At 45.8% G+C, this 143699-nt stretch overlaps 2 protein-coding genes and 1 pseudogene across 4 annotated transcripts; 1 reads left to right on the forward strand and 2 right to left on the reverse strand.

Annotated features, from left to right (window-relative positions):
• Positions 1-21565: 21565 nt before the first annotated feature.
• SLC25A5 (solute carrier family 25 member 5) lies at positions 21566-24364 on the reverse strand. Its single transcript, XM_002720262.6, has 4 exons — positions 24178-24364; positions 22700-23186; positions 22349-22489; positions 21566-21975 (listed from the first exon to the last, which is right to left on the reverse strand). The coding sequence occupies exons 1-4, from the start codon at positions 24286-24288 to the stop codon at positions 21818-21820; spliced, it is 897 nt and encodes a 298-aa protein (XP_002720308.1). The 5' UTR covers positions 24289-24364; the 3' UTR covers positions 21566-21817.
• Positions 24365-31527: 7163 nt separating this feature from the next.
• SLC25A43 (solute carrier family 25 member 43) lies at positions 31528-87614 on the reverse strand. 3 transcript variants are annotated; one of them, XM_008272927.5, is made up of 5 exons: positions 86417-86791; positions 79130-79371; positions 74418-74590; positions 40974-41108; positions 37955-40277 (listed from the first exon to the last, which is right to left on the reverse strand). In XM_008272927.5, the coding sequence occupies exons 1-5, from the start codon at positions 86689-86691 to the stop codon at positions 40077-40079; spliced, it is 1026 nt and encodes a 341-aa protein (XP_008271149.3). In that variant the 5' UTR covers positions 86692-86791; the 3' UTR covers positions 37955-40076. The 3 variants fall into 3 exon arrangements, with proteins under 3 accessions (XP_089180262.1, XP_008271149.3, XP_089180261.1); XM_089324136.1 differs by lacking the exons at positions 37955-40277; positions 40974-41108 and adding an exon at positions 31528-31863 and having other exon boundaries at positions 86417-86793; XM_089324135.1 differs by lacking the exons at positions 37955-40277; positions 40974-41108 and adding an exon at positions 47427-47706 and having other exon boundaries at positions 86417-87614.
• On the forward strand, positions 37326-37674 carry LOC100354316 (large ribosomal subunit protein uL29 pseudogene; annotated as a pseudogene).
• Positions 87615-143699: the final 56085 nt, after the last annotated feature.

Consider the following 143699-nt stretch of genomic DNA (forward strand, 5'->3'; position numbering starts at 1 on the left):
TGGGAGGAACTCTGGGCATCCATGGGCTCTGTGACACATCCTGTTGAATTGGGCAGAAAGCCCTATGATGACTGCTGAGATAAACAGCTGGATTCCAGGCTGTTGTTTTGCTTGGTAGCCCTGCAGAGCTGCAGAGCGGAGGCTCGTTGCCATAGCAGCACACATACACCTTTGGGGAGCCTGAGACGTTCGCCCAGCTCAGCAGCCCCAAGCAACTCTTCCCGGAGGCACTCCAAGTCCTCCTCTGAGCAGCCCTCCAGAGGTGGAGTAGAGTCGCAAGAGCAGCCCCAGGAAAGAGCCAGGGTAGGGAAGGACCTAAGCTGACACAATCCAGCCATGATGCAGGAATTTCACTCTAGCTACAGGCTATTCTTTACTGCTTCATATCTGTGGAAGAAATGTGCCATACAACACACAGCATTCAGCTTTCTCCCAATAGGAAAACAATGCACCAAAGGGCCCGTGATCAGTAAGTGAAAACTCACAACCAGGGAATAGGGTGAAATGGGATCTGACACAGGGAACCACTAACAGGAACATTTTTGTTTTTTTGTTTACAAAATAGTGATATAGCACTTAACGTATGGCAGGCACTGTTCTAAATACTTTATCATCTGGGGCCGGCGCTGCGGCTCACTAGGCTAATCCTCCGCCTAGCGGCGCCGGCACACCGGGTTCTAGTCCCGGTCGGGGCGCCGGATTCTGTCCCGGTGGCCCCTCTTCCAGGCCAGCTCTCTGCTGTGGCCAGGGAGTGCAGTGGAGGATGGCCCAAGTGCTTGGGCCCTGCACCCCATGGGAGACCAGGAGAAGCACCTGGTTCCTGCCATCGGATCAGCGTGGTGCGCCGGCCGCAGCATGCCAGCCGTGGCGGCCATTGGTGGGTGAACCAACAGCAAAGGAAGACCTTTCTCTCTGTCTCTCTCACTGTCCACTCTGCCTGTCAAAAAAATTAAAAAAAATACTTTATCATCTGTTAACTCATTGAATTCTATTAAAAAAAATCTTTTAAAGTAGATGGGAGAAACAGCCTAAGGTCACACAGATGCCAAGTGGCAGAGTCAGGATTCCAGCCCAAGGGCAAGGACAGATTGTTCTCTGTCATTCCGCCTTCCTAACACCCTGAGTTTGCAAGCTTTGTGAGAATAAAACAGGACAAGGAGTCACTGGCCCTCTTACTCTTCCCCTTTCCTTTCTTCCTTAGCCTCTTTTGTATGAATCAAGTACATGAGTCCCACCTGCCCCCTAGTCATGGGGGGGGGGACAGAGACTAGGGGGCTGGCACCATCTGGATGCTTCAAGAAAAGCCAGCTCTGGCAGGGGCTGAGGAAAACTGCAGTGATTTGGAAACTCCTAAATTTTCTTTCCTGAGCCAGAATTCGAAATGAGTGTGCTTCGAGGCTCTCCACAGAGAGCAGCAGCAGAATCTCTCTAACCCTGGCCTCAGGGAACAATCACCCAACAAAAAGGAGCCGGAGCTAAGCCTTTGCTTTACACTGAACGGAGCAGGGAAGAAAAAATGTGCATCAGGGTGCTCTTTAGCGCACTATTGTGAAAGATAATGCCTTGTTTATATTAAGCAAGGCCCAGTGGCCCAGTCCTGAGAAAATATGGCCAGAGCTGCAAGCCCAAACAGGAAAATTTGGAGAAGCTTGTGGGTATTCCACGCAGAGAGTTTAAGCACTCACAGCTGGGATGAAGGCGTCTTTTGGAGCATTCAACCAACAAATTTGTTTTGAAAGCACACTTTTGTTTGGCACTCTGGTAGGCGCTGGGAATACAAATACTCAGAATGCCACCACCATTGGTGCTACAATCACATATGCTTGCATATGCATACATTATCTCTGCAAGGGAACAGAATGTGCTAATACAGATTACCTGTGGGTAGTTAGGGAACACGGGTGGGAGGGAGAGTACCTTGTCACTGTAAACCCTTTTTGTATCAGAGGCATGTACCACGCTACTTTAAAAAAGTTCATGGAAAATAAAATCAAATGTAAATTTATTTTGGTGCAAAAAAAGTTTTAAATTCATACGGGGTGGAGGGGGCTGTCTGCAAAAAATCAGGGAAAATGCATATGATGACAAAGCTTTGCATGGATTTCAAAAATTTTGTACCCAAATAAATAATTCCATTTCCATGAATTTTTTGAAGACCTTTGTATTACCTATATATTACCTATTGAAGAAAAAAATGAGATGAGAGAGACAGAGACAGATACGTAAATGTGTAAATAGAGAAGTAAATAACCACAAAAGAGCTCAGAAAGGCATGTATAAATGCTAGGGGGTGTTGACCAGGACACCAAGACTGAATTTACCGATTTGTCTTCCTGACTCGGGACAAAGTTTAGGCTTTAGCCACAGCAGTTATTTCCAAGAGATCATCTCACCATGCCCCAGTTAGAAAAAAGACAAAAGTGTGTTTTCCAGTCTTTTTCCGAACACATCCCACAAACTTCTGACAAGAATGCAGAGGCAGGTGAGCCTTGCTCAGGTCAGAAGGGAGTTTGTCCTTGCACAGGTCTTGGACTTCCCGTCATGCTCCTCCTCCTCCTGTGGGCAAAGGTGACTCTTGGTAACAACCATTCACCTGGCAAGTACACACCTGTGCCTAGCCGGCCCTCTAGCAGAAAGAAGTTTCCCAACGGGCTCTGTGTCCAGCTGGTCTCAGGCCAAAGCCACCTGCTCACTCCAGCCTAAACCTGCTCAGGAACTAATACAAACCTGAGAACAAGGGTCAGAAATCAGGTTCTGGTGGTTTTCAGGATATCAAGTGGATAATTTGTTCTAGTGCGGGCTGTTTTTTCTGGATTACACTCTGACAGTTTATAATCCTGGCCTGATTTCCCCTCGCATACCTCTCCCCCAGGCTACCTTTAGGTTTCCTTTCGCCAAAGGCCAGTGAGTCTGTGCGGGGAAATAATAATGTAATAACTATGACCACCCTTTGCTGCTGCCGCCATGGGCCAGGCATTGGGCTAAGTGCATTCCATGCATTCCATTTCATGCAGGCCTCACAAATGCCCTATAAGGGAGATACTCTAGCTACATGGGTTATGCAGGTGAAAAACTGAGCCTCAGAGGGATAAACAAGCTGGTAAATGGTAGTGACTGGATTGGAAACCGGACTGTGTGGTTACGAGCCCATCACTGCTGGCCTATAAAGGCTCTTACCAACTCTGTTCCACTGCCTCTCATAAACTTAATTTTATTATTAACCTATTCCTGTCCTATTTAAGCAGAGAAATGTGCTGTTTAAAAAATCACTTATGATATCCTAAAGCTAAATATAAAAGGCTTTCCTGTTGTCTCTTGTTGTGGCTATTCAGGCCAAGGCTTCCCTCCAAGGGCCTGTGTAAGCAGGGGTTATGTGGGAGCACAGCGTTTGGGCAGATGGGAAATGAGCAGAGTTCTGCTGGCCCTGAGTCAGGGTCCTAAAAAGATCTAGCATGGGACGTTAGGCTTATAAAATCAGTGAGGAAATGAACCCCTTAGACCAGGCCCTGGGATTAAAGGTGTCAACAGCTTCCTTCCTTCCGATTTATTATCCCTGGGGTGAGAAGTTGGTGGGGGTAGGGGGTGGGGTACAGGCCTGGGAATGTGCATTTTGCAACTGACCGTTGAGGGTTTTGGGGGGCTGGCTTCTGGATCCCATTGAGTTATCTTCTTGGAATTCTAGGTGCAACTTGGCTCTATATCCACAGGTTCCAAACACATCGGCAGATTCAACCAATTTCCAATAAAATTATTAGAAAAAAGAATTGCATCTGTACTGAACATTTACAGGCATTTTTCTTGTCATTATTGCCTTAACAATATAGTATAATGCCTATTTGCATAGTGTTATATCTTAATGTTAGCTGTCGCAAAACACACCGGACACTGGAGTAAGGGAAAGGGTTTATTGGGAACACCCTACAGACCGGAGTGAAGGGGCGGCGAAGGAAAAAGAGAGAAAGAAAGAGAGAAACAGAGAGGAGAGGAGCTAGCAAGGAGTGAAGAGGGAGAAGAGAGATGAGAGGAGTCGAGAGAGAGAGCCAAGAGACCAGAGGAGGAGGCTAGAGACAGGAACCGAGAGAGCGCAGGGGAGAAGGACCAAGAGACAGCAGGAGGGAAGAGCCAAGAGAGCCACATGTTCAGGAACAGGCCCTTTTAAAACTTTGCCTGAGGGCGGGCAGGGAAGCAGGAGCAGCGAATCCCATTAGGATGGGGGTGGAGCCTGGCTCAGGTAGCTGGGCCATGCGGCCACCTGGCTACAACTGTGCCAGTTTCCTAACACATAGCATTTTCATTTATTAGGTATTATAAGTCATCTAGAGATGACTTAAGGTATATAAGACGTTGTGCATAGGTTATGTATAAATGCTGCACCGGTTTTTTATTTAAATTTTGTAAAAATTATGAGAGAGGGGCCAGCGCTGTGGCGTAGTGGGTAAAGCCGCTGCCTGCAGTGCCAGCATCCCGTATGGGCGCCAGTTTAAGACCCAGCTGCTTCACTTCTGATCCAGCTCTTTGCTATGGCCTGGGAAAACAGTAGAAGATGGACCAAGTCCTTGAGCCCCTGTGCCCAAGTGGGAGACCTGGAAGAAGCTCCTAGCTCCTGGCTTCAGATCAGCCCAGCTCTGGCCGTTGCAGCCATTTGGAGAGTGAACCAGCAGATGGAAGACCTCTCTCTGTCTCTGCTTCTGCTTCTGCCTCTCTGTAACTCTGCCTTTAAAATAAATAAATAAATCTTTTTTTAAAAAAAAAAAGTACATCAGCTCAAAGATTTACAAAAAACAAAAAAAAGTATTAGAGAACACACTCCCAACTTCTAGTACATTCTCTAAATCCCCACAACAGCAGGGGCTGGGCTGGAGCTGAAACCAGGAGCCTGTAGTACAATCCAGGTCTCCCACATGGGTGGCAGGAGCCCAGTCTCTTGGACCATCACCTGCTGCAGGATCTGCACTGGCAGGAAGCTGGGGTCCATAGTGGAGCCACAGCTAGAGCCAGGACAAGAACTGGGAATTGAACTCAGGCACTCTGATACGGGATGTGAATGTCCTGACCTGTGTTTTAACTGCTAGGCTAAATGCCTGCCCCCACACCATTTTATGTAAGGGACTTGAATATCTGTGGATTTAGGTATCTCCAGGGAGACCTGGGACCAATTCCTCGTGGATACCAAGGAGTGACTGTATATGTTCAGGGCCCAGACAAAAGAGGCTTTCACACTCCTTTATTCCATGTTCCAGACTCTGTCCCCAGGGTCTACACCTACAGAGGGAAGGCACCGGTTCTCATCTCCCTTACCTTGCTGTCATAGATTTGCCTTCCTCTCCTCCAATGTAGAGGTTGGAGACTAAGACTTCCCTCACAATCACCCAAGACACTCTCCCTCATTGTCACTTGTCAGACTTCTTTATAGATATATATATATATTTGAAAGGCAGAAGTATGGGGGGGGGTCTTCCTTCTGCTGGTTCGCTCCCCCACATGGCTGCAACAGCCAGGGCTGGGCTAGGCTGAAGTCAGGAGCCAGGAACTGCTTCCCACGTGGGTGGCAGGAGTCCAAAGTCAGGAGCCAGGAGTTTCTTCTGGGTCTCCCACATGGGTGGCAGGGACCCAAGCACTTGGACCATCATCTGCTGCTTTCCCAGGCACTTTAATTAGCAGGGAGCTGAATCGGAAGTAGGACAGCCAGGACTCAAACCAGCGTCTATATGCAATGCCGGCACTGCAGGCAGAGGCTTAACTTTCCACTCTGCAGCGCTGGCCCCTCTCCGACTTCTTAACCGTTGTTAGATGTGGAGCTCAGCAGCTTCCTATGCCTGGCTCAGCCCTGTTAGAGCAGCCTCCAGTTTTGCCAATGCCTTGCGGGCCCAGTGAAGTCAGTCACTTGCCATCTGGAAGACATCCGATCTATCTGTGCCTCAAATGTTCTCCCCACCCTGCTCACAATTCCTGGCCCCTCACCTTCAACAACGCAGGGGAAAAGCCACTTCCTAGTCATCTGTCATGTGTGTCTTCCAGGTGTTTTCTATGTTCCAGTGTATATTCAGTGGTGCCGGGCTCCATCTTTCATGCATTATCTCACTGAAATCCCACACCCACCCTGTGAGGTGAATAGTGCTATTATCCTCCCCATTTTACAGATGAAGAAAACTGAGGCTCAGGAGGTTAAGCAGCTTGTCCTAGGACGTAGAGCCAAGAAGTGTGGCATTGAGATGTGAACTCAGATCACTCTGATCCTAGAGTTCCTCTATGAACCACCGTGGATTTGTCTGTGCTCTTCCATCAGATTCAGTTCATTAAAAAAAGTTTGCTTTTTCCTGGATTTCCACCCCCACCCCCAATGCCCAGTCTTGGGCTCTGCTTACCATGGGAACTCACCCGATCTGAGTTTGCAGGAGCTTTGCTTACACCATCAGGCCCACTGGGCATCAGGTTCTGCTCTTCCCTGGCCCTGTGGGGGAGATGCAGACTGCCAGCAGCTAAAAGCAGGAGGCAGTGCCAAGTGTGGGCAGTAACTCGGGTTCCCTGTATTCAGGCAAGGGCTCCGCAGCTCCCCAGGGCTCACCTCATCACCACATCATAACCTGCATGCCTCTGGCATTGCGGCTCCTGTTAACAGTGCAGGGGAAGTGAATGACACCAATATCCTGTTGGTGCATGTTCGAATAGCTGGAGCATGGATGAGGGAGGATCGCCTTTTACTATCACCTCATTTCCATTGAAACTGGACTCTGCCAGATATCATCTGCCCCCTTGTGGACTGTGCTTTCCTGATGTTTTGAGGGAACAGAAGAAAACACATGCAGTTTCAATTTTCCTGGAAAAATCCTATTGCTTGAAAATCTTGCAGGGTCTTGGAATTGCCTACTCTAAGTCCCACTGACCCTTGTACATCTTCTGGGTGCTTGGACTGTGTGATGGGGGTTGCAGACTGCACTCAGCTCTTTGCTCTTTTGCAGTAGAACTGACTTAGCAAGGCTATACATCGTGCTAACACCTATCTGCCTTTTCTAATTCATGGTCGTCTCCCAGCAGTCTCCTTTGCAAAACAGGTTGATTCTCCTTTCCCTGCCTTGCTTTTCTTATTTTTAAAACTAATTTAATTTTTAAAACATTTATTTTTATTTATTTGAGAGGCAGAGTGTGTGTGTGTGTGTGAGGGGCGGGGGGAGGTCTTCCATCTCCTGGTTCACTCCCCAAGTGGCCACAATGGCTGGGGCTGGGGCTGGGCCAGGCCAAAGCCAGGAGCCAGGAGCTTCTTCCAGGTCTCCCACGTGGGTGCAGGGGCCCAAGGACTTGGGGCCATCTTCCACCTCTTTCCCAGGCCATAGCAGAGAGCTGGATTGGAAGTGAAGCAGCCAGATTTGCAACCAGCACCCATATGGGATGCCAACATCACAGGCAGCGGCTTAACTGCCTGCGCCACAACATCGGCCCCAAACTTAATTTGATTTTTAAGTTTATCTTTTTAGTTTTAAAATTTAACATTTTGGGGCTGGCACCATGGCATAGTGCATAAAGCCACTGCCTGTGGTACCAGCATCCTATATGGGAGCTGGTTCGAGTCCCAGCTGATCACTTCCCAGCCAGCTCTCTGCTACTGTGCCTGGAAAAGCAGCAAAAGATGGCCATGCTGGTTCACTCCCCATACGGCAGCAGCAGTGGAACTGCACCAATCCGAAGCCAGGAGCCAGGAGCTTCTTCCAGGTCTCTCATGCGGCTGCAGGGTCCAAGGACTTGGGCCATCTTCCACTGCTTTCCCAGGCCATAGCAGAGAGCTGGATCGGAAGTGGAGCAGCCGGGACATGAACAGGTACCCATATGGGATGCCAGCATCCCATATGGCGGTGGGTTTACCCACTATACCATTCTAGGCGGTGGCCTTACCCATGAAACCATAGCACTGGCCCAAGTGAAGCAACGCTTTTGCCACACCCTTCTTTCTTTCTTTTTTAGATTTTATTTATTTATTTTTTATTTGAGAGGTAGAGTAACAGACAGTTCGAGGGAGAGACAGAGAGAAAGGTCTTCCATCCACTGGTTCACTCCCCAAATGGCTGCAATGGCCAGGAGCCAGGCGATTCTTCCTGGTCTCCCATGTGGGTGCAGGGGCCCAAGTCCTTGGGCCATCCTCCACTGCTTTCCCAGGCCACAGCAGAGAGCTGGACTGGAATAGGAGCAGCCGGGACTAGAACTGGCACCCATATGGGATGCCGGCGCAGCAGCCGGAGGATTAACCTACTGCACCACGGCGCTAGTCCCTGCCACGCCCTTCTTTCTATCCGCACTGGGCATCTCCCTAGCTTGTCCCTAATGCCTTCCACACCTGCATGTCCTTCCCCTCCTCCACTTCAACACACACTTCATACTCCTTCCCCTCCCTCTCCTCCCCCCAGCCTATCATCTAACACCCACTTTGCATATGAGGCTTCCCACTGCTTGCAGAGAAGAAGGGTTCAAGGTTCCCTACCTCCCTCTCAGTCAACAAATACCAGCTGACTGCCTATTGTATACAAAGCACACCTGGAAATCTGCTCCAGCCAAAGGGGTGTCGTCACAATGGCTACCAACTGTCCTTGAGGGTGGCTAAAGGCACTTTGTATGCATTGTCTCGTATTTTGAAGGAGGCTTCAAAAATTCATGGAAAATTGCAATGGAAACATGTTTATTTTGTTGCCAAAAATTCTAAATCCATGCATGTCTTTTTTCATATGTATTTTATGAACTTTTTGAGGATTGCTCATATGCATGAATTTCAAGATTTTTAGCACCGAAATAAACTTCTCTTTTAGTTCCATCTCCCACAAAGTTTTGAAGTGCCTTCCTATTTTTCAGAGGGGAAAATGAGTCTCGGAAATGTTAAGCAGGTCACCCAGCAGATCCGGGTCTCCAACTCAGGTCCCCCTGCCTTTATAGTTCTAGCCTTTTCCACAGACTCCCACATTCACCCGCTCACTTTGTCAGCAAGTCTTTTGCAGTGCTGGTTACTGTTCTTGGTGCTAAGGATACAGCGTTCACAAAGGCAGGCATGGCTCTGGTCCCTGCCCCCTGTTCTCGGAGCTTCTAATCTCCTGAGAGAAGACAATGTTCTTGCTTGAAGCATCTGTGTCCTTGTAGTTTCTGCTGGTCCGCCTGTCCTGACTCTCACGGTTTGTGGGAAGCTTTGATTTCAACTTGGCCGGATTCCCTCCCTCCTTCCACCGCTTCCTGTCCCTCCCCCTCCCTCCCTCCCTTCCTTGTTTCCTTCTACAAACACTTGCGCTGGGGACAACTGTGTGCCCGAACACTGCTGGGTGCTGAGGCTAGAGTGGAAGCAGAGGTCCTCGTCCTCCAGCACTTGGAAAGCCCAACCATTCATACCTTCTTACCTCTGCACTTTTACTCATGCCATGCCCTCTGTCTGGATTGTCTTCCCCATACCTCTTTTCTGAAATTCAATCCGATCAAGGCCCAGCTCAAATCTCACCTCTGCAGTGGAGTTTCCCTTAACCACCCACCCACACTGATTGCTCCCCTTCTCTGAATTCACTTGCCACTGGACAACCTGAGTGTCTGAATAACTCCTTTGTCACATGGCAGAGGTTCCTGCACCTTTAGCTTTCATTTTCATATGAATACGTGGATCCTAGCACCATAGCTTGATGGTTCACCGCATCACCCATCAAACATATTCCTATTCTTCAAGAAACATTTACTGAGTGTCTAGTATGTATTTTAGCCATGGAAAAAATGACAGCTATTTTTACAGCAAGCATTTGACTTAGTGGTTAAGACACCAGTTAGGATGCCCATGTCTCATATTGGAGTACCTAGGTTCGATTCCCAGCTCTGGCTCCTGATTCCAGCTTGCTACTATTGCAAACCCTGGAAGGAAGCAGCTTATGGCTCAAGTAATTGGTTTCCTGCCTCCCATGTAGGGGACCTGGATTGAAGTCTCAGCTCCAGCTTCAGCCTGACCCAACCCCAGCTGTTACAGGAATTTGGAGAGTGACCCAGTGGGTGGGAGATCGATCTTTCTCCCCACCTATCAAAAAAATGACAAACCTTTGTGGAACCTCTTTCAGTTAACAAAGAACTTTCCCAACTATTTTATCAGTAAGTTATCACAAAACACTACCACTTCCGTCTTATCTTTTTTTGACAGGCAGAGTTAGTGAGAGAGAGAGAGACAGAAAGGTCTTCCTTTTTCCATTGGTTCACCCCCAAATGGCCACTAAGGCCGGCACGCTGCGGCCAGCGCGCTGTGCCCATCCGAAGCCAGGAGCCAGGTGCTTCCTCCTGGTCTCCCATGTGGGTGCAGAGCCCAAGCACTTGGGCCATCCTCCACTGCCTTCCCGGGCCACAGCAGAGAGCTGGACTGGAAGAGGAGCAACCGGGACAGAATCTGACGCCTGAACCGGCGCCGCAGGCGGAGGATTAGCCTAGTGAGCTGCGGCGCCGGCCTCCATCTTATCTTTCAACTTAAAAGAAAAAAAAATGGTAATTTAAGGGCTGCTGTTGTGGCGCGGCAGATTAAGCTGCCACTTGCAACACCAGTGTCTTATATGAGTGCTGATTTGAGTCCTGGCTGCTCTGTTTCTGATCCAGCTCCCTGCTAAGACGCCTGGGAAGGCAGCAGAGGATGGCCCAACTGCTTGGGCTCCTGAACCCACATGGGCGACTCAGATGGAGTTCTGGGCTTCTGGCTTCTTTGTGGCCATTTGGTAGTGAACCAGCGGGTGGAAGATCTGTCTGTCTTTCCCTCTGTCTCTGTCACTCTGCCTTCCAAGTAAATAAGTTCTATTTAAAAAGTAATTTAAGTTACTTCATAGATAAATATATTCTCATCATGAAAGCAAAAGCAGAACTGCCTGTCCTATTCCCTGACCACCCCGCCCACCTCCCGCAGAGATACAGAGGAGGACACAGTCCCATGGAGTGCCAAGGTCGTTCAACTAGTCTGTGTGGGGCTGGTGGTGGCAGATTTTCTGACTCAATTTCTTTCTCATCTTTCCCTGCCGCCTCCCATAAGCACTCTATACTTTGCTGTGTGCTGCTGCCCAGTGCAAGGCTCTGCACTGAAGCTGGGGCTCAGCAAGTGGCTCCATATCACTGCTTCCCCCATAGATGGGTTTCCTTTGCACAAAGGCATTGCATTCGGAAGTGGGCTACACTGACCCCATTTGGTCAGAGGGGCAGCTGAGTCCATACCAGCAGCCTCCTTACGGGTCCCTTCCACTGCCTCTGGGCTCTGTGACTAACGGCAAGGGCCCCCAAGAGGCTCCTTTGGGAGCGACTACACTGAGACCTAGTAGCACATGCCAAGCGTTTGCTGGACACACCCTGTGTGGCCACCAGTGTGCCAGGGGCCATGTGTGACAGAAGGGAGAAATACAAGGCATGATGTTGTTAAGGGGCCCAGACTTGTCAATCCGGCCGACACACTTCGTGCACAAGCCGGCACACATCCAAGTTCTGCAGTGTTGATGGCGCTCAGGCCTCTGGGGAGGAAGAGTGTGGCTGGAGTGATGTGGGAGGCTTCTTGGAGGAGGTGAGTTAGAGTGAGATGGGTGGAGAGAAGCCTGCGTGGAGGGTCCAGCCCTTGCAGGCCGAGGCGAGAGGGAATGTGCCCTCTGTAGGCAGATGCGTGAAAGGCAGTTGGAGAGCCGCCTGCAGCGCAGCAGGCAGGAGGAGGGAGTCGGCCACGGCTGCTGGGGCTGCGCTGAGGCTTCCTCGGCTGTGTCTTTTACCCAGCCTCGCACTTCGGCGCCTTTCGATGGCCATTAGGCCCGCAACAGTTGCGTTCTCCGCTCAGGGCATGCTCCGCCCCCTTCTCTCCCAGTTGGTCTCGGTTCCCGCATGGCGGCCGGGGACATTTCGCTCCGCTGCTTGCCACTGTTTCAGCCAAGACGCTGAGAGCGCCGCCAACGAAGTTTCTGATGGAAAAAACTGGCACCCGAAAGGACAGGGCAGACGTGTTGAGAGAGCCCCGCGATCACTGAACTTAAGCACATATTCTGTGCTAAGCTCTGTGCCAAGTGCCTCATACATACTAATCCATTTAACCCACACTGCAGTGCCCGCAGATGCTGTTCTTCACCCCATTTTACAGCTGAGCAAACTGAGGCACCGAGAGCTTCATATGGCCTCACAGCTGGAAAGAGGAGGAGTCAAGCCTCCAAACACTGCCCGGAGTGCCTTTCCTTGGCTCCTGACTGTTGTGTCGGTTCCCAAGCAGGGGATGGTTTGCAGCCTGGACCACTCCCATTCCTCTGGGTTTCCCTGGTCATTTTTCCTGCACCTCCCTGTGCTGCTCTCTTTCTAAGTGGCAGTCCTCTGCTTTCAGGGTTTGCTGGTGCAGGTCTCATCCATAGGTGGCTTGCCAGAGCCGCCGGGTCCTCACCTGCAACGTGATGGTCATAGCTCTGCATCATAAGGCTGCTGAAAGGATTCAATGAGAGAATCCACAGCGAGTTGCCTGTCCTCTGGTAAAAGGTCAAGGAATGCTAATGAGTGCTATTAGGAAAGGGAACAACGTGTAAGAGGGAACAAACCCCACTTGCTTTCTCAGCAGGGCAAAGAGGGTCACATTCACTGCAAGGTTCTCATCGGTTTTCAGTGGCTGAGGTTGTCTTAGGTGCTGAGAACATTAGGCCCAGGTCTGGGAGCATGTCTGGTCTAATCAGCCCTAATCAGTCACATGGGTGTACACTTGGTAGAACTCTGATGGCAGCGTCCTCAGGTGCCCCAGTAACATGCTTGCTGTCCTCTCCTCGGAGTGGCCTGAGTCATCTTGAGTGACAGCCAGTGTTCATTATTGTCACCATCACAACCAGCTACCCACCAAGCCCTTACGAAATGGAGGGTGCTGTTTTCAGGATGGCTGGGAGCACTGGATGTGGAGTCCTATGTGTTTTTCACACAGCTTTGGGGAGGGGGGTTTACCAAAGCCCTGGCTTTCTAGTCCTCCAGCAGGCACAACACAGCAGCAGTGCAGGAACCAGGTGCTTTTCAAACCCCTCCAGTTTCCAGATCTTCCCTCTAAGCCCTCTGGGCAAACAGTGATGCAAGTCCAAAGGGCTCAGTAGGCTTTATTATTGCAGAATTGTTCCCAGGCCTCAAGGGGCTAGATGCAGCCAAAATTCATTCATACCAATGCTACGTGCTGTTCCCTCATTCATCTCTCCCTCCAGTCAACATTTACCACCCATCCACTATGTGTTAGGATCTATGCTCGGTGATAGTAATGTAAAGAACAAGATATAGCCCCTCCATGGAACTAGGCAAGTAAACATTTAGTTATCATATGATGGCATAAACATCATAATTGACTCCACAACTATTTCTTGACCATCTCCTACGTACCAGGCATTGTTCTAGGCACCGGGGATACAACCATGAATGAAACAGACAAAAATCCCTGCCCTTGTGGTGCTGACATAAATAAACACCATTAGAAGTCCTGAGGAGAGGCCGGCGCCACGGCTCACTAGGCTAATCCTCCGCCTAGCGGCGCCGGCACACCGGGTTCTAGTCCCGGTCGGGGCGCCGGATTCTGTCCCGGTTGCCCCTCTTCCAGGCCAGCTCTCTGCTGTGGCCAGGGAGTGCAGTGGAGGATGGCCCAGGTGCTTGGGCCCTGCACCCGCATGGGAGACCAGGAGAAGCACCAGGCTCCTGCCTTCGGATCAGCGCGGTGCGCCAGCTGCGGCGCGCCGGCGGCACCGGCCATTGGAGGGTGAACCAACGGCAAAGGAAGACCTTTCTCTCTGTCTCTCTCTCTCTCACTGTCCACTCAGCCTGTCAAAAAAAAAAAAAAAAGTCTGAGGAGAGCTCAAGGGGTACTGACTGGTGAAATCTGGCAAAGCCCACTGAGGAGGTGTGAGCTGAGCTGGGTTTTGAAGAACTATACCCCAGCAGAGAGGCAGGGAAGGGCATGCCAGGAAAAAGCAACAGAACAGGAGGTGTGCCTTATTGGCTCCCCAGAGAACGTGCCATCAGAGCAAATAGGCCAAAGCCCAGGTCTCAGCATTTTTCTAAGAGCCAACCCTGGCTACAGGTGAGGGGTCTCCAGTATGGCCTCCTCACGTGGTGGTGGTAGTTGGTCTTATCCAGTGGCCTGAGAACCCTAGCCTCAGGCTTTTGGCCTTAGGAAGGGCACAGCATTCTTTGCTAAAAGCCTTCATTTAAAAGGAAGGCCTTTAACACTAGAATTGTCACAGCATTATCATGCATTTGCTGTGACCTTATAAATCTAATATATTAACACATTCCTTAAATAAAAAAGTGAAAGTTCTAAAAAAAAAAAAAAAGGAAGGCCTGTCCTTCCCTGAGAAGCTAAAGAAATTTCAATAAAAATTAAGTTTAAATCTAGAGCTTTAGGGTCAAGTAGTTTGGCTTTTTTTTTAAAAAAAAAAAAACAATCATTCGTGAGTTGGCTGAAAATAGAAAATAAGCCATGCTCTAAAAATGGACTAAGTAAACAGTGCTTTGGTTTTTATAGTTTCTGTTTAATATTTATTAAACAGATTTTGTCAATTGTATTAAAACTAGCCAGCTTCCATATTTAATTGTATTTCGTGACCCAAAGTAAACAGTTAAACAGGATTGCCTTGAAGTTCTCTTTGAAACCTTCTGTCAAATTAGATATCTCAAAGCACATTACCTCACTTCTGTAAGCCTCAGTTTCATCAGCTTCGAAATGGGATGAATAATAATACCTACTTCTCAGGGATGTTGAGAGAGTCAGGGGAGTTAATCCATGTAAAGTGCTTAGCATCATATCTGGCATATAGGAGGTCAAAATAATGAGCTATTATCCTGATTCTGTAGCTTCAGAGAAATCATTCGTATCTGGTTGTATCGATTGTTTAATCAGCAGAAGCGGGCTCAACTTAATTCAATCTGTCTGGCTCTAAAATTCTGAAAAGGACTATACAGCTCCTAGTGGAAGGCATAAGAAAATGATTTTGTAATGCAGACAAGAAAAGTTGATTTCCAGTTTCCCTGGTCAACAAACTGAGATACATGTGACTTCAGACAGAGAAGCATGGGATTGAAGCAGGATTTTCATTTCGGTGGCCAAACTCCCAGCTTTCCATCCTAATTTGCAAATAGCATGCTTTGACCCAGAAGCCCAAGTGCTTTTACCCCTGGTCTTCTCTTCTAGGGTGAAGTCACCTCCAGGCCCAATTCCTTTTTTTTTTTTTTTTTTTTAATAATAAACGGACTTCTGAACCTTAGTTTAATTGCAAAAGTGAAAGGAGATCTGTTGCTTTTAAAGGTCTCAGCACCTTATCTCTTCCCAGAAGCTTCTTTCCCTGGGGAGTGAAATCCTGGGTTGGGTAATCAGGTGGGGACCTCACGGATTCCTTTAAATCTTGCAAGAGCAAAGGGAACCACGGAAACCCTGGAGATTGCACGCCCTCCCCGCCTCGGCTCACTGAGCTGCGCAGTGTGCTTGTAAGGCAGGACAGATGTATTTCTGGCCTTTGCCCCCTTTCATAAGCAGTGTTGTAAAATAAGTACTCTGAGTTAGAGTTCAGGATTCTCACCATAACCACATGTTCTTATTCAGCCCATTCTAAAAGTATCTTTTTCTTTCTTTACAAGTTTTTCCTCCTCCCTTTTCTTTTCTTTCTTTTTTACTTTCTCTGTGCGATTCACTTTCTATAATACACGTGGCATTTTCTGGAGAAAAGACTTAGAAAATCTTCAGGTCAAAGATAAATTCATTACCCTACTCTCCTATGAATGAAACGAAAATTAGAAAGTATTTAAATAAAAGAGCAGTTATAATAATAGCAAAACTGTGTGAAGCTGGTGCCCAGCATTGCTCTAAGTAATTGTCACACAATAATCCCTCTCATCTTCATACTATTCCTATGAGGTAGTTACTATTGTCATCCTCATATTGCAGATGGGGAAACTGAGGCACAAAACAAGTAGGGGTCGGTGCTGTGGCATAGTAGATTAAGCTTCCACCTGTGGTGCTAGTATCCCATATGGACACCAGTTCATGTCCCAGCTCTCTGCAGGTGGCCTGGGAAAGCAGTGGAAGATGACCCAAGTGCTTGGGCCCCTGCACCTGCGTGGGAGACCTGGAAGAGGTTGCTGGCTTTGGATTGGCACAGGTCTGGCCATTGCAGCCATTTGGGGAGTGAACCAGTGGATGGGAGACCTTCCTCTCTGTCTTTCCCTCACTCTGTAACTCTGCCTCTCAAATAAACATATAAATATTTTTTAAAAAACCTGTTAAGTAAAAGTTGGATAAAAAAGTCAAGTGAGAAACTTGGGTATTTGAAAATGAGCCCAAATGCTTCTCTTGAGTAGCTCCTGAACAGGAACAGGAGGAGCTGTGTGCTGTGCTCCAGGCAAGATCAGGTGACAAGGAAGCCCCAGACCTCAGTCTGCCTCTGCCTGCCTCTGCCTTGGTGTAAGTCCCTCATCAGCTCCAGCTCCCTGAGCAGAAGTGGATGTGTGTTTTTGGAGGTATCAGCTTATGTAATTTTGGCACCCTCTGTTTATTTTTTTAAAAGATTTATTTATTTTTTATTTGAAGCACAGAAAGAGAGAGAAAGAGAGAGAGAGAGATCTCTTCCATTCACCGGCTCACTCCCTGAATGGCCTCAACAGGCAGGGCTGGGCTAGGCAGAAGCCAGGAACCAGGAACTCCATCCGCGTCTCCCACATGGCTGGCAGGAGCCCAAGCACTGGGCTGCTTTCCCAGGTATAATAGCAGGGAGCTGGATTGGGAGCAGACCAGCCAGGATTTGAACCCGTGCTGTGTTCTGACATGGGATGCTGGCATTACCAGAGCAGCTTACCAGAGCAGCCACAATGCTGGCCCCGGCATCTTTTTTTATTTTTTTTTAAATCCTTTGAAAATGTCACCAAACCATTTGATCAAATGAATATGCTGCTAGGGTCTCTGCCTGGGCTTGGATGGCACCTGTGCAAGGGGTGGCTGTGCGGGAGAAGCATCCTTAGCTTCATAGCACATCTGCTCTGCCCAAGAGATTCTTAGCCGCTCGCCGGGCCGGGCACTGGCGCTCACTCAGACAGAAGAGTTTTCCTTTTCATTCCCAAACACAAGGCCCGCAGAAGTTGATGTCTCAACAGCTGCTCAGCAGAGACTTTGCTCTGGTTGTGTCTTTGCAGCCACAAGCATCTCCATTCTGGGAAACATGTCTAATGTGATCAGACTCGGCATGTTCTCTTCCATCTCAACACTGCTAAATTGCCTCCCTGTGTTGCAAAAGTTGCCCAAGGAAATGAAATCCCAGGATGGATGTTCACCACCAAAATAAGACCCTGTGTCCACCGTCCCGTTCATTGACAGTCATGCAAAAGCCAGGATTAATAGACCCCTTTAATTTAACTCAGTTTTGTCTCCAAAGAGGGTCCAGTGACAGCAACCACCCAATATGTCACTTGAACACAGTTTATATTTGTTGCTGGGATACCAAAGGCTCTTTTAAGCCTTTGGCTAAGAAGAGCACCATGCATCTGACCTTATTCACCTGCACATACAGCAAATAATGGCTGAAATGATAGGAAAGCTCCTCCAAACATTTTGAGTGGAACACAAGGCATTTTTGTGTCCAAAAATTACAGCGTCCAATATTTGTTGTTCAAATAAATCTCAACCTGCATACCAAAGTGCACATTACACATAATAAGATGAGGCTTCGAGAAGACAAATGTTAATTATTTTGAGGTAAATCAGATCACCTTTGACCCAAACTCCGAGCCGTAATTTTGTTGCTCATCTTCTTGGTCCCGAAATTAATGTAAATCTTTACATTTGTAATTTAACTTGCCAACACTAAGCCACCCACACAGTCTGTAAATGATTGCTCTGAGTCAGAGACCATCACTGGCGATTGTGTTAGATACTGTAAAATGTTCCCTGTTAGGATTAAATCACCCAATCCCAGTCCTTTCACTGACGCTGCTTCATGTAAAAATGATGGAGCCGGAGGACAGCTAAACTGAAGGGACTTTAGAGTTTGCTCCCCACGAGTCCTGCTTTCGTGGGTGAGAAACTAGAGCTGCGATGCTAGAAGTGACTTGTTCCCAGGTCACTCAGCAGCTGAAGCTAAAACCCCAAAGGCCAGTACCGGGTGTCGAGATGTAATAAGGAGCCACCCTTGGAAACCCTTGTCAGAGTCCAGCAGCTGCCCCCTTGCCCACCCTGCTGCCTCCAACAGCATCTGTGAGTCCTGGCACCCCGCGGTCTGCTGCTGTCCAGAAAGAATCATGCCATTTTGAATCCAAGTGGTCAGAATATGATTCCAACAAAACAGATCAGCTACTGTTATAACAATAAGCATTGACTTGGAGTGGGGGGTGGGAGGGGGGAGAGAACATACAGGCAACTGTGAATAATGGTGCCTCTTCAGGAGGGGGACCAGGGATGAGAGAGGCAGGACAGGGAGATGTTTACTTGGCGTTTTATATCTTTTCTTTACTATTTGGCTTTTATCACCATGCACAGATGTTAGCTGCATTACAGACCTAAAAGGCAAATTGCAAAACACTATGCTCACAAACTTCAAAGGAGAAACAGAATTTATCCCAGGAACACCGATGCTTGAAAACCCCTTACACAGTACAGCAGTACTTTTTGAGGTTCGTCTACCAAAGTGTCCGTAACGGCAGAGGAGGTTGAATGGGTTTCCCCAGGAGTCTGGGGGCAGTGCCAGAAACGGTCTTTGCACACGAGAACTCTCTCTGCAGTTTGTTTTTAAAATGCCTTCAAATTAATAGACTCTCTAGCATATCTGCATCTCTTTTAGTCCAAAAATAATGCCTTAAATGACTTACCATCCACGAAAACAGCCCCTCTGGGAAGACACCCCTCGCTTCTTTCCCCGGCAGTCCGGAGCACCCGCAGCACACCGCCTCCGGTGACTGAGTGGAGAGGCCCCCTGGAATAGGAAGCGCGGCTGTGCACGAGCTGACCTGTATTCTGGCTCTCTCACCTGGAATCAGGCTCCGCGGATCCTGTTAGGCATTGAATAGTAACAAAACAACGGCATAAATTAGGGTGTTGCTAAGATTGTGTACCATCAACGTTCGCATGAGCATAATGGACGTAATGAATTCTATAGCACTATCCTGCACAGCTTGGAGAGATTAAAACCACTTTGTCTTTAAATTAAATTTCAAAAATCATTGAACAACAAGAATAGAAAGAACAACAACAGCAAACCCCCACCTCATCTATGTCAGCTACCCAATTGTAGGGAGGCACCACTTCTTGCTTTCTAATCATTAATGCCTGGTCCTGGGTTTATTTTAATAGCTGCCAGCTCAGTGAGTCCACATCTATTGTAATAACCATAAAGGGGGCTTGGGTCCTCTTGTATTGTGTACGCAGCCTAAGTGGAGAGGCTCTTATCCCTTTTCAGGAACAAAATCTATAACTGCAAAAGACCAAGCTGAAGTTTATTTTACATAAATGCTACGCAATGTAGTGTGCCTAGGCTGTGGCAGAAAAAGAAATGTGGGCTTGACTTCAGCAAATCTTCATTCAACAAAAACAAGTGCTAATGGGCTGGGGACTGGGGGACCCTCGCGTTGGTGTGCTTATGAGATGCCAGGTTACCATACTTACTGCTTGATACATTTTTGTCTTACTTGATTCTCACTCCAGCACTAGTCTATTCCCATTTCACAGATGAGACAACTGAGGCTCCAGGAAGTTAAAGGACTTGCCCAAGGTCAGACAGCTAAATAAGCAGCAGAGCCAGGATTCCGGTCCAGATGCTTCAGATTCAAGAGCCCCTGAACTGCTTCCTGTTACCAGTTAGCATTTATGGAGTGTTGGGGAGTGCTAATTATGTATGTTCTATGGGAGGCGCTTGGCATGAATGATCTAATCTTTCAACAATCCTCTGAGGCAGACATTATTGTTATTATCCCCATTTTAGAGATAAAGAAAACTGATGCTGAGAGAAACTAAGTAACTTGCCCAACAGCACAATTAAGTGGCAGGGTTCAGATTTTGAGCCCAGGCCTAGTACCAGAATAGAGTTCTTAACCACGTTGTTCAGGTTGAGGTGCTTGGCCGGGGGAACACACAACACAAACTGCAGGATCTCCTGGGCATTCCTGCATGCCACGTGGACGTCATCTGGGAACAGCTCTTAGACACGCCAGGTTGTGAGGTATGGTCTCAGCAGTGTTGCACCTGCACACATGGACCACCTGTCCTAGCATTTTTGATTTTTAATGTGGCTTGAGAGAGAAGGTGCTTTACTCTTCACAGAAATCTTGTGTTAACAAGCAAAACCCACTGGGTTTCTGAGCCCTAGTCAAGAGCTATAGAAATCGCAGACATTCTCATGTGGATCCCAAATAAGGGCTTATCCAAAAGAAACGTTAAGTGTCCTCCATTGTCTGGGCTTGTTAGCCTGTTCGGTAAAATGCAGATGCTACTTTTCCCTCTTTGTGAAATGAGTTTTGAGGTCCTGGCTGTTGTTGAGCTCACTCCATAATCTTTAACCACACTGCAATCTCAGCACTACGGAACTGTGCCAGCTGTAATCCTCTGCTTTGAATGGGATTAAATAAAAATGGCTTGGGCCAGGTAAAGATGGACGAAAGGAAGGCAACCAGGTGAAAATTGGTAACTAATATTATCTTGTGTTTTAAAAAAGTGTTTACAAAGAGGCGATATGGGGCCAGCGCTGTGGTGTAGCAGGATAAGCCTACACCTGCAGCACCACCATTCCATATGGGGGCTGGTTCGTGTCCCAGCTGCACCACTTCTGATCCAGCTCTCTGCTATGGCTTGGGAAAGCAGCAGAGGATGGCCCAAGTGCTTAGGCCCCCACACCTGTGTGAGACCTAGAAGGTCCTAGCTGGCCCAGCTCTGGCCCTCGTGGCCATTTAGTTCGGAGTGAACCAGTCTTTCCCTTTTAACACTGCCTCTCAAATGAAAAAAAATCTTTCCAAAAAGAAGCAATATTCACCAAACAAACCTAATCACTTTAAACAGATCAACTCAGGTTACCATTCTTGATCAATAGCTCCTGAAACTGACCATTCTTGATCAATAGCTCCTGAAACTGGAAAGGTGGATACATGGTACTTTTTAGAGAAAACTCAATGGGCTATGACAATCTATAGGAAACAGTTCGATTTTGGGGGCAAGCACTGTGGCATACTGGGTAAAGCAGTCACTGGCACCCTATTTGAGTACTGGTTTGTCCCAGCTGCTCCTCTCCTGACCCAGTTCCCTAATGCACCTGCGAGAGCAGAAGATGGCCCAAGTGCTTGGGCCCCTTCACCCACTTGGGATACCTGGAAGCAGCCCAGGCATGCTGGCTTCAGTCTGGCACACATGAAGTGTTGTGGCCATTTGGGTCTAAACAAGTGATGTAAGATCTAACTCTACCTTTCAAATAAACCTTTAATAGTTCATGATTTTGGGGTATATTGGGCCCAAGTTTCATTTTCCTGTTTTTTATTGAGTGTTTATGGGTCATACAAGCAAGCTATTCATTATCATTTCAGGAATTCCCATAGCATTTACTCAAATGTAAAATATTTTTATATGAAAATAAACAAGCAAACACAATTGTATTGTGTATATTTTTATTTCTTCAAATTATTTATCAGGAGTGACTGAAATAAAAAAATGTAATTGAGTCCCATCATCATCATCATCATGGAAATGGCTTTAAGAGAAAACTGGTCAGAAGAATATTATTGCTTCCCATTTTCAACCAGCACATAGTTGCTTTTGATAAGACAGACAAGAGCCTGTCGAGAATGCTCAAGATTATAATACAACATGCCTGTTTACAGGGGAACAAACCTAGGGAATAACTTATGTGAACTTCTTGATTTCATCATACAAGACAAGCACAAAAGCACCACCCATGCCTCTGAGGACGTTGGACCATGCACCCTTGAAAAACGCTTTGCCTCCTTCATCACGAGCAATCTTCCTCCAGCAGTCAAGTGTGCCTGTGTACATGATATCAGCTGCAAAGAATAAAGACATGGAGTTGGTGACTGAAGGCAGCCCAGAGTCCCTAGACTAAATAATACAAGAGCCCCGCCTCCAAGAACAGATGTTGGTTTCAAATTCAACATTGACACATATCTGCATGGGCAATGCTGAAAACATCAATGCAGAGTTCCCATATTGGTCTTAACCTCTAATACCATTTAAGCACCCTCATTCATAGGCATGGGAAGGGCCTGCTCAGAGGCAACTGTGTAGGAGACACAGATGCTATCAGCCACATGGCTACCTGAGCAGACTGCCATTTTTAGAAGCAGGCAGCGCTAGTTTGTGGCCACAGCTTGCCCCACCCACTCCTGTGACTTTCTCTCCTGCCCAAGTGGGACTTACTTCCTTTACGCCCCGACTGCATCATCATGCGCCGACGAACAGTGTCAAATGGATAGGAAGTCAACCCAGCAACAGCAGTGACAGACTGCGCAATCATCCAGCTGATGAAGATGTGTGTGTTCTTGGGATCTGGAAGCATTCCTGGGAAAGAAAAAGAGACACTTTTATTGGACAGCAGCTTTATGGACCTGTTGTTTTCCAGTCCCTGAACACGAGGGCTGTTATCAGATGACCTTGACTTCTTTCAGCAATTAAAACACAAATCTCTGGCTCCTGAAATACTCAATTGACTCAATGATCTTTTAAAAATTGTCTCACCAGAAACATCTTTAAAGCACACAGTAAACTCACCTTTTGCGGTGTCATAGATACCGAAGTAGGCAGCCCGGTAGATGATAATGCCCTGTACAGACACATTAAAGCCTTGGTACAGGCCCCTAATCCCATCAGATTTGTAGATCTTAACCAGGCAGTCGCCGAGGCCTCTGAATTCCCTTTCAGCTCCAGCTTTGCCCACGTCAGCTGCTAGACGGGTACGGGCAAAATCAAGAGGGTACACGAAACACAAGGATGTGGCTCCAGCAGCACCACCTGATGCCAGATTTCCTGCAAAGTAGCGCCAAAACTGGGTCCTCTTGTCCACGCCACCCAGAAAGATCTGCTTGTATTTATCTTTGAAGGCAAAGTTGAGAGCCTGGGTGGGGAAGTATCTGATGACATTGGCCAGGTTACCACGCCAGAAGGACAGGACTCCCTGCTCCTTGGGGATACGAACCACGCAGTCTATAATGCCCTTGTATTGCTTATCGGCAGTGATTTGCTTGCTGGCATGCTGCACCTGATGGACAAGAAGAGGGTGAACCGGGGATAGTTAAAACATGGAGGATAAAAAGAGCATACGTTTATCATCTCAATTAGTGTGTTTTATAAGGGTCCCTCCTCTGTCTCCAACATCACACAGGCTGGACTCGCCTCTCTCTAACACTGTCACATGGGATCTGCACCATCTAAAGCATTAAGCCTCCACAGCTTTGGTGGGGATGGGTCACCTTCAGGCGGACCGGCTGACCTTTAGACCTGGAGGGAAGGTCATTACCTCAGTCGCAGGTTCAGAGGCGCTAAGGCGGGTCCCATGTAGGGCGCAGTCACCTTGGTGACCGCGGCCAACGCCTCAGGTCTCCTGAGCCGCTTCCCTCGCGCTCCGCCCCTCCCCTTCTCCTAGAGGTGACCCGGCCGCCATCATCCCTCTGCTCGCCCGCGCGCGCCCTCTAGAGCCAGGCGGAAGAGCGCGCCGCGCAGGAAGGCTGGCCGAGGGGAAGCGGCAGCGGCTGCGCGGGGGCGGACGTAGAAGGCACACGCGCTTCCCGGCGCCGGCTTCCGGCCGGGTGAGGTTTGAGCGCGGCCGGCGACTAGGCCGCCGATGGACCGGTCCGCGTGGCCTACCCAAAGCTGTTCTCTCCTTGCCGCGACCTTGAGGTCTTCGGCAAGGACAGATGTCTCTTCCTAGCGCTGGCTTTCAGGCTTCGCCCTTGACCCCAAGGCCCGGGGTTACAGTCTGTCCCAGACTGCCCCAATCGCCTTCGCTGCCTCACGCACGCCGAGGCCCTCGTCTTCCCCACTTCCCTCTGCCCCCGATCCCTTCCTAGACTCATAACTTCGGGTCACGAAAGGCATCTCCCCAAGTTTGCCTTTTGTTCTGACTTTGCAGCCATCCCTGCCTCACCTTGCCACTTCCCTGAGCATGTCTACAGAGTTAGCTCCCCTCTACCCTTTTCTGTGCGACCCCCTCCCCCCACTTCCTGGTTGGGGACCTCGGCCCCAGGACGTACCTGCAGCAGCAGCTTGACCCTCTCGATGGGCGCTACCGCGGTCTTGGAGATGGCCGCAGCCACTCCACCTGCCAGAAAGTCCTTGGCGAAGGACACAGCGGCATCTGTCATGTTGGAAGGAAAGAGGAGCCAGGCGACTGCGGGACAGGACTGGGCTGGGAACCGGCTTTGACTCCGGGACTCTGGGGCGGAGCAAAGCAAATGGCCGATTTATATAGGGGGAGGCAGAGCCGGAGCTGCAGGCGTCGGGGGCGGACCGGGGCGGGCACAGAGTGCAGCGCGCAAAGAAGCAGAGCCGCTGATTGGCTCCGTGCGCTAGGGGAGGAGCTGCTAGGTCGGGCCAGAGGCCACCCTGCGTACAGCCCCGGCTCTCCCGAGGCGTCTGACCTGGCTGGAGGAAGGGGACCCCTACAGTATACCCAGGAGATGCACGCTGGTCCTGAGGGAGGCCTTGGGATGGGGAGGAAGGACGAGGTCATGGGTGGGCCTGGACAAAACCTGCTGGAGCAGGACCAGGCCTAGGGGTGAGGCAGTAGTTAAGGGGACGCCAAAACTTAGTAATTAAGAGAATATTTAATTGCAATATTTAAAAAATTCCAACGAGCAAACTATGGCCTGTTTTTGTAAATAAAGTTTAATTAGGATTAGGATGAAGCATGGGGGGCAAGTGGAAATTTTAAATTTCCATCATTTGTTCATCATAAATTTCTGTGTTACTTTTGATTTTTAAAAATGCTACATTACGGTTATTTTAATTACTGAGTTGTTCCTAAAGCAAGGCAAGTGCCTCCCTCTTCTCACCCTAGACCCAGCACTGCCCTTGAGCTTCACCTGTGAAAGCAAGAGCAACTTGGGGGAGCAGCAGAGCTGGGACGCCGTCTGGGTGCCTGAGGCCCTCATTTGCAAATGAAGCTTAACAAAGATCTTCCCAGGAATTGGCCTAGGAGAATCCAAATGACTGAGCTTGGAGCGAGGAAGTGATTTTACCCTGAAGCCAGATACAAAAAAGTTGTACCCTGAGGGTTAAGAAACTTAACAAGGTTAAAAGCAAGGTTGATGGCTGGCTTCCTGACCGGAGATTTCTGAATTCCAGAATGTTTAGAGGAATCAATAGAATTAGATCCACAGCCCTTGTATCAATGGAGGAGTGCTTCCGGAGCTTGTTGGTCCCCCTACCCCCACCCTCCACCCTCCACCCCTAAGCGTTTGCCACACAAGTCGGTAAAATCCTACTGTTAGCTTGAGCACACTCCCTCCGGTTCGGAACCTGTTTATAACCGTTGAAAACTGGAACTGCCGCTGAAACTTAGGTGCCCAGAATAATTGAGGCCGTTGCACACTGAAGGCAGAGGGGGCACATTTCCTCACTCGCCTGCCCTCTCTCTCCTTCTCCAGATCTGCCTGTTAAAGGGTCCAATTCTAGGGTTAAAAAAAAAAGCTGCAATGTTTCTCTTGAGGTGATTATAATAGCTTTGTAGCTAGTTGCAGAAATGACCTTGCTATATTGTTTCAGAGAAATGATGCAGTGTATCCTCTGAAAGTGATATGGTGAGAGAAACAATAGCCAAAGAAAAATTCTATAGAGACTTTTTTTTTAAGTTTTATTTTATTTATTTGAAAGGCTAACTAACAGAAAGACATCTTTTATCTGCTGGTTCACGCCCCAGATGGCCACAATAGCCAGAGCTGAGCCAGGCTGAAGCCAGGAGTTTCATTTGGGTCTCCCACATGGGTGGCAGGGGCCCAAGCATTTGGGTCATCTTCTATTGCTTTCCCAGGCACATTAGCAGAGAGCTGGATCAGAACTGGAGCAGCCCTTGCTAATGGCCTGGGAAAAGCAGCAGAAGATGGCCCAAGTGCTTGGGACCCTGCTGCCCACATGGGAGACCTAGAAGAAGCTCCTGGCTCCTGGCTTTGGCCTGGCCCAGTCTTGGCCATTGCAGCCAAGTGGATGGAAGATCTCTCTCTCCATCTTTCTATAACTCTGACTTTGAAATAAATAAATCTTTTTTTTTTTTTAAATAGTGGAACAGCTGGGACTTGAACTGACATTTGATACAAGGGCTTAACCCTCTGTGCCACAATGCTGGCCACTGTAAGGAGGTAGTTTTTATGATACACTTCAAAATAAAATTCATGAGCCCTTCTAGTTTGAATTCTTGACATTTCAATAATGGACTTTATTCAAATGTTAATTACTCCTCAGATACTCAGGTAACATTTTTCTTTTTTTTTTTTTAAAGATTTATTTATTTATAAGGCAGATTTACAGAGAGGCAGAGGCAGAGAGAGAGAGAGAGAGAGAGAGAGAGGTATCTTCCATTCGCTCCTTCATTTCCCGAATAGCTGCAATGGCTGGAGCTGCACCCATCTGAAGCCAGAAGCCAGAAGCCAGGAGCTTCTTCTTGGTCTCCCACGCAGGTGCAGGGGCCCAAGGACTTGGGCCATCTTCTACTGCTTTCCCAGGCCACAACAGAGAGCTGGATTGGAAGTGGAACAGCCAGGACCGGCACCCATATGGGATGCTGGCACTGCCGGCGGTGGCTTTACCTGCTATGCCACAGCACCAGCCTCTCAGGTAACCTTTTTTCACATGTGACCTTTCATTGGCCACATCTGTTACTTCCTGTGAGCATGATGCTAACTGTATTCTATTCCAGAACTCTTTTGCCATTTCAACCAATTCCAGGTTTACTATTTTGTTAGGTTTATTTACACAAAATGAATGATCAAATAATTTCACAGAATTTGTCCCTTCTCAGTCTTTGGGTGATTAAGAATAGTTTTATTGAAGATGAAATACAAGATGGGTCATTTAAAAGCAACTTCCTGGTATGACGTGGTATTTTACTAAATCCACCATTAACTGGGGCTCCCCTAGTTGCCTATTTTAAAAAGTTATTTATTTATTTGAAAGGCAAAGTGTGTGTGTGGCAGGGGAGAAAGATCTTCATCCCCTGGCTCACTCCCCAAATGTCTGCAACAGCCTGGGCTAGGTCAGGCTGAAGCCAGGAGCCAGGAACTCCATCTGGGCCTCCTGACAGGGTGATAGGGGCCCAAGGACTTGAGTCATCAACTGCTGTCTCCCAGGTGCATTAGCAGCAAGCCGGACCAGGTGTGTGGAAGTGGGACTTGAACCAGCACTCCTATATGGAATGCCAGCATCAGCATCGAAAGCCACAACACATACCACCCATGGTTGTCTAGTGCCAGTATATTTCAAGGAATCAGATGTTCTCCAAAGTGTCAAGGTCATGAAAGACAAAGACCGAGGAACTGTCACAGACTAATGGAGACTAGGGAGACTTGATCACTTAATGCAATGTATGATCCTGGGTTGGATCCTGGATCAGAAAAAGGACATTAGCCGGCCGGCACTGTGGCTCACTTGGCTAATCCTCCGCCTGTGGCGCCAGCACCCCGGGTTCTAGTCCCAGTTGGGGTGCTGGATTCTGTCCCGGTTGCTCCTCTTCCAGTCCAGCTCTCTGCTGTGGCCCGGGAAGGTGGTGGAGGATGGCATAAGTGCTTGGACCCTGCACCCACATGAGAGACTAGGAGGAAGCACCTGGCTCCTGGCTTTGGATCAGCATAGCTCTGGCCATTGTGGCCATCTGAGGAGTGAACCAACAGAAGGAAGACCTTTCTCTCGGTCTCTCTCTCACTATCTGTAATTCTACCTGTCAAATAAATAAATAAAAATCTTGAAAAAAAAAGACTTATTTACTTGCGAGGAAGAGTCACAGACAGACAGAGAGAGAGAGACTGAGAGAGAAGTCTTTCATCCGCTGGTTCACTCCCCCAAATGGCCGCAACAGTTGGAGCTGGGCTGATCTGAAGTTAGGAGCCAGGAGTGGGTGCAGGGACCACTTGGGCCATCTTCTACTCCTTTCCCAGACCATAAGCAGACAGCTGGATCAGAAGAGGAGCAGCAGGGATACGAACCTGTGCCCATATGGGATGTCGGCCCTGCAGGCAGAGGCTTAACCTACTATGCCACAGCACTGGCCCGAGAATAATATTAATACTAATAATGATTATGTTGATAGTGATATGTGGCTAATCCACTGGTTAAAAGCTAATCCCTGCAGTGAGACATAGTAGAATATCTGGGTTAGTAACTATTGTGTTTCTGGGAGCTTTGTAGAATAAAAGTATAATAAAGAAAGAAGAACTAAAGCTAAGGCAGTACCTATTAATTCTCGAGAAAAAACAAGGAAGAGAGTCAGAAATTATAATTAAAACTTCAGGTATCTATGTAGCAACACCCCAAATAGAGATAACAAAGTGAATGTAAAATTTTCCTACAAGCGGGTAAATGCAATTGTATGGATATCATTCACACTTGGTAGGATGGGACTTGTGGCTGGCCTCTGGAAAACAAAGAGTAAACTTTGTTCACACAGATACCACATAGGCATAGGGGAAGAGGAGCGAGCGCAGTAGTATACTCACTGCAAGAAAGTATAACTAGTAATTCATTAGAAGGTGAAAAGTATTCAGCTAGAATATAAGGGAGAAATGAAAGTGATTGTAGTTGTGGAAGTAAATGAGAGACTTCTGAGAAAGATAAAAGGTATGAGTAATAAGTACTTCTTAAAACTGTCACATAGTCAAAAAATGGTGATCAGAACCTAGGTCATCTGAATGTCTGCCGGAAGTTTCACTATTCTGGTAGCAATGCCTCGGATAAATTCTTGCTCTCCTGCTGATAACTGAAGTTCTCCTAAGAGTGAAGAAGCGATGAGGTAAATTGCTAAGCTGGGCTTAATCCTGACAACAAATGAGGAATCTAGGTAGTGAAATGAAAGGAACAAGAACCTTAGGGAGGGGCCTGCACTGCAGTGAGGCATCCCACATGGGCTCCAGTTCGAGTCCCGGCTGCTCCACTTCCAATCCAGCTCCCTGGTAATGCGCCTGGGAAAGCAGTGGAGGATGGCTTAAGTCCTTGGGCCCCTGCACCATGTGGGAGACTTGGAAGAAGCTCCTGGCTCCTGGCTTCAGATTGGCTTAGCTCCTGCCATTGCAGCCATTTAGGGAGTGAACCAGCGGGTGGAAGACCTCTCTGTGTGTCTCTACCTCTCTCTGTAACTCTGTCTTTCAGATAAATTAAATAAATATTTTTTTTAAAAAGGATCAGAGAAAATATAAGTGTGATCTGACCAAATACCAAAATAGAAAGATGGCTCCAGAAGGAATAGGATTCACAAAGAAAATCCAGAACTGTACAATTTGGGAAAATTCCAATGAGAAGTTAAATGCCTAGAGATCTATTAAGCTATAATGTCCTTATAGATTCTTCTTGGGTGAGCTCAGATTTTGAAAGTACTCCTGCATGTAGAGATGACAGAAGGATGGCCAGGCTTCCCAGTTCAAAGACTAAAGAGTATCTGAACCTGAAGGAACTGAGTCATAAGGGCCAAAGTCCAGAATAAACCCAGGCTTTTACAATGGGAATGACCACAATAAAGAGTTCTAATGCTGTATTCAGTGCAAGATTTTTAAGGATGGGGAGATAGAGCTTAATGGTAGCGTGTGTGAAAAGAACTGGCAGTCTTAGCTGATTGAGTTGGCAATGCCAAAAAAATGCTAAGAAATCTTGAATTGCGTTAAGAGAATGATAGTAAAAAGATGAGGGAGACCTTCCTTCCCGTTTGGATTTCTAGGGATTAGCCCATAGATTTTATACGCAATTCTGAATACCATGTTTAAGAGGACAGTAACAAACTGTCAAAGGAGGCAATCAGGAAAGTGATCAGAGAGTACATTATGTCATATGAGAAATGGCTGAATAAATGAGAAAGATGTAATTTGGAAAGAGCTTTGGATGAAAGAGAGACAGGACAATTGTCTTTATAACTGAAGGCATGTCAGGTAGAAGAGAATTAGACATTATATATGGAATTAACACCATAGACCAGCTCAGCAAGAAATTACTTTCTAAAATATGAGTTACAGAAAGGTGGAATGGGATGCTGTAGGATGTAGTTAATGGCTTGTTACTATAAGTCCTAAAGGTTTAGGCAAAATAGCCATTTGTCGGGGACACTTAGAGGAGAGTTCTGCATTGATTGGGAAGAGAGTTCTACACCCCTTCCAATTCTAAGAATTCACAGCTCTATACTTTTGTTATCTATAGAGTTGAATGGATTTGAGCATCTAGGGGCAAAGTAGGAAGAAGAGGTAATTTAGTCCAGTGGTTAAGAAGGTGAGTTCTGGAGCCAGACTGCTTGAGTTCAAATCCTGGCTCTGTCGCTTGCCAGCTGTCAGGCTTTGAGTAAGTTGCATAACCTCTGCAACCTTCATTTGCTTCAGGTGTAAACTGCACATGATAGTAGTGCCTATACATCAAAGCACCGCAGGGACAAGTGGATGAGATGATGTATACAGGAACAGAGTCTGGTATGTAGTGTGCCTTCAGTAATGCTATGTTTTATGAATATTTACAAAACTAACTTAGGTTGACTAACTCTGAATTTTATTTATTTATTTGAAAGGCAGAGTTAGAGAGGGAGAGACACATTTGCTGGTTCATTCCCCAAATGGCCACAACTGCTGGAGCTAGGCCGATCTGAAGCCAGGAGCCAGGAGCTTCCTTCAGGTCTCCCACGCAGGTGCAGGGGCCTAAACACTTGGACCATTCTCTTCTGCCCTCCCAGGCACATTAGCAGGGAGCCAGACCAGAAGTGGAGCAGCCTGGACTGGAGCTGGCACCCATATGGGACACCAGTGCTGCAGGCGGCTGCTTAACCCGCTACGCTACAGCGCTGGCCCCAAACTCTGAATTTTAATGAACAGTTCACTCCAATGCTGTTTAAATCTGAGGCTAGGCCTGTTCTCCATCCCATGTAAGGCCCCTGCCTGTAATTTGGTAACCATATTAGAGACTTCATGAGCAGAATTTGAGTCTCATCCAGAAAAAGCACTGTAAGTTTTGGCCTGGTTTACATTTCCAGTATGGCAGACTGTAACGGCATAGTTGTGTTTGCAGTATAATTACTAGGAAAAAATACTCATTATTTGTGGGTCAGTCTTCTTGTGCCTAGTCTCACTGCTCAGCTTCTGGAATAGTCTTGCTCATGTCAAGTTTGCATCACATCATCTGTGTTGCTCAAGACTCCTCTTTGCTTATTGACTCAAACCTGAAGTCCTTAGCTTAGCACTTGAAGCCCTCATCCACCCCCCTCGCCCAATACTTGGAAGAGTTTTATTTCTGACAGGCTTAGAAAGCAGGTGATAGATTCTAGCACCGGGGTAGCTGCTTCAAAACTGTGCTATTGAGGTGTAATTGTCATATAATAAAGTTGCATATTTTAAAGCATACAATTCAGTAAGTTTTTTTTTAAAGATTTATTTATTTGAGAGGCAGAGTTACAGACAGAGGGAGAGAGAGAGAGAAAGAGGTCTTCTATCCACTGGTTCACTCCCCAGATGGCTGCAACAGCTGGAGCTGAGCTGATCTGAAGCCGGGAGCTTCCTCAGGGTCTCCCGTGTGGGTGCAGGGGCCCAAGGAGTTGGGCCATCTTCTACTGCTTTCCTAGGCCATAGCAGGGGGCTGGATGGGAAGGGGAGCAGCCAGGACTCGAACCGGTGCACATATGGGATGCCGGCACTGCAGGCCGATGCTTAACCTGCTCTGCCACAGCGCCAGCCCCGTGAGCTTCTTAAAGGATTCTCATCTGTGTATACCTGTGAAATGATTGCTGCAATTACCACCAAGATTTTCTCATTTTCTCTTTATAACCCCTAATTTTTACAAATATCTTATGCTTTTTTATTTCAATTTTTTGATTTACATGTAAACGTGTAATACTTGTGCCTTTTATGGGATACAGTGCAATTTTTCTTTTTCTTTTTTTGACAGGCAGAGTGGACAGTGAGAGAGAGACAGAAAGGTCTTCCTTTTGCTGTTGGTTCACCCTCCAATGGCCGCCACGGCTGGCGCGCTGCGGCCGGCACATCGTGCTGATCCGAAGCCAGGAGCCAGGTGCTTCTCCTGGTCTCCCATGCGGGTGCAGGGCCCAAGGACTTGGGCCATCCTCCACTGCACTCTTGGGCCACAGCAGAGAGTTGGCCTGGAAGAGGGGCAACCGGGACAGAATCCGGCGCCCCGACCGGGACTAGAACCCGGTGTGCCAGCACCGCAAGGCAGAGGATTAGCCTATTGAGCCACGGTGCTGGCCATACAGTGCAATTTTTCAAAACATATACATAGCACAGATCAATCAAGTCAGGCAGGTAGACTTTTATTTTCTTTTATTAAAGTGTACATTTATTTATGTATTTGAAAGGGAGAGAGAAAAGAGAGAGAGTCTTCTATTCTGGTTCACTCCCCAAATGCCTGCAGTAGCCAGGGCTAGGCCAGGCCGAAGCCAGGAGTCTGGAATTCAATCTGGATCTCCTAAATAGGTGAAAGGAACCCAAGTACTTGGGCCAATATCTGCAGCCTCTCAGTAACACGTTAGCAGGGAGCTGAAATGACAAGCAGAGCCAGAGCTTTGACCCAGGCACCCCGATAGGACATGAGGGTGTCCCAAGCAGCGTCTTCACGGCTGCACCAAGTGCCTGCTCCTCTTTGTCTTTCCTCTGGGTTTGGAGCCTGTGAGATGTTGATCTGCTTTCTGTCACGACAGATTAGTTTGTATCTCTTAGAATTTTGTAGAAATGGAATCATACAGTATGGACTCTCTTTTTTGGTCTGGCTTCTCTCACTTGGCATATTATATTTTCAGATTCATCCATGGTGTGTATCAACAGTGAATTTCTATTACTACGTGGCATTCCATTTTTCATGAATATGCTACATTTCATTTATCTGTTCATCAGCTGATGCATTGTTGGGTTATTTCCACTTCTGGCCTTTTCTGAGTGATACTGTGTAAACATTTTTTTTTTTTTGACAGGCAGAGTGGACAGTGAGAGAGAGAGACAGAGAGAAAGGTCTTCCTTTACTGTTGGTTCACCCCACAATGGCTGCTGCGGCTGGCGCGCTGCGGCCAGCGCACTGTACTGATCTGAAGCCTGGAGCCAGGTGCTTCTCCTGGTCTCCCATGGGGTGCAGGGCCCAAGGACTTGGGCCATCCTCCACTGCACTCCTGGGCCATAGCAGAGAGCTGGACTGGAAGAGGGGCAACCGGGACAGAATCCGGCGCCCCGACTGGGACTAGAACCCGGGGTGCCGGCGCCGCAAGGCGGAGGATTAGCCTAGTGAGCCGCGGCACCAGCCATGTGTAAACATTTCTATACAAGTTTTTGTGTAGACATGTTTTCATTTCTACGGGTATATATCTAGGAGTGGAACTGCTGGTTCATATGGTAACTTTATGTTGAACCATTTGAGGAGCTGCCAATGTTTTTACCAAAGTGATTTTATTTTTTAAGATTTATTGATTTATTTGAAAGAGAGAGAGAGAGGGAGAGAGAGAGAGGTTCCATTTGCTGGATCACCCCCAAAAGGCTGCAATAGCTAGAGCTGGGCAATCCGGAGCTAGGAGCTAGGAGCTTCTTCTGGATCTACCACCTGGGTACAGGGGCCCAAGCACTTGGGCCATCTTCTACTGCTTTCCCAGGCACATTAGTAGGGAGCTGGATGGGAAATGGAGCAGCCGGAACTTGAACCAGCGCCCATACGGAATGCCGGTGCCACAGGCACCAGCTTTACCAGCTATGCCACAGTGGCCCCAGTGATTTCATCTTTTACATTCCTAATAACAGGATATGGGAATTTCATTTCCGCCACACCTTGAGGCCTTTAAAGGAAAAGATTTATTTATTTATTTGGAAGGAAGAGTGATAAGAGTCTCACACACACACACACACACACACACACACACACAGAATATGAATCTTGCATCCATGGGTGTGAGCCAGGCCAAAGCCAAGAGCCAGGACCTGGGTAGCAGGAACTCAATACTTGAGCTGTCATCTGTTTCCTCACAGGTGCGTTGGCAGAAAGCTGGATCAGAAGCAGAGCAGTGTTCCAATATAGGGTGTGGGTGTCACAAGCAAAGGCTTAGCCTACTATGCCACAATTCCTGCCCCTTAAGGCCTTCTTTAGCCACCATCTCCTCAGTGTCATTTCTTGTTGCTTCCCCTTCCCTGAGGAATTTTTCCTATCCACTCCTTTGGTGGTCTCTTTGCTTTAAATGTCATCTATCTACTTAGGACACCCAAGTTTGGATCTCCAGCCATTGCTTTGACCTGAGATCCAGAGTTTTTCTATTATTCTGAAATAAGTATCAGTAATGTTCTGGATCATTAGCTTCATGTTGCTGCTATACCCAGTTACCATGTGGCTTAAACATCACATGTTTATTGTATTATAGTTTTTTTAAAAAATATTTTATTTATTTGTTTGAGAGGTAGAGTTACAGTAAGAGAGAGAGAGAGAGAGAGAGAGAGAGAGAGAGGTCTTCCTTCCGTCAGTTCACTCCCCAAATGGCTGCAACAGCTGGAGCTGCACCGATCTGAAGCCAGCAGCTTCTTCTGGGTCTACCACGTGGGTGCAGGTGCCCAAGGACCTGGGCCATCTTCTACTGCTTTCCCAGGCCACAGCAGAGAGCTGGAGTGGAACAGGGGCAGCTGTGACTAGAACCAGTGCCCCTATGGGATGCCGGCACCGCAGGCAGAGGATTAACCTACTGTGCCACGGCACTGGCCCCAATTGTATTATAGTTCTCTAGGTCACAAGTCTGATGTGGTGCTCCCTGGGCCAAGATCAAGGTGTTGGCCAATCTGTGTTCCTTTCTGGAGGCTCTAGTGGAGAACCTGCTTTCTTGCTTATTCAGGTTTTGGCCAAATTCAGTTCCTGTGCTTGTAGGGTTGAGGTCCCCATTTTCCTGTCACTTGCCAGCTGAGGGTCATTCTCAGTTTCTAGAGGCTGCCTGCATTCCTTGGCTCCTGGGCACTTCTGTCTTCAAAGCGAGCAGTAGTGGTCAATTTTCCTGCCTCTTCTGTGCACACATCTCTCTGATCCACTTTTCTGCTTCCTCTTCCACTAGTAAGGACTCCTGTGATTAGACTGTACCCACTGGATAATCCAGGCTGCTATCTCCGTGTCAATATGACCCATAATCCCATCTGCAAAGTTGCTTTCTTGTCATGGGAGGTAGCAGATTCCCAGGTTCTGGGAATTAGGGTGTGGACAACTTTGGGGGGACAGTCTGCCACCACAACTGACTTAGACAGTTACTTGGGCAGCCTATGCTCTATCCAACTGTCTATTTGATTTCTCTGCGTGGATGTCTACTCAGTATTTTGAATTTAACATGTCCAAAACAGAACTTTTAATTCCTTCCCCACCAAAACTGTAGCTCTCTTCAGTCTTCCTTATATCAGCAAATGGCAACAACATTTACCTTGTCACTTCAAAAGTCCAAACCCTAGGTGCCATCCTTGATCCCTTGTACTTCCAACATCATTCAATCGCTCAGCAAATCCTACCAAGTCCTACTCCAGAATACGTGTTCGATTTCTTCCTTCCTTTCCATCTTCGATGTCATCGTTCTAGCCCCAGCCACTGCCTATTGCTCAGGTTTCTGTAATAGGCTCTTAACTGCCCTTTCCACTCACAGATGGAATTCCCTCCCACCCATTCTCCACACAGCAACCAGGGTGATCTTTTAAAAAAGAAACTCAGGTTGTATTGCCTATCTTCTGGAAACCCTTCCAGGACTTCCACGCTGTATTTCAAAGCAGGTTGAACTTTTTGCTATGGCCCATGTGACCCCATGGGATCTGACTCTATCCAACTTCTTCTGTTGCCGCTCTCTCACTTGCTCACTGCACCCGTGCTGACTCATCCCCCTTACGGCCACCAAGTCTTGCCCCACGACCAGACTCTCACACTTGTTCTCTGTCTGCCAGGAGGGCTCACCTCCCTGCTTCTTTGCAGAGTTGGCTCATTGTCACTCCTCAGGTCTCATCTCAGGTATCCTCTCTGAGAGTGGCCTTCTCTGGCTCCTTGATCAAAACATTTCCCTCCCCCTCAAAGAATTCTCTAGTAGAGCACGCCATGGATTTTCCTCCTAATAGTATGGTCTGTAATTAAATAACTTATTGATTCGTTTACTCATGTATTGACTGCCGCATTTACTAACCTATGACGACAAGGACCTTTACTGCCCTTTTTGCCACTGGGTCCACAGCGCCTTGCAGTTCGGAATAAATGCAAGAGGCCAGTCTTCTTGCTCTGTCCCAAATGCCTTTTGCTTGCTCCCATCTCTGTGACACTGCATGTGTCCTCCCCGCCATGCCTTCCTACCTGTGCTTGAACAATTCCTATCCCCTCACTTCCTTCAACACTGTGTTCAGGACTCATTATCTCCAAAAGTCCCTGCTCATTACCGGCCCCTCTCCCCTGTGATGTTCCCCTTAATCATTTATTCATTATGCATTGAGCTGCTTGGCTGTGTTATAAGCAGTTGATACACGATCATGCCTTGGCTTGCATTTCCTTTGTAAGCGTCATCATTTTATGTGTGTAGCTATGTGCTGTTCCTTAGACCACAAGTTACTCCTGGGTCAGTCCTGCATCATACTTCTTTATAAGCCTCCTGGAAGTACTTAGTCCAGTGGGGTGCACACTGCCAGCCGTCAAGCTGCAAGGCAGAACATTCCCTTCACACCTCCAAGAAAATGAAAATGAAAGTGAAAATAGCTGGAAGTTCATTTTAGGAACAGAACTAGAGTGTTAAAGAGTTGTTCTAAAATGAGAAAAATGAGGCATACAAAAAGTTGAGTAAAGCGAAATTAAGATAAGCTTATTTCGGTGCAAAAATAGTGAAAGTCCATGCATAGCTTTTTCATAATACACATGTTCCATGAACTTTTTGAAGATGTCTTGTATTCTTTTCCACCTAATTTATTGGGGGGAAAAATCGAAACTGTAGCTCAGAAAATATTCCCATGTGACAGTTAGCAAGAGCTTAGTGATCTTTCATAATACCTGTAGGATGCATAAAACATACTACTATGATGTAAATCATCTCAGGTTAGAATTCTAGATTCAATAAAAAAATAAAGTGAAACACTCATTCAGCTTTCAGAACTTTTCAAAGAATTGATTGCTTCAGGTTAAATAGAGCATAACCAGTGTGTACTATTCACTCTGGATAAAGAATTTGCCACAGTCCATAGCAGTTTGAGCAGCCATGGCCAGGATTAAGAGTCAGGACCTTCGAGGCAAGAAGAAAGAGGGGCTGCTGAAACAGCTGGCTGACCTGAAGGTGAAGCTGCCCCAGCTGCATGGCGCCAAAGTGACAAGGCGGCACCGCATCAAAGCTCTCTAAGATCTGAGTCATCTGCAAATCCATCGTCTGTGTTCTCACTGTCACTGACCAGATTCAGAAAGAAAACCTCAGGAAATGCTACACGGGCAGTAATTACATGCCCCTGGATCTGCGGTCCAAGAAAATATGTGTCATGTGCCATAGGCTCAACAGGCAGGAAGAGAACTTGGAGACCAAGAAGCAGTGGTTGTACCCTCTGCAGAGGGCCTGAGTGTTGCAGCATCAATAAAACACAAAACTGCTCCCCAGTCCCCCCACAACCCCCCAAAATTTTGCTGCCATCCAAACTCTAACAGATTGGGCTACAGATGAGATTTTCATGTGTGTATTAACTGCTATTCCCCATAAACACAGTCTGCCATAGCAGTTGGGGAAAAATGAGTTATTTGGGTGTTTTAAAAGGGCAAGTTTCGAGAGTTGAAGATTCTGAGCAGTGTGTATTTAACCATAGTTTTAGAACTCATATTAGTAATAAATGACTAACACAGCAGTTTTCTTTGGAGTATAAATTTAATCAGAAAAATACTTTCAACATACTGAAAACCTCCGTGTGTAAGTGTGTGTATGTATGAATTAACAACTTAATGTTACAAATTAATGTGTTTTTTTAAAAAAAGATTTATTTATTTATTTGAAAGACAGAGTTAGAGAGAATGGGGGAGAGAAAAAGATCTTCCATCCACTAGTTCACTTCCCAAATGGCCACAACAGCCAAGGCTGGGCTAGGCTGAAACCAGGAGCCCAGAACTCCCATCTGGCTCTCCCACACAGGTGTCAGGGACCCACACACTTGGGCCATCATCTGCTGCTTTCCTAGGCACATTAGCAGGGAGCTGGATCAGAAATGGAGCGGCCAGGACTTGAACTGGTGCTCATGGGATGCTGGTGTCACAGGTGGCAGCTTAACCCACTGTGCTGCAATGCCAGCCCCCAGAAATCAATGTGTGTTTTTTTAAAAGATTTATTTATTTATTTGAAAGTCAGAGTTACACAGAGAGAGGAGAGGCAGAGAGAAAGAGAGAGACAGAGACAGAGACAAAGAGAGAGGTCTTCCAGCTGCTGGTTCACTCCCCAGATGGACGCAATGGCCAAAGCTGTGCCAATCAGAAGCCAGGAGCCAGGAACTTCTTCTGGGTCTCCCACGCGGGTGCAGGGGCCCAAGGACTTGGGTCATCTTCTACTGCTTTCCCAGGCCATAGCAGAGAGCTGGATCAGAAGTGGAGCAGCTGGGAATTGAACCAGTGCCCATATGGGATGCCAACACTGCAGGCAGCAGCTTTACCTGCTATGCCACAGTGCCGAACCCTCAATGTGTTTTTTAATGCTTAGACAGACACTATTCATAAACTTTCCATAGAATCTCCAAGGTAGAACAATCCTGAGTGTGGTTTTTAAAAAATCTAGTATAGGTAATTAGATGCAACTGTTTTTATTCAGTTACATTTTATGTGGTAGGTGTGCCAAATGTTCCACTTGATCCATTTTAGGCAACTGGGACATCTTGTGAAGATAACTTAAGTTCACTAAATAATTTATTGTCAGGGTAGGCTTGCAAAGCAAGTTTAAAAAGTTAGGAATCAGGCAGCCTGAACTGTGTATGGGAGATCTCTGAGGGTATAATTAAGCAGTCATGCTAAAAAGTGCCTCCCTGGAATGCCAGATTCTAAGCCCGGGATACTGCTTTAAACCTCAATAAAGGATGGTTCTATTATGATAGTGATAACTTAAAAAATGTTAGGGGCCAGCGCTGTGGCACAGCAGGTTAATGCCCTGGCATGAAGCACCAGCATCCCATACAGTGCCGGTTTGAGATCTGGCTGCTCCACTTCTGACCCAGCTCTCTATTATGGCCTGGGAAAGCAGTGGAAGATGGCCCAAGTCCTTGGGACCCTACACTCATGTGGGAGACCCAAAGAAGCTCCTGGCTCCTGACTTCGGATCAGTGCAGATCCGGCCGTTGCAGCCAACTGGGGAGTGAACTATCGGATGGAAGACCTCTTTCTCTCTCTTTCTGCCTCTCCTCTTTCTCTGTGTAACTCTGACTTTCAAATAAATAAATACATCTTTTAAAAAATGTTAAACGTTTTCATTTAGTTTCTGATGAGGCCTTATCTATACGGTGGCATGTACACTTGCAGGTCAGTAAAAGTTGATGCACGAACGATTGTACTGGGACCCCTCAGGTCAACAGTGCAACTGGGCCAGTGCTGGATGGTCTAAGCTTTGCCTCAACTGTGAGTGGCCCAGTGGCTGAGCTCACAATGTGGCATCTCCTCAGTCACTTCAACTACATGTGGAGGTGTTCCAGCAATGCCCTTTCTTTGGTGCCATGTTTTTGTTCAGAGTATAAAGCACACATTTTGTGTGTGTTAGACTTTGGTTATAAAATATGGTGGGATGCCATCATGACACCGTAGTGGTAGGAAGCCGCCTCATGGTGCAGGTGTTCGCAGGGATGTCAATTTGGAGCTCTGAGGTGGCCTAGAGCGAGACTGTCCCCTCTCCAAGAACAGCAGACAGGAGCACCCTCTCCAGCACTCATGTGTAGCTAGAGGCCTATTTATCTGGGACTGCAACATGCTTCAGTCAGTGCACTTTAGGTCCACCCCGTTTTTACAGAGTTGGTTTCTTTGACTTCAGGTTTCCAGTTTTGAAGAACTTCTTTAATTCTCGTAATTCTTGGGGCTTCAAACTCTGGTCCACCCCTGGGGTCAATTTATAGCTCAGAGGAGACACAGTGTAACCATTTTGGTAAAGACAGATTCTCTTGCAGAACTCAAAGGTGCTAAACATAACTCCAAAATATGGAACTATCTGTCAAAACAGAAAATGAAAATCATGTTAGACCCTTAGAAAAGAAAATGCCAATGCATTTGCAGTCAAGGTGGATCAGGGTAAACTGAGGTAACCGCTGTGGACAACAAAACATAGTCATTCTTTGTGAAATCAGGGAAGATGGTGAAAGGGAAACTGGCACAGTAGGTGGGGGGAGAGGAATGACGGTGATTGCAGGCTGTGTCCTGGGCAAGCGCTGGGTCTGGATTAATATGAACACAGACACATAACACTGCAGGTTGATATATGCTGGCCTTAATTGGATTCATTTACATGCCAGCTGGTGCAAGGTTACTAGGTTAGTCCAGAGTTCTTAAGCTTTTTTTTTTTTGGTCATGGAGTTCTTTGGGAATATAATGTACACATACATATGCATAGACATTTTTGCATATAATTTTAGGATGGGGGGGTTAGATCCTCCTTGGAGGCCCGTGAATCCCCATGTTAGGAGCCCCTACACTAAACAGTCACATCCTCTGCAATGGGAAGAAGACACCTTACCATTTGTACAGCTTCCCCTCTCTTTAGGCCTCACAGCTAGCCTGAATTCATGAGCCTTGTACTACCACCAGTGATAGAGGCGGTGTTCCCATGCAAACTGTAGAGGGTGGTGACGGAGGGAGAGGGTGTAATTGGAGGAGGCAGAGAAGCAGTAGAGCTGGCCACTCCTCTCACCTTCAGCAAGTTGGCTGTCAGTCCATTCCAGAGCCCCAGCACTCCTTGAGTCTTCACTATCTGCCGGAAGCAGTCCACTGCTCCTGAGAAATGGACATCTACTCCTCCACAGTGGGGAAGACAGGGGCTTCGAGCCTGGCAGGAAATAGAAGGTGGGATGGGATGATTCAAACACCAGGAAATAAGTCTTAGAGTAGCCAGGCTCACAAGTCTGGGCTCTGGATCTATGCTCCCGGCTAAGATGATGGCAAAGAATGGCTGCCACAGGGTTCTTCATGGTTTGTGGGCTTAGGAGGAATATTAACATGCAATAAAGTCATGATCCCCTGTCCACATATTTGTGGTTTATTTTTCTTGGAAGGAAACAGGCATTTGGGACAGACTCATTTTCATACTTTGATTCACTCCCAGCCTATGCCCTCTGGAAATGACAAACATACATACTGTCAAGTTTTTTTTTAAAGTGCCCTCCTCCTTCCTTGTCTTAACCAACCTTTCCCTTGTGAAGACCCCAAGGAGGGGCTGCTCACTGTCCCCCAGGACAAATGGGACAGAGCAGCGTGACAGAGCTGGAAGGCTCTTCTAGCAGCCGTTCCCAGACCCAGACTCCTTCGCTCTCAAGTGGAAGTGCTCATCTGGGTCTCATGTCACTGAACCACACTCCTTGTCCTTCTATTGTCCACTAACCTCCTGGCCACTCTTCCACGCTGACTGAAGACTGGCACCTGGTGGCTCACCCTCTCCTGGCCTCACCATCATCTTAGGTAACTTTGGCATCTATAAAAATAACCCATCCCATACCCAGCTTCTAGAACTTGACTTCAGTGATCCTCACCTTTTATACTGCTTTGGCCACATCTTCCACCTCCTAATGACCCCAGATCTATCCTGACCAAACCAAAAGCTTATCACCAAAATGCTCCATCTCTGTATGTTACATTTTTGTCCTTTAGAAAAGGATTTCTAATAATTATTTGAGAGGCAAGCACACACACACACACACACACACACACACATCAGACGGAGAGAAAGTCTCTCACATGGGTGACAGAGACCCAACCACCTGAGCCATCACTGTTGCCTCCCAGGGCCTGCGTTAGCAGAAAGGTGGAATCAGAGCTGGAGCCAGGCATTGAACCTAGGTGCTCCTAGGCACCCAAATATGGGAAGTAAGCATCTTAGCTGCTAGCCTAAACACCCGCCCCAGAAAAAGAATTTTACGATCAGATTAAATGACTTTTCAACATATCTGTATACAAAATTGAAACTACTGGCTTGCTCTGAGGGAGATACCCTTCAGAGCTGGCTCCCAGAAATGGTGTTGAGTTTACTTTAAGGTATGCACATAACATTGATTTGTTTCTAAAACATTTCGTTGTCATTCTGTGGCCACAGAACCAAGATGTCCCCTGTGGGAGAGGCAGTAGAGTACAACAGTAAGATGAGCATAACTCTGCATTCAGACATGGTGAGTTGTAGTCCGCACTTCCTAACTTGCTGGCCATGTGACCTTGGGCAACTTACCTAACATTCTTGAGCCTCAGTTTCCTTATTTAGAAAATGGGAATAGTACCTGCTTCATGGGACTCTTGTGAGAATTAAATGAGATGATGCACATAAAAGTACTTAGCAGTGTCAGACACATAGTAAAGCTCAATAAATAAGAGCTAGCAATGGCTGGCGCTGCGGCTCACTAGGATAATCCTCCACCTGTGGCGCCAGCACCCCAGATTCTAGTCCCGGTTGGGGCACTGGATTCTGTCCCGGTTGCTCCTCTTCCAGGCCAGCTCTCTGCTGTGGCCCGGGAAGGTAGTGGAGGATGGCCCAAGTGCTTGGGCCCTGCACCCCATGGGAGACCAGGAGGAAGCACCTGGTTCCTGGCTTTGGATCGGCACAGCGCGCCAGCCGTAGCAGCCATTTGGGGAGTGAACCAATGGAAGGAAGACCTTTCTCTCTCTCTCTCACTGTCTAACTCTGCCTGTCAAAAATAAATAAATAAATAAATAAATAAATAAAATAAAAAAAGAGCTAGCATCACTATTACTACTACATAGAAACCATTCCAAACAGCGATAGAATCCCTTACTTATTAGTTTTCATGTCCTTTCTGAAACATTTTTCTAAAGATTTATTACTTATTTATTTATTTGAAAGCCAGAGTGACAGAGAAGGAGGGAAAGAGAGAAAGAAGGAGATATACCATCTGCTGATTCACTCCCCAGATGTCTGCAACAGCTGGTGCTGGGCCAGGCTGGAGCCAGGAACCAGGAACTCCATCTGGGTCTCCTGAGTGGGTGGTAGGAGTGAAAGTACTTGGACCATCTTCTGTTGCTTTCCCAGGTGCATCAGCAAGGAGCTGGATCAGAAGGTGAGCAGCCAAGACTCGAATCAGCACTCTGATATGGGATGTCGGCATCCCAAGTGGCGCCTTAACCTTCTGTACCACAATGCCAGCTCCCCTTCTGAAATGTTACATTATACCGCTCTGATCACAGCACCCTCATCCTTCCAGTGCCGTTGCTCCCTAGTCCTACTCCTAATTGCAGTCACTTTCCCACTCCTTTATCTCAGTTCCCTGCTGGCTTTATGTTCTTCCTTTTTTCTTTAAAGCTTTAAAAAATTCTTTATTTTCCTTTTATTTAAAACACAGAGATACAGGGAGAGAGAGAAATAGAGACAGAGAGATCTTCCATCCGCTGGTTCCAAATGCCTGTAATAGTCTGGGTTGGAATACACCAAAGCCAGGAGCCTGGAAATCCATCCACCTCTCCCATGTGGGTGGCAGGGGCCCAAGCACTTGGGCCATCATTTGCTGCCAGTAGCTGGGACTCACACCAGGTACTCTGATATGGGACACAGCATTCCAAGCAACAACTTAACCACTATGCCACATGCCTACCCTTTTTTCTTCCTTTTTTAATCCTTGTAATGTTTTGCTCCTACTTTATTTTTTTAAATATTTATTTATTTATTTGAAAGGCTGCAAAGGCTGGATGGAGCTGGGTCAGGCTGAAGCCAGGAGCCAGGAGCTCCATCTGGGTCTCCCACATGGGTACAGGGGCCCAAGGTCTTGGGCCATCATCTGCTGCTTTCCCATCATCCGCTGCATTAGCAAGGAGATTAATTGGAAATGAAGCAGGTGGGACTCGAACTGGCACCCACATGGGATGCAGGCACTGAAGGCAGCTTAACTTTCTATGCCACAGCACCAGCCACTTGCTCCTACTTCCAAAATTCTTGCCCCAGATCTTTCAGCTGATCTGCACGTAACACCCAAACTTCTCTCTGCTCCAAGCCACTGAAGATGAATCTTCAAAAGTGCAGCTCAGTGCTGCTAAAGCTTCATTGTGTCATCCTTCAACTGACCCTAAACTGCACAGCAAACCTTAAAAGCAGCTCTCCCAAACCTTTCCACACCCCACACCCATTTCCTCCACTCTGGGCTGGTGGCCTGGCCTCCTAGTTCATGGGGGAAAGAGAATACAATGGGACCTCAACTTTGAATTCTTTCACAAATGTCCTTTCTTCCCCGGGCTCGCCCTGGATCCCTCACCTTTGAACGACTTTTGCACACCTTTCCCAAGAGACCTGCCTGTCCTCCTTAGCAAAGGAGGAAACGGAAATCCCTTCCATCTCAAAAGCAACTCCTTCTTCCAATCTTAACTTTGCCTCTCAGCTACTGCCCAATCGCTCATTCCCAAATTACCATACAGTACAACTATCTTATCTTTGCTATAGAGTTTTAGGAGTTTGGAGACATTTTGTAGCTTCGCATGGCCACCACCACAAGCAGGATACAGAAGTGTTCCATCAACCCCCCAAATTCTCATGCGCTGCCCGTTTGTAGTCAAGGCCTCCTTCTCCCACAGGGAAGCCTTGGATCTGATCTCCACCTTCATAATTTTCTCTTTTGAGAATGTCACATAAAGAGAAGCATAACCTTCCAACACTGGCCTCTTACCGTGATGCTGTATTTATTTTCTAGGTCTTCTAACCCCAACTAGAATTTCACCTTTGTAGGAACAGGGATTTTTGTTGTATTTGATTCAACACTGTATAATCAGTATCTTTTACACATAGTATTCAGTAAATATTTGAATAAATGAGATATACTGAACATGGTGACCCCCTAATTGCCAAATCCAGTGGATACTTTTGGGCCTTTTTCTTTTTAAGATTTATTTATTTAAAAGGCAGAGTTACAGAGAGAGAGAGAGAGAGAGAGAGAGAGAGAGATTTTCCATCCGCCAGTTCACTCCCCAAATGGCCACAATGGCTAATGCTGGGCCAGGCTGAAGCCGGGAGCCAGGAACCTTCTCCGGGTCTCCCACGTGGGTGCTGGGGCCCAAGGACTTGGGCCATCTTCCACTGCGTTCCCATAGCAGAGAGCTGGATCGGAAGTGGAGCAGCCGGGAAACAAACTGGCACCCATATGGGATGCCAACACTGCAGGCGGTGGCTTTACCCACTAATCCACTTCTCCAGGCTGATGGGCCATTTTCGTACTGGATTTGGGAGGCACTATTTGGCAGTGATAACCAGCAGCTCTTTGTGCCCTCAATTTGTACCCCCTTCTAGGAAATTCTACTTACAGCTTTGCTTCAGACACCATCTACAGGCAGATGACTCTCGAGCTCTCCACTGAGCTCCAAAACCAGGCACCGGCTTCCTGGATAGCACTGGTCAAACACAACACACCTAGAACCCATTGCTGCCTTTCCCCTGAGAGGGTCAGATTTCCTCTTTTGTATTTCTTATCTCAGTAAAAACCCCACCATTCAACCAGATACCTCACAGTCAGATACTTAAGATTCTTTTAACTGATTCACCTTCAATATGTTATCTTGAATCAATCATAGAGTCCTATCAATTTTATCTTCTAAACATAGTATTTTTTTCTTTTTTTTTTTTAAGATCTATTTTATTTATTTGAAAGAGTTACAGAGAGAGGTAGAGACAGAGAGAGAGGTCTTCCATTTGCTGGTTCACTCCCCAATTGGCTGCAACGGCAGGAGCTGTACTGATCTGAAGCCAGGAGCCAGGAGCTTCTTCCAGGTCTCCCACGCGAGTGCAGGAGCCCAAGGACTTGGGCCATCTTCTGCTGCTTTCCCAGGCCATAGCGGAGAGTTGGATCGGAAGTGGAGTCGGGACTCGAACCAGCGCCCATATGGGATGCTGGCACTTCAGGCCAGGGCTTTATCCCGCTGTTCCACAGCGCCGGCCCCTAAACACAGTATTTCTCAGATTTCCCCCTCTTCTTCACCCCCAGTGCCACCCCACCGAGTTCCGAGTTCTGGCCACCACCACCTCTTGCCTGTATTACTGCAGCCATCTGGAGGTGGTCTCCTGGCCCCGTTCTTGTCCTTTCCAACTCACCCTTCACACCGCAGCCAGCATCACCTGGAGCCACTGATTCCTTCACTCACTCTCTACCACCTATAGGATGAACCAGGCTCCTTAGAATGATATATAAGACCCTTCAAGACAACTTTTCCAACACTAAAAGCATCATTCCCCCCAGCCATATTGACTGCATCTCTTTGGCTTTCTTATGTACTCTCATTAGCTTCCATTATCCTCTCTGAAGACTTTGCTTGGACTCAAGTGTTTATTGAGTACCTTCCAGGTGCCACTCAAGATACAGCAGTGCACCAGACAGAAAAAAGCCCCTGTTCCCATGGAGCTAAAATTCTAGTTGCAAGGGAAGAGCAGGCAAATAAAGAAAATACATAAATTACACCCAATATTAAAAGGCAGTGAGTGCTCTGGAGAGAATAAAAGCGGCAAAAAGATATAAGGAGTTTCTAGAGGATGCTGAAGTTCTTATTAGGGTGGTCATGGAAGATGCTACCAAGGATATGACCTTTCGACTAAGATCTGATGAGTTATACAGATATTGGCAAAGGCCCTGAAGCAGGAGTATTTCTGGGGCATTGAAGAGACTATAACAGGGACCGGCACTGTGGCGTAGTGGGCTAAGCCTCCACCTGTGGCACCGGCATCCCACATGGGTGCCCGTTCGTGTGTCCCGACTGCTCCTCTTCTGATCCAGCTCTCTGCTATGGCTTGGGAAAGCAGTAGAAGATGGCCCAAGTCCTTGGGCCCCTGCATCCGTGTGGGAGACTCACATGAAGCTCCTGGCTCTGACTTCAGATTGGCTCAGCCCTGTCTGTTACAGCCATTTGGGGAGTGAACCAGCAGATAGAAAGAAAATCGATCTATGTCTCTCCTTCTCTCTGTAACTCTGCTTTTCCAATACATTTTAGAAATCTTTAGAAAAAATGAAAAGGCTACAAGGAAGCCAATGTAGTGGGAATAGAATGAAAAAAAAATAAATGGTTACTAGATTGTGTAAGACCAATTCAAGCATTTTGGTTTTTACAGAGATGAGGAGTTGCTGGGCAGTAATGAACATGAGAGCAGCATGGCCTAATTTATATCCCAACAAGATCACTTTGGCTGCTTTATTGAGAAAGACTCAAGGGGCACCGAGAGCATAGAAGAAGGCAGGCTGGTTAGAAGACGACTACAATCATTTAGGCAAGAGATGATGGTGGGTTGGACTGGGATGCTGGTAGTGGGGTGATGGGCAGTGGTCAGGTTCTGGAAATATTCTGCAGGTAGAATTAACAGGATTGGCTGATGGACTGGATACGGATGTGAGAGGCAAAGTCGAGAGTGACTCCAAAGTTTCCAGGTGGATAGATACAGCATTGACCAAGGGCGGGGGAACCTGTGGGAGAAGCAGATTGGTTTTTTGTTTGTATTTTGAGGGTGAGTGGAAGCTCTCAAATGTTAGACATTCAAATGGAGATGGGGAGTTGAACAGAAGTCTGGAGTTCACAGGGAGAGGTCAGGGCTGGAGATAGAATTTGGGAGTCATCCACATGGAGATGGTATAACAGCCCGGAGACTGGGTAAAATCGCTCAGGGCTTGATCCCAGGGAAATTCCAACATTAGAGTTGGGGAGCGAGGAGGATTGCCAAAGAAGATTGGCAAAGCACAGTCAGTGGAACAGAAGGAAAGCCGGGAGTGTGTGGTAGCCAGGAAGCCAAGGGAAGGTGGTACACCAAGGAGCACTGACTCACAAGCTGCTGACATCCAGAGCAGCGTGAGGACTGAGGACTGAGGACTGACTGTTGGGTTTTGAGGCATGGAGGTCACTGTTCACCGTGAGAAGTGAAGTTTCTATTGAATGGTGGGGGCAAAAGTCTGACTGGAATGGATCCAAGAGAGAAGGGAAATATTGGAGACCGTGAAGATAGACAACTCTTTCAAGGAGGCCTTTTTAACAACCATATTACCACCATGTCTAATGTACACATCCTTTTTCACAGTGATGTTCACATTGTGGGACCCAGGTCTCGTTAATTTGTGACTCTCTAGTGCCTTAACCAGCAGCTGACATGTGGCTGCTGTTCACTGTATGGTTTGCTGAATGAATGCATAAAATGCTCAGTGTATGAGCAGACCAAAAACTTTAAGGCATTGTGATACAGTTTTATGCACAAATTATAAAGATGGTGGGTCACAAGGCTGGCTGGCATTGTGGCACAGTGGCTTAAGTCACCACTTGTAATGCCACCATCCCATGTGAGCCCCGATTCGAGTCTTGGCTGCTCCATTTCCGATCCAGCTCCCAGGTAACATGCCTGCGAAAGGTGGCCCAAGTGCTTGTACCTCTGCCGCTCATGTGGGATATATGGATGGAGTTCCTGGCTCCTGGCTTCAGCCTGACTGCTGTGGGCATTTGGGGAGTGAAGCAGCGGATGGAAGAGATCCATCTCTCTTGATCTCACCCTGTTACTTTGCCTTTCAGACAAATAAAATCATCTTTAAAAAAGAATATATGAACACAACACATTATATCAGTAACAGTGCTACAATTCAGTTGTAGTGATGCAAACCAGGCCTCTGGACTCTGACGTGGCTGTTTCTTGCTCCCCTTCTGATTCCTAGATCTTTGAGGCCTTGATTACTGACAGACCCTGAGAACCCAGAGTCTCCAAACCATAGACTCAAATAGACAGGGACTTTAGGATCTTCCAGGACAATTGCTTCATTTTCTTTGTGCAAACTAAAAACTTGAGGGAGAGTATTTAATTAAAACCCCCGGTTAGTGTAGCATGGGCAGCACTGGAGGCCAGATGATCTGCCTCCTGGTTCACTGCCATCTGCATTGCAGGGTCTTCCCTTCTACCAACTCCCTGACCTTGGCCTCTACAGGATACCTGCTTTACTACCTGTTGCTGTGTAGACCTAGCAATGACAGTCATCATCATGCCCAAGTTAGCCTTTAGTTTTCCTTGTGATTTCTAACTATAGCATACAGTACAATATCACTAATTCCAACTACTGGGTATATGGATGTAAATTGGTGAAGTTTGAATTATGAAACTTTGGAAAGATATTACATTTTATTATTATATATCAAGAATTAGATTAATGAAGGGCAGGCTGTTAGAGAAACTTTTCAGGCCCTACTTGCATGCCTAGTTGAGTGGTTTGTGGAAGCCTAAGTAAGGCACACATGTTTTGCCTGTAGGATTTAGCATCACACAGACCTAGATTCAAAACTTTGTCTCTTTCACTCATTAGCTATACGATGTTAACGCAAGATCCTTAACTTCTCTGAGCAGATAGGGGTTGGTATTACATATGAGTGCTGATTTGAGTCCCAGCTGCTCCAGTTCTGATCCAGGTCCATGCTAATGCACCTGGGAAAGCAGTAGAAGATGGCCCAAGTCCTTGGGCCCCTGCACTCGCATGGGGGACCCAGAAGAAGCTCCTGGCTCCTGGCTTCGGATTGGCACAGCTTCAGCCATTGCGGCCAATTGGGTAGTGAACCAGCGAATGGAAGACCTCTCTCTCAACCTCTCTCTCTCTCTCTCTCTCTCTCTCTCTCTGCCTCTCATTCTCTCCGTGTAACTGTGAATTTCAATTAAAAATAAATAAATCTTAAAAAAAAGAAATACAGAGTTTGGGGCCAGTGCTATGGCACAGTGGGTTAAGCCATGGCCTGCAGTGCTAGCCAGCATCTCATATGGACATCGGTTCCAGTCCCAGCTGCTCCACTTCAGATCCAGCTCCCTGATAATGCACCTGGGAAAGCAGCAGAAGATGGCCCAAGTGCTTTGGCCCCTGCACCCACATGGAAGACCTGGAAGAAGCTCCTGTCTCCTAGCTGTGGCCTGGCCCAGCCCTAGTCATTGTAGCCATTTGGGGAGTAAACCAGCGGGTGAAAGATTTCTCTCTCTGTAACTCTGCCTTTCAAATAAATACATAAATAAATCTTTAAAAAATACAGAGTTCTCCAGCTAGGTGAAGGATAAAACTTTTGAGTTAGGCTTTCCCTTTGAGCTGCAGTAACAACTAAGCCCAGACTAAACTAGGAGAAAGAGAACATGAAGTGGACAAGGTGTCTTGTAGTCTAGCGTGACAGTAGCCAAAATGGTCAGGGGTCTTTGGTGAAATGTCTTACTTTATGGTGTTTCGCTTCACATTGTTCAGACTCAGCCTCCTTTCCTTCTTACCACATCAGTAAAGAACTGTGCCAGACAGATAGTAAGCCCCCATCCCTTTAGAAAGAACCTGCCTAAACACAAGACTTCAACTTTCTCCTGCTATTGTACCACTGAAATCTTGAAAAGAAGAAATTGTGCTCATGCAGGAAAGTCATCATCTTATTCTATTAAGAAATATTATTAGTTTATCTACTGCCAGTTTCTGGAGAAACTGCACAAAGTCCCTAGTTGTGAGTCAAGGTGATCATTCTGCAATCTCTCGCTTGCCTCCCCCACCCCCCCAATTAAAACAAATATACACTGGCCGGCACTGCAGCTCACTTGGCTAATCCTCCGCCTGCGGTGCCAGCACCCCGGGTTCTAGTCCCGGTCGGGGTGCCGGATTCTGTCCCAATTGCTCCTCTTCCAGTCCAGCTCTCTGCTGTGGCCCGGGAGTGCAGTGGAGGATGGCCCAAGTGCTTGGGCCCTGCACCTGCATGGGAGACCAGGAAAAGCACCTGGCTCCTGGCTTCGGATCAGCGCAGCGTGCTGGCCATAGCGGCCATCTGGGGGGTGAACCAACAGAAAAGGAAGACCTTTCTCTCTGTCTCTCTTTCTCTCTCTCACTGTCTAACTCTGCCTGTCAAAACAAAAACAAAAACAAAAACAAAACGAACATACACTAAGTTTACATGAGTTATATGACAGGTCAATTATCATTAACTTGGGGTAAGTCCAGGCCATCCGTATAAAGTCTTCGGACCTTCCCAGTCTTCCAGCTATCTTTACTTCCTTCGGCATCCCCCGAAAAGCTGCCATCTTTGCTCATCTTTGGTGGTCTCTTTGCCTTCTCCCTCTTTGGACCCTTCTTCTACAGTGATTTTTTTTAAAGATTTATTTATTTGTTCAAAAGTCAGAGTTACACAGAGAGGGAAGGAGAGGCAGAGAAAGAGAGAGAGAGAGAGAGAGACAGAGAGAGAGAGACAGAGACAGGAGTCTTTTCTCTGCTGGTTCATTCCCCAATTGGCTGCAATGGCTGGAGCTGCACCAATCCGAAGCCAGGAGCCAGGAGTTTCTTCCGGGTCTCCCATGTGGGTGCAGGGGCTCAAGCACTTGGCCCATCTTCTACTGCTTTCCCAGGCCATAGCAGAGAGCTGGATTGGAAGTGGAGTAGCCAGGACTTGAACTGGCGCCCATATGGGATGCCGACATTGCAGGCGGCAGCTTTACCCGCTAAGCCACAGTGCTGGCCCCTATCTACTGTTCTTTTGTTGTACTATCATCATCATTGTTCAAGCCATCATCTTCTTTTACCTCTACTACAACTGTTTCTAGCTGGCCTACTGACACTTGTTCCCCATATAGCAACCAACGTGATGTAATTGGGTTACTTCAACTCTTCAGTAGGTCCCCATAGTCCTCAGCAGAGGCCTTGCTTCTTACTTTTGTGTACCTGGCCTTCCATGACCTGGTCTCTACCTACTTCTCACAGTTTCCTTACCCACCCCCTGACTCCAGGCTCTGCCCTCTCCGGTTCTGCCTTCATACCGTAGATGGGCACCTTTACAAATTCATTGGATGCTGCCACTAGCTTGGCTTATTCAAAATTTTCCAAAGAAAAACTTCTCGGAGAAAAGTTTTTTAAAGACATTTTATAGGCTGGCACCGCGGCTCACTAGGTAATCCTCTACCTAGCGGCGCCGGCACACCGGGTTCTAGTCCCGGTCGGGGCGCCGGATTCTGTCCCGGTTGCTTCTCTTCCAGGCCAGCTCTCTGCTGTGGCCCGGGAAGGCAGTGGAGGATGGCCCAAGTGCTTGGGCCCTGCACCCCATGGGAGACCAGGAGAAGCACCTGGCTCCTGCCATCGGATCAGCGCAGTGTGCCGGCCGAAGCGCACCAGCCGTGGCGGCCATTGGAGGGTGAACCAACGGCAAAAGGAAGACCTTTCTCTCTGTCTCTCTCTCTCACTATCCACTCTGCCTGTCAAAAAAATAAATAAATAAAGACATTTTATAAAGAAAAATGTCACAAAATTCAACACCCTTCACACCTGTTTTCCTAGTGTCATTTCCCACTGACACTTCATAATGATTAATATTATTACATGTCACCTTGGTCAGGCCATACTATCCAAATATTTGATCAAATACCAGTCTAGAAGTTGTGAAAGTATTTTTAAGATGAGTTTAATATTTATTTTTAATTCATTAATTTATCTGAGAGGCAGAGAGAGAAAGAGAGAGAGAGCGAGCTTCCATCCACTGGTTCACTCCTCAAAGTCCACAATGGCCAGGGCTGGGTTGGGGCCAAAGCTGGACATACAATCCAGGTCTCCTACATGGATGGCAGGAACCCAAGTACTTGTGTGATCACTGCAATCTCCTGGAGTCTGCATCAGCAGGAGACCGGAATCGTGAGCCAGCGCTGGGAGTGGAGCACAGGCACTTTGGTGTGGAATGTGAGCATCCTAATGCTAGGCCAAACGCCTGTCCCTGAGTTTAACATTTAAATCAGTAAACTGTGCATTAAAAAAATTGACTTCAGTAATACAGGTGGGCCTCATCCAATGAACTAAAGGCCATCAAAGACAAAAGACTAAAGTTCCTCAAGGAAAAGGAAATCCTCTTAGTAGACTATCTTTGGACTTGAAGTGCAACATCAACTCTTCCCTTCTTCCCTGGTTCTGCAGCCTGTCAGGCCATCCCGTGGATTTTGGATGTGCCATTCCACACAGTTCTATGGGTCAATTCCTTAAAAATAAATCTTGAGGCCAGCGTTATGGCATAGCAGGTAAAGCCGCCACCTGTGACACCGGCATCCCATATAGGCACTGGATCAAGTCCTGGCTGCTCTGCTTCTGATCTAGCTCCCTGCTAATGCACCCGGGAAAAGCAGCAGAAGATGGTCCAGCAATGTGGCGTAGCAGGTAAAGCCACTGCCTGCAACACCGACATCCCATACGGGCGCTGGTTCGAAACCCGGCTGCTCCACTTCATATCCAACCCTCTGCTATAGCCTGGGAAAGCACTGGAGGATGGCCCAAGTTCTTGGGCCCCTGCACCCATGTAGGAGACCCAGAAGAGGCTCCTGGCTCCTGGTTCAAATTGGTGTAGCTCCGGCCATGGCGGCCAATTGGGGAGTGAACCAGCAGATGGAAGACTTTCTCTGTCTCTGCCTCTCTGTAACTCTTTTAAATCAATCAATCAATCAATCAATCTTAAAAAAAAAAAAAAAGAAGACGGTCCAAGTGCCTGGACCCCTGCATCCACATGGGAGACCCAGATGAAGCTCCTGGCTCCTGGCTTGGCCTGGCCATTGAGGCCATTTGGGGAATGAACCATAAGATGGAAGATCTCCCCGGACACACACACTCCTTCTCTCTCTGTAATTCTGCCTTTCAAATAAAATAAGTAAATCTTTAAGAAAAAATAAATCTCTATCTCTTTCTCTCTATATATGTATGTGTATATATACATGTATATATACATATATGTATATATGTATATATATGTATATACACACACCATATTGGGTGTATGAGAATTCTGGCTAATATACAATGACACTCTCAGGGACCTTACATCCAGTAACACTTCTTACCTCCTGAATACTATGAATACCTTTTTTTTTTTTTTTCTGGACAGGCAGAGTGGACAGTGAGAGAGAGAGACAGAGAGAAAGGTCTTCCTTTTCCGTTGGTTCACCCCCTAATGGCCACTGCGGCTGGCGCGCTGCGGCCAGTGCACCGTGCTGATCTGAAGCCAGGAGCCAGGTGCTTCTCCTGGTCTCCCATGAGGTGCAGGGCCCAAGCACTTGGACCATCCTCCACTGCACTCCCGGGCCACAGCAGAGAGCTGGCCTGGAAGAGGGGCAACCGGGACAGAATCCGGTGCCCCGACCGGGACTAGAACCCGGTGTGCCGGCGCCGCAAGGCAGAGGATTAGCCTACTGAGCCGCAGCACCAGCCTGAATACCTTTTCTGACAGACAAAATCCTAATTACTCAGGCACAGGTCATCTTGAAATGTTTCCTGCTTGGGGCTGGTGCTGTGGCGTAGCGGGTAAAGCCACTGCCTGCAGTGCTGGCATCCCATATGGGCGCTGGCTCGAGAACCAGCTGCTCCACTTCTGATCCAGCTTTCTATGTCCTGGGAAAGCAGTAGAAGATGGCCCAAGTCCTTGGGCCCCTGCACCTGCACGAGAGACCCAGAAGAGGCTCCTGGCTCCTGGCTTCAGATTGGCATAGCTTTGGCCATGGCAGCGAATTGGGGAGTGAACCAGCAGATGGAGGACCTCTCTCTCTCTCTCTCTCTCTGCCTCTCCTTCTCTTTGTGTAACTCTGACTTTCAAATAAATAAATAAATCTTTTTTTTTAAAATGTTTCCTGCTTGTTCCCTTCCTTCCTCCTCCTTCCCTTCCTCTGTCAATCCCTCCCTCTCTTCCTTTCCTCCTCCCCTCCTTCTCTCTTCCTTCTTTTCTTTTTTTTCAGATTTATTTATTTATTTGAAAGAGTTAGAAAGAGAGAGGTAGAGCTAGAGAGGGACAGAGAGAAAGGTCTTCCATCCGCTGGTTCACTCCCCAGTTGGCTGCAATGGCTGGAGCTGCACCAATCCGAAGCCAGGAGCCAGGAGCTTATTCCAGGTTTCCCACATGGGTGCAGGGACCCAAGGACTTGAGCCATCTTCCACTGCTTTCCCAGGCCACAGCAGAGAGCTGATTGGAAGTGGAGTAGCCAGGACTTGAACTGGTGTCCATATGGGATGCTGGCACTGCAGGCGGCAGCTTTACCCACTACGCTATAGGGCTGGCACCTCTTTCTTCTTTTCTAAAACTTGTTCTTTGTCTCTCAAAAACATCTCATTGTGGGACATTTCAAATATATACAAAAGTAGAGAGACAAGTAAAATGAACACAAAGTCTCATCACCCAGAGCCAACAATTAGCAATATGTGGCCAGCCTCTCTTCATCTCCACTCCCACAAGATATTTTAATTCATCTGTAAATATTTAATTACATTTCTTTAAAGTATAATGGATCCTTAAAAATACATCATTTTCATATGTAAAAACTCATAATTCTCAGGCCGGCACCACGGCTCAATAGGCTAATCCTCCGCCTTGCGGCGCCGGCACACCGGGTTCTAGTCCTGCTCGGGGAGCCGGATTCTGTCCCGGTTGCTCCTCTTCCAGGCCAGCTCTCTGCTGTGGCCCGGGAAGGCAGTGGAGGATGGTCCAAGTCCTTGGGCCCTGCACCCCATGGGAGACCAGGAGAAGCACCTGGCTCCTGCCTTCGGATCAGCGCTGTGCGGCAGCGTCCATTGGAGGGTGAACCAATGGCAAAAGGAAGACCTTTCTCTCTGTCTCTCTCTCTCACTGTCCACTCTGCCTGTCAAAAAAAAAAAAAAAAAAACCCTCGTAATTCTCTATTATCAATATGTAAAGTCAGGATTCACATTCTTTGTTTTCTAATTGTTTTCTGACTTCTTTCTTGGAATCCGGTTTCCCTCCATGTCCTGTACTGCCTTAGCTTTAGTCGAGGCCTCTGCTATAGCTGTCTACCTTAGATGAGTCATTTTTATGGGGGAGCATATCTTTATGCTTCCTCCCAGCCAGCAAACGTATGGGAGCAGGCACAGGGCCTTCCTTGTCCATTTAGCCCTGCTAACACTCTTCATCACACATACCAGGTACTCACTGTCAAATGAAGTTCCTCTTACTATCACTGCCACTAGTAGCTTTCCCCAATCGAGCTGTTTTCCTGGGAGCAGGCTCAGATAAGCCACATGGATGGTCATGAAACAAAGAAGTGGCCAGTGCTGACTGCCACGTGTCAGGTATAGCGCTGAGTGCTTTGAATGTATGCACCATCTCACTCACGGCTCACAAAATGGGTAGCATTATCTTACTAGCCCCACTTCACCGGTGGCAGAGTGGAGTCTGTGAAAGGATCAACGCCAGTGTCCGAAATCACAGAACAAGGGGGAAAGCAGCAACTTGAGCGTAGGTCTGTTTGATTCAGAGTCAAGCTGGACCTCACCAGCTAAACTGTCGCTTGACACTCAGGGCTGCAAATACTATCCGGGTCCTTTGCAAACTTGTGACCTACCGAATACCATTGGTAGGCGTGGCCGCCGCAGTATGTACACTGAATGGATTCTCTAAGCAAAGACTGGAGCTTATGGTGTGGAATGAATAAGTGCCTCTACACATGTCATACTAAATGAGCGTCCAGAACACAAGGACAGGTACTACAGATGGCCACTCCCAAAATAAGAAGGAATGGATAAGCTACATGTCAGTGCTCCTCGACCCTTTGCTGCACGTTAGACTAAGCAGGGAGGCTTTTAGAAACCATCAATGAAAGGATTCAACCCTGGAGAGTGCAATTTAACTGACCTAGGACAAGGCCTGGACATCAGCCAGCTTTTTTTTTTTTAAGATTTATTTATGTATTTATTTAAAAGCCAGAGTTATAGAGAAACAGGGAGAGAGAGGGGGAGCGTGATTGATCTTCCATCCACTAGTTCACTTCCCAAATGACCTCAATGGCCAGGGCTGCACCAGCCTCAAGCCAGACGCCTGGGACTCCATCCAGGTGTCCCATGTGGATGGCAGGGACCCAGGAACTCAGGCCACACTCTGCTTCCCCCACAAGTGCATTAGCAGGGAGCTGGATTGGAAGCAGAGCAACTGGAACTCAAACCAGCACCCGTATGGGACACCCACATTGCAGGTGGCTGCCCAACCCATCACTCCACAGCACTGGCCCCTCAGCCAGCATTTTTACAAGGTGGCTTCCCAATCTCCCACCCCATGTCCACATGATTTTGATGTGCAGCCAGTGCTGAGACCTACTGGTATAGACCATCTACAGCACAAGGCAGCTCAGGGCTGATACTGGAGTCTGTCAGCCTGCTGATGACACTGACAGTTCCTGGGGAAAGCACAGGGACCCGAAAGCCAGACAGCTTAGATTGAGTCCCTGCTTTGCCACTCACTAGTTCTGTGACCTTCAGCACCTTTCTGAGCCTCAGTTGCCTCATCTATAAAATGGGGTAACAATAATACCTACCTTACAGATATTCTGATTAAATGATTTACCACATGTAAAGTCCTCAGAACCTTGTTTGACATACAGTAAGCACTACATAAGTAGCTGCTGTTATTAATGTCACTACACTGATGACCTAAACTTAGAGAAGAGACAAGTATGCTGAAGACCATACTGACCCACTAGACTGGAGTGCTAGACAGCCCTTCGCAGGGGAGCCAGGCCTGGCTCTCCTACTATCTATATAACTTTGGCCACGCCATGCACTTCTTTGCACCTTAGTTTTCTCACACGTCCTCAAGTGAGGAGATTGAAACGACATGACCTTGACGACCCTTTCCAGTTCCTATAATCTTTCTGCTGGCCAACTCCACCTCCCTTCCTGTCTCTAGGACTTCAAACCTGCCATGTTCTCTGCCATTCCTAGCGTTTCCACAGTATGCATTTTCTACAGGTTTTTTGAAGGCCCCTTGTAAGCTCAGATTTCAAAATGTGTATATACCAAAACTTATCTTTTAATTCCATTTTCCATGAACTTTTTGAAGTCCATTCCTCCATGCCTGAAGTCAATTGTGGTAGGAGGCTTGAATCTTCTGGCAAATACTCCCCCCCCCAACCAAAACAGAAAAATGCATCATACTGGAGTAAAAGGACCTTTCTGTCCTGTGAACCACATGACGTATGTTTCCCTTGGCATAGCTGAGGTCCAAATAGCTAGCCTCACACATCTGGGAAGCACCTGGGCTCTGCAGAGGGGGCACCCGCACAAGTGATTCCGGCAGGTGCCCCCAGCATGCCATGCATGCAAGCTACCCTTGGTCCCCACCACAGTGCAGGCCTCACACTGCAGCAGACCAGGGGATGACCAGCCATTCAGAAAGCTTGCCTTCAGCATGGGGGGAGCAAACAAACAGCAGCAGGTTAGTAGTTTGCTTGGACAGAGAGAAGATAAGATAGTCAGCTCCCGTGTCACTGCATAGGGGCGGGAGGGTGGAGAAACCCAGGACCGCGCAGCTGGGCCCCCTGAGAAAGCAACTGAGCTGCAAGTGAGCAGAGCTGCTGAGGTCCAGGCCCAGCCTACCAGAGCTGCAGGCAGAGCACCGGAAGGGTGAGGCAAAAGCTTTGGAAGGTGGCAGTTTTGGCCACCTTCCAAATGTATCGCTTCCATATGTATTGCTGGGAACACAGCGATACATATGTGCACTGCTTGCTCATGCTGGCCTCCCAGGAAATGACTGTTACACTCACCAAGCACAAGAATAAGAACTCTCCTACCATCCTTGCTCATCATTAGCTACACACACCAAAGGTCTACTGAGGTTCTGTGATCCCAGCTCTTCTGCGTGTGTACGGTGATCACAGCAAACAGAGAAAAACACCGTGGCTGGCTTCTTTCAGTCTACTCAGATCTTTTGTGTAATGCATGGATTCTCAAGAGATACTTCAAGGACAATAAAAATAGCACGGAGAATATTTATTATGTGCCCTGCTCCCTGCTCCGTATCTGTGTTAACACCATTCAGTCTTCTCTACAGGTACGAGGCAGGCACTGTTCTGAGGCCCATGTTTTATCGGGGAGGAAGATGAGGCTCCAGGAGGTCATGCGCCTAATCCTCATTCACACAGGAGTAAGGGGTGGGGTGGGGGATCTAAAGCCCCCACCTGTTACCCACTGAGCTAGTCTGCCTATTAAAGTCCCAGGATGTATACAGCTATCAAAAATAAGTGACAACTCCGTGGGGGGGGGGGGGCAAAAAAAGACAATTGGTGTTCATTTCCCGAGCTGGCGGGAAGCCAGCGGCAGGGTCAGCAAACCGCAGTCTCGGGCTTCATGCACATGCGCATGCTCACAGCCAGCCCTGTCTCTTCCCTGCTTGACAGCCTGCCTTCTCCCAGCCCTTCCTTTCCCTTTCCCCCACCTCGCTGTTACTCTTTAGCTGGAGCTCAAAGAAGCCTGCTGAGCACAGGGTGGCCATGTGGATTTCCAGACCGTTATCTTTTCGAAGGAATAAGTCAGCTCTGGTCGGAGAAAGGGCAGCGTGGTTTCACATTCAGTGGAATTAGGAAGGCTCCTCCCTATTCCCTTCTTGCCTGCCCTCTATGGGCAGTTTTGTTTCCAGGATCAACAACTGCCATCTCTAAGGAATTTACAGATCCATACATTTTGAAAATAACAAAGGGGAGAATTTCAAGCTAGCTTGCCTAAAAGATATCCAGACATCTACTTATGTTTGAAAAACATCCACCCCCCCCACCCCCGACTGCCATGGCAATGCTGCTCATCTAGGTAGAAGTTAGTCTCCAAAGGGGCTACACATCAAGGTAAAATGAAAGCAAGGTATCGACAAATGCAACAAACCAAACCTAAGGCTCCCCTCTACTCCTATCACTCAGGGAGCACAGAACCCAGCAGTGTTTGTACTTCTGCACAGGTGAGCCAGCTCCTTGAGAAAAAGAGAGCTCTATTCTTAGTGAGGATAGATGCTATGCCAACCAAGAAATCTTGAAGTAGGCAGAAAACCTGAAACTGTCAGCGCCTCCTGGCAGGGGTGCTGAGACCACTTCACCTTCCCCACCTGCGCCTTTCCCTCTACTCCCCCAGGCGCTCAGCCAGCCAGTGTGGCTTTCTCCCCAGTCTCTCTGGGCAGCAATGGTCAGTTTGTGGCTGCCCAAAGGGTCAGTGGCTGCTGAATGATCACCCACCCGCGGCTCACTATTCCTCTGTGGCTTCAAGTCAGAGCTGTGAATACCGCTTTCGGTTGCCAGGTTGCCAAGGACTAAAGCGAGCCCCAGGACAACTCAGTGTTCCTAAGATTTTTTTTCCTCTCACTTCAGTTAACCATTCCCTGGCCAAAGCCAGGCTTACTCTGCTCTCTATAAATGCGTTCCCTTAAAATTCATCTGTTGAAATCCTGCTCCCCACGGTGATGCTTCTAAGAGGAGGGGCCTGTGGGAGGTGATGAGGCTAGAGGGCAGGGGTCTCAAAAGTGGGATTAGTGCCCTGGTACAGGAGGCCCAGGAGAGCTGCCTTGCCCTCTCTGTGCTGTGAGGTTACAGGGAGAAGGCGCCATCTGGGAACCAGAAACCCCGCCCTCAGCAGATACCAAATCTGCCTTGAGCCAGGGCTTCGCAGCCTCCAGAACTAGGAGAGAGAAATTTCTCTTGTTTACAAATGACCTCAATGCTGGTATTTTGTGATAGCAGGCGGAATGGGTTAAGCCAGGGCTCTTGCCTGTCAGTTTCTCAGCCTGCACACTGTTCTTTTTTTCAACTCTAAAGTTGTTGTTTTTCTCAACACTGCAGCTGTGAGCTTCCAGTTCTCCAGGTTCAGCTTCCCTTTCCTGCATCCTCTACTCCCATCCTCGGGGGCGCAAGGAGATTGAGGATAACATGGAGGGATTACTTAGCATCTGCAGAGTCCCCTGCATCCCTGGTGAATCAAGGAAGGGCCGGAGGAGGGAGAGACCTGGGTTTAAGTCCCAGCGGCACCATTAAGTCCCAGCGGCACCAAGTAACTAGTGATGTGGCTGCTGGGCAAGTGACCTGCCCTCCAGTGTTTTGTTTCCTCCTTGAGAAAATAGGAATAATAATAGTACTTATTTCCTAGGCTTGATAAAGAGGATTAAATGGGGGTAAGAATACAATCATTGTATGTCAATTAAAATTTTTAAAAGAGCAAATAAAAATAAGAAACAGCCTTGATTGTACTAAGTGGCCAATAAATGGTCACTGTTTTTATATTCTTGCAATTTCTTAGTCCCGTGGAAGGCTTTCATTGCTTTCATTGTCATCACCGCCCCTGAACCTAGTTTATCCCCATCCTTATCCCTGACAAAAGCCTTCCCAGCCAGGAAGAGCACAAATTTACATAGATCCATTTAGACCCGGTCACATTTACTGAGAGCAACCAGAAAACCAATTATAAATGTGAGGGCTTTAGGATTTGCCAAGCACTTCCGGGAACTATGCGAAGCAGTGAGAGGTTGCAATGAAGAGAGGGGTGTAAATCAAAATGGTGCCATTTTTTTACTCTGTCCCTTTTGCACATTTGCCTATCTTAAAATGTTAACAGCTAGGGCTGGCGCTGTGGTGTGGCGGGTTAAAGCCCTGGACTGTAGTGCTGGCGCCTGTTTGAGTCCCAGCTGCTCCACTTCCTATCCAGCTCTCTGCTATGGCCTGGGAAAGCAGTAGAAGATGGCCTAAATCCTTGGGCCCCTGCACTTGCTCCTGGCTCTTGGCTTCAGACTGGTGTAGCTCCAGCCATGGTGGCCAATTGGGGAGTGAATTAGTGGATGGAAGACCTCTCTCTCTCTTTTTCTCTGCCTCTCTCTGCCTCTCCTTCTCTGTGTAACTCTTTCAAATCAATCAATCGAAAAAAAATGTTAACAGCTGTTTGCCCTGAGATACATTGCATCTGACTGCTAGGGTAGGAGATGGAAGACTGGTGCATTCTCAGAGCCATGTGCTTAGGCAGTTTTAGACAGGGGATAAACAGAGGATTCTTCACAATAGCAGGCTGGAGAGTGTGCCAGGTTTGGGTGTTCTTACCCTCATCTTGGATAAGTAACCACATGGACTTGGGGCTTACTCAGTGCCAGCTATGATTCAGGTCTGTACTCACAGGCAGTAAGATTGCCTAAGCAGACCCTGAACTTCATCCTTTTTTTTTTTTTTTTTTTAACAAGTATCAAGTACCAACCACTCAAAGTCACATGCCCCGGGGATCTACAAATGTGTTAAGACATATCCTTCCATAGGCAAAGAGCTTGCAATCAACAGGAAATAAGGGGCACAAAAGATTATAATACACGCAAGTCTGTGACGTGGGCCATCAGAGAGCTATAGCGAGGATGAGCTACGGACATTCAGAAGAGGATATTTCTTCTGCTTGGGGGGGGGGTGGGAAAAGGCTTCAGGAAGTGATTTGATAAAGAGGAGATAGCAGAGTGATGGTGCTTGAGATGGGAAAAGGGGCAAGGAGAGCCATGATATGGAAAAGAAAACTGGCTGGATCAGAGAGCACTTATAGGCTAATAGCATTCATTTAAACAGGGGTTATTCACTCACAAAGCTCTTGGAGAAAATAACTCTGGCCCTGGGATGGAAGATATGGTGAGAACTCAGCACCTGCAATTATGGATAGAGCACGCTGCTGTTAACACCTTCTCTTGCCCGAGAATTCCCTACAAAGTGGTCTGGAACACTCTCATTGTGGCACTACAAAGGCGAAACATCCCCCTTTATCCATCAAGACAAGATAGTTGTTTTGGGGGTGGGAAAAGCCAACTCATTTATCAAACAACAGCCAACAGCTATGAGGGGGTCTCTAAAAAGTTCATGGAGAATGCACATTGTGAACAATGAATGCATTTCAAAAAATTATTTTAATAAATGTATTCATTGGTTATATATGCCTCTGCTAGGTATCTCTAGATATTCATACTCACTTGAGTTTTTTTAAACTTTTTGTTTTGAAAGGGAGGGAGGCCGGCGCTGCGGCTCAATAGGCTAATTCTCCACCTAGCGGCGCCAGCACACTGGGTTCTAGTCCCAGTCGGGGCGCCGGATTCTGTCCCGGTTGCCCCTCTACCAGGCCAGCTCTCTGCTGTGGCCAGGGAGTGCAGTGGAGGATGGCCCAAGTGCTTGGGCCCTGCACCCCATGGGAAACCAGGAGAAGCACCTGGCTCCTGCCTTCGGATCAGCGCGGTGCGCCGGCCGCAGCGGCCATTGGAGGGTGAACCAACGGCAAAGGAAGACCTTTCTCTCTGTCTCTCTGTCTCTCTCTCTCACTATCCACTCTGCCTGTCAAAAAAAAAAAAAAAAAAAAAAAAAAAAAAAAAAAAAAAGGGAGGGAAGGGAGGGAGAGAGAGAAAGAGAGAGAGAGAGATTTCCTGTCTACTGGTTCATTCCTCAAATTTCTGTAACAGCCAAGGAGACTGGGCCGGGCCGAAGCCAGGAGCCAGGAACTCAATCTAAGTCTCCTACACATGTGGCAATAACTCAACCACTTGAGCTATTACATCTGCCTTCTCGGGTGTGCATTAGCAGGAAGCTGGAATTGGGAGCATAGCCAGAACTCAAACCCAGGCACTCTGATATGGGATGTGAGAGTCTCAAGAGAGGGTTTTAACTACTACATCAAACACTCAGCCCTCAAATTTTTGCACCAAAATAACCTTGTCTTTTAATTCTATTTTCCCCATGAGCTTTCTGAAGGACCCTGGTATGTGCAGATGAGACAGCCATCACTGAGGCAAACCTCAGTTGAGCCTTTAGTGGGCGGGGATAGATGCTGCAGGTAGGTAGGGGTAGCTGCAGGAACAAAGGTCTGGGACTAGAACATGAAATATACTTTGTCTTCAGGGGTTGATGGAAGGGGACTAAGATTATTATTATTATTTTTTTTGACAGGCAGAGTGGACAGTGAGAGAGAAGACAGAGAGAAAGGTCTTCCTTTGCCGTTGGTTCACCCTCCAATGGCTGCCGCGGCCGGCACCCTGCGGCCGGCGCACCGTGCTGATCCGATGGCAGGAGCCAGGTACTTATCCTGGTCTCCCATGGGGTGCAGGACCCAAGCACTTGGGCCATCCTCCACTGCACTCCCTGGCCACGGCAGAGGGCTGGCCTGGAAGAGGGGCAACTGGGACAGAATCGACGCCCCGACCGGGGCTAGAACCCGGTATGCCGGCGCCGCAAGGTGGAGGATTAGCCTAGTGAGCTGCGGCACCGGCCTGGGGACTAAGATTATTTTGATGGAATTGGAGGCTTGAATGGAGCAGAGGTAATAAAAAAGTTATATTTTATTTAGCAAAGGGAGTACTTACCAATTTTTACTTGCCAACACTGAAAAATTGGGACATTTTACCAAAACAATCTGGACTTTTAGGCTCCCTTGAAAACTAGGCCTACATTTCTAAATGGCATTCATCCTCCACTGACTCTTTATTCCTTTCTGTTATCCATATTTAGATGCTAAGCACATTGGTGAGCACAGTGAAGCTCAGCTCTCCAGAATGCTTTCTGTAAGAAGCCACGATGGCTCAGGCTGCATTTGAAAGCTAACTCTCTAGGGATTGAGTCTATGTTATCCGGGTTTCCTTGTGTTCTCTGCTTTTATGATACTTCCAAGTTTTGTGGACATTTGATTTTGCAACTCCTGACATGAAGGGCCTCTGCACAAGGCAGATGGCAAAGTTGGTAAAGGAAATATGCCAGGCCAAGGGGCTCAGCTTCTATTCTCTAGGAGCAATGCAGGAGGACACAGTACTGGCAGATCTCAAGAAAAGATCTGAAGGTGGGCTGGGTGTCAGGGGACTGAAATTAGCATTGACCTTGGAGTCAAGCTACCTGGGTTTCTATCCCAGTTCAGTTACGGATAGATGAACTTGCGTGCTATAGGCTTAATAATAACAGTGCCCACTTTGGAGGGCTGTTGTAAGAATCAAATGATAAAGGACATAAAGCTCTTAGCACAGTGCCTGGTACATCAATGCTCATGCTCAGGTTTAGAATTCAGGGTAGGCTTAGTGGGTAAAACACCTTCCTGCCGAGGCTGGGAGGGAGGGAGGAAGGGAATATCATTATGTTCTTTTTTTTTTTTTAAAGATTTATTTATTTATTTGAAAGTCAAAGTTACACACAGAGAGAAGGAGAGGCAGAGAGAGGTTTTCTATCCATTGGTTCTCTCCTCAATTGGCCACAGGAGCCAGGAGCTTCCTCTGGGTCTCCCACACAGGTGCAGGGGTCCTTCTACTACTTTCCCAGGCCAGAGCAGAGAACTGGATCAGAAGTGCAGCAGCCGGGACTTGAACTGGCACCCATATGGGATGCTGGCACTGCAGGCAGCGGCTTTACCCAATATGCCACAGTGCCAGCCCCTCATTATGTTCTTTTTTTATTAATAAAAGATTTATTTATTTATTTATTTGAAAGTCAGAGTTACACAGAGAGAGGAGAGGCAGAGAGAGAGAGAGAGAGAGATCTTCCATCTGATGGTTCACTCCCCAATTGGCCACAATGGCTGGAGCTGTGCCCATCCGAAGCGAGGAGCCAGGAGCTCCTTCCAGGTCTCCCACACGGGCGCAGGAGCCCAAGGACTTGGGCCATCTTCTACTGCTTTCCCAGGCCATAGCAGAGAGCCGGATTGGAAGTGGAGCAGCCAGGACCAGAACCAGCGCACATATGTGATGCCGGCGTTTCAGGCCAGGGCGTTAACCCACTGTGCCACAGTACAGGCCCCTCTGTGTCTATCTTTGTCTTTCTCTCTGTGTGTCATATTGAATCTGTTAAGAACTAATTAAAAATTAAAATTAAAAAAAGCGATGCCTTCCTGTCATATAGGAGTATCTGGATTCTGCATCCTGCTCCAACCCATGACTTCAGCTTTCTGTAACGCTTTCCTGGAAAGCAGCAGCAGTACCTCAAGTAACTGCATTCCTGTCACCCACGTGGGAGACCTGAATTGACTTCCTGGCTCCCTGATTTCAGCCCTGGCTGATCCAGGCATTTTGCAATGAACCAGTAGACGGGCCAGCTCTTTTTCCATCTCTATCTCCATTTCTGTCTCTCTGTCTCTCCCCCTTCCCTCCCTCCCTGCCTTTCTCTGCCTCTCCAACAAATAATTAAAAGGAAAAGTTTTTTAAATCCTGGAGACCAATTAAAGGATTACTGTAATAGCCTAGGAATGACCTGATAAGGTCCTAGATTAGGCCAGGGGTCAGTGACAAAAAGACCAGTGTGGGAGCATTAGGAATGAAGAAGCAAGTGTTCTCAAGGCTGACAGGGGGTGAGAACAGTCAAATACAACTTCTCGGGGCCAGTGCTGTGGCATAGCAGGTAAAGCCACCATCTGCAGGGCCAGCATTCCTTATGGGTGTTGGTTCAAACCCTGGCTGCTCCACTTCTGATCCAGCTCCCTGCTAATGCACCTGGGAAAAGCAGCAGAAGATGGTCCAAGTGCTTGGGCCCCTACACCCATGTGGGAGACCAGGAAGAAGCTCCTGACTCCTGGCTTTGGGCCCTGGCCATTGCAGCCATTTGGAGAGCGAATCAGAGGATGGAAAATCTCTCTCTCTCTCCCTCCTTCTCTCTCTCTCTCTGCCTGTGCCTCTGCCTCTTCTCCTCTGTAACTCTTTCAAATAAATAAATCTTAGTAACTTCTGGATTTTGAGCCTGGGTAACTGGGGCAATGATGGTATCGAAATGTAAAACTCTGGGAAGAAAGTTTTAGGGGCAAGGGAACTCAGTTTGATACATATTAAATCTGAGGTAACAGTGGAAGTGCCATAGACTCAGGAGGGAGGTCAGGGCTGAAGATGTGGATTTGAGCAGGAGACAACATAACAGGGATGAGTGACCAAGCCGCTATGTCCAGTTCAGCCAAGGCAGCTCAAGGTGGTAAGCATCTCGGGTGGACTTGGCATCTCTCTGAGCAGGCTAGGGCCTCTGTTTATTCACCAACCATCTGTATTCTGCTCAGTCAGCTGTGCCACTCAGATACCACCTTTGTCCTTCATCTTATATGCTTTCAGTTCAAATGCTGACCTGGCCTAATCCTGCTTACCTTGTGAGCCACAGAGTAGGGGTCAAAGTCCGTGTAGGGAATAAAGTAACAGGCTGAGACTTGGTTTTATATTTGACGAAATGGAGACACTGATATGGGCAGTGGGGGAGGGTGGCAAGCAGAGCTGTGGGGGAACCAAGCTTGGGCCTGATGCCCAATCCTCTCAGAAGGCCTAGCAGATTCTAAGGCTTCCATGATCCCAGATGTTTCTTGCATTTTCCAGGCAGTATTCCCAGCCTGTCCCCCCTCTGTCTTCCATATGCACCTGTTTAGAGAACCCTTTCTTTAGGAATCTGTGGTCCTTATTAGAAGCCCATAGGTTAATCATAAAAATTAATCTCTGACAGTATTTTACTCTTCCCATTTGTTGTCGCAATACACTAAATGCTGCCAGTCTGTCCAGGTATGTGAGATACAAAGATAAAAGGGCCAAGTTGTATCTGGAATAGCTTGAGCCAAAATGCACTGAAATGTAGAGAAGATTTCAGGTAGGGTGGTCTTTGGGCCTGGGAAAGCACACAAGGTGGGGAGCACCTCATTCCATTTGTGTGCAGGACTGACCCACCCCCTTCTCGCCAGAAACCCTTCCATCAAAACATGCACGTGCATAATTTACCTCTCCACTGTCTAGCATGCCAGCCAGGAGCCAAGGCAAGAAAAAGGGAATAAAATGAGTGTAAGCATGGTGAAGGAAGGGCTCAGGTGGCTAAACAAGACTTCTGATTACTGTCACTAATATTCACAAGAGTTCCAACCTGATGTGGCATTAAATGGGCAGATTGTATGTGTGTATGTGTGTGCGTGTGTGTGTGTGTGTGTATCTGGATAAATGCATATTAGGAGAGTGAGACAGTCAGACAAAGGGGCCAGTCAGTGTAGAGGTTAAGAAAAATTCCCTGTCCGGTTGGTTATCCGCCAAACACCTGTCATTGATTTGCTTCATGATGGGCAGTACAATGAGAAAGCCAAAGGAATACAAATGGCACCATTAAGTGTGTTCAGGCCACAGCAGCCTGGCTGCCCTGCAGAGGTTCCTCATTACAAATTCTGCTGGCAAACCCTGCCTGCTCCACTGGGAGCAGGCTGTTTTTAAAGCACTCTCTACCTGGTGAATTTGCATTGTTTACTTTTTAGGAACAACAACAACTTTAGGGTTAAGCCTGTTGTTTCAAGGCTCCTTATCCTCCAAACTGAAGATGGATTTCAAGGAGGGATTATAAGGTTAGGAACTGGACACAGATCACTGAGCTACAGGCTCCACTACCCTCGGCATGTGCAAGTACTCTCTATTTACTGCAGCGACATCTAATGGTCAGTCAAGACAATGCCATGTTTACATTTAAGAAGCAGTCTGTGGTTGTCTTAGGCTTAAACACTTTTTAATATAGAGTGGACAAGATATTATGTTTATTAACCCCTGTGAAATAACACTTTGACTGCAACCTCAAGAATTTACTTCCTATATCTTTACATGACATTTATGATGTTATTCATAATTAGATGCTGATCCTATTTTGTGAATACAGCACAATTACTTCAGGTCTTTTTTTTACAACCATTATGACTTTGAATTTACTTGAAAGCTTTTTCTTGAAGCTTTGTCTATGAATTATCTAGAAAGTTTCCATACAAGGGGGAAAGCTGATCAGAATTACCCTCAAATACCCACTTCTAGTGTATCTCACTCTGGTTTGTAGTAGACTGCCATGGTAAGGACATACAAGTGATCTAGTATGGCATGGGGTGTAATTATTCAACCCCCATGAAGAGAAAGAAAAGTTAAAGACTGATGGAGAAAGATGACTAACACCCCTCAACCTCACATTTAGAAGTCATTGAACTTCATCTGAAACCCTTTCTCACCGACCAGCTCTAGACCCTATCTTTACCCCCAGGCTCAAAAGCCTAGTTTTGGACCAAAGGGGAAGAAGCTGAGCTCACCAAACCTTGAATTATGTATAAATAACACTCCAGTGTGCAATTCGGGACATGCTCAAGCTGACTTACCTCAAACGGTAGAGTTAGAAACATACCAGGGGATTCGAATTCAATCCCATCAAGGTGGCATGTACCAATGCCATCTCACTAGTCCCAGTGATCAATTTCTATTCACAATTGATCTTAATGATAGGACTAAGAACCAAAGGGATCACATAAACAAGAATAGTGTCTGCAAATACTAGCTGATAGAATCAAAAAGGGAGAGAATGATCCAACATGGGAAGTGAGATACACAGCAGACCCATAGAATGGCAAATGTCCTAAACAGCACTCCGGCCTCATAATCAGCCCTTAAGGCATGCAGATCCGGCTGAAAAGCCCATGAGAGTATTTCAGGCATGGAAAGCCAAGACACTCTGGGGAAAAAAAAAAAAACCTAAATGAAAGATCTCCGTGAGTGAGATCCCAGTGGAAAGAATGGGTCATCAAAGAAGGAAGTACCTTTCTCCTAAGGGAGGAGAGAACTTCCACTTTGACCATGGCCTTGTCTAAATATGATCAGAGTCGGTGAACTCAGGGGGCTTCCATAGCCTTGGCAGCTCATGACAAGAGCCTAGGGTGATTACTGAGGCCATAAACAAGAGTGTCAATTTGTTAAGTCAACAACAGGAGTCACTGTGCACTTACTCCTCATGTAGGATCTTTGTCCTTAGTGTGCTGTACATTGAGATTTAATGCTATAACGAGTACTCAAACAATATATTTCACTTTGTGTTTCTATGGGGGTGCAAACTGTTGAAATCTTTACTTACTGTATACTAAACTGATCTTCTGTAAAAAAAAAAAAAGAAAGAAATTATCAATTCCCAACTTGACTCTCACTGGGATTAAACATGACAGTAGGTCTGATCTGATTTCATCATCATTTAAAAAATCATCTATTATTTTTCACTTTATGTGTCTGTGTGGGAGCAAACTGTTGAAATCTTTACTTAATGTATACTAAGCTGATCTTCTGTATATTAAGATAATCGAAAATGAATCTTGATGTGAATGGAAGGGGAGAGGGAGTGGGAAAGGGGAGGGTTGCGGGTGGGAGGGACGGTATGGGGGGGAAGCCATTGTAATCCATAAGCTGTACTTTGGAAATTTATATTCATTAAATAAAAGTTAAAAAAAACTAAATAAATAAATAACACTCCAGAAAGTGCTGGAAAGATGCCCATGGCAGTGAGAAAGTCTTAAGGCTAGGATCTTTTTTAATGAATAAAAAAATGTAGTATGAAGGGTCTTCAAAAAGTTCATAGGAAATACAAATTATGAAAAAACTATGCATGGATTTCAAATTTATTTTACATCAAAATAAACTTATCTTTTAATTCCATTTTACACAAACTTTGGGAAGTAGCCTCATATGTAATACCGTCTTCCTACCCCTCCTCTGCCCAGCTTTTCTTTTCAAAGAAAGTATCTTTTTAAGGAAGAAAATGAACACCATATAAATAAAAGCAACTTTTCTAAAGGTTGAACCATATGAAATTGCCATTTGAGTATACCAAAAAGGTCGGATATTGGCAATCACAAAGTAAAGAAGAGATATACCATGCTCCTGAAGAAAAGGCAGAATATTTTTGGGTCGGCTCTGTGGTGTAGTGGGTAAAGTCACCGCCTGCAGTGATGGCATCCCATATGAGCGCCGATTAATGTCCCAGCTGCTCCACTCCTGATCTGGCTCTCTGCTGTGGCTCCTGGCTTCGGATAGGCTCAGCTCCGGCCATTGCAGCCAACTGGGGAGTGAACCAGTGGATGGAAGACACCTCTTTCTCTGCCTCTCCGTCTCTCTCTGTGTAACTCTGACTTTTAAATAAATAAATAAATCTTTAAAAATATATATAATCCCGGCCGGCACCGCAGCTCACTAGGCTAATCCTCCGCCTTGCGGCGCCGGCACACCGGGTTCTAGTCTCGGTCAGGGAGCTGGATTCTGTCCCGGTTGCCCCTCTTCCAGGCCACCTCTCTGCTGTGGCCAGGGAGTGCAGTGGAGGATGGCCCAAGTGCTTGGGCCCTATACCCCATGGGAGACCAGGATAAGTACCTGGCTCCTGCCATCGGATCAGCACGGTGCGCCGGCCACAGGGTGCCGACCGCGGCAGCCATTGGAGGGTGAACCAATGGCAAAGGAAGACCTTTCTCTCTGTCTCTCTCTCTCTCACTGTCCACTCTGCCTGTCAATATATATATTGACAACCCTAATCACAAGGAAATTCTAAAATTTGCCAGAAGGACAAATGACAGGATAATCATAGAAATGCTGCAAATAAGAGAGATGAGAGTTAAAAAGTATTATAAAGTTATAGTAATTGAAACAGTTACAGTACTGACCTAAGAACAGACTGACATATCAACAGAACAGAACAGAATAGAATATGTAGCCTGGGGATAGAGACCATAGAAGATACGGAAACACTTACTATGTGATGAAAGCTACATCACAAAGAAGTGGCAAAAACAAAGATTATTCAAAATATGGTGCTTAACCAATTGGTAAACTATTTGTTAAAAGTTAGAGGATTTCTTCACATCACATACTAGTTAAATTCTTTTTTTTTTTTTTTTTGGACAGGCAGAGTTAGACAGTGAGAGAGAGAGACAGAGAAAGGTCTTCCTTTTCCTTTTCCGTTGGTTCACCCCCAATGGCCACTACGGTTGGCGCGTTGCCAGGAGCCAGGTGCCAGGTGCTTCTCCTGGTCTCCCATGCGGGTGCAGGGCCCAAGGACCTGGGCCATCCTCCACTGCACTCCCTGGCCACAGCAGAGAGCTGGACTGGAAGAGGAGCAACCGGGACAGAATCCGGCACCCCGACCGGGACTAGAACCCGGGGTGCTGGCACCGCAGGCAGAGGATTAGACTAGTGAGCCACGGCGCCGGCCACTAGTTAAATTCTAAATGTATTAAAATGTTAATTGTAAAATTTATACCAAAAGGGACTGGTGTTGTGGTACAGCAGGATAAACACCACTTGGAACACCCACCAATTATTTGGAGTGCCGGTTCAATTCCCAGCTACTTCATTTCCTATCCAGCTTCCTGCTAACGTACACCTGGTCACCCACATGGGAGACTCAGTTGGAGTTCCAGGCTCCTGGCTTTGGCGTAGGCCAGCCCTGGCTGTTGTGAGCATTTGGGGAGAGAACCAGCAGATGGAAGATATCTCCCTCTGTGTCTTTCCCTCCATCTCTTATCATTCTGCCTTTCAAATAAATACATCTTTAAAAGTATAACAAAAGATATTTAAAGAACATATAAGTGAATAACCATAGGATTGTGGGATGGGATACAATTTATAAGCAGAAAAGCAAAGTTAGAAATAAAAACAATAATAATAGGTATAATTGCATAAAATTTAAAAAATATGGTATATATATTACTCTTTTTAAGTTTTATTTATTTGAAAGGCAGAGTGACACTTTGTTTATTTGAAAGGTAGGTAAAGAAGGAGAGACAAAGGGAGAGAGAAAGAAAGATTTTTCCATCTGCTGGAAAATATATGGATGTTTGGACATCCCCAAATATCCATAACAGCTGGGGCTCAGAAGGAGACAGGAACTCCCTCAGGGTCTCCCACATGGATGGCAGGAACCTAAGTATTGAGCTGTCACCTACTGCCTTCCCAGGTGCATTAGCAGGAAGCTGGATCAGAAGCAGAGGCAGGACTTGATCCTATGCACTCTGATATGAGATATAGGCATCCCATGTGGCAGCTTAACCTGCTTTGTCACAACATCAGCCCCATGTGTATTACTTTTAAAATTAGAAATGTCTTTTACATAAAGAAGCATGCATTAGCAGGGTCTAAATTTGTACCTATACTATAATTATAACAATATGACAGTTATTTATCTATTTGCACATGAACCCAGACAGATGAAAATTTCATGGATTGGTGCTGGCAGACTTGAGTGTTGTAGTGATGTATATTTGTCTAAGATGTATATTTGCTTAACCTACCTGAAGGTTTTTATAGTGCTGGGGTAAGTGATGGCCCAGACTAGCCAAGAGTACTAGGGAGGGGACTTGGGAGTGGGATAGGGAAGAAGCATTGAAAAAGCAGATGCACAAGTGAGAGCCACATGAGAAACAAAGTTATCAGGGGCCTGCACTGTGGAGTAGCAGATAAAGCCTCTGCCTGCAATGCGGGCATCCCATATGGGCGCCGGTTCAAGTCCCGCCTGCTCCACTTCCAATCCAGCTCTCTGCTATGGCCTGGGAAAGTAGTGGAAGATGTTCCAAGTCCTTGGGCCCCTGTACCCACATGGGAGACCTGGAAGAAGCTTCAGGCTCCTGGCTTTGGATTGGCCCAGCTCCGGCTGTTGCAGTCATTTGGGGAATGAGCCAGTGGATGGAAGACCTCTCTGTCTCTCTGCCTCAAATAAATAAATAAATCTTTTAAAAAAAGGAAAGAACAAAGGAAAACAAAGTCAGCAAGAGCTGATTTTTTAACATTGGATTTAACTGATCTGAAATTAATTTCCATATAGCTCTTCAGGGAAATATCAATTGTATAAATCGAGATTTGCACAGAAGAGGCCAGAGAGCCAGGGGAACCTACAGAAGTAGAATTTTAAGGGAGTGAGCAGGGTAAAGGGAAGACACAAGGCTTCAGCCTTGGATTCTGAGCCTGCTCCCACTGTACGATGTGGCTGTGACTCCCGTGATCTTATTGAACCAGTTTGATTTTTCTTTTTACCAAAATGGGCTTCTTCTAGGCTAAGCCAATTACTCATTTTGAAGCCTCTGGTTAATAGGCTTTTGCCTCTGTGCTCCCTAGAGAAAGGTGAGTTTCCTAGGGAGATGCATTTTAAATGCAGTTACTTCCTCAGCAGGGGAGTCAGAGGCTACGGGACCCTTGTTAAGCTGTAGTTCCTGGCTTATGTGAGTTCTAGCCCGCATGTTCCAATGAGGTGAAGTCAGGGAGGAAAGCAAGAGTACTGCATCTTTACTCCCAATGGAGGCCACCAGGAGGGAGAGGGGGAGGGGGAGGGGGAGGGGAGGGGGAGGGGGACGGCGGGAGGGCTGGTGGGCAGCTGGGCTTGATCTACCCACCTGCTGCTCTTGGAGGAGGGAGAATCACTAGTGTTGCAACCAGCAAGAAGAGGGGCCTCACCTGAAGGCTTTATAAAAGAAAACAGAGTATAGGGATGAAGAGCAGCTTGAACCCCAGCCAATAGCCCTGCGGTTAGCAGCGGAAATGCCATGGAGTAGGGGTTTGCGTTGTATTTGTATGAGCAGTCACCAACTCCTTGGCAACTTGGCATCCTTCAGGGTAATTTTGCTTCTGCTACCCGGTCACAAACATTCCAAGGCATCCCCTCAGCCCAGCTCCTCACCTGCATCTTTCTCTTGACGGTGTCAAAGGGAAAGGAGATGGTCTGTGTGACCACCGCAGCCAGGCAGACATTGGCAAAGTTCTGCAGGACAGAGAACCGATCGCGGGGTCCATTCCAGATTTTCTCCAGGTTCATGTAGACCAGAAGGGAACCAGCAGAGAACGGGAAAGCACCTGCAAGGCAAGGCCAGAGACACTGCTGATGCCTCTGGGAAAACAGTGGCATGAGAACAGAAATGTCTGCAGGGGAGCCTGGCAATAATCAGTTGGGATTCTGGCCTTGCAAACACTGATCCAACTGAAGGAGGATGAGGGAACTTTTGAGAGTGATAATATACTGTATTTTGATAGGGGTTTTCTTATTTGTCAAAATGCATCAAATGCTTCTCTAAAGATATGTGTACTTCACATACATTATGCTTTAAAAAGAATCATAAAAAAATACTGAACTCCAGTTAATGACACAAACATTGAAGGGTTTAGGAGTGAAGTGTACTAATGTTCACACCTTACACTGACATCTTCGTCCAAAAAGAGATGGATTGATGAACAGCTAGAGCAATGAATAGATGGATAAATATGTCATAAAGCAAAACATTAATTATAGCATCTAAATGGTGGGTCTATGTATGTGTGTTTACAATTCTCTTAATTGTTCTGGGTGTTTGAAATGTAAAAAACAAAAACAAAAACAAAAAAAACCAACAATCAAACACCTAATGTTGGGGAATAAAATCACTCCCAAGACAAAAGTTAATGGGAAGCACCTACGCAAGTTTTGGGGACTAGGAAGGACTTTTTTTCTAGCTAAGAATGAAACATTCTATGAAAACTGGAAAGTGAGAGACTTTCAGTGGTGAGAGAAGAGGGAAATGTCCTGACCTTGCATTTGAAAATGGCACAGCCATATCAGGGCCCAGTGAACATCCTATACTGTGTACTTTCCATATCTTTCTAGTAATTATGATGTTGAGCAAGTAATGTAGAAGGTGGCACTTTTATAAACTTCCAGAAACTTCAGTGACAATCTTCATTTTATAGAGGGGCTAAATTTCTCCCTCAAAATGATATATAAAAGGGAAGGTAACACACATAAGGTTGTTTAGAAAAATACAATGCGGTTATGCTATGGTCAGTAATAGACCACATATATGACAGCAGTGCCATATGATTATAATGAAACTGAAAAATTCCGAGTGACATCATAGTGCAATACGTTATTCGGATGTTTGTGGTGATCCTGGTGTACACAAACCTACTGTGCTGTCAGTCAGCTAAAAGTACTACATACTCAATTGTGTGCAGAACACAGTATGTGATAATGATAATAAATGGCTGTTACTGGTTGATATAGTTACTATACTTTTTATTGGGATTTTTGAATATAAAACATTAATTGTAGCAAGATGTTCATTATGGCATCTAGATAGTATATGTATGGGTATTTCTACTTACAAAAAAAAAGTTTACAGGGGCTGGAGCTGTGGCATAACAGGTAAAGTCGCCACCTGCAATGCCAGGCATCCCATATGGGCACCAGTTTGAGTCTTGGCTGCTCCTCTTCCAACCCAGCTCTCTGCTCTGGCCTGGGAAAGCAGCGGACAATGACCCAAGAGCTAGGGCCTCTGCTCCCACATGGGAGACCCAAAAGAAGCTCCTGGCTCCTGGCTTCAGTCTGGCCTAGCCCTGGCTGTTGAGACCATTTGAAGAGTGAGCCAGTAGATGGAAGATCTGCCTCTACCTCTCTCTCTCTGTAACTCTGCCTTTCGAATAATCTTTTTTTTTTAAAGTTTACTATGAAACAGTGTGCCATGTTATACCAGCAGCCACTTCATACATCCTGTGTTTATTGTGTCTCAGGATTTCATCAAGAGACATCAAGGGACTGGCATTGTGGCACAATATATTAAGCCACTGCCTGCAGCACTGGCATCCCATGTTGGAGCACCAGTCCTGGCTGCTCTGCTTCTGATCCAGCATTCCTGCTAGTGTGCCTGGAAAAGCAGCAGCAGATAGCCTGAGTACTTGGGCCCCTGCCACCCATTTAGGAGACAGAGATGGTGTTCCTGGCTTGTGGCTTTGGCTTGGTCCAGATCTGGTCTTTGTGGCCATTTCAGCAGTCAACTAGTGGACAGAAGATCTCTTTCTCTCTCGTCTCTCCCTCTCTCTGTGTCACTCTGCCTTTCGAATAAATAATCTTTAAAAAAAAAAAAGAGTCCACATCGAGTGACTGACCTACATCATCTAAGCTTGTGTAAGCACACTTGATGATGTTGGCACAGTGATGAAATTGTCTAGTGCTGCATTTCTCAGAACAGGTCTCCGCCATTAAGCAATACATAGCTGTATTTATTTAGGGAACATATGTTAAAAATGACTCACAATTCTCCCATTTACCTTCATTCAGAAAACATTTGGGGAGCTTATGCTATGTGCTGGGCCCTATGCCGGGTGCTGGGGATACAAAGAGGAGCAGGCTAATTCCTGGAAATGCTCACCATCTCGGGAAGGAGACAGCCAGGGGAAACTGCTAAGTATAGCCCCATATGTGTGCCAGAAAAGGGTGCTATACAAAATACTTTGAGTACACAGAGATCTGTGGGATTAATTTTGCCTGGGGGCAGTCAGGAAGAACTTGACAGAAGGGAGGACTCTAGAACCGGACTTGAGGAATGAGTAGGAATTCATCAGACAGTGAGAGCGGAAAGGCAGTGCAAGTGGAGGGAACAGCATGCACAAAAGGAGTGGCATTGGCAGGAAATGTGAGTTTTTTCTTTGTGGCTGGAGAAAGAACAGGTGGAGGTGTGGCAGGATAGACTGGGAGGGGGCATGTCTGAAGGATCTGGGCGGCCAGAAGGAATTTGGGCTTTCTGCCACAGCCCAGAAGGAGTCACTGAAAGCTTTTAAGGAAACCAGCAAAACAATCATAGTGTACATGGAAAGGTCCCTCCAGCGTGGCAGCCGTGCACAGGGCCAGCTGGGGCAAAGAGGCCCCATGCTGGGAGCGGATGGCAGCCTGAATCTATGAATGTGAGTTGCAAGAGTCTATAGGACAGATGATGAGGGCATGAGACAGGGCAGAGGAGATGGGCATGGAGAAGGAGGGCCAGGCTTGAGAATTAGAAGAGGTCACAGTGACAGGATTTGGTGCCTGACAGAAATGGAGGGAGAGGAGGAGTTGAAGAGATCCCGAGGTTTCTCTGGGTGAAAGAAAGGTGGTCTCATTCGTTAGAGGACACAGAAGGAAGAGGAGGTGGGAGTCGAATGAGGACAGCTGAGTGCATCTTGCAATTGATGTGCCTAGGTAGCATGGATACCTACAAGGTGTCCAATAACAGCTTCTCATTCTGCCATTGAAAACTGGTATAAGTCAGTGGCTGAAAGCCAGGGTTCTGGAGTGATATATCTAGGTTCTCCTATTTTCTATTTATGCGACCTTGAATAAGTTGTGTTGCTTCCCTAATCTGGTCTGTAAAATCAGACCTTTAGAGGTTGGTCAATGGGTACAAAGTTACAGTTAGATATAAGAGGAATAGGTTCTGGTATTTTATTGTACAGTAGAGTGACTGCACATAACATGTTATGTACTTCAAAATTGCTATAAGAAAACATTTTGAACATTTTCACCACAAAAAAATGATAGTTGTTTGAGGTGATACGCTAGGTACCCTCATTTTAACATGATAGAATATTTACATGTATTGAAACATCACATGGCACATTGCAAATATGTATAATGATTATGTGTCAATTAAAAATCAGACTTGAAGAAGTAAAATACAATGAAGCTTAACTGAGAAACTGGATGCAAAGCACTCAGCACAGTTCCTGGCACACAGTAAGCACCCTCCAAAATGTTCGTCGTTATGATTTATGAGGTAGAGATTGGGAGTCATAAAGCACAGTGTTGCTGATTGAAGCCATTAGCTTTCCCTAATGGAGAGTATGGTGAGAAGAAAGCTAAAGCAGAGGGTGAAAAGGAAGCCAAGGAAGCAGCTCCGGGGAAGAACAACACTTAGGAACTGGCAATATCAGATGGCCCAGATAGATAGACCAGAGAAGAAAGAACTGCCAGAGAGCTGGAGACACCCAGGTGACTGGGGAAGGGAGGTCCCAGAAGCCAAGTTGCTGAAAGAGGTAATTGATATAATCAAATGCTGCAACAAAGATCAGATAAAGGGTGACAGTCTACTAGAGCTAGCAATTGCCCCCCCCCCCCCCCCCGCCCGGTGCCTGCAAAATGTTCATGGAACAATGAAATTACAAGATAATGCACGTTTCCCATGAACTGTTAAAAGCTCTCTCATGTGTGTGCAGTTCTGGCAAAGGTCACAAATACCATGGATGGTTTCAACCCTAGTTGTGTTCCTACATGTATGCATGCACACTGCAGACTCCTGCAGTCAGTGGGAGGGGTGTGCGTTTAGGTTTGCTTTCCTATCAGTTTGCCCTGAGCTCTCCACTCTCTGTCCCACTCCCCTCCCTGGCATGTCAATGATCAAAGTTTGGTGGTGGTGGTGGGGCTTATGGCTGTGGAATCATATGAAGCTAAAAGCTAACAGGCTCCATCTAGATTGAGTCTACACAATTTGGCCTCAGCAAAACTTATTTCAATTGTCACAAAGGTAGGTATATGATACATTTCTATATATCAAAAAGAAAAAAAAAGAAAACACAACCCTTTCTTGAATAACGTGAAAAATTCCATCTTACCTAAGACAGTGAGGGAAACCCCTCGATAAAAGGCCAGGAACCCTTCCTGTTGATAAATAGTAGAAAAAGCATGGAGGAGCCCCCTGTAAGATGGTTCCAGGATATTCTGAACCATCAACCGGGTTTTGATGAGGTCTGTAGGATATGTCACAATGGTGGAAACCATGCCTGCGAGACTCCCAGCCATGATGGAACTCCACTGGGAAATATGGCCTAGATCATCCGTGAACAGCACGACAAACCTGGGAGAAAATAGGGATAAAGCCCAAAGGAATCAGCTACTGGTTGTGTCCAAGTGTTCTATGCTACTCCTAAAAATATTTTCCAGGATTGGAAGTGCTTTGCAAGCGAAGACTATTATAGTACTGTATGAGGGTTCTTGACAAAGGTCATGGAAAATACATACTATAAAAATATGCATGGATTTAAAACGTTTTTGCACCAAAGTAAACTTCTCTTTTGCTTTCTTTTTTTTTCAGGAGCTTTTGAAGTCTCCTCATACTAGTATTAATGAATAACACATTTAAATGCTACTATATACCATGCTGTCCAACCTTCTTCTATCTCCCCCAAGTCCTTCCCACTTTACTTTTAGCATTTCCCTCTTTTATCTGTATAAACGTCAACCTTGGCTTGCCTGTGGGATGTAAATACACAGAAGTACTTGGTCAGTACCAAGTTGCAATGCATCCTTTTTGTTTCCTTGAAACATGGAAAGAATGAAAATTTTTAAGATGCTGATTCTGAACATTCCAATCATTGAGTTTCAAAAATGTATTGGTTTAATGGTTATAAGAGGCCAGCCTCATTTAGTAAGCCCCCCAAAATGACAACTACAAACAATAACAAGATACTATTTCTCACACGGTAGACTGGCAAAGATTAAAAAGCCTGATACTATCAAGTGATAGTGAGGATATGTAAAAATGAATTCTCACCCACTGCTGGCAGAAATGTAAATTGGTACGACCACTTTGTAGTAGCTAGTAAAATTGTAAAACAAAACAAAACAAAACAAACTAAAACACCTACCTTTATGCAAGCAATTCCATTTCTAGGTGTACACCCTAGAGAAATTCTTGCATGTGTACACATGGAAACATATACAGCATTGTCAGTAAGCATGAAAAATGCGAACAACTTAAATGTCCATTGCAGGGGGAAAGAATACATTGCAGTATCATCATACAATGGATATTATCTGGTTAAAATGAATGAGCACAGGCCTATATATTGACATGGATAAATCACAAAAGCATAATATCTAGTGAAAACCACAACCTACAGAGTGATCTACCGTGTATGAAAATCTCTAACTTAGAAGAAACTCATTCTGGAGGGCTGATGCTGTGGTGTAGTGGATTAAAGCCCTGACCTGCGGTGTCGGCATCCCATATGGGTGCTGGCTTGAGTCCTAGCTGATCTACTTCCGATCCAGCTCTCTGCTATGGCCTGGGAAAGCAGTAGAAGATGGCCCAAGTCCTTGGGCCCCTGCACCCACGTAAGAGACCTGGAAGAAGCTCCTGGCTTCAGATCAGCTTAGCTCTGGCTGTTTTGGCCATTTGGGGAGCGAACCAGTGGATGGGAGACCTTTTTCTTTTGTCTCTACTTCTCTCTGTAACTCTTTCAAATAAATAAAATAAATCTTTAAAAAAAATGCATTCTGCAAACAGTATTATCAATAGACACAGATAAAAATACACATGAAGAAATATAAAAATAGACCCCTGGGAAAGTAGAGAAGAGATGAGACTGGGCTTTACCTATAATATTGTATTTCTTGTATTAAAATAAAAGATATTTGAAGTATCTTTCATACTGTCTACCTTTCACCTGTCAAATTTGGGATGTAGGTATGTGAGTTTTTCTCATCTAGTCTGTGTTGCTCTTTTTACAATTTCACCAAAAATGGCTTGGGGGGGAGTACTTTCCCAAATGGAAAATGGAAGCCACTCTGTTACAATTCCTCCTTTCAGAAGCAGGGCATCCCTAGTCACAAGAGCCTGCTGGGCAGAAATCATTCTAAGGGGATTCTTCTCAAGTTCCCTGGCCAGGAAGTAAAGGAATTTTACTCCTTCTTGCTCATGAGAACAAAATCCAAGAGGGTTCAGAAACGAGGGAAAATAAGAACAGCATTTGTCAGAGAGTAGGGGTAGGGAGAGGAGGAGAGGAACAGTGACGGTTTGGACTAAAACGTAAGTCAACAGAGCTAGGCCAAACAGAAGTATTTCATCTTTTGAAAAATGGGAACATTGCCAGTTCTTTGGCTTTCAAACCTCTGGTGAAGAGGTGCATTTCCTGTTCCTCCAGCTGTCAGCAGGCCTGGATCATCTGAATGATAACAGTGAGTAGTCTGGGGGCTGGTGCTGTGGCGCAGCGGGTTAACGCCCTGGCCTGAAGCGCCCTGAAGCGCCGGCATCCCATATGGGTGACAGTTCGAGACCTGGCTGCTCCACTTCTGATCTAGCTCTCTGCTGTGGCCTAGGAAAGCAGTAGAAGATGGCCCAAGTGCTTGGGCCCCTGCAACCACACGGGAGACCCAGAGGGAGCTCCTGGCTCCTGGCTTTGGACCAGCGCAGCTCTGGCCATAGCTGCAAATTGGGGAGTGAACCATCAGATGGAAGACCTCTCTCTCTCTCTCTCTCTCTCTCTCTGCCTCTCCTCTCTCTGTGTAACTCTTTCAAATAAAGAAGAAATAAATCTTTAAAAAAAGTGAGTAGTCAAGTGAAGCCATCTGAAGCATCCTAGGACAGCTTTTTTTTTTGTTTTTTGTTTTGTTTTGTTTTGTTTTTTGTTCCTAGACACTCTGCATCAAAACCATTTCCTTCAAGCTGTAGGAGAATCTTGACTTCACTTTGTCATCCTACCTCAACTGTCTCAACTGGAACAGTTATTTTAGTTAACCAGCTCCTTTTTTTTTTTTTTAAGATTTATTTCTTTGAAAGGCAGAGTTGCAGAGAGAGAGAGAGAGAGAGAGAGAGAGAGGTCTTCCATCCGCTGGTTTACTCCCCAAGTGGCCGCAACAGCTGGAGCTGTGCAGATCCGAAGCCAGAAGCCAGGAGCTTCCTCCAGGTCTCCCACGCGGGTGTAGGGGCCCAAGGACTTGGGCCATCTTCCACTGCTTTCCCAGGCCACAGCAGAGAGCTGGATTGGAAGTGGAGCAGCCGAGACTTGAATCAGCACCTATATGGGATGCCGGCACTGCAGACAGCAGCTTTACCCGCTACACCGCAGCGCCAGCCTCTAACCAGCTACTTTTAAGATGCAGGTAAGTAAAGCTACCATTCTCCAGTGCCTCAGTTTTAGTGTCTGCATACTTCCTAGTTGCTCCCCGCTCCATCCACTGGCCAGTCATATTGGAGAGGAACCTTAGGAGGTGCGCAGGAATTAAAGGAACTGCAAATGCTTGGCTGGAGGGGTGGTCTGCAGCAAGCTGGAACAACCTAGAAGGGGGAGTCTGAAGTGCTGAAAGAAATGCCATTCATTCCCCCTTATTCCCCATTCCAGTTGGCCACTTCTAGGGCATTAGTTAATTCATGATTTGTTTACTGAATGTGCCAGGCACTGCACTAGCACTCAGCATAGGGCATAAGAGAGTTTAACAGTCCTGACAGAAGACAAGGAAGTGTGTGACAGGGGCAACTGAATGAGAAATAGGCTCTTGGCTCATTGAATGACTTGAAGTAGGAAGAACTCTATCTTGTATCAGTTTGTTTTATGAAGTAAGGTCTTATGATAAATATATGAAATAAAAGAGAAGAGTCACAGGGAATCCTTTTTTCTCAGACTCCTGCCATCTGATAAGAGACAGGACAACTAATCCTTTCCCTTAGAATCAAGGTAGGCCACTAATGACATCATCCTGGTCTCTGTATCTTTTTTTTTTTTTTTAAAGATTTATTTATTTGAAAGGCAGAGTGGCAGACAGGGTGTATGTGTTGGGGGTGATCTTCCATCTGATGGTTCACTCCCCAAATGGCTTCAATGGCTGGGGATAGGCAAGGCCAAAGCCAGGAGTCTGGAACTCCATCTGGCTCTTCCACATGGGTACAGGGGTCCAAAGATTTGGGCCATCCTCTGATGATTTCTCAGGCACATTAGCAGGGAGCTAGATCAGAAAGGGAGCAGCTGGGACTCAAACCAGTGCCCATACAGGATGCTAGTGTCCTAGGTGGTGGCCTAACCGGCTGTACCACTATGCCAGCTCTATGGTATCTATATCTTAAACTCTTGTCTGATTGGGTGGAGCACCAGTGTTTCCAAGCCTGCTCCTCCTCACCCCCACACATCCATGTACTGTGCTTTTTCCAGGGAGAGGGGATAAGCTACCCTTCCTTTCAGTCACTGCAGATATTACAAACACCCTGGGTATATGTGATCAGAACTGCCAACATTTCAACCTAGCACAGGTTAGCAGCCAAGGCAGCCAAACACAAACTCAAGAAGGTTATGCAATAAGGAAATGGTGTTGATTATGAACAATTTCAGAGCTTCAGGGACCCAAAGCTATGTTTACACACGGATAGACAAGAAGTTGTGGAATAAAGTTGGGGGGAGGTGTGTTTTCTATTTGATGCATTTGAAAGCCACCTATTGTGTCAGGTAATAATTATTACAAGATCCCAGCTTCCCCTAACCTGTGTCTGTCTGTCTCTATTTCAAATAAATCCATCTTTTTTTAAAAAGGCCTTAGCTCCCCAGTAGACTACTGAGTGGACCCTTGATCATGAATCCAAGTAAGCGGACATTTCAGCAGCGCAGTGGTAGAGAGAGTCCCGCACTAAGGAGCCAGCAGACCTGGATTGAAGTTCCAGCTCTGCCATTAGTTGTATTCACGGACAAGGCATTTAACCACTTCATTCCCTGATCACGTGGGATGTAGATGCTTTGCTCAAACTCAAGATCATAAGCTGTCCCATTACCCACAGCCAAGTTGCAAATGCAGGGTCAGGCAAGAGTACAAATGAATTAGTATAATGATAAACCAAGAATATCATTTTTTGTTGCAAGGAAAGCACTTTGTTTCCTAACTATGCTTTGCCACTCACTGAAATACTTGCTTTTTGTTTCCAGAGAGAAAATAATCCTGCAGGAAAACAATTTATTAGCAAACCTAGCTAAGGTCACTTTTGGTTCTTCCTCTTCCACACATCTCCTCTTTTCCCCTCTCACTGTCATCAGCCTGTTTCAGGTACCTTCTGTTGCCACATGGACTAGTGTAACAGGTTCCTAACTGGTCCTACCACCCCCAATCTTCCTCCTCTCTAGTCATCCTATCCTGCTATCATGTGACACTAATTCCCTTGAATTGCTTTAATCACAGTTACCCCGCCCTCTCCTTGCAAAAAAAAAAAAAAAAGAAAAAAAAGAAAAGAAAATCTCCCACAGCTACCCTTGCATACCAAGTCAAGTCTAAACTTCTTTAAGCTGAACCCCCAAGCTCTCATTCCAACCTGCTTTTCTGGCTGTATTTCCAGTCATGCCACATGTCTGCCCACCTCTGTGCCCTTCCTGACACGATCTGCAATATCTTTCTCCCCATCTTTGCCTAGCAGACTCCTATTCATTCTCCCAAGGCCAAGCCAACATTTGTTTTTTCTCCTCTGTGAAGCCTGCACACTTCCTCCTCTTCATCCCTCATCAGAAATGTAAACTGCCATAGCATTTCATCCATGGCAAACAAGGTAGCACGGGTCTATTCTTGTGGGTACACTGTTTTTATTCCTCTATTCCCCTGTTAGCTCCTGGGGGCACCGGGATTGTGCCCCTTTCATCCCTGCAATGCCCTGAGCATCGTGCACACACTGGGCACCTCATGTAGCTTAATGAAATTCATGTCAAATGAATACAGAGAGGAAGGCAGAGTGATGCAATAGAAACAATCTAAGCTTTGGAGTCAAGGCCAGGTGGTGGAGCTCAGCTCAGCCACAGAGGAGTTGCGTGAGTGGTCTGAGCCCAGTTCTGCTTTGGACCTCACAGGGCAGGAAGCAGAGTTGTAGAAATCAAACGAGGTGTATCTATTAGTTGGCTAGCAGAACGGCTAGGGCACTTCAACCAGTCTGTTTAGTTCTTCCCCCACACATTCTATTCCACCCGAAGGGAGATTTGCATACCACTTTGTGGAGAACAGAGTGAAGCAGGGAGGAAGTCAGAGGACAACTGGTCACAGACTGCCAGGGCAAGGGAGAAGAGCCTTGACACAAATACCACGTGACCCTACCCATGAGTCTCTCTCCAGAAGAGAGAGAAGGGGATGCCACTCCCAGGCAGAGACACAATGAGTGCTGGCCTAGAGTGCTCAGTGATCGGGATGATGCCGTTCAGCTTGCCAGCTGCCAAGAGGCCTTATCAGCTCTGGTCTTCCAAGTGAGTGTCAAGGCAAAATGCTCTGTTAGCCACCAAGGCTGAGCTCTGTGGTCAAGATAGAGCACATCTATCTGCCCAGCAGCTGTGAGCTGTTTGTCTAATTCAGAGCCAAGGCCAATCTCCAGAGTTGGCACAGTGCCCCAGGAGTGAGAGACCCAGGGACCGTCAGCCCTCACAGACAGCTACTTCCTGTTCCGGAAATGCCATCCCTAGCCTTCCTACTTTGATGCATCTTATCTAGCTCCAACGCATTTCTCTCTTTCCCCAAGGAGCAGCTGTGGATGTGGATGTCCAAAGGTACGAAAAGCTCAAAGAGAGTCCGGGTGGGCAGCTGGGAGCGGGGTGACGTCATAGGCTGGAGGGGCTGCTTGTAGCTTGGAGAGGGGAGTCTGCAGCCCCTGGTGTGGTCCTCAAGTTGAGAGAGTGAGTGGGCACAATCTGGTGGCCTCCCTGGGGTAATAAGGCTTGGGCCCTTTCCCCTTACCAAGCACTTTTCTTCTTGGGGCATTGGTTACGCACAGCTCTACACACACACACACACACACACACACGCTTTTTCAAAAGGGTCTCTTTCCACCTAAGCCGGCCAAAGAACATTTCCCAAGTTGGGGGACGGTGGGCATGGTCTCAGGAGTCATCCCTATGGAGAAGTCTTCATTCCTTTGCCCCATACCTCCTCGCGTTCCATTCCACCTCCTCGCCCCATGCAACCTAGCGAGCCTCTCAGGGCCAGGCTGTGTGCGGTTTGTAGGGCATGAATCCCAAGACAACATCAAAGAACAAAAAACTGGGGGACTGCACTTTAGGGGCCTCCTGGCCCAGCTGCTGCAAGGGGCTCCCACGTGACCCGGAAGGGGCCGTCCCCACCACAGGGCCCCGACTCAGGGCGACTTCCCAACTTCCCGGCTTCCCGGCTCTTACTTGCGGTACGCAGCGAGCTGCACGGCACTGCAGGGGAAGAGGCGCAGGCACGCCACCGCGTTCCCCTTCCACAGGGCCCGGGGCCCCTCGGCCCGCCACACCCGGCGCCCTGTGGCCCACGGCCCCCGGGCGTGGCCTCGCGCGACGCCGACCTGGGCCAGCACGGTAGCGAGCTCCAGGGGCGCGGTGAGGCTGAGGCTGAGCGCGCCCGCCAGGCCGGCGCACAGCAGCCGCTGGCTGCCGGTCAGCCGCACGTCCCGCCTCCACGTTGCCATCCGGCCCCGGCCCGGCCCGGCACCCCGCGCGCGCCTCGGGCCCGAGACTCTGCGGCCATCGGCGGCGAGGGCGGGCCAGGCCCCGCCCGGCGTGGGGCGGGCCCGCGGGAGGGACTGGGAACCCGGTTCACGCCCGAGCTGGGCCGCGGGGGCTGGAGGTGGGGTGGAGGGCCGACCGCGCGGGCTCTGCGGCCTCGCTGCGGTACCGTGGGTCTGCTTCTCAGCTGCCAAGGCTCGACTTTTCGACTTTGAGTTCGGAAAGAGTCACCACGTTCTCTCCAAGGCCCAGCCAGGTAGACTTCTTGTGTCCTAGGTGTTCAGTGCTCCTCTTCTCTTTTGCCCTCTTATTCCCTCTGCTCAAAGAAAAAACCTTGCGGCTTTCTCAGTGCGGTACAGAAAATCCTTCCGTAACAACTACAGCTGCTGCCTCTCACGCACTTGTGAAGTACAGGGCCTTGCATATATTATCTCAGTTAATCCTCAACACTGTGGGCAAGTCTTCCTTTGGAGAAGCTGAAGGTGTAGTGGCTAGAACTGGATTCTGGAACTTGCCTTAGAGTCTTGGTTCTACAGTTTACCAGCTATGTGATCTTTGGGAAGTCATTCAACCTCTCTGTGCCTCAGATCATGGTTTCTTCCCTGTTGGCGCGGCTGTAAGGATTAAATGAACAGAGACTGGTAGAGGTAAGCAGTATGTGTGTGTTATGATTAGATATCATTTTACAGAAGAGGAAACCAAGACATAGAAATTGGCTCGCTCCAGATCACACAGCTACTACAAAGCAGAGTAGCATCCAGTACAGGCTACACTCCATGTGTGGCATACATGCCCTCTGGGGCTGCAGAGGGTAACTCCAGTAGGGGCATTTGCAGTGCCTCTGTTAGCTAAGAGGACCGTAGGCACAAAGAAGGGCCAAGAGTGACTTGACCAGAATCAAAGCTTTTTTTTTTTTTTTTAAGATTTTATTTATTTACCTCAGAGACAGAGTTACAGACAGAGAGGGAGAGATAACAGAAAGGTCCATCCGCTGGTTCACTCCCCAAATGGCCACAACAGCTGGGGCTGGGGCAGTCTGAAGCCAGGAGCCAGGAGTTTCCTCCGGGTCTCCCACATGGGTGCAGGGGCCCAAGGACTAGGGCCATCTTCTACTGTTTTCCCAGGCCATAGCAGAGAGCTGGATCGGAAGTAGAGCAGCCAGGATTAGAACTGGTGCCCATATGGGATGCTGGCACTGCAGGCAGAGGCTTAGCCCACTAAACCACAGTGTCGGCCCCCAGAAGGAAGGCTTTTTAAATAAGATTAAAAAAAATTTTATTATTTATTTATTTGAAAGAGTTACAGAAAGAGAGAGCGAGCTCTTCCATGCAGTGGTTCGCTTCCCAAATGGCCACATCGGCCAGGGCTGAGCCCAACCAAAGCCAGGAGCCAGGAGCTTCATCAGGGTCTCCCGTGTCGGGGCAGGGGCTCAAGGACTTGGGCCATCGTCTGCTTTCCCCAGGCACATAAGCAGGGAGCTGGATTGGAAATGGAGCAGCTAGGACCGGCACCCATATGAGATGCTAGCGTCACAGCGGGCAGCTTTAACCCTTACACTACAACACTGGCCCCTATTATGTATTTTTTTTGACAGGCAGAGTTAGTGAGAGAGAGAGAGAGAGACAGAAAGGTCTTTTCCTTTTCATCCCCCCAAATGGCTGCTACGGCTGGTGCTGTGCCGATCTGAAGGCAGGAGCCAGGTGCTTCTCCTGGTCTCCCATGGGGTGCAGGGCCCAAGCACTTGGGCCATCCTCCACTGCCCTCCCGGGCCATAGCAGAGAGCTGGACTGGAAGAGGAGCAACCGGGACAGAATCCAGTGCCCCGACCGGGACTAGAACCCGGTGTGCTGGCGCCGCAGGCGGAGGATTAGCCTAGTGAGCCACGGTGCCGGCCCCCCTTATATTTTTAAAATTGCATTTTCCTATCTCTTTAAAAAAAACATTTCAATAGTAGTGAGTACAAAGAAAGGAATTGTCAGTAGTCATGAGGTTGAGCAAGACATCTCAGGTACATAGTTGCTTATAGTTATTTTCCACATTTACTAACAGACAATGATAAAGGAGCCTTTTTTTAACTTAAGCATGTTTTTTATTTGCCACAATAATTGTACATACTCATGGGGTATGGTGTGGTGTTTCGACACATATATGCAATGGCCAATGATCAAATTAGTGTGATTAACATAACCATTACCTTAAACATTTGCAGTAATTTATTGTATATTTCAGATTAGCTGGAAGAAAGGATTTTGAATAGTTCCAACACAGGGAAATGAAGGAACCTTTTTAGGCATTGCAGGGGCCGGCACTGTGGCGTAGCGAGTAAAGCCACCGCCTGCAGTGCCTGCATCCTGTATGGGCGCTGGTTCAAGTCTCAGCTGCTCCACTTCCGATCCAGCTCTCTGCTATGGCCTGGGAGAGCAGTAGAAGATGGCCCAAGTGCTTGGGCCCTCTGCACCCATGTGGGAAACCCAGAAGAAGCTCTTGGCTCCTGCCTTTGGATCGGTGCAGCTCTGGCCATTGCAGCCAATTGGGGAGTGAACCAGCGGATGGAAGACTCTCTCTCTCTCTCTCTCCTTCTCTCTGTGTGTAACTCTGACTTTCAAATAATAAATAAGTTTTTTAAAAAGGCATTGCAGGCTTTTGATTAGAAGAATTTTTTCTAGTTACAGAAGCCTTGTTCTGCACTCAGCAACTGGGGGATGTTTATTTTTCTTTCCTTTTTTCCTTTTAGAGTTATTTTATTTATTTGAAAGACAGAGTTACAGAGAGATGTAGAGCCAGAAAGAGAGAGAGGTCTTCCATCTGCTGGTTCACTCTCCAATTGGCTGCAATGGCCAGAGCTGAGCCCATCTGAAGCCAGGAGCTTCTTCCGAGTCTCCCACACAGGTGCAGGGGCCCAAGACTTGGGCCATCTTCCACTGCTTTCCCAGGCCATAACAGAGAGCTGGATCGGAAGTGGAGCAGCCGGGACTTGAACCGTCGTCCCTATGGGATGCTGGCACTGCAGGCCAGGGCTTTAACCCGCTGCGCCACAGTACCGGCCCCAGGATGCTTATTTTTTGTGTTTTGTGAATTCTTTTTTGCAGAAAGCTCATTTTATGGCTATGGGAAGTAGGGTAAAGTAGATTTCTGACTCTGAAGACCAGACTTTAAAAGGGACTTTAACTGGAGTTTGAGGACTATAGTAAGGAAAACTCTAGGTACCAGCTCTGTGCTAAAGAACTCTATTAGACAACAGGACTAAATCCTAAGGCTCCTTGTGGGAGCTCCACTCTGGGACTGGAACAGTTGATACAATAACCCATTGTATGCAGACTGGATCAACTGAGCTGTGTTGTTCTGTTTTGCTTTAAGGCAACCCATATGACAGCTTCAACTGTAGCATCTTGGGAACTGGGTATGCCTTTTTGTCAAGCCCTGCTGTTCTTTTTTCTTTAGCACAAGTAAGATTTTCATGTGAGCCAGAGGCAGGCAGAGCCATGTTAGTCTTCATACCTGTTGACCAAGAGAAAGGATGAGCTGATGGTATGCTTTTATTTAAATTTATTTATTTACTTGAAAGTCAGAGTTAGAGAGGAAGAGGCAGAGAGAGAGAGAGAGAGAGAGAGAGAGAGAGAGAGAGAGAGATATCTTCTATCTGCTGGTTCAGTCCTCAGTTGGCCACAATGGCTGGAGCTGTGCTGATCAGAAGCCAGGAGCCAGGAGGCTCTTCTGGGTGTCCCACATGAGTGCAGGGGTCCAAGGACTTGGGCCATCTTCTACTGCTTTCTCAGGCCATAGCAGACAGCTTGATCAGAAGTGGAGAAGCTGGGACTTGAACTGGCACCTATATGGGTGCCACTGTAGGTGGTGCTTTTACCCGCTATGCCAGCATGTTGGCCGCCGTGTGTTTCAACTTTGAAAGTGAAATGTGTGTTTTCGCTACAGGTACATTGAAGGGTCAAATGAGTAACAGCACAGTATATCCCTGATGGCTTGTGTCTTTACAAGAGAAGGTGCTAAGGAAGTGTTGTTTATATTGGCTCAGCCAGAGTCACATGGGTTTGCTAAGCATTGGGCACACTATATATTGATCTTTGTGGGGAGCAACTCAGACTAGACTAAGGTACTGGAATTAAGACTTATTCTATGCATCTGCTCTCCCACAATATGGCGCTGGGAGAGGAGTAAACAACTTTTACGCAGCTGCCTCTCGCCAACTTGAGTGATGACCTGCAGGAGCTGATCCTGCTCTTGATTGGAGGAGAGCAGCGTACTCGGCATGTGGGTAGCAGAGTTGGGATTGGTGGAAGAGGACTATAAAGGAGGAGAGAGACAACATGCACCAGGAACATCTAAGGGGAACATCCGGATAACATCTGAGCAGCCCCCGAGAGAGCCGGCAGGTGGTGTGCCGCGCCCCCGCAGAAGTGGGGAAAGTGGCAGGGGGGCCCGCCCCTCCACGGAGGTGGAAGGATCGGCAGCCAACCCGGGAAGGACCAGCAGCAAACCCGGGAAGAGACAAGCAGACAAAAGAACAGCGCAGGGTCCAGTGTTGTTCCTCCGTGAAGAGGGGGAGTGACAATCTTAAACAGAAATCCCTCAGGGTATCCCATGTTTGGATTATGACTTGTAGACTCAAACTAACCTTACTGCCCCTTTTTCCTACTTGTTGAAAAGCCTGTGAAGAACATTGTGGGTTAAGGATTTTGAACTTTGGCAAATGTCCATGACATAAAATTGGGGTGCTATGTTAAAAATTAATGTATGACCAGGGGATTCCAATTCAGTCCCATCAAGGTGGCATGTACCAATGCCATCTCACTAGTCCAAGTGATCAATTTCTGTTCACAATTGATCATAATGATAGGACTAAGAGCCAAAGGGATCACATAAACAAGACTAGTGTCTGCAGATACTAACCGATAGAATAAAAAAGGGAGAGAATGATCCAACATGGGAAGAGGGATACACAGCAGACTCATAGAATGGCAGATGTCCTAAACAGCACTCTGGCCTCAGAATCAGCCCTAAAGGCATGCGGATCCGGCTGAAAAGCCCATGAGAGTATTTCAGGCATGGAAAGCCAAGACACTCTGGAAAAAAAAATGACCTAAATGAAAGATCTCCGTGAGTGAGATCCCAGTGGAAGGAACAGGTCTTCAAAGAAGGAGGTACCTTTCTCTGAAGGGAGGAGAGAGCTTTCACTTTGACTATGACCCTGTCAGAATAAGATCGAAGTCGATGAACTCAAAAGGCTTCCATAGCCTTGGAAACTCATGACTGGAGCATAGGGAGATTACTGACGCCATAAACAGGAGTGTCAATTTGTAAAGTCAACAACAGGAGTCACTGTGCACTTACTCCTCATGTAGGATCTCTGTCCTTAATGTGCGGTACATTGTGATTTAATGCTATAACGAGTACTCAAACAGTATTTTTCACTTTGTGTTTCTATCTGGGTACAAACTGTTGAAATCTTTACTTAATGCACACTAAACTGATCTTCTGTATATAAAGAGAATTGAAAATGAATCTTGATGTGAATGGAAGGGGAGAGAGAGCGGGAAAGGGGAGGGTTGCGGGTGGGAGGGAAGTCATTGTGGGGGGAAAGCCATTGTAATCCATAAGCTGTACTTTGGAAATCTATATTCATTAAATAAAAGTTAAAAAAAAAAGAAGAAAACATGAACAAGATCTGGTGACTCTTGCAGATGGAACGTTACTTTCAAATATTACTTTGTTGTTTCTTGGGTAGAGTGGCACTCTGTAGTATCACTGGCTTGGACTTTATGAAGACAACAAAAAATCACTATGTGATATCCACAGAATACTAAGTAATTGCCACCCTCATTGCCCTTTTTGGAAGAATATCTGCCTCTGAAGCCTTAATTGTCCATCCATTTTATTTATTGATTTATTATTTCTTTTTCCATTGGATTATTAACATGAAGGGGGAAAATGTGAACTGTTGTGTGCTTGTTCTGTTTAGTAAACTATAGTAAAAATGTTTCCAAAAATAAAAAAAAAACAAAATTAATGTATGATATCTACAACACAAAAAGAGTCAGAAAATCTTAGAAGTGAGAGATGGAGAAAGGTGGCTAGCTTGATTCCAGCCAGTGAACAGCCTCCTGTCACCCTAGGCAGGCCTGAGATTTACTAACAAGTTTTGTTTTCAATATTTATTTATTTGAAAGGCAGAGAGAGAGAGAGAGAATTAGATAGTGCTTCCATGTACAGATTCACTCCCTAAATGGCTGCAACAGGCAGAGTTGGGCCAAGCAGAAGTCAGGAGTCAGGGACTCTATCCTAGTCTCCCACATGGGTAGAGTAGGGTACTTGTTGCTTGGACTTCCCAGGTATGTTTGCAGGATGCTGGATCAGAAGCTGAGCAGCCAGGACTTGAACCTGAATGAGATGCTGGTGTTACAAGTGGCAGCTTAACCTGCTGTAACACAACACAGGCCCTAACACATTTATAATGCTCTAACTCCCATTGTCTGTTTCTCTTCTCTCTAACTGAAATCTTCTAACAGCACATTACCGTAGTGTAGCTTGTGAATATTTCTTAGATTATCATTTAGCTTGCTGTGTTTATCTTTATGGAATGATTCCTGCTCTGCTAATTTTTCTTTTATTCTTTATTCTTATGGGATTTGGTAAATTGCAAAAACAGTATACACTTGCTATACCAAGACAAATAGTACAGCCGTGTGCTGAAGAAAGTTAAGTCCCCCTGCCTATGTTCTGAGGTAACCACAGTTAACAGCTTGGTGTGTGTGTGTGTGTGTGTGTGTGTGCACCTTTCCTCACTTTTTTTCGTGCTCAAATCAATATTCATTTAGATGGGCTTTTTCCCTCTTCACTCCCCTCTCTTCCCCCTACCCTCCTCCTTTCTTTTTAACTCACTCTCTGTTTCCCTCCCTCTCTCTTTTTTCCTTTACAATAAAAAATGAAATCATTTCTCTGGAAAGATGTCCCAAAACCGATAATGAAGTTTTCTTAGTGGGAGGGAAGCTGAGAGACTTGGGAACAGAGGCAGAAAGGAGGTTGAGTTTTGATTGTGTGCCCTTTTGTACTATTCCTGTTTTCTCTCTTGCCTTTTTACTACGGGCATGTATTATCAATGACAACATCCCTGTCTTCTATCGATTTTCTCTGAAGTATTTCCATCAGTGCAGTGTGTTCTGTGACACTGCCTTGCCATTAGTGAGGTAGTTTTTTTTTCAAAGATGGAAAACAACTCTTGATGGAATTATAAATGGAACAAAAGTTCAATCTTCCTTCTGTTGATATGGTGCTTATATTCCTGGAAGGCGCCGTGTACATCAACACTGCAGAAATGCTTTGTCTTTCAGGAGTAAAGCAGAGTTAGTTATTGACTCAGATCATTGTATAGAGATTTTCTATCTCCACGAATGCCTGGTGGGAACTTTGAAAGCCCTGAGTGTTGCAGGATGGTCTCGTGCATTGCAGATAGCAGAGTCCCTGGCTTTTGCCCACTGAGTGCTAGTAGAATACGCCATTGCGGGCCCCCCAACATCCAATATTCTTGTTGACAGCCACTGCTCTAATTGCTCCCCACTGTTTAGCACATTCGTTCCCCAGATGTTTGTGGAGTTGGTTCCTTTTTTCATCAGAGTTCAGCTTTGATGTTATCTCCTCTGCCAGACCTTGTCTGACCATCCAATCTGTAGTGCCCCATTCACTCTGCCACTTTGCTCTATTTCAATTTTCTGTATCACATTTATTCCTATCCGCTATTTTTTTTGAAGATTTATTTATTAGAAAGTCAGAGTTACACAGAGAGAGGAGAGGTCTTCCATCCACTAGTTCACTCCCCAATTGGCCGCAATTGGCTGGAGCTGTGCCAATCCGAAGCCAGGAGTTTCTTCTGGGTCTCCCATGCAGGTTCAGGGGCACTTGGGCCATCTTCTACTGCTTTCCCAGGCCATAGCAGAGAGCTGGATGGGAAGTGGAGCAGCCGGGACTTGAACCGGTGACCATATGGGATACTGGCACTGCAGGCAGTGGCTTTACCCGCTATGCCACAGTGCCAGCCTCCCTGTCCACTATTTTTATGTTCTGTTGTTTTGGCGTCTGTTTCTACCTATGAGGATGTGAGATCCACGAGGGAAGGGATCTTGTTTCCTGTTCACAGATGTGTTTGCATTGCCCAAAACAGTGGCTGGCAGATCGCTGGTGCCCAGTACTCATTAGTTAGATGGATGAATGAAGGGCGGAGGAAGGAATGAAAAGGAAGAAGGGAGAAAGGAAGGAAGAAGGATGTCATGTGCTGATGCACCAGTAAAAAGACCGCATTCAAGTGTATGGAGGTTCAACATACACAGCCCCATGCTGATGCTCAGGTTGTAAAAGATTGCCTAAAATGGCTGTGGTCATTGGTAACAGATCAAGGAAAACGGGATGAGGGCACTAGGTAGTTGGTCGTGTGAATGTTGAAGTTGCTAGGATGACAGGAAAAGTTGGGACAAGGAGGACAAACTGTCAATCAAGAACTAATGAGAAAAAAAAAAAAACTAATGAGGGCAGTCACTAGAAAGGTGAAAGAAAATTGCCCAGGATGGAGAGAGGGTGATACAACTCTATGGTGTGAGTCAAGGTGGAGCCGGAAATTTCCCTGGGAGGAGGAAGAACAAAGATCAGAATGGGCTCCAAAGAGAGTTCCAAATGCACCTCCTGACACTTCTCAAGTCATTCAGCTATGGAGAGATGAGAGGATAAGCAGCACACACCTGAAAGGGGTCAACAGAAAGCCAGGGTTGCAATTGCAGCAAGAGGAGAGATGCGGCTTGGGACTTAACTCATCACAGGTTGGGAGTGCTGACCCTAACTGAACCCTGAACGTACTCTATCCTGGTGTTGTCATGCACGATGTTCTCTTACTTCTGTGTCAGCTGGTGCTGGCTGCAGCAATGAAAAGTAGCAGCAGCTGATTGTAATGACCTATGTAGCCTTTTGTTACTGGGGCACTGGGAGTGGTTTTTTGGGCATCTGCTGGGTGTTCTCCAACGCTGGCCAGAGGGCCTGGTGGGAAGGTCGCAAGACTGGACATGCATGGTGCTGAAGTTTAATGTTCCCAAACCAGACACGGGCCACATCTAGCACAATATTGCTGTGCTGCTGCAACTTTACAGATAATTTGCAAGAGATTTGTTGCGTTTAAGAGAGACTGAAGGGGCTGGTGCCGCGACTCACTAGGCTAATCCTCCGCCTTGTGGTGCCAGCACACCGGGTTCTAGTCCCGGTCGGGGCGCCGGATTCTGTCCCGGTTGCCCCTCTTCCAGGCCAGCTCTCTGCTGTGGCCAGGGAGTGCAGTGGAGGATGGCCCAAGTGCTTGGGCCCTGCACCCGCATGGGAGACCAGGAGAAGCACCTGGCTCCTGCCATCGGATGAGCGCGGTGCGCCGGCCTTGGCGGCCATTGGAGGGTGAACCAACGGCAAAAGGAAGACCTTTCTCTCTGTCTCTCTCTCTCACTGTCCACTCTGCCTGTCAAAAAAAAAAAAAAAAAAAAAAGAGAGAGAGAGAGAGAGAGAGACTGAAGGGAAAGGCTGACTGACTACTAAGCCAGGCTTCATAAGACAGCTATACTTGGGGTGGAGTGTCCCTTGCTGCCTATTTAGGTTTGGAGATTCTGAAATTCACATTTATCAGGTGCCCTGCAGTGAGTTGCCTCAGGGCTGATTTTTGTTAACTGCTGATCACTACTCTATATCCTTTGATGGTGCTTCCTTCTGTCCACAAATTCTAAAAAATATTACAGTGCCCTAGACTCGGTCCTTGAGCCTTTTTTATTATTTAAACTGCTTTTCAGTCTCATGATTCTCTTTTTTTAATTTTTAATTTTTTTATTTGAAAGGGAAAGAGAGATTTTCCATCTACTAGTTTTCACCCCAACTGCCCACAACAGCCAGGGCTGGACCAGGCTGAAGCCAGGAATTCAACCTGGGTCTCCAACGTGGATGGCAGGGACCCAAATACTTAACTCATTGCTTGCTGCTTCCCAAGGTGCACATTAGTAGGAAGCTAGATTGGAAGTGGAAGTGGACATTCCAAGCAGTGTCTTAACTGCTGTGCCAAATGTCTGTCCCAGTCCCTGGTTTTAAATGTCATCTATGTCCTATGACTGTCATATGTGAGGGTACTTCAGAAAGGTTATGGGAAAATGGAATAAAAATATATGTTCATTTTAGTGCAAAACATTTTGAAATCCATAATTTTTTTCATAATACACATTTCTACAAGCTTTTTGAAGGCCGCCCATATATATGATTTCAATATCTTTGCACCAAAATAAACCGTCTTTTAATTCTATTTTCCATGAACATTTTGAATACTGTCATACGTTATCTCCAGCCTGCTCTTCCCTAAACTTCAGATTCTCATACCCAGACACCTTCTCAGCAACTCCACTTGACATGCCATGGGTATCTCTAGCCTAAAGTGTCTCAGACCAAACTTCTGATCTTTCCCCCAAATCTTTCCCTACCCATCTCAGCAAACACACTCTTCATTCCTTTGATAATTCAGGTCAAAAATCTTGGAGTCCTGCTTGACAGTCATGTTTTTCTTTAAAGATTTATCATCTGTCATCTGCAGTATTAGAATTGAGTCTTGTGATAATTTTTTGCTTTTCATCCCTGGTTCCAGGCTCATTACTTCCACAGTTCTTCTTGTTCCCTTAATTGGTTAGAATAATGTTGGGGCACTCTAGGCCTCAGAAACAAGCCTCAGAATACAGTCTGTCTCTGACCTTCTGCTGTCCTTCCACCTGCTTCTTTTTCTCCCCAAGGCAGGCAGTCAAAATTCCATTCTTAAACCCTCTCACCTACTTCATCTGATAGTAGATGATAAGACCCCATTTAAAATGGGTCCTGGCCCATGCTTGACATGAAGAATGGTGATGAATCTGGACAGACAAGTCTTGCTGGCTTTTCCCACCCAATCTTTTTTTTTTTTTTTTAAGATTTTTATTTATTTATTTGAAAGGCAGAGTTACAGAGAGGCAGAGGCAGAGAGAGAGAGAGGTTCTCCATCCACTGGTTCATCCCCCCCTCCATGGCAGCAACAGCTGGAGCTGGGCTGATCTGGAGCCAGGAGCCAGGAGCCAGGAGCCAGGAGCCAGGAGCTTCTTCTGGATCTCTCACGTGGGTGCAGGGCCCAAGCACTGTCTGGACCATCTTCCGCTGTTTTCCCAGGTGCATTAGCAGGCAGCTGGATTGGAAGTAGAGCAGAAGGGACTCGAACTGGTACCCATGTGGCATGCTGGCACTGCAGGCAGTGGCTTTACCCACTGTGCCTCAGCGTTGACCCCTACAAGTAATTCTATCAAGCTGTCTTTGCTTTAGGGATAACCCATCCAACTGGACCCTAGTATTCATGGAAGCTGCTCTGGGATCAGCCATACACAGGGATCTGGGGGTTCTTTTTCATCTAGTTTCCATGTGGAGGAAGCAAGGATAACTTCTTAATTTTGGACTTGACCAAATGGGTAGATGGAGACACAGTTAACTGAGATAGGGAAGAATTTTAAACTTATTGATGCTTTATTAAAGTAATTTAGACTCGGGGGGGCAGTGCTGTGGCTCAGCAGGTTAACAGCCTGGCCTGAAGCATCAGCATCCCATATGGGTGCCGGTTCAAGACCCGGATGCTTCACTTCAGATCCAGTTCTCTGCTATGGCCTGGGAAAGCAGTAGAAGATGGCCCAAGTCCTTAGGCCCCTGAACCCACGTGGGAGACCTGGAAGAAGTTCCTGGCTCCTGGTTTTGGATCAGCACAGCTCTGGCTGTTGCAGCCAATTGGGGAGTGAACCAGCGAATAGAAGAACCAGTGGATAGAAGATCTCTCTCTCTCTCTCTCTCTCTCTCTCTCTCTCTCTGCCTCTCCTTCTCTCTCTGTGTAACTCTTTCAAATAAATAAATAAATATTTTAGAAAAAAGAAAGTTTATAAAAAAGAAAGTAATTTAGACTGAAAAAAAGTGTATCAAGATAAAGTAAGAAGAGTGTCCAACATAGGCTAGATCCAACCTGAGGGCTTGTTTCATGTGTTCAAGTTGTTACACCAAAAGCAAAGTCTAGTATGGCAGAGATCACATACAATACAGCACAAATATTGGCTATAATATCCACATGCTCTGCTACATTTTTCAGCTTTCCTTTTAGCTAAGTAGCACTGCATTGTTTCCTTCTGGCAATGGAATGAGTTTGGAATCAATAACTTGCACTTCCAGGCTTTCCTTATGGAATATCCCTCATGAGTTTTCATGCTAAATCTCTCTGCTGTTGCTGCAGCTGCAAGAAAAGGATTATGAAATGGTACAGCACAAGGCAAGACACCTGGCTGCCCGAATTCAGCACTCAGGAAAGCCGTTCTGGAGAATTGCTCAGACTGGAATCACCCCATGGGACTTGGTATGAGTTTGGTTAAGCCATTCAAGTGCCAGGGTTTCTTTGTTACCACAGCAGTGTCTAGTTCATCCTAACAGCGCTATACACTTTTGTCTACAAGAAAGCTCTCTCCACTTGAGTTGTTCATGAAGATTATGGGAAGTACTTTAATGCTTGTCCATTATATTAAGTCTCCTTCTCTCTCAGCTTCAAAATGAGGCTAAATGACCACAAATAACTACTTTTACTCAAGGAAGCACTGACTTCTGTAAGGGAAAGTCATCACTTGACTATTTGAGTTTCAGGAAAAATTTCTTTCTGGACAAGAACTTTCAATCTGAATAATCATAAGCATGATTGGGATTGACTTTGATCCAAATTTATGCGTGCATGACAAGCTTTATCAGTATCCTACTATGCAAAAGAACCTGAATGCAGTGGCTGCACACATGCATGGTAGGGATTGTGAAACGGGGGTACTAAGCAGTTTTCATTGTCTGAATTACCTAGTTGTGAATTCAATCGAAGAACTTGCTGTAAACATTTTGATCATAATGAAGAGCCTCTTGAAGTGCTTGATTAAGTGTCTTCTGAAGAATTTCCCCAACGTGGATGACAGTAGTGAGTAGCTAATTGTACCAATTTGTATCCTGTAGGAAGCAGATGGGAATGTAGAGTTAGGAATGCAAGATGGTGATTGGGGATGATGCCTGTGAGAGAGAAAAGGACAAGGAGCAAGAATGGGCAGGGAGAGTCTTCAGATCATAATGCAGCTCTGGTCCACGTGGAAGGATGAGAGGAGGGGGCAGAATGGGGCAGCACTGTCTTCGACTGTGAGACAGATGTGACAAAATCTTGGTCAATTCAGTGGGGAGTTCTGAAGGAAAGAGTTCCTATTAGAAGAGTACCGCATTGGGCAGAAATGGCCAGGCCCTACACTGCCACCATGCTTAGTCCATGGCTGGGATCTGCTTAGAGAAAGCATGGCCTTGTCAAGAAGTTGTGGCTGATCTTGGAAGGTGCCATAGCCAGAGGCTGTCAGCTAACTGCACTGCTCACGAATATTTGACAAATTCTTTCTCGAAGCAAGTTCTGAGCTGTGTACCTACGTGCCTGCCATAAGTCACTCCTTTTTTTTTTTAATGATTTATTTATTTATTTGAAAGTTAGAGTTACACAGAGAGGGAGAAGGAGAGGGAGAGAGCGAGGTCTTCCATCTGCTGGTTCACTCCCCAATTGGCTGCAATAGTCAGAGCTGCGCTGATTCAAACCCAGGAGCCAGGAGCTTCTTCAGGGTCTCCCACACAGGTGCAGGGGCCCAAGGACTTGGGCCATCTTATACTGCCTTTCCAGGCCTTAACAGAGAGCTGGATTGGAAGTGGAGCAGCCAGGACTCGAACTGGCGCCCATATGGGATGCTGGCACCGCAGGCAGTGGCTTTACCCGCCCCGCCACAGCGCTGACCCCTAAGTCACTCTTTTTATTGCATGGATGAGCTTCTCCAGACATGTCCAGAGTTCCTGTGAACTTCTCTCTCTGAGAGGAAGCTTAGAAGAGGAAATCAGTGGGAAGGACTATAGCCCACCTTACTGCACATGGTCTTGGAGTTCAGCTGGATCTCATCTCCCTTCTCTACGATCCGTTCTAGATTTGTAATAATTGTTTTGCCCGCTTGATCTACCAGTTACTGACAGATGTTTAGGTCTCCAATGATGATAATGGATGTATATTTTTTCCTTGCAGTTCTGTCAGGTCTTGCCTCCTTTATTTTATGCTCTGATATTAGGTGCATGCATGATAAAGAGTGTATTGTCCTTATGACAATTGATCCTTTTATCATCATGCATTGTCCTCTATTCTTTATGACATTCCTTATTCTGAAGTCTACTGTGTCTGATAGAAATAAAGCTACTCTAGCTTTTTTTTTTGATTTGTGTTTCCTTGGTGTATTTGTGGCCATCCTTTTACTTTTTAACCTATGGTGTCTTTTTATTTAAAGTGGGTTTCTTGTAGACAATATTTAATTGGTCTTATTTTTTGAATCCATTTGGACAGTCTATCTTTTAACTGGGACATTTAGACTGATTCTTGATATAGTTAATGCTGTGGTTTGGATATCAGTTTGGGTGCTGCATGTTCCCTGAAGGTGCACGTGTTAAGGGCTTGATCCCTAAAGTCTTATGTTAGTGGTACTAAGAGGGTGGAAACTTTCATTCAATTACGGCGTTGGTAGGTGGAGCCTTTGGGAAGCGATTGAATTGAATTGGGTCATTGGGGGTGAAACATCCATAGTTGAATTCTGGTGCTTTATAAGAGACCATATAGACAGAGTCAGCCAGCCTGTTCCCTGACTTTTTTTTTTTGAAAGTGTATAGCTTTATTTAAAATATAAAATGTGAGAACCAGAAGGGATTTTAGCAATCACCCAGCCCTGTGTCTTCCATTTTCTTTTTTAAAAATTTTATTTAAGGCAAACAAATTTCATGTATTTCATATGTACAGATTAAGGAATATAGTGACACTTCCCACCCTACCCTCCCTCCTGCCCACGTTCCCACCCTTCCTCCTCCTTCCTCTCTCATTCCCTCTTTTTTTTTTTTTTTTTTTTTTTGACAGGCAGAGTTAGTGAGAGAGAGAGGCAGAGGAAAGGTCTTCCTTTTCTGTTGGTTCACCCCCCAATGGCCGCTGTAGCCAGCGTGCTGCAGCCAGCGCACTACGCTGATCCGAAGGCAGGAGCCAGGTACTTCTCCTGGTCTCCCATGCAGGTGCAGGGCCCAAGCACTTGGGCCATCCTCCACTCCCTTCTCAGGCCACAGCAGAGAGCTGGACTGGAAGAGGAACAACTGGGACAGAATCCGGCGCCCCGACCGGGACTAGAACCCAGTGTGCCGGCGCTGCAGGCAGAGGATTAGACTAGTGAGCCGTGGCGCCGGCCTTCTCATTCCCTCTTTTAATTTTTGTAGTGATCTACTTTCAGTTTATTTTATACTCACAAGACTAACCCTACATTAAGTAAAGATTTCAACAAATAGTAAGAAAAAAACCACCATTCCTCAACAGTAGAGACAGCTCCCTGACTTTTGCCTTCTAATGTTTTGTGGCACCTTAGGTCACTGCCAGCCAGAATGCTAATACTGGAGACTGAACCAGTGGGGCCTGCCGGATCTTGAACTGTGAACCTCTGGAACCATGAGCCAAAACAAACCTCTTTCCTTCCTAAGTAGCCTGTATAGTATTAAAAAGCTGCCTAATACAGTTAGATATCTACTATGTTTATAACTGTTTTCTATGTATTACCCTTGTTCTCCATTTCTTCCCCATCCTCTTTTTCTGTCTTCCCTAGTTTTAACTGGGCTTTTTGTATGATCATATTTTATCTCCTCTATTAATCATATCAATGATAATGGTTGCCCTAGAATTTATAATATATATTTTTAAAGATTTATTTTATTTATTTGAAAGAGTTACAGAGAGAGGTAGAGACAGAGGAGAGAGGTCTTCCCATCCACTGGTTCACTCCACAGATGGCCGCAGTGGTCGGAGCTGCACCGATCTGAAGCCAGGAGCCTCCTCCAGCTCTCCCACGTGGGCACAGGGGCCCAAGGACCTGGGTCATCTTCCACTGCTATCCCAGGCCATAGCAGAGAGCTGGATCAGAAGAGGAGCAGCCGGGACCAGAACTGGAGCCCATATGGGATGCTGGTGCCTCAGGCCAGGGCTTTAACCTGCTGTGCCACAGTGCCGGCCCTTATAATATACATTTTAAACTAATTTAAATTTACCTCCAGCTAACATGTACAACTTCATGTATAATTCAGGTACCTTATTTTTCCTCCAGAAACCTTTTATTTAAGAAATACAAACTTAAGTTCACTAGGCTAATCCTCCGCCTTGCGGCGCTGGCACACTGGGTTCTAGTCCCGGTCGGGGCACCGGATTCTGTCCCGGTTGCCCCTCTTCCAGGCCAGCTCTCTGCTGTGGCCAGGGAGTGCAGTGGAGGATGGCCCAAGTGCTTGGGCCCTGCACCCCATGGGAGACCAGGATAAGTACCTGGCTCCTGCCATCAGATCAGCGCGGTGCACCGGCCTTGGCGGCCATTGGAGGGTGAACCAACGGCAAAGGAAGACCTCTCTCTCTCTCACTGTCCACTCTGCCTGTCAAAAAAAAAATACACACTTAATACATTTCCTTTTTTTTAAAAAAAAAGATCTATTTATTTATTTGAAAGAGTTATACAGACATAGAAGGGGGAGAGAGAGAGAGAGAGAGAGAGAGAGAGAGAGAGAGAAAGAGAGAGAGAGAGAAAGAGAGAAAGAGAAAGAGAGAAAGAGAAAGAGAAAGAGAAAGAGAAAGAAGTCTTCCATTCACTAATTCAATCCCCACATGGCCACAACAGCCAGAGCTGAGCTGATCTGAAGCCAGGAGCTTCTTCCGGTCCCCAACATGTGTGCAGGGGCCCAAGGACTTATGCCATCTTCTGGTTTACTCCCTAGATGGCTGCAAAGGCCAGAGTTGAGCCAATCTGAGGCCAGGATCCTGGAGCTTCTTCTGGGTCTCCCACATGGGTACAGGGGCCCAAGCACTTGGACCATCTTCTTCTGCTTTCCCAGGCCATAGTGGAGAGCTGGATTGGAAGTGGAGCATCCGGGACTCGAACTGGCGCGCATATTGGATGCTGGCACTGCAGGTGGCGGCTTTACCCGCTAGGCCACAGCACCAGCCCTGGGACTGGCTTATTTCACTAAATACGATGTTTTCCATTTTCATCCATTTTGTTGCAAATGACTAGGTTTCTCTCTCTCTCTCTCTCTCTCTCTCTCTCTCTCTCTTTTCCACTGTGTAGTATTCCATGATGTACATATCCCATAATTTCTTTATCCAATCTTCAGTTGACAGGCATTTGGGTTGAATGCAGATACCTTATAGCAGGATATTTCTAATTATTACCTCCTATCCCTCTGACCTGCAAAATGCTCTGGTAGCAGATATAGCTTATAGGTCAGTGAGACTTCTGCTGTATCCCTGGCAAGTAAGAACCTCTTACACTGCAGAATCCAGTTATGGAGACTGAAAGCACAGTGTCTCTTTATTGGTTACTGGGAGTGATGGTACTCTGCTTCTACTCCTTGGCTGCTAAACTCATGGACATTTCCTATTGGGGACAGGGTTCCATGTAGAAGCCTTTGACTTATGTTCACGCTGCATCCTGGAGGATGATGCCACATCCTTGCCGAGTATCGCTTCTGAGCTGGTGCTTCAGTTGTGCCTTCAACAGGCCATTCCACCAGTCTGATAGGCCAGCTATTTAGGAACAGTGTAGCATGTGACATGCTGCGGATCCTGTGGTCCCGAGCACATTTCCACACTTCCTTCACTATGAAAGAAGTCCTTTGGTCAGTTGCTCTGCTGCGTTGGGTTCCAGGGTGCGGATCAGGCATTTCTTAAGCCCCTGGATAGTGGTACTGGATGAGGTTCTGTGGACAAGAAAGGCAAAACCATACCTGGAATAAATATCCACTCCCATGACAATGAATTACTGGCCCTTCGAGGATGGAAGAGGACTCATCATTCCCATTGCTAGTTGTGAACCCAGCTCTGTGATCGGCTCCTTCCATCATCCACCCTGGCCTGTAGAGGAGAGCCACATTGAACATCCTAGTGATGCTAGTGTCCCTCTCACCAGCGCATTCCTCATGGACCAGGTGAACCACAAGTGTCCTGAGGCCTTCTGTGCAATACAGTCCTCTAGTGGGTCTTGTGGCCTCACATATAACATGTCCTCTCCAGTATGCCCCCTTCCCGAGACTTTAACTCCTTTTTCACCATCTTCCAGGGCAATTCACTCATCTCTACCTGACTCAGTATCAATCAACGTTTTCATCTCCATCCTAGTAGTGTGTTTGCACCATCTCCCAGGTCCTTGCCAGGGTGTTCAATCCTATAGCCCAGGAGAATACTCCTATATTGGTAAACTATCTCTTAGCCAAATGTTTGTGTTCCACTTCCCTACCTATTACCTGGAACCCCTTGCTAGAGAGACATTTTAATCTCTATATAGCAATCCCAGCAATCCTCTAAATATCTCTCTTTGGTGTAGATCACCCAAGCACATGGTCAAGGGTGTCTTCAGGGAAGCACTTGAACTATTATATACATAATTGCCATGGTGATGTAAGGTTCTTCTTCCTGGGTACCTAGTCACCTCTTCAGCTAGTGGGTTCTGGTTCTGCTCACTCATGTCCAAGAAGTGGGCAAGGGGTCATGGCCTTTTATTGGGATTTTGACCCTGAGCCTCCTGATTATTCATTACTGCTTTAAAAATTGTATAACGAAAGAATGTTCTTGTTGGTTGTCCATCTATTTTGCCTCTAGGGACAGCATGTTCTATTAATTCTCTTGAATCCCTGAGGGTCAAGTTTCCTTGCTTGCCCCTCTGATTGTAGCCTCCTGGCTTTGGGCCAGTTAAACACAGCCACATGGCCCTTGTTACTTTGGCCTCTACTAGTATTAGCAAGTTGCTTTGGCCTTAGGGATACTATCACATAGTACTACAAACTCATAGTTCTCGGGACTAGAAGTCTGAAACCAAGGGGCCAGCAGGGTTTGTTTCTGGTGAAGATTGTGAGGGAGGCTCTCCGTATGCTTCTTTCTGTGCTTCTGGAAGTTTGCTGCCAGTCTTTGGCATTGTGTGGCTTGTAGGGGCATTGCTGCCATCTCTGCCTTTGTCTTTTTGTAGGTCTCTCCCGGTGTTCCCATTTCTGTCTCTAAATGTTCCCTTTTCATTAGGTACCAGTAAAGCTGAATTAGGGCCTACCCCAATGACCTCATTTGAACTTCATTACCTCTGTTACTATCCTATTGATACACTTTAACTCATAACACCAAACTTTTTGACTAGGGTAATAAAAATATAATAGAATATGATTTATATTTTTTAAAGATTTATTTATTTGAAAGAGTTACAGAGAGAAGGAGGGAGAGTGAGAGAGTGTGTGTGAGAGAGATCTTTCATCAGCTGGTTCACTCTCCAGAGGGTCACAATGGCCAAGGCTGGGCCAGGCCAAAGCCAGGAGCCAGGAATTCCATCTGGGTCTCCCATGTGAGTGGCAGGGGCCCAACCACTTGGGCTATCTTCTGCTGCTTTTCCCAGGCCATTACCAGAGAGCTAGATTGGAACTGGAGCAGCTGGGACTTGAACTGATGCTTTATCCTCAGCGCCACAATGCCTGCTCCATGATTAATATTTTTAAACTGTAGATGAGACATCAATATTAGTGTAAAGATTGACATCCTGGGCATACTCACCTCATCTTGCTGACAATCAATGGTTGGAAACAGGATACACAGTTCCCTGGAAGAATGGGAGTTCCACAACACAGAGGACAGCAAGGGTGCCATTCTCTTCAAGTGTATTGCACTATTTTGCTGTTTACTCTGCCAAATCAATTTACATATAACACGATCTTGCTTTAACTAAACTAACCCTTATATGGATTTAAAAATTACTGCTGGGGTAGGCATTTGGTTGGTGGTTAAGATGACACTTGGGATGCCCACATTTCATATCAGAGTGCCTGATTTTAGTACTGGCTCCTCTACTTCCAATCAAGCTTCCTGCTAACGTGTACCCTGGGAGGCAGCATTAATGACTCATGTATTTAGGTCCCTGCCACCCATGTGGGAGATCAAGGTTAAGTTCCTGGTTTCTGGCCTTGACCTGGCCCAGACCCAGCTGTTGTGGGCATTTGGGGAGTGAACCAGCAAATGGGAGATTTCTATCTTTTTCAATAATATATATAAATTTTAATAAACCCTTTATGAAAAAAGTGACCTATTTTCTTTACTTGGTTGTCAAGAATGATGGCAATTCAATTTTAAAAAGAAACGTTTATTTTAAAAAAAGATTTCTTGGGCTGGCATTGTGGTGCAGCAGGTAAAGTTCACTCCCCAGATAGCTGCAATGGCCAGAGCTGTGCCGATCCGAAGCCAGGAGCCAGGAGCTTTTTCCATGTCTCCCACACGGGCGCACGGGCCCAAGGACTTGGGCCATCTTCCACTGCTATCCCAAGCCATAGCAGAGAGCTGGATCGGAAGAGGAGCAGCCAGAACTAGAACCGGTGCCCATATGGGATGCTGGCGCTTCAGACCAGGGCATTAACCTGCTGTGCCACAGTGCTGGCCCCAATGATTCTAATTCTAAAAAATAATTAATACATTAGAAATAATATATAGAAATTATAATCTTAATTAATGAATTAATTTTGCTTATTTGAAAGTCAGATAGAGGGGCCAGTGCTGTGGTATAGTGGGTAAAGCCACCACTTGCAGTGCCAGCATCCTGTATGGGCGCTGATTCGAGTCCCAGCTGCTCCGCTTCCAATCCAGCTCTCTCTGCTATGGCCTGGGAAAGCAATAAAAGATGGCCCCTGCACCCATGTGGGAGACCCACAGCAGCCACTTGGGGAGTGAACCAGTGGATGGAAGACACCTCTCTGAGTGGGAGAGGGAGAGAATGCTCTCCCATCTGCTGGTTCACTCCCCAAATGCCCAGAATGGTCAGACTGGGCCAGACTGAGTCAGGAGCACAGAACTCAACCCAGGTCTCCCACTTGGATGGCATGCACCCAAATGCTTGAACCAACACCATCACTTGCTGCTTCCCAGTGTGTGCATTAGCATAAAGCTAGAATTGGGAGCAGAGCCAGGAATTGAACTCGAACATTCTGTTGAGGAATGCAAAATCCCAATTAGTATCTTAACCACTGTACCAAATGCTTGTCCCAAGAGAATAATTTTAAAGTCATTCATGACTGGATATTTATAATTATCTATCACATGGGCCAAGGAAGAAATTGTACTAGAAACTAGAAAATATTTAGAACTGAATGACAATGAAAATACTAAATACTAAACTTGTGAGGATGCATCAGTCAAACATTCAAAGGACAGATGATCTCAGAACTATAAGGACCATTACACTAAATCCACCTCCCTAATTATTTTTTAAGATTAGCATAACCTTGAGATGCAAAACTGGGCAAGGATATTAACAGAAAAGAAAATCACTTATGAACATACATGAAAAAATGCAAGATAAAATACTAGCAATCAGAACACATTATGACAAAGTTGAATTTATTGCAGTAATGAGTGATTTAACATCATAAAAATTAATTTACCACAATAACAGAACCAAAAAGCAAACCTTCTACTGTGGTTCCCAATAAATGTGATAAGAAAAGCAAAATAAAGAAAAACTAGGGATTGCAAAAAAAGAAACAAAGCTTGTTATTTGCAAAAATGACATGATTGCCTGTTTAAATTTGAAAGGTTATATATACATTATTGAAGCAAATAGGTATAGTTAGCAAGGTTTGAGAATATAAGGACAATATTAAAAAATCAATAATAACAGTAACAACAAACACAGTAACAGTAACAACAAAATCTAATAGTAACAACAGAAATAGTAACAGTAACAACAAAATCTAACAGTAACAGTAACAACAGAAATAGTAACAGTAACAACAAAATCTAACGGTAACAGTAACAACAGAAATAGTATCAGTAACAACAAAATCTAACAGTAACAGTAACAACAGAAATAGTAACAGTAACAACAAAGTCTAATAGTAACAGTAACAACAAAATCTAACAGTAACAGTAACAACAGAAATAGTAACAGTAACAACAAAATCTAACAGTAACAGTAACAACAGAAATAGTAACAGTAACAACAAAATCTAACAGTAACAACAGAAATAGTAACAGTAACAACAAAATCTAACAGTAACAGTAACAACAGAAATACTAACAGTAACAACAAAGTCTAATAGTAACAGTAACAACAAAATCTAACAGTAACAATAACAACAGAAATAGTAACAGTAACAACAAAATCTAATAGTAACAGTAACAACAAAATCTAACAGTAACAACAAAAACTAAAGGACATCCAGGCATAAATCCAACAAAAATGTATAAGACTTCTCTACAGAAAAGTATAAATATTTATTGAATGACATTAAAACCTAAGTTAGTGGAGGGATGAGGTATGTTCATTTACAGGAAAGCTTAATATTGTAATAATGCAAATCTCCCTTAATTCATCTAGAGATTCTAAATAAGGCCAAGAATAGTCAAGACTATATAAAGCCACACAATATACCCTATCAGATATCAATACCTTTTGTAAGCTATAGAGATTAAGACAGTGCGGAGAGTGGCCAGCGCTGTGGCATAGTGGATAAGGCTGCCACCTACAGTGCTGACATCACATATGGGTGCTGGTTCGAGTCCTGGCTGCTCCACTTCCAATCCAGCTCTCTGCTGTGGCCTAGGAAAGCAGTGGAAGATGGCCCAAGTCCTTGGGCCCCTGCACCCACGTGGGAGACCTGGAAGAAGCTCCTGGCTCCTGTCTTTGGATTGGCCCAGTTCCAGCCATTGGAGCTGTCTGGGGAATGAACCAGTGGATGGAAGATTCTCTCTCTCTCTCTCTCTCTCTCCCTCCCTCCCTCCCTCCCTGCCTCTGCCTCTGCCTCTGCCTCTGCCTCTGCCTCTGCCTCTCTGTAACTCTGCCTCTGCCTTTCAAATAAATAAATAAATCTTTCAAAAAAAAAAAAACAGCACAGAGAAAATAGAGCAGAGGAAGAGAATATAGAGAGCTGTAAAACAAACCCACAAGGAAGTAGAAACTTGATAGAAGATCAGTGTGGCAACAGGAACTATTTAATAAATGTTGCTGGAACCATTGGTTATCCATACAGAAAAAATAAAAGTAGATTTCAACCACACATCATCTACAACAACAAACTCCAAGTGGTTTCATGATCTCAATGTGATAAACACTTGGAAATTTTGGGAAGCTAACATAAACAAACATCTTTATGACCTTGTGGTAAGGAAGAATTTCATAACAAAACATGAACAGATAAACTATAACGTGAAAGCTTGGTAAATGTGCTACTTTAAAATTTTAGAACTTGTGTACAAGAAAACTAATTAAAAACAAAATTAAAAACAAGAACAAGCTACAGACTAGGAAAAAGTACTTGTGACATGCTTGTTCCTATCTTCAACCCTTAGCACTTTATCTTCTGTCTTGTTACTACTTGATATTCTGTAGTTATTTGCTCTTCTATTTGTTGTCCATCTTCTCAATACAGTTCAAGCAAATTGATAGCACAGATTTGGTTTTGTTAGCTGCCATACTCTGTGGGCCTCAAACAATGTCTGGCACATGGTATATATGAAATACTTCTTGGATGAATGAATGAATATATGTAATAAATATTAGCATTCAGAATATGTAAAGAACTACAGATCAATTAAAAAGCAATGAATGGCCAAATGGGAAAATTGTCAAGGGCTATGAATAGGCAGTTCACAGAAGAGGAAACCTGAATGAGCAATAAAATTATGGAAATGCATTTGACATAATTTGCAATTAATGAAATGCAAAATTAAACAATAATGAAACCAACACTTCATACCCAAGAGACTGGCAAAAATTAAAAGTCTGATAATGCTAATTAATGGTAAAGACCTAGGGAAAAGAGAACTGTTCACTATTGGAGTGTAAATTGGCATAACTGTCTTGGAGAAGAATTTAGTAATACCTAATAAAGATATGTCTAATAAAGATACACATATCCAAGATCCAAAAATTCTACTCCCAGGTTAGTATGCTGGAGATATTTTTTCATATTTGAGTCAAGTGCCTACACAAGATTGTTAATAGCAGCATTGATCATAATAGCAAACAATTGGATATACTCAAAATATACCCAAAATGTAGTCACACAACAGGATGCCATATGGCTGTAAAATGAATAAATTATAAATACACACACCAACCTGTGTAAACTTGATAAACACACTGAGCAAAAGAAGCAAATTGCAGGATACATGTGGTATAATTTCATTTAAGTTATCTATGGTTACATGAATATGTGGCCAAAGGATAGTGTTTGTCTATGGAGTAGCAGAGCCCGGCATGGGATTGGAGGAGGCCATAACAGGGACTTGCAACTACATGTATTTTTCTTTTAAAGATTTATCTACTTATTTGAAAGGCAGAGTTACAGAGAGGCAGAGGCAGAGAGAGAGACAGAGACAGAGACAGCAACTGAGAGGTCCTCCATCTGCTGTTTCACTCCCTAAATGGCCACAATGGCCAGAGCTTCACCAATCCGAAGCCAGGAGGCGGGAGCTTCTTCTGGGTCTCCCACACAGGTGCAGGGGCCCAGGGCTTAGACCATCTTCTACTGCTTTCCCAGGTCACAGCAGAGAGCTGGATCAGAAGTGGAGTAGCCAGTCTCAAACCGGTGCCCACATGGGATGCCGGCACTGCAGGCAGTGGCTTTACTCACTACATCACAGCGCAGACCCCTGTATTTTAGCACTTCAAAAGAAGCAGCTCTTCTAGGATTTGACAAAGATGAGTAGTGATAACACCATAGCATGTCATGGGCTATTTTATTACTCCTGTAGTGTGTCCTTGAAACAAATGATTCTTTGAAAAAGTACTGTGACTTCAGTGCCATCTATTTGTGAGTGTGTGTGTGTGTGTGTGTGTGTGTGAGAGAGAGAGAGAGAGAGAGAGAGAGAGAGAGAATGAGAGAATTAAGAATTAAGGAGCTGTAACAATTTGGTGATGCCCTTATTTTTCCACCCTCATGGCCTCTTCTTTCTGTTTACACCATGCTAGATTTAGGGTTATTTTCTGAATAGGGATCCCACAGTTCTTGAGTTTGAACTCAGCTTAATTCTAGACAGAGGTGAGAAAGCTTTTTCTTTCAAGGATCAGTTGGTAAGTATAGTCAGTTGTATGGGCCATTTGGTCTCTGTTGCTGCTGCCCAAATCCGCCATTGTAGTGGGAAAACAGTGTGAAAGGAATAATTCTAAGATGAACCCCAAGATTCCTGGCCCCAGATATATACACACTTTATCTTAGTGATTCAATGTAATGCTAATCTAGGTGCTGTTGTGAAGAGATTTTGGAGGTATAACTATGTCCCAAATCAATAGGCCTTACGTAAGGGAGATTGTCCTTGGTGGACTTGAAAAGGGATGGGACTCTTCCCAGTAAGAGAGATTCAAAGTCTTCAAGAGGGTCCATGTGAAGGCGACTGTGAAGAGGGAGGTGCAAAGTGGCAAGGAATGTAGGTGGCATCTGGGAGCTAAAGGGGAGTGCTTGGCTGATGAGCAGCATGAGAGTGCGAACATCAGTTCTAGAACCACAAGGAAGTGAATTCTGGCAAGTCACAAGAGCTTGAAAGAGGTACATGATCCTTAGATAAGACTACTGCCCCAGGCAACACCTGGTGAGATACAGAACAGAGAGCCTAGTTAAAGCCTTCCTGGACTTCTGATCTACAGAAGACAAAAAATTCGTCTTGTTGTAAGCATGATGAAGGCCTTGATAATTTGTTACTCAGCAATAGAAAACTGATGCAAACAGCCCAAGATATATGGGCTCTGGGTTGAATCCCGGCTGCTTCACTTCCCACCCAGCTTTCTGCTATAGCCTGGGAAAGCAGTGAAAGATGACCCGGTCCTTGGGCCCCTGCACCCATGTGGGAGACCTGGAAGAAGCTCCTGGCTCCTGACTTTGGCAGGCAAGAATTCTACCGCTGAACCACCCATGCATCGTCAATGGCTCCTGACTTTGGATCAGCTCAGCTCTGGTCCTTATGGCCATCTGGGGAGTGGACCAGTCCCTCTGCCTCTGCCTCTGCCTCTGCCTCTCAGTAACTCTGCCTTTCAATTAAATCTTTTAAAAAAAGTGAACCAGTGGGTGAACTCTGCTTTAAAAAGAAAGAGTGAGGGAGGCTATATTTCAATAAAACTTTGAGGACACTGAAATTTGAATTTCATGTAGTTTTAATGTGTCACAAAATATTCTTCTATTTTTCCCATCGATTTAAATACATAGAAACCATTCCAACTTGTGTGCTATACAAAAAACTGTAATGGGATGATTTTGGCCTGTGTGTTACAGTTGGACACCCTTAGTCTAGAAATTGGTGTGGCTTTTTAAACCCTCTGAATTTTTGAGGATTTTTATGTTTCATCAGAATATGGAAGTGAGTCTGTAAAACATTCTTTTCTTCAAGACTTGAAATGGAGTACAGCTCATTTTCTTCACATAACACTATATAGGCATGCATTGCAGTATTTTTAAAACACACATTTTCAAATAATGTTCTCTGGTGGTCTAAATCTCTTCTAAGAATCTGAGCTATCAGCCATTTAATTTCTACATAAATTTCTAGCACTCAGCTAGGTTCAAAGGAACATTACCTACTCTAATGAAAATGTTGTAGTTATTTATTTATTTTCTATCCCCCAAGGAAGTGCTCTTTATTCTTTTGATTGTATGATTCTAATTAGTTGGTAAACACGCATGGCCTTTCTGAAGACATGTTAATTAGTATGAATGTTGCTATAATAATCTTCCAGCAATTTACATTGCCCAAATACCTGGTATATCATGCATTAATTTTTATCATTTAATGAAATTGCTAAATCAGGAATTTAGAATGCTGTGCTTACATTTTAATTAAAGAGGGAGATATAAAAGCAGATAGGGCCTTCAGAAACAACAGTCTGATAGCACTAGATAGACACGTTTTGGGAAAGACTTTCTGGATTAGTTTTCTAGGGTTTGTCCTAACAACGTACCAGAAAGTAGGTGGCTTAACACAACAAAAATCTACTCTCACAGTTTTGGAGGCTGGAAATTCAAAATTGAGGTGTCTTCAGGGTCTGCTACTTCTGAAACCCGCAGGAGGGAATCCTTCCTGGCCTCGTCCTAGCTTCATTAGTAATCCTTGGTTTGTAGGTGTATCATTGGTATCCCTTGGTTTGTAGGTGTATCAGTCTCTCTTGCCTATATCATCAAGTGGCTGTTTTCTTCCTATGCATAGCTGTGTTTCATTTACTATTCTTGCAAAGAAAGACATCAGTCATATTGTATTAGAGCCCATCCTAATGACTTTATCTTAACTTGATTACATCTGTAATTAATTCCAAATAAGGTGGCATTCATAGGTACTGTGAGTTAAAACTGTAACAGATTGTTTTTGGAAGGGGGGGGGACACAATTCAACTCATAACATCCAAAGAAAAAGAAATGTAAGATAAAACCAAAATGTTAGAATAGGAAAGATCTTAACAATTTGTACAATAACTACCTCCTTTTATGTCTGGAGAAACTGAGACAGAGCAACATTAATAGACTTGCCAGGGACCACACAATTAGGCACGGACAGAGCTAAGGCTGGAAATCAGTAATGACAGGGAAATTTGAAAAGCATGTAAATATGCTTCTGGTTAAACACCTAAAACACTCAAATTTGACCCTAGGGGAAAAATTTTATCTGAGTCTTTCATACCTCCCTTTGTTCTCTCTTCCCTTCCTGTTGGAACTTCCCTTGGCTCACTCTGTCCTCTAGGGGTGGTATTTACTGAATGCCTGTGCACTGGCCACTGTGCTAAGTCTTCTAGGGCACCATCTTATTTCATTCTCATAATATAGTGGTAAATACTTTTATGATCCCATTTTACAGATGTGGAAACTGAGCTTCAGAGAGGCTCATGGATTTTCCCCGAATCTTGCAGTTTGTAAGAGGTTGGGCTGAGATGCAAAAATAGACAGAGCCTTCATTCTTAACTACTCTGCCATTCTGCATCTATCTTAATGCTTTTGACCCTTTCTATGCCAAACATAGGCCTGCATAGCCTGCAGGGTTTACCCAAGGTTCTTCCTAGGAGGGACTCTTCCAGTCTGCCTCCCCACACAGAGTCCTGTATTTCAGAATCATCTCTTGAACTCTGCTTGTTGCCATAATGAGGTGGGTAAAGGCAGAAACGGGCTGGATGTCTGAGCAGGTTCTCTCTGGGGCCTAGGGGCTGTTTTTTCTCCAATGTCAGGCTTCCAAAAACTTTGGCTTATTGGCTTCTCTGGGAGTCCTCAGGCCTAGGGACAGAACAGCCCTGCGTAAATTTACAAGCAGTTGCTTGCTAATCCGGAATACCAATTTGGAAATTTACACTCAGAAATGTGCCTGCCAAGTGTTGCAACCAGGGAGCAAGGGAGGGGGCTCAAAGAGGGCCTTGCCAGGAGTCTGCTGGTGACATTCTCATGCCCAGCACCTTCCTCCTTACCTTCGCACCCCCTACCGAAGAGACCAGGGCAAATGGGGAAGGAGTGCTGGCCACAGGCTTGACTTCTGGGTAGCTGGGTCTCAGGGCCTAGCTTTGTCTCAGGCTTTTGCTTCAGACAACCTGAGGCAGAGAGCCAAGGTGGAGAAGGGCCAAGGCTCCAGCAGGAAAGCCAATGTCCTGAATTGAATTCACAGGACAGAATGGGGAAAGTGAGGAGAGAATTTCATAAGAAAGCTCTTACAGAAAAGCCATGAGCTGTTGTCTTTTCTAACTGTGAAGGTAAATGCATGAATACAAATTCTGCATATTCTCTCATGTGTGGAAGTTAAACTAATCGATCTGAACTTAGAATAATGATTACTGAAGGCTATGAAGAGTAAGGGAGATAGAGGGAGGTTGGATAAGGGGCATTAAAACATAGTTACTTAGAAGTGGGGCTGGCGCCGTGGCTCACTTGGCTAATCCTCCGCCCGAGGCGCCACCATCCCATATGGGCACCAGGTTCTAGTCCTGGTTGCTCCTCTTCCAGTCCAGCTCTCTGCTGTGGCCCGGGAGTGCAGTGGAGGATGGCCCAAGTCCTTGGGCCCTGCACCCACGTGGGAGACCAGGGGGAAGCACTTGGCTCCTGGCTTCAGATTGGCGTAGTTCTGGCTGTAGCAGCCATTTGGGGAGTGAACCAACGGAAGGAAGACCTTTCTCTCTGTTTCTCTGTCTCACTGTCTGTAACTCTACATCTCAAATAAATAAATGGAACATTAAAAAAAAGCATAGTTACTTAGAAGTAACACGTTCTGGGGCTGGTGGCATAAAAGGTTAAGCCTCTGCTTGTAGTGCCAGCATCCCACGTGGGCGCTGGTTTGAGTCTCGCCTGCTCCACTTCCGATCCAGCTCCCTGCTAATGTACCTGGGAAAGCAGCGCAGCAGAGGATGGCCCAAATGCTTGGGCCCCCGTACCCCAAAGAAGCTCCTGGCTCCTGGCTTCAGCCTGGCCTGGCCCTGGCCATTGCAGCCATTTGGGGAGTGAACCAGTGGATGGAAGACCTCTCTGTGTCAAATAAAATTTTTTTAAGTAGTTAGAAGTTCTAGTGTTCCACAGCACAGTGGGATGTGTGGAGTTCACAGCGGTGTATCCTGTACTCTACAAGAACAAAAGAAGGGAGTACTTAAGCTCTCTTTCTTTATTTTTTAAGATTTATTTATTTATTTGAAAGAGTTACACAGAGAATGAGAGTCAGAGAGAGAGAGAGAGAGAGGTCTTCCATACTCTGGTTCACCCCCCAATTGGCCTCAATGGCCAGAGCTGCACCGATCCAAAGCCAGGAGCCAGGAGCTTCTTCTGGGTCTCCCATGCAGGTGCAGGGGCCCAAGGACTTGGGCCATCTTCTACTGTTTTCCCAGGCCACAGCAGAGAGCTGGATCGGAAGTGGAGCTGCCAGGACTTGAACCAGTGCCTGTATGAGATGCCGGCACTGCAGGTGGCAGTTTTACTGGCTGCACCAGAGTGCTGGCCCCTTTAGGCTTTTAACACAAAGAAAAGATGAGGCAATGGAAAGGCTACTTGCTTGATTTGATCAGTTTATGGTGTGTGTATGTGTTGGGATATTGTGCTGAACCACATAAAAATGTGCAAGTATTACATGTTAACCCAAAATTTACAAAAAATAAAATTATTTCTAAAACATGTGGCAGGTTTTGGGCCTAGAGTTTAAGACTGCCACATCCCATATCAGAGTGCCTGAGTTTGATACCTGGTTGCACACCTGACAGTTTCCTGCTAATGCGCACCCTGGGAGGCAGCAAGTGACAGGTTCAAGTGACTGGGTCCCTGTCACCCGTGTGGGAGACCCAAATTGAGCTCCTAGCTCTCGGCTTCTGCCCCAGCCAGTGACTGTTGCAGGCATTTGAGGAATGAACCAGGGGATGGAAGTGCTATTTCCATCACCCCCACTCCCATCTCTGTCTCTCTACTTCTCAAAAATAAATATTTTAAATGAATTTTTTTTAAAAAAAGATTTATTTATTTGAAAGGCAGAGTTACAGGCAGAGAGAGTAAGAAACAAATAGAGAGGTCCTCCATCCGATGGCTCACTCCCCAAATGGCCACAAACGGCCGGAGCTGGGCTGATCCGAAGCCAGGAGCCAGGAGTTTCTTCCGGGTCTCCCACATGCGTGCAGGGACCCAAGCACTTAGGCCATCCTCCACTGCCTTCCCGGGCCACAGCAGAGAACTGGATCGGAAGAGGAGCAGCCAGGACTCCAACTGGTGCCCACATGAGATGCTGGTACTGCAGGTGACAGCTTTACCTGCTACGCCACAGCACTGGCCATTTAAAATAAATTTTAAAAAAATTAAGAATACATTTGTCTCATAAAAGATTGAAGCATTATAAAAGTATACAGTACAAAATCCTTGTTACCCAATACCACTACACACTGAATCCCACTCCTCTCCTTGGAGCGAATCATTGCTGCCAACTCAGTGAGCACAATTCCCACCTGGTTTACATGTATTTCCATACATAGCAATGTATGTGTGTGTACATATGTGTGTATACCTTTCTTACAGGAATGGGATTACATTAAATTTATTGTTCTGCAGCTTTCCTTTTTGGACTTTAACAAAATATTATGAATATTTTTCCACACCAGTATAGCAACCTCATTATTGTAAATGATTTCTTAGTGTTCCACAACATGGACATCCAATATATATTTTTAAAAATTTTTTGTATTTTAATTTTCATTAGTTTTTTAAAAAAACAGATTCAATGTGACTTGCAGATACAATTCTAAGAGCATAATAATATTACCTCCCTCTCTCCCATTCTCCTTCCTTATACCTTTCTTTCCTCTTCTTTTAGTTTTTGAGATAACATATTTTTAAAATTACATTACAGTAAAAAGGCTTAATACTTCACCGAATAAGAAGTTTAACAAGTAAAAAGCAAAAAGACTCTAGTTTAATGGGAATATAGACAATGGCTATACACAATAATTGAATGGAAAAATGACCATCTCACCTATACACAGTACATTTTAAAGTAATCACAGATCACTAAAACTATAGTAGTATAGCATTCTTTTTTTTTAAAAGATTTATTTATTTATTTGAAAGTCAGAGTTACACAGAGAGAGGAGAGGTAGAGAGAGGTCCTTCATCCAATGGTTCATGCCCCAGTTGGTCGCAATGGCTAGAGCTGTGCCGATCTGAAGCCAGGAGCCAGGAGCTTCCTCCAGGTCTCCCACGTGGGTGCAGTGGCCCAAGGGCTTGGGCCATCTTCTGCTTTCCCAGGCCATAGTAGAGAGCTGGATCAGAAGAGAAGCATCTGTGACTGGCATCCATATGGGATGTCAGCGCTTCAGGCCAGGGTGCCACAGCGCCAGCCCCAGTATAGCATTCTTAGCCACTGACTTGACAAAGTTATAAAGCAATGTTTTTCAAAACTGTATTTGCAGCAATACTGATATACACAGACATTTCTTTCTTTTTCTTACTTTTTTGTCTTTTTTTTTAAAAAATTTTAGCTCCCATACATAAAAGAGAACATGTGATATTTGTCTTTCTGGGTCCAGCTTATTTCACTCAACATCATCTCCTCTGGTTGCATCCATTTTGTTGCAAATGTAGAATTTCACGTTTTTATAGCTGAATAATACTCCATTGTGTATATATACACCACATTTTCTTTATCCATTCATTCATCTGATGATGGATACCTTGGTTGATTCCAAATTTTGGCTATTGTGAACAGTGCTACTATGAATAAGGTGATGCAGATATCTCTTTGATACACTGTGTTCAAGTCTTTGGGGGTATATACCCAGTAATGGGATTGCTGGATCATATGGCACATCTATTTCTAGTTTTTAAAGAAAACTCCACACTGTTTTCCACAGTGGCTGCGTTAATTTACAGTTCCACCAACAGTGTATAAATGTTCCCCTTTCTCCACATCCTCGCCAGCATTTGTTATTCTTTGTGTTTTGGATTTTAGCCATTCTGACAGGGATAAGGTGATATCTCATTGTGGGTATTTTTTTTTAAATTCCAGAACTTTCATTTTGCTAGTTTCTTTTTTTTAAGATGTAATTTTTTATTTGAAAGTCAGAGTTACACAGAGAGAGAAGGAGAGGCAGAGAGAGAGGGAGAGAGAGGTCTTCCATCGCTGGTTCACTCCCCAATTGGCCACAATGGCCGGAGTTGCTCCGATCCAAAACCAGGAGCTAGGAGCTTCTTCCAGGTCTCCCATGCAGGTGCAGGGGCCCAAGGACTTGGGCCATCCTCTACTGCTTTCCCAGGCCATAGCAGAGAGCTGGATTGGAAGTGGAGCAGCTGGGACTTAAACCCCGTTCCCATATGGGATACCGGCACTGCAGGCAGTGGCTTCATCCGCTATGCCACAGTGCCAGCCTCCCTGTCCACTATTTTTATGTTCTGTTGTTTTGGCGTCTGTTTCTACCTTTGAGGATGTGAGATCCACGAGGGAAGGGATCTTGTTTCCTGTTCACAGATGTGTTTGCATTGCCCAAAACAGTGGCTGGCAGATCGCTGGTGCCCAGTACTCATTAGTTAGATGGATGAATGAAGGGCGGAGGAAGGAATGAAAAGGAAGAAGGGAGAAAGGAAGGAAGGAAGGATGTCATGTGCTGGTGCACCAATAAAAAGACCGCATTCAAGTATATGGAGGTTCAACATACACGGCCCCATATATAATGCTGTCCCAATATTTTTTTTTAAATTATTTAAATTTATTTTATTTTATTATTTTTTTTTTTTTACAGGCAGAGTGGACAGTGAGAGAGAGAGACAGAGAGAAAGGTCTTCCTTTGCCGTTGGTTCACCCTCCAATGGCTGTCGCTTGCAGCCGGCGCACCGCGCTGATCCGATGGCAGGAGCCAGGAGCCAGGTGCTTTTCCTGGTCTCGCATGGGGTGCAGGGCCCAAGCACCTGGGCCATCCTCCACTGCACTCCCTGGCCACAGCAGAGAGCTGGCCTGGAAGAGGGGCAACCGGGACAGAATCCGGCGCCCCGACCGGGACTAGAACCCGGTGTGCCGGCGCCGCAAGGCGGAGGATTAGCCTAGTGAGCCGCAGCGCTGGCCTGCTGTCCCAATATTTTTAAACTGCATATTGCACTCTGGGATATACCGCACTTTTTAAAAAATGCAATGCCCTGTGACAGACATTTGGGTATTTCCAAATGTTACTGCTATAAACCATTTAATAATAATCAACCTTAGTATATATCATCACACATATTCCTTGAATATTTCTCTAGGGTTAATTCTTAGGAGTGGAATTACTGCTGTCAAAAGCTATTGTGCAGCACTGCAGCCATTTGGGGAGTGAACCAGTGGTTGGAAGACCTCTCTCTGTGTCTCTACTTCTCTAACTCTTTCAAGTAAGTAAAAAAATAAAATAAAATTTAAAAAGGTATTGTGTGAGGCCAGAGCTGTGGTGTACCTGGTAAAGCTGCCACCTGCAATGCAGGCATCCCATATGGGCACCAATTTGAGTCCCGGCTGCTCCACTTCCAATCCAGCTCTCTGCAATGGCCTGGGAAAGCAGTAGAAGATGGCCCAAGTCCTTGGGCCCCTGCACCTGCCTGGGAGACCTGGAAGAAGCTCCTGGCTCCTGGCTTCAGAATGGCCCAGCTCTCACCATTGTGGCCATTTGGGGAGTGAACCAGCAGATGGAAGACCTCTCTCTCTCTCTGTCTCTCCCTCTCTCTCTCTCTCTCTAACTCGGCCTTTCAAATAAAATAAAGCTTTTTTTTTTTAAAGATATTGTGAAGTATGAGCATTGTGGTGCAGCAGAGTAGCCGCCACTTGTGATGCCCACATTCCATATGGATGTGCTGGTTCAAGTCCCAGCTAATCTGCTTCCCATCCAGCTTCCTCTTTTTTTTTTCTCTCTTTCTTTTTCCCTTTCTCTCTTTCTCTCTTTCTCTCTTTTTTGTTTATTTGACAGGTAGAGTTATAGACAGTGAGAGAGAGAGACAGAGAGAAAGGTCTTCCTTCCGTTGGTTCACTCCCCAAATGGCTGCAACAGCCGGTGCTCTGCTGATCTGAAGCCAGGAGCTAGGTGCTTCCTCCTGGTCTCCCATGTGGGTGCAGGGCCCAAGCACTTGGGCCATCCTCCACTGCACTCCTGGGCCACAGCAGAGAGCTGGACTGGAAGAGGGGCAACTGGGACTAGAACCCAGCGTCCATATGGGATGCTGCAGGCAGAGGATTAACCAAATGAGCTACAGCGCTGGCCCAAGAGTTTGTTTTTCTAAAATTTAGTCAATACTAGGGCTATTGATCTTTTTAATATCTTCTCATATATAGTTTTCATTTCTGAATTAAGAGTAAGGTTGAACATCTTTTCAAAGGTTTGCTGGCCATTTATAGTTTGTATTGTGTGATTTACCAATTTTTGTCTCTTGTTGATTTACCTACCTTGGTGGGTTTTCCTGATTTTTAAACCATGCATTGTGTAATTACTGGTATCAGTCATTTCCTCTTCATGTTTGCTACAAATATTTTCCTGAATTTCATGCCTTTAGGCTTTGTACATTTTGGCTGCTTATAAGTTTTAAAAATTTCATAGAGCCACATGTTTAATTCTTTTCTTTTTTGGATTCTAGATTCTAAAATTATAAAAATGTTCTCCTGTATTTTATCTTAGTCCCTGTATTGTTTTGTTTTTAAAATTGAAATCTGGACGCCATCTGGATTGTATTTTTGTGTGGACAGTGAGAGGAATCCAGCTTTATGAGTTTTCACATGACTAGCGAAGTATGGATTTTTACCTACTACTAAAGGAGTGAACTCAAGCTAGCTTAATGGGGGAAAAAGATTTTTTTTTAAATGAGAATATGGAGTACTCCCTGGAACTTCAGGGGTGGGATGGTGCTTAATGTCCAACATGGCTGGAGTCTGAAAAGAAAAACAGTATCAGGAATGCAAAGAATGGCTTATTTCCATCTCTCAGCTCTGCTGCCCTCCTAGCATCTGCTCCATTCATCTCTGGAATAGCTTTCTTTGCTACTTGGTCCTGTTGGTGGAGGCTGGTGTTACCCAAGCTCAACCATTAAGGTTAGAAGTGGCTTCACTGCACTCTTGATCTTAGCCAAAAGGCCGAACAGCAAGGGCTTCACTTCAAATCGCCAATGCTGAACACTAGAAGAGACTGATTGGTCTAGCTTGGGGGGTGGGCAGGGGTGTGTTCCCCTCTGACCCAATCAGCTACACTGGAACCATGGGTCACTTAATGTAAGTGTGGCTGTTGTAGACTCTCTCCTTAAATCTTATGGGCTAAAATTGGAGACATAGAGGTTGGAAGTTTTCTAGGAGGGATCACTGTGACCTGGGCAGGCACACATTTACTCCACCATTGGTCTCAGCGCCATTTTTGAACAGTGTCTTAGTCCCACTGATGGTCTCTTCCCTTCTCCTCAATGACTTTCTCACACTGCATTAACAGTAGCAGTGAGCAGGGTTCAATTGCTGAAGGAGACCCAAACGGAAATGCTTACAAATGTGCACTTTATTACAGGAAAAGGACACAGCAAGAGATCTAGAGAGATCAGGCGAGGTATCCTATTGTCCTCTATAAGAGTGGGACCAAGAACCACTGACATGTGTATATAGCACCCCAGAACTGGGGAGTCCAAAATGCAGTGTTGATTGGAGTTTTTAATTTTAATTTTGCCAGTCACATCAACATATTCCTACCTCAACAGTAGAGCCCTCGCTGGGGAGAGGCACGTGTCGCACTGAGAGCAGGTGTGAATCATCAATCTCACTATTATCCATACATAAAACTGACAAGCTGGCCCCAACTACCTTAAATCACCTCAAGACCCATGTTACAAAGCCACATCATTGATTAGTATGTTCACGCCTTGACAAGGGGCCAGTGTTATGCGGAAACTTTAGTAAAATACCTCAGGCTAATTCCAAACCTGCTAGAATTAACCTCACAACACACCCTTTCTCCTTTCTCCACAAGCCTCTGCACCTCCTCCCCCATATTCATTCTTAGCAGCCAACTTTGCTTCCTATTTCACTGAAAAAGGAGGTAGAATACATCCCACTTCTTCTTTTCCAGAATTTTAATGATAATCTTGTCAAGTTCCTCATCTCTCCCTTCAGAGAATTACTTTTTGTAATTTTGGTTGGGTTTGTTCCTTCATCAACTTATGGAAAACTAACATAGTTATAATGTTGACTCTTCCTACTTGAGGAAAAGATATTTCAGTATTTATTCGTCTTATTTTATCTTCAATGTCCCACAGTAGAGTTTCATAGTATTCTTTTTTTAAATATTTTATTTATTTATTGGACAGGTAGAATTACAGATAGTGAGAGAGAGAGAGAGAGAGAGAGAGAGAGAAATCTTCCTTCCATTGGTTCATTCCCCAAATGGCCACAACGGCTGGAGCTGTGCCGATCCAAACCCAGGAGCCAGGAGTTTCTTCCTGGTCTCCCATGTGGGTGCATGGGCCCAAGGACTTGCAAGGACTTGGGCCATCTTCTATTGCTTTCCCAGGCCACAGCAGAGAGCTGGACTGGAAAAGGAGCAACTGGGACTAGAACCGGCACCCATATGGGATGCCAGCGCTGCAGGCAGAGGATTAACCTAGTGCTCCACGGCGGCGGTCCCATAGTATTCTTTATTGAGGCCCTCAATATATTTAGTTCTATTATAAATTTAGCTGGTTATTGATTTTATATGTTATAGTCTCATAACCAGCCATCTCAGCATCTCAGATAATAATTATGAGGAAACAATTTTAAACAGAGCAAGCTTTTACTTCCTTAACAAAAATGCTTGAAGTGTTTGTTTCTGGATTCCTTTTTTTAAAAAAGATTTATTTTATTTTGAAAGACAGAGTTACAGAGAGAGGTAGAGACATAGAGAGAGACAGAGAGGTCTTCCATCTGCTGGTTCACTCCTTAATGGCCACGATGGCCAGAGCTGAGCAGAGCTGAAGCCAGGAGCCAGGAGCCTCTTCTGGATCTCCCAGTAGGTGCAAGGCCCCAAGGACTTAAGCCACCCTCAGCTGCTTTCCCAGGTGCATTATCAGGTAGCTAGACAAGGAGTGGAGCAGCTGGGACTTGAACCGGCCCCCATATGGGATGCCACCACTGCAGGCTGGGGCTTTAACCAGCTATGCCACAGCGCTGGTCCCTGTTTCTGCATTCTTATAACTTAACAACTTACAGTTTCTTGTTCTTTGAAAGATTCTGTATGGGGCTGACGCTGTGGCATAGTGGGTGAAGCTTGCAGTGCCAGCATCCCATATGGGTGCCGGTTCAAAGTTCCAGCTGCTCCACTTCCCATCCAGCTCTCTGCTATGGCCTGGGATAGCAGTAGAGACTGGCCCAAGTGCTTGGGTCCCTGCACCCACATGGGAGACCTGGAAGAATCTCCTGGCTCCTGGCTTCTGGCTCCTGGCTTCGGATCAGCTCAGCTCTGGCCGTTTGTACCTCTCTGTTTCTCGTTCTCTCTGCCTATAACTCTGCCTTTCAAATAAATAATCTTCAAAAAAAGATTCTGTAAATATTTTTTGCAATAACTGAGGTTTGCATTCTCTATGTGATTTTCCTTACTTTGGACACGTATTAAATTCAAAATTTACATCTAAAACACCTGGACTACTTTGGGAAAAAAAGAACTGAGAATTCTTTATTTCTGTAGGTAATTGACAGCATTTTTTTGAGCTGTCTTGTTAATCACTAAGAAAAATACTTGAACAATCCATTCCTATCAAAATTCTCTTGTGTCAGCTTTTAGGTTCAAAGAAAGTTCAATTTGCAATATTCACATATTGTGGAACTTGCTTTATTAAATGGGCTAACAGTGATTTATAACCCATCAAGGGAAAATATCTTACTTGCAGAACTTTCAAAACACTCATGACTTTAAAATATTCTGGGCTAGAATTACTTCATTTCAATTCTACTTTTTCAATGCAATGAACTGAAATACATTCAAAACCAAAAAACTGTATTGCCACCATTTGATGTAATTCACATACTGAAAAATTTGCCTTTTATAAAAGGACTGAAAAAGCCCATAATAGGCTGTTCTTACTGATGTTTGTACTTTTGTTAGAGAAGGCACATGGTCTCATTAGTCTCATTAGCCCCTGGGCATTATCAGGCCAAATACACAGAAACATTCATTGAATACGCCAAAGTCTCAATTAGACAGTGTTTTTTTTTTTTCCAATAATATAAACAGAAAAACATCTTGATTAAAATTCGGGGTTGGGAGGGGCAATTCTGTTCCCATTGCAGATGTCTGATTAGGTATGAAAAGGGGACGTGTTCTTTCTAAGCTTTGGGTTAATAATCTTAAAATCTATTTCTGTGGTGCTTGTTAAAAGACAATCATATGTGACACCAAAGGCAGAAACCATTAGAGGAAAGAATGAAAGCTTAGACCACATTACAAAAAGCTCCATTAAATCACCATGAATAATGTCGAAAGACAAACAACATAATCAGAAAAAAATATTGGCAGCATATATGACATGATTCTAACAAATTGATTAAAATAAAAAGAAGACACACACTCAAACAGAAAAATTAGCAAAGGACCCAGCTGTAATACAAAAAAAGAAAACAAGTGGAAATAAATATGAGAAGCTGTTCTTCACTGCTGATAAAAAATTCAGATTAAAATAACATTGTTATGTAAAAGCCTATCAGGGCAGCAAAGATTAAAAGAATATTAGCATCTAGTACTTAGAAGGGTGAAGGCTGGTGTTGTGACCTTCTATGATACCGACACCGGCATCCCATATGGGCACCTGTTTGAGACCCGACTGCTCCACTTACAATCCAGCTTCCTGCTAGTGTGCCTGGGAAAGCAGTGAGAGTTGGTCCTAGTGCTTGGGTCCCTGAACCCCCTCCTGCATGGGAGACCCAGAAGAAGCTCCTGACTCATGGCTTCGGCCTGGCCCAGCCCCAACCATTGCAGCTATTTGGGGAGTGAATCAACAGGTGGGAGATCTGTGTGTGTGTGTGTCTCCCTCTCTCCTTTTCTGTGTTTTACTCTGACTTTCAAATAAAATTTTTTAAAAGATTTATTTATTTGAAAGTCAGAGTTGGGGCTGGCGTCTGTGGCTCAGCGGGTTAACGCCCTGGCCTGAAGCGCTGGCATCCCATATGGGTGCCAGTTCTAGTCCCGGCTGCTCCTCTTCCAATCCAGCTCTCTGCTGTGGCCTGGGAAAGCAGTAGAAGATGGCCCAAGGACTTGGGCCCCTGCGCCCGCGTGGGAGACCTGGAAGAAGCTCCTGGCTCTTGGCTTTGGATCGGTGCAGCTCTGGCCATTGCGGCTGATTGGTGAGTGAACCATCAGATGGAAGACCTCTCTCTCTCTCTCTCTCTCTCTGCCTCTCCTCTCTATGAAACTCTGACTTTCAAATAAATAAATAAATCTTAAAAAAAAAAAGAAAGTCAGAGTTACACAGAGAGAGGAGAGGTAGAGGTAGAGGTAGAGGTAGGGGTAGAGGTAGGGGTAGAGGTAGGGGTAGGGGTAGGGGTAGGCAGAGAGAGAGAGAGAGAGAGAGGTCTTCCATCTGATGGTTCACTCCCCAATTGGCCACAACAGCCACAGCTGCGCCGATCTGAAGCCAGGAGCCAGGAGCTTCCTCCGGGTCTCCCACATGGACCCAGGGGCCCAAGGACTTGGGCCATCTCCCGCTGCTTTCCCAGGCCATAGCAGAGAGCTGGATCAGAAGTGGAGCAGCCAGGTCTCAAACGGCACCCATTTGGGATGCTGGCGCTTCAGGCCAGGGCTTTAACCCATTGCGCCACTGCGCCGGCTCCAATAAATAAATCTTTAAAAAAAAAGAGGGGTGTAGGGAAAAGGCATCCTTATATATTATCAATGAGAAAGTCAATTGAGGGCAATTTGGCAATATGTGTCAAAACTGAAAATGTACCTACTCTTGAATAGTTCTAGAATTCAGAAATCTATGTTTTATATGTACACAAAAACATATGTTTAAAGATATTGTTGGAGTGAGGGTTTAGCCTAGTAGTTCAGATGCCACTTGGGATACCAGCATTCCATATTTGAGTGCCTGTGTTCAAATCCTAGCTCCACTCCCAATCCCAGCTTCCTGTTAATGTGCACCCTGGGAGGCAGCAGGTGATGGCTCAAGTATTTGGGTCCCTGTTGCCCATGTGGGAGACCTGAATTGAGTTCCAAGTTCCTGGTTTCAGCCTGGTCCAGCTTTGGTTGTAGGCATTTTGGGAGTGAACTAGCAGATAGGAGATCTCTGTCTCTCTCTGCCCCAACCCCTACATCTCTGCCTTTCAAACAAATATATATATATATATATATATATATATATATATATTTCTAAGATATTCTTTGTGGCATTTTTTATAATTTCCACGAAGACAACAGCTTAGATGTCCATCAAAAGGGAATTGGGTAAACATCCCAGGAACTATTATTGACAAAAGCAGCTTCTGAACCATAAGGTCTGATCACTGTCTCTAGTTCTACTCCTTCCATTCTGTTTGGCTTATTTCAACAAACTTGTGGAAAGTTCTCCATGACTACCAACCTTGATGATATTAAATCTAATGTTCAATTCCCGGTTCTCACATTCCCTGAAATAGTTGACCTATGTCTGCACTTTGAAACACTTCAGCTTTTGCCTTCCATCCAGGACCCCAAACTCTCCTGGTTTCTTTTCACCTCACTGACTCTTTTCTTGGTCTCCTTTATTAATCCCTCTTCCTTGCTTCAACTTCTCCAAAAATTAGTTTCCCAAGGGCTTTGTCCTGGTTCTCTCCTCCCCTTTGTCCATCTGTTCTCGCTCGCTCTCCCTCTCTCTCCCCTAGCACTATATCTAATCAAATGGCTTCAAAGACAATCCCTGTGCTGTTGTCTCCAAAATTTCCTTCTTCAGTCAGCCTTCTCTCCATGAACTCCCGACTCATATGTCCTTCAGTTTTTTCACCTGACATCTCCTCTTAGCTGGCTCATGGACTGCTTAAATGTTTCCTGCTCCAAAATGAATTTCTGAGTTTTCACCCTGAAAACTCTTCTTTTCATCTTTTACATCTCAGTAAATGACAATTGCACTCACTTATTCAGGTCAAAAATCTTGACCTCATTTGTGGTGTTCTCTCACATTCCACATTTTTAAAAAAGATTTATTTATTTATTTGAAAGGCAGAGCTACAGAGAGGCAGAGGGAGAGGGAGAGGGAGAGGGAGAGGGAGAGGGAGAGGGAGCAGGAGCGGGAGAGGGAGGTCTCCTATCTGCTGGTTCACTCCCCAGATGGCTGCAATGGCTGGAGCTGCGCCAATCTGAAGCCAGGAGCCAGGAGCCAGGAGCTTCTTCCTGGTCTCCCACGAGGGTACAGGGTCCCAAGGACTTGGGCCATCTTCTACTGCTGTCCCAGGCCACAGCAAAGAGCTGGATCAGAAGTGGAGCAGCCAGGTCTTGAACCAGCACCCATATGGGATGCTAGCATTGCAGGCGGCGACTTTACCTGCTACTCCACCATGCCGGCCCCTCACATTCCACACTGATGCTAAATATACTGTGAAGCTAATGAAACTTAAACGTCAGAACTCCTCACTTGAAGCAGCTGCTTAAAAGGCCCTGATGGTGGGGTAATGTGGTCATATGCTTTTGTAAAATTTGCAGAATCAACTATTTTAATTGCAATAAGTCAAAACAGCTGTCTCTTTCCACTCCAAATTTCCCTCTGTCACTCTTCTCTCCAGGTGTGTTTAGCATTGAGTGGCTGTGCTTATTTTTGGGGTCATGCGAAGGGGAATTTAAACTGGGTTTATAGTTATTTTGGATTTGGTCAAATATATGAGGGGTCTTGAAAAAGTTCATGGAAAACACATATAAAAAAAACTGTTCATGGATTTAAAACATTTTTGCACAAAAACAAACTTATCTTTTGATTCCATTTTCCATGAACTTTTGGCAGTATCCTTGTGTTTACATGACTGGCAGTCATTTTTTTTTTGACAGGCAGTGTGGACAGTGAGAGAGAAAGAGACAGAGAGAAAGGTCTTCCTTTGCCTTTGGTTCACCCTCCAATGGCCGCCGTGGCTGGCGTGCTGCGGCCGGTGCACTGCGCTGATCCGAAGGCAGGAGCCAGGTGCTTCTCCTGGTCTCCCATGGGGTGCAGGGCCCAAGCACTTGGGCCATCCTCCACTGCACTCCCTGGCCACAGCAGAGAGCTGGCCTGGAAGAGGGGCAACCGGGACAGAATCCGTTATCCCGATCAGGACTAGAACCCTGTGTGCCGGTGCCACTAGGCAGAGGATTAGCCTGCTGAGCCGCGGTGCCGGCCATGGCAGTCACTTCTATGACATTGCTAGCCACCTCAACATAGGAGTGGCTTCCAGGAATACTACTTTCTCATGCTGTGATATTGGTACAAGCCAAAGATCATGATCCTAATGCACACTACAGTGCCTGGCATTAGAAATTTGTGCAGTTGAGGAGAAATAAATTTTGGAATGCATAAACCCAGAATCTAGCCTCTGGAAAATTCTTAACTAGCCAAGTAAAACTATACAGGTGTATGGAAGATTCAGTACTGCATAAATCATGATGGAGGTTTTTTTCTCTTTAATATATTCAATAATACAACATACACTACTAGAAATGCATCATAAGATTTATTTATTTGTTTGAAAGGCAGAGTTACAGAGAGGCAGAGGCAGAGAGAGAGGTCCTCCTTCTGCTGGGTCACTTCCCAAGTGGCCACAATGGCTGGAGCTGGGCCAATCCAAAGCCAGGAGCCAGGAGTTTCCTTTAGGTCTCTCATCTGGATACAAGGGCTCAAGGACTTAGGCCTTCTTCCACTGATATCCCAGGCCAGAACAGAGTTAGACTGGCAGTAGAGCTGCCAGGACTTGAACTGGCGCCCATATGGGATGCCAGCACTGCAGGAGGCGGCTTTACCTGCTACACCACAGTGCGGACCCCAGCAGCATGTATTCTTGGGGTGATAAGACTGTACATGAGATCTACCCTCTTGACATATTTTAGGTGTACAACACAGTATTGCTGGCTGCGGGTGCAATGTTGTACGACAGATCTTTTTTTTTTGACAGGTAGAGTTAGACAGTGAGAGAGAGAGAAAGAGACAGAGAGAAAGGTCTTCTTTCTGTTGGTTCACCCCCCCCCCCAAATGGCTGCTACAGCTGGCGTACTGCACCTATCCAAAGCCAGGAGCCAAGTGCTTCCTCCTGGTCTCCCATGCGGGTGCAGGGCCCAAGGACTTGTCTCCACTGCCTTCCCAGGCCACAGCAGAGAGCTGGACTGGAAGAGGAGCAATCGGGACAGAATCTGGCTCCCCAACCTGGACTAGAACCCAGGGTGCTGGTGCCACAGGTGGAGGATTAGCCTAGTGAGCTGCGGTGCCGACCTGTACGACAGATCTTTAGAACTTACTGGTCTTGCATGACTAAAATTTATAAGCGTTGAAAAGCAACTCATTTCTTTCACCCCTCTACCCCCAGCCCTTTGGAACCACCATTCTGCTCTCTTCTTTGATGGGTTTGATTACTTTAGATACTACATGTGATTGGAATTGTGCAATATTTGTCCTGTGACTGGCTTACTTCACTTAATATGGTGATCTCAAGGTTCATTCATGTCTTCTCATGTGGCAGGATTTCCTTTTTTTTTTTTTAAGATTTCTTTATTTACTTGAAAGTCAGAGTTACACAGAGAGAGAAGGAGAGGCAGAGAGAGAGAGAGAGAGAGAGAGAGAGAGAGAGGTCTTCCATCCGCTGATCCACTCCCCAATTGGCCGCAACAGCTGGAATTGCACCGATCCGAAGCCAGGAGCCAGGAGCTTCTTCTGGGTCTCCCACGCGGGTACAGGGGCCCAAGCACTTGGGCCATCTTCCACTGCTTTCCCAGGCCATAGCAGAGAGCTGGATCAGAAGTGGAGCAGCCAGGACTAGAACCGGCACCCATATGGGATGCCAGCGCTTTAGGCCAGGGCGTTAACCCACTGCGCCACAGCACCGGCCCCAAGATTTCTTTTTTTGAAGACTGAATAATAGTCTACCATATGTCTATGCCACATTTTCTTTATCTATTCATCCATTGATGGACAATTATGTAATTTCCACATTTTGGGTATTGTGAACGATGCTGAAATGAACATAGAAGTATAGATATTGCTTTAAGATCTTGATTTCAATTCTTTTGGATAAACACCCAGAAGTGGGATTGCTGGATCATATGGTAGTTCTACTTTTAATTTTTGATGAAACTCTATACTGTTTCCATAATAGTTACACCGTTAATGAGAATCTTGTCCATAGTATTTATCAGAAGCCCTGTGTTTGCAGAGCCAAGACTGTCGCAGTACTGTAAGTAGACGTTGTGTCTAGAGATGATTTTGTATGTTTATGTGCCCTAATATATTGGATTACGTTTTGGTGTAAATCATGTTCTGATGAAGTCTGGCAGCTACAGATGAAATGGCATCTGAAAGTGTCACAGACACAGGAAAACGGCCTGAGGAAGCAAGTGTTCCAGGCATAAAAAGCCTTAAATATACTAAGCACTAACTCAGTATAAGAAGTATTAAAAGTGAGGGGCCGGCGCTGTGGCACAGTGGGCTAATGCCCTGGCCTGAAACGCCAGCATCCCATATGGGCGCCGGTTGTAGTCCTGGCTGCTCCTCTTCCGATCCAGCTCTCTGCTATGTCCTGGGAAAGCAGTAGAAGATGGCCCAAGTCCTTAGGCCCCTGCACCTGCATGGGAGACCTGGAAGAAGCTCCTGGCTCCTGACTTTGGATCGGTGCAGCTCTGGCTGTTGCAGCCAATTAGGGAGTGAACCATTGGATGGAAGACCTCTCTCTCTGCCTCTCTTCTCTCTGTGTAACTCTGACTTTCAAATAAAACAAAATATTTTTTTTTAAAAAGAAGAAGTATTAAGAGTGATTTGAGGGGCCGGTGCTGTGGCACGGTAGGTTAATCCTCTGCCTGCAGTGCCAGCATCCCATATGGGCACCGGTTTTAGTCCCAGCTGCCCCTCTTCCAATCCAGCTCTCTGCTATGGCCTGGGAAAGCAGCAGAAGATGGTTCAAGTCCTTGGGCCCCTGCACCCACGTGGGAGACCCGGAAGAAGCACCTGGCTCCTGGCTTCAGATCAGCGCAGCTCCAGCCGTTGGGGCAATCTGGGGAGTGAACCAGCAGATGGAAGACCCCCGCCCCATGGCTCTTTCAAATAAATAAATAAATCTTCTAAAAAAAGAGTGATTTGGTAATATAATTACTTAAAACAATGCAATACAATGTTAATTTTTAAATACATTTCATTTGTTTTTTAAATGCCTTATTTCCAGATACATTTTGTATTGTTTTTGAGAATTTTAAAAAATATTTATTTATTTATTTGTAAGGCAGAGATACAGAGAGAGGGAGAGACAGTGAGACAGAGAGAGAGACAGACAGACAGACAGAGACAGAAACAGAGACAGAGACTGAGACAGAACACACAAGCAAGCTTCCATCTGCTGGTTCACTCTCCACATGGTCACAACAGCCAGGGATGTTCCAAGACAAGGCCAGGAGCCAGGTACACCATCCTCCCACATGGGTGTCGGGGGCCAAGCTCTTGGGCCATCTTCCACAACTTTTCCAGGCACATTAGTAGGAAGTTGGATCAGAAGTGGAACAGCCAGGACTTGAACTTGAGAGCATATGGGATATCAGTGCTACAAACCCGCTGTGCTTCAATGCTGGCCTCTTGAGAATTTTTGATGAAACGACTTTTAAAAATGACAGGAAGGGAGCCAAATATGTAAAACGAAAGAAGACTAGCCTGTTAAAACACATCTTGTTATCATTATAATGGTAATTTAAAAATATCCAAAAATCATCATTAGTAAAATACAAATTTCGATAAAATATACTAGAGGAGGGGCCAGCGCTGTGGCATAGTGGGTAAAGCTGCCGTCTGCAGCACCAGCAACCCATATGGGTGCCAGTTCCAACTGCTCCACTTCTGATCCATCTCTCTGCTATGGCCTGGGAAAGCAGTAGAAGACAGACCAAGTCCTTGGGCCCCTGCACCTGCATGGGAGACCTGGAAGAAGCTCCAGACTCCTGGCTTCAGGTCGGCTCAGCACCAGCCATTGCGGCCAATGGGGGAGTGAACCAGTGGATGGGAGACCTCTCTGTCTCCTCTGCTTCTCTGTAACTCTGCCTTTCAAATAAATAAGTAAGTCTTTAAAAGTATATATACTAGAGAAAATTATATTTATGTTTTTATAGAAAATATTATAAAATCATCACTTGGATAAGTGAACAAATAGTATAAAACCATCACTAAAGGAAAGTTAAAGGAGTATGTCAGGAAGTTACTGTTAGGTTCTTTTTCTTTTTTAAAATTTTTTAAAAGATTTATTTATGTTATTTGAAAGGCAGAGGCAGAGAGAGAGAGAGAGAGAGAGAGAGGTCTTCCATCCACTGGTTCACTGCCCAAATGGCTACAATGGCCAGAGCCAGGCCAGGCTGAAGCCAGGAACCAGGAGCTTCTTCTTGGTCTCCTACACCTGTGCAGGGGCCCAAGGACTTGGGCCATCTTCCACTGCTTTCCCAGGCCATAGCAGAGAGCTGGATCAGAAGTGGAGCAGCCGGGACTCAAACTGGCACCCATATGGAATGCCAGCATCTCAGGCAATGGCTTTACCTGCTATGCCACAGCACTGTCCCCTGTTAGATTATTTTTCTAGATTTTAGATGTTTGAGTATTTGTAAACTCTTACAGTTTTATAATATATTATGACCTCTTTTGTCAACTTAAATATTAACCTTTGAAACTAATTTTGTATATGTCTTCTTAATGGGGAACTTCCCAAATTGTGCAAATTGCAGGCCACATGCAACCCAGATAAATCACCTTTGGATCCAGCACTGTGGCCTAGTGGGTGGAGCTGCCGCCTGCAGTGCCGGCATCCCATATGGGGGCTAGTTTGAATCCTGGCTGCTCCACTTCCAACCCAGCTCTCTGCTGTGGCCTGGGAAAGCAGTAGAAGATGACCCAAGTCCTTGGACCCCTGCACCTGTGTGGGAGACCTGGAAGAGGCTCCTGGCCCCTGGCTTCGGATCCGCCCAGCTCTCCCTGTTGCGGCCATTTGGGGGGTGAACCAGTGGATGGAAGACCTCTTTCTCTGCCTCTTCCTCTTTGTAACTATGCCTTTTAAATAAACAAATACATCTTTAAAAAAAAAAGCTAGACTACCCTTGTCTAGAGTCAGTCCTTTAGCAAATGCTGTTGGCTTTGCTTTTGATATGTATCCACATTCTGAGACCTTACCACCTTCACCACCTTCGCCCTGTCTCAGCCACCATCAGGTTCTATCTGCATTGTTGCAATAGCCTCCTAAGTTTCCCCCTGATCCCTATCTTACCATCTTTCAGTCTAATCTCAAAACAGAAGCCAGAATGATCTTTTTTTTTAAAGATTTATTTTATTTATTGAAAGAGTTACAGTGAGAGGTAGAGACACACAGAGAGGTCTTCCATCTGCTGGTTCATTCCCCAAATGGCTGTAGTGGATCAAGCTGAGCTGATCTGAAGCCAGGAGCCAGGAGCTTTTTCTGGGTCTCCCACACGGATGCAGGGGCCCAAGGACTTGGGCCATCCTCTACTGCTTTCCTCAGCACATTATCAGGGAGCTGAAACAGAAGTGGAGCAGCTGGGAGTCAAACTGCCGCCCATATGGGATGCTGGCACTGCAGGTGGTGATTTTACCCACTATGCCACATCACCGGCTCCAGAGTGATCTTCTTGAACTCGTGCGGTATCAGTCCCTGCAGTGGTCAAACTCCACTTTGTTTTCCCTACTTTTCATGGCCTTCACAGACTTACACAATCTGAGTTCCTCCCAGCCCCTCTGACCTCCTTTTCCACTCTAATTCACTCTACTCTGGCCATCCCAGGTTTCTGGTTGTTCCTTGAATGTGTCAAGCACGCTTCTGCCTTGGGACTTGCCTCCCCCACCTGTAATGTTCTTCTTCCTTGTCTGCACAACTTACTCCTGCATTTCTTTCAGATTTCTGCTCAAATGTCACATTATCAGTGAGGCTTTCCATATATAGTCATCCCTTGATGTTTGAGGGGCTTGGTTCCAGGACACCCCAACCATCCCAGGATTTCAAAATCTGCACATTCTCAAGTCCCTTACATAAAACAGTTTAGTATTTGCATATAACCTCTGAACATCCTCCATTTCCTTTATATCATCTGTAGACTACTTATAATACTTCATACAACATAAATTCTGTAAATAGTTGTTATACTGTTGTGTTTGGGGAATAATAGGAAAAAAAGAAAAAAGTCTGCACATGTTTAGTATGAATGTAACTTTTTTTCCCAAAATGTTTCAATCCACTGTTAATTGAATCTGCATGGATACAGAGGGTTGACTATATATATTACAACCTCCTCATCATTTATTGTCTTCCTTCTCTGCTTTATTTTTCTGTACATCATATTTTCTCTACTTCTCGCCATCTAGGATACATGCTTCCCTGTTTAGGTCTATATTGTCTTTCTCCCCCATTAGAAGTAATCTCTGCAAAGGGAAGGACTGTGTTCTGTTCACTAAAATGTTCTCAGCATCTAGATGTGCTTGGCATATAGCAAGCATTCACAAGTATCTGTTGAATGAATGAGGGGAGAATGAACCCTATATCCTATGTTAATTTAAACAGTGGAATCAGACAGTGGTCTTCTTTATCTTCTTTTTTTTTTAAGATTTATTTATTGTGGTTGGTGCTGTGGCATACAAGGTTAAACCTCCACCTGTAGCACCAACATCCCATATGGGCGCCGGTTCGAGTCCTGGCTGCTCTACTTCCTATCCCACTCCCTGGTAATTCACCTGGGAAAGCAGTGGAAGTTAGCTCAAGTTCCTGGTCCCCTGTACTCATATGGGAGACCCAGAAGAAGCTCCTAGCTGCTGGCTTCAGCCTAACCCAGCCCCAGTCATTGTGGTCATTTGGGGGAGTGAGCCAGCAGTTGGAAGATATTTCTCTCTCCTTTTCTCTCTGTATCTCTGCCTTTCAAATGAATGGATGAAACTGTAAAAAAAAAAGTGGGGGGGAGTTGGCACTGGCATCCTCTATGGGCACCAGTTCATGTCCCAGTTGCTCTACTTCTGATCCAGCTCCCTGATAATGTGCCTAGGAAAGTAGTAGAGGATGTCCCAAGTGCTTGGGCCCCTGCACCCATGTGGGAGACCCGGAAGAAGCTCCTGGCTCCTGGCTTTGGATCAGCCCAGCTCCAGCCATTGCAGCCATTTAGTGAGTGAACCAGTGGATGGAAGAACTCTCTCTGTCTCTCCCTCTCTCTCTCTGTAACTCTACTTCTCAAATAAATAAATAAATAAATCTTTTAAAAAGTCAAATCTTGTTTAAAAAAAAAGTTCTTCTACTGAATTCAGTATTTAGTGGGCATGCAATGTTTTAAAATATGTATGTATGTATAAATAAAAAATTCTAACATTGTAAATACCAAATAGAACCCACATAATCAAAAGTTTTTTGGGTTCCTCAATCATTTGTGTATGAGTCAAGGGGTCCTGAGACCACAAAGCCTGAGCATTTCTGTATAACAATGAAAATGAGCAAGTACCGCTACTCTCAGCGTTTAGAAATTTCCTCCACAGAGCAGAAAGTCAGGCACACAAGCACACATACCATTACGATCCATTCATAGGAATTTCAAAAATAGGAAAAACTAAGTTATGACTGTAGAAATCAAGATGGTGGTTATTTTGGGGGAAGAAAGAAGGGTAGCGATTTAGAACAGAGGCACGAGGGGTTTCTGGGATGCTGCCAAGGCTCTAGTCCTTGGCCTCAGTGCTAGTTACAGAATACAGCCGTCCCTGAGGATGTGCGGGGGATGGGTTTCAGGAAAGCTGTGGGACCAAAATCTGCAGATGCCCAAGTTCCTTATTAAAATGGCATACGATTTTCATATACACACACATTTTACACCATCAGTAGATCATTTCTAAAGCAGACTGCAATGTAAAGGCTATGTAATAGTTGTTACACTGTATCTATGGTTTGGGGAATAATGAAAAATTTTTAAAGTTGTGCTTGTTCAGTACAGATAAAATTTTCTACAAATATTTTCCATCCGCAATGGGTTGAAACTCCCAGATGCAGAATTCGTGGATGCAGAGGGCAGAAAGGATGCTCAATTTGTGCTAATTCATTGGGATTTTGTACACTTTTATCTACATGTGTTTTGTTTTGGTTTTTAAGTGGTGAAAAAAATGTGCAACCATATATCTTCACTCTGCCATTTTCTGGTCATGAGCTGGAAAAGTTATTTGAGCTTTCTTAATTTCTTCAACAAACATTTCTTGAGGACTTATCCAGTGCCAGGCACTGTGTTAGACATTGAGATAGCACAAGCATGCAAAGCAAGTGCCAGCTTTGCGTAGTGGAGTGCATTAAAAACCTTACCTGTCACAAAGGGAGAGGTACAGGGTGCTATAGAGTGTATAACAGGTGACCTAACCTTGCCCAGTGATGCCAGGGTGGGGAAGTGACACTTTTTTGAACTGTGAATGATGAGAAGGACTAGGCCACAAAAGCAATGGTAAGAAGAGATACTCTGGGGGCCGGCGCTGTGGTAAAGTAGACTAAGCATCGGCCTGCAGTGCTGCATTCCATACAGGTGCTGGTTCGAGTCCCAGCTGCTCCACTTCCCATCCAGCTCTCTGCTGTGGCCTGGGAAAGCACTAGAAAATGGCCCAAGTCCTTGGGCCCCTGCACCCGCATGGGAGTCCTGAAAGAGGGTCGAGGGTCCTGGCTCCTGGCTTCAGATCAGTTCAGCTCCAGCCATTGCGGCCAACTAGGGAGTGAACCAGCGGATGAAAGACCTCTCTCTCTCTCTCTCTCTCTCTCTCTCTGTCTCTAAGTCTCTCCTTTTCTCTGTGTGTAATTCTTTCAAATAAATAAATAGATCTTTAAAAAAAAAGAAGGAGCTACTTGGCATTTCCACTTGGCTGGCTAATGGGCATCTCAGTGTAACAGGGGTGCTCAGAACTCTTGAGCTCCCTCTTCTCCGCTTGACCAACCTGAGCCTTGTGCAGTTGTCACTATCTCAACAATGCAACGTCATCCTTCTTGTACCTCAGGCCCAAAGCTGTAGAATCATCCTTGATGTCTCTTTCTGTCATATCCCATATCAAATGCTTTACTTGAAAGCAATGAATTTGTCACTTGAGACACTCTCTCACAGTCCAAGGTCCTGAAAATGTGTCTAAGAACATTTTTCCATTGCTCTATGTTTTCATAGAACTTAGAAACACAAGACATTTTTTGCTGCAGGTTAGTTAAAGCTACTGTCTCTTTTCACTCTGAATGTCCTTCCATCACATTTCTCCTTATGTTAAGTGCTATTAGAGCAGCTACGGACATTTTGGGGATCCTGTTTAGGTGAAATTGAGAGATACATTTAGTTGGGCATGGCTAAGATATATTTATGTGATTTGCAATCATTTCCTTGCTTACTGTCTGCCATACCAGTGTGAGATTTGCTTCCTGGAACACTCCTCACAGCCCACTAGGCTCACTCATCTGGTATCACGACGGAACAGTAGAGAAGCAGAGTCGCATTGTGGTATGAGTCTACTGGAAGTAGAGGCAGTAGAGGCAACACGAGGTTGGAAATGTATACGCTCGGATGTTAGTCCATGGAAAATGGACTTCCAAGCTATAGAATTATATGCAGAAGACTGGGTTCAAATTGTTGCCTAGATTTTAAAAAATGGAATATCGTTCCTCTTTGATTTTTGATTAGAAAGAGGTGGTCCTTTATGCTAACTGTGCAGGGAGGTCAGGTGAATAAAAAAACAGAAGTGTCTGAGTGTCTATTTTTTTGTTTGTTTTAAAGATTTATTTATTTGAAAGCAGAGTTATAGAGGTAAAGACAGAGAAAGAGAGAGGTCTTCCATCCGATGGTTCACTCCCCAAATGGCCGCAATGGCCGGAGCTGCGCCGATCTGAAGCCAGGAGCTTCTTCTGGGTCTCCCACATGGGTGCAGGGGCCCAAGCACTTGGACCATCTTCTACTGCTTTCCCAGGCCATAGCAGAGAGCTGGATTATTAGTGGAGAAGCTGGGACTCGAACGGGTGCCTATATGGGATGCTAGCCCTGCAGATGGTAACTTTACCTGTTCTGCCACAGCGCTGGTCCCAGTGTTATTGGTTTTATAGTGACGGGGAAGTGACAGGTGATCCTGTCAAGCGCATTTGCCGGGAAATGGCTATGGTGAAGGTCAGCCTGGAGTGCATCGCCAAGTGAGAGGGCTCTGAGAAGATGGAAGCCACTTACAGCTCTACGAAGCGCCCAGCATCCAGTAGGCTCTCCTTATGTGCTGCTTCCCCGGCTCTGGTTCATGGTGTTGCATCACTGTAACAGTATTGCGAATTTGACAAATTCCAGACCTAGAAACTGCCAATAAATTAAAATATAACTATATGCAGCTAAATATTTACTATTCCTTTGGTAACGCATTTCTTAAGATAAAATATTAAATTCCAGTATTAATGAGGGAAACAGCTGGTACTGAATATTCAAGCTCCCAGAGGAAGATGTTAATGACTCATTTTTAAAGCTGGACAGCCTCACATTTAATCTGCTCAAGGAAGAAGAACACAGTCTTTTCTCAATTATCATTTTATAAAGTGAATATAAATTTCCGATTAGTCTGTTCCCAAAACGGAAATGGCTCTTTGACATTATAAGAAGAAATGTTTGTTGTAAGAAATTCAGGCAATAACCTAGTATGTTAAGAAGAGTAGAGGATAGAGTTTCAATTTGCAAGATGAGAAATATTCTGTGCAGTGGATGGTGGTGAGGGTTATACCACTATGTGAGTGTATTAACACTACTTTAAAAAATGGTTAAAATGGTAAATTGTATGCTCTCTATACTTTAGCAAATTAAAAAATATCTTTAAAAAGAAGATGGGGGGGGGCGGCACTGTGGTACAGTGGGTTATGCCTCTGCCTGCAGCGCTAGCATCCCATATCGTCACCAGTTCAAGTCCCAGCTGCTCCACTTCCGATCTAGCTCTGTGCTAATAAGCCTGGGAAGACAGTGGAAGATGACCGAAGTGCTTGGGCCCCTAAACACATGCGAGAGACATGGAAGAAGTTCCTGGCTCCTGGCTTCAGCTGTTGCAGTCATTTGGGGAGTGAACCAGTGGATGGAAGGTCTCTATCTCTCCTTCTCTCTCTTTAACTTTTTTTAAAAAGCTTTATTTATTTATTTGAAAGGTAGAGTTACGCAGAGATGGAGAGAGAGAGATCTTCCAGGTCTCCTACGTGGGTACAGGGTGCAAGGACTTGGGTCATCTTCTACTGCTTTCCCAGGCCATAGCAGAGAGCTGGACTGGAAGAGGAACAGCCAGGACTTGAACCTGTGCCCATAAAGGATGCTGGCACCCCAGGTAGAGGCTTAATCTACTACACCACAGTGCCAGCCCCAGTATTAAAAATTAAAACTGAGAAAATTTTAAATAATTAATAATCCACCTCATATTAATATAAATAGCATATTTTAATGAAAAGAATTGTGTTTTCTAAAACATAATATAGTAAGAAATGTGGCATTTTTTAAAACTTTAATGAACATAAATTTCCAAAGTACAGCTTATGGATTACAATGGCTTTTTCAGAAGTTTTGGTGTTTTTTTTTATATGATCACAAAAAGCCTAAGACAAGATGAGAAATTGCTTTGCTACAATGTCCTGCAGAAGCGTTTGGATTCATATGCCTTTGCCCCCTTAATCGCCTAGAGATCACCAATGGTCTATCATGGTAGTCATTCTCGTTCTTCCGGAAAAATTAGTGAGGAAGGTGCACTATAATAGTAAGAAGTCCGATTCATAGACTTTTTTATAACTTTTATTTAATAAATATAAATTTCCAAAGTACAGCTTATGGATTACAGTGGCTTTTTTTAACTTTTATTTAATGAATATAAATTTCCAAAGTACAGAATATGGATTACAATGGCTTCCCCCCCATAACGTCCCTCCAACCTGCAACCCTCCGCTTATCCACTCCCTCTCCCCTTCCATTCACATCAAGATTCATTTTCGATTCTCTTTATATACAGAAGATCAGTTTAGCATACATTAAGTAAAGATTTCAACAGTTTGCTCCCACACAGAAACATAAAGTGAAAAATACTGTTTGAGTACTAGTTATAGCATTAAATCTCAATGTACAGCACACTAAGGACAAAGATCCTACATGAGGAGTAAGAGCACAGTGACTCCTGTTGTTGACTTAACAAATTGACACTCTTGTTTATGGCCTCAGTAATCACCCTAGGCTCTTGTCATGAGTTGCCAAGGCTATGGAAGCCTTTTGAGTTTGCCAACTCTGATCTTATTTAGACAAGGTCATAGTCAAAGTGGAAGTTCTCTCCTCCTCCCTTCAGAGAAAGGTACCTCCTTCTTTGATGACCTATTCTTTCCACTGGGATCTCACTCGAAGAGATCTTTCATTTAGGGTTTTTTTTTTTTTTTGCCAGAGTTTCTTGGTTTTCCATGCCTAAAATACTCTCATGGGCTCTTCAGCCAGATCCGAATGCCTCAAGGGCTGATTCTGAGGCCAGAGTGCTGTTTAGGACATCTGCAATTCTATGAGTCTGCTGTGTATCCTGCTTCCCATGTTGGACCGTTCTCTCCCTTTTTTATTCTATCAGTTAGTATTAGCAGACACTAGTCTTGTTTATGTAATCTCTTTGACTCTTAGACCTATCATTATGATCGATTGTGAACAGAAATTGATCACTTAGACTGGTGAGATGGCATTGGTACATACCACCTTGATGGGATTGAATTGGAATCCCCTGACACGTTTCTAACTCTACCATTTGGGACAAGTCCGATTGAGCATGTCCCAAATTGTACATCTCCTCCCTCTCTTATTCCCACTCTTATATTTAACAGGGATCACTTTTCAGTTAAATTTCAACACTTAAGAATAATTGTGTATTAATTACAAAGTTCAACCAATAGTATTAAGTAGAACAAAAAATACTAAAAGGGATAAAGTATTAAGTTGTTCATCAACTTATGATTATGAACTGGAGTTCATTGGTGACAAATATGTGAGAGCTCCGATTCTGTAAGCAGCTGGAATGTTCTGGTTTCCAGAAGTTTTGGCCAAACCCCTAAAGGCACAGGAATAATAGTAGGGGGAGGTACTAGGATGGGGACCACTCCCAGTTCTACCACCTTTGGGTTTCATGCTTCAACAAGCAATAGATACAAATAAGCACTCTAAGGAGACAAAACAGCAGTACAATGAAAGATACTAATTTAATGATAATGAATGAAGTGGATCAGTTTGGATAGGAAGTAAAGAAAGTAGTATCTGTTTGAGCATCAGAAGACCAAGGGCCCGTGCTGTGGCACAGCGGGTTAAAGCCTTGGCTTGGGGCGCCGGCATCCATATGGGCGCTGGTTCTAGTCCCGGCTACTCCTCTTCCAATCCAGCTCTTTGCTGTGGCCTGGGATAGCAGTGGAAGATGACCCAAGTCCCTTGGCCCCTGCACCTGTGTGAGAGCCCCAGAGGAAGCTCCTGGCTCCTGGCTTCGGATCGGCTCAGTTCTGGCTGTTGTGGCCATCTGGGGAGTGAACCAGTGGATGGAGGACCTCTCCTCTGTCTCTGCCTCTCTTTGTGACTCTGTCTTTCAAATAAATAAAATAAATTTTTTAAAAGAAGAAGAAGAAGAAGAAGAAGAAGAAGAAGAAGAAGAAGAAGAAGAAGACGACGACAACGACGACGACCTACTTTTCAGGGCAAAGAGCAATCCCTTAGTGTGTACTTATGGTCCCATTCTGATTTCCAAACCCATTGCCACTCTGTCCAATTATCTAGCCATTTCCTGCTGCAGATAGACACACATGAATGCACACACACATGCACACACACACCTATGCATGCACATCTGTATCTATATACCATTGCTCATACTGTTTCTTTGACCTGCTGTGACCTCTTCTTCTTCCTCCCTGTGGGGAGCAACTCGGACTAGACTAAGTTACTGGAATTAAGACTTATTCTATGCATCTGCTCTCCCACAATATGGCGCTGAGAAGGGAGAAACAGCTTCTACACAGCTGCCTCCAGTTCAACCAATAAACTGTAGGACCTACTCCTGATTGGAGGAGAGCAGCGTACTCGGCGTGTGGGTAGCAGAGTTGGGATTGGTGGAAGAGGACTATAAAGGAGGAGAGAGACAGCATGCACCAGGAACATCTAAGAGGAACATCTATCTGAAGGAACACCTGTGCAGCCCCCGAGAGAGCCGGCCGGTGGTGTGCCGCTCCCCCACGGAAGTG

The sequence above is a fragment of the Oryctolagus cuniculus genome, chromosome X (assembly GCF_051225735.1).
Source record: "Oryctolagus cuniculus isolate XC-2025 breed Fujian yellow rabbit chromosome X, ASM5122573v1, whole genome shotgun sequence".
NCBI classification, from domain to species: Eukaryota; Metazoa; Chordata; class Mammalia; order Lagomorpha; family Leporidae; genus Oryctolagus; species Oryctolagus cuniculus.

What these genes read in the sequence shown, in the direction of transcription:
- SLC25A5 (XM_002720262.6), bottom strand. Translation starts at nt 24,288, where the DNA reads ATGACAGATGCCGCTGTGTCCTTCGCCAAGGACTTTCTGGCAGGTGGA. An exon ending in TATCTATGACACCGCAAAAG is followed by an intron (nt 22,490 to 22,699) that starts GTGAGTTTACTG and finishes TTTCTTTCCCAG; the next exon opens with GAATGCTTCCAGATCCCAAG. An exon ending in GCAGTCGGGGCGTAAAGGAA is followed by an intron (nt 21,976 to 22,348) that starts GTAAGTCCCACT and finishes TATTCTTTGCAG; the next exon opens with CTGATATCATGTACACAGGC.
- SLC25A43 (XM_008272927.5), bottom strand. Translation starts at nt 86,691, where the DNA reads ATGGCAACGTGGAGGCGGGACGTGCGGCTGACCGGCAGCCAGCGGCTG. An exon ending in CCGTCAAGAGAAAGATGCAG is followed by an intron (nt 41,109 to 74,417) that starts GTGAGGAGCTGG and finishes ATTTCCTGCCAG; the next exon opens with GCTCGAAGCCCCTGTCTTCC. An exon ending in TGACAGCCAACTTGCTGAAG is followed by an intron (nt 40,278 to 40,973) that starts GTGAGAGGAGTG and finishes CTGTTTTGACAG; the next exon opens with ATAGTTCCATATTTTGGAGT.